A 144,179-nucleotide genomic window follows, 5' to 3' on the forward strand; every position below is an offset into this window, starting at 1 on the left:
TAAACAATATTCCACCCATAATCCCCATGTAGAAAAATAATGTTATGCATATTCATATCAGAAATAGGTTTAATATGTTCCTATGTAAATGTATAAACAATATTCCACCCATAATCCCCATGTAGAAATATAATTATATGCATATTCTTATCAGAAATGGCTTAAATACGTTCCTATGTATATTTATAAACAATATTCCACAAACAATCCACATGTAGAAAAATAATTATATTCATATTCTTATCAGAAATGGTTTTAATATATTCCTAATTAGGTTCCTATGTATATTTATAAACAATATTTCACCCATAATCCCTATGTAGAAAAATACTTATATGCATATTCTTATCACAAATTGGTTAAATAGGGTCCTATGTATGTATATAAACAATATTCCACCAATAATCCCCATGTAGAAATAAATTATATGCATATTCTTATCAGTAATTCTTTAATTAGGTTCCTATGTATATTTATAAACAATATTCCACCCATAATCCAAATGTAGAAAAATAATTATATGTGTATTTTTATAAGAAATGGGATAAATGGGATAAATATATTCCTATGTATGTTTAACAACAATATTCCATCCATAATCCCCATGTAGAAAAATAATTATATGCATATTCTTATGAGAAATGGGTTAAATAGGTTACTATGTATATTTATAAACAATATTCCACCCATAATCCCCATGTAGAAAAATAATGTTATGCATATTCATATCAGAAATAGGTTTAATATGTTCCTATGTAAATGTATCAAAAATATTCCACCCATAATCCCCATGTAGAAAAATAATTATATGCATATTCTTATCAGAAATGGCTTAAACGCGTTCCTATGTATATTTATAAACAATATTCAACCCATAATCCACATATAGCAATATGATTAGATGCACATTCATATCAGAAATAGGTTTAATATGTTGCTATGTAAATTTATAAACAATATTCCATCCATAATCCCCATGTATAAAAATAATTATATGCATATTGTTAACAGAAATGGGTTAAATAGGTTACAATGTATATTGATAAACAATATTCCACCCATAATCCATATGTAGAAAAATAATGATATGCGTATTTTTGTAAGCAATGGCATAAATAGGTTCCTATATATATTTATAAACAATATTCTAACTATAATCCCCATGTAGAAAAATAATTATATGCATATTCTTAATAGAAAATTGGTTAAATAGGTCCTATGTATATTTATAAACAATATTTCACCCATCATCCCTACGTAGAAAAATACTTATATGCATATTCTTATCAGAAATTGGTTAAATATATTCCTATGTATGTTTAACTACAATATTCCATTCATAATCCCCATGTAAAAAAATAGTTATATGCATATTCTTATGAGAAATGGGTTTAATAGGTTACTATGTATATTTAAAAACAGTATTCCACCAATAATCCCTATGTAGAAAAATAATTATATGCATATTTGTATCAAAAATGGGTTAAATAGCGTCCTATGTATATTTATAAACAATATTCCACCCATAATCCCCATGTAGAAAAATAATTTTATGCATATTCATAACAGAAATATGTTTAATATGTTCCTATGTAAATTAATAAACACTATTTCACCCATAATCCCTAGAAAAATACTTATATACATATTCTTATCAGAAATTGGGTTAACTATGTGCCTATGTATATTTATAAACAATATTCCACCCATAATCCCCATGTAGAAAAATAATTATACTCGTATTCTTATCAGAAATGGGTTAAATATTTATAAACAATATTCCACCTATAATCCCCATACTGAAAAATAATTATATGCATATACTTATCAGAAATGGGTTAAATAGGTTACTATGTATATTTATAAACAATATTCCACCCATAATCCCCATGTAGAAAAATAATGTTATGCATATTCATATCAGAAATAGGTTTAATATGTTCCTATGTAAATGTATAAACAATATTCCATCCATAATCCCCATGTAGAAAAATAATTATATGCATATTCTTATCAGAAATGGCTTAAATACGTTCCTATGTATATTTATAAACAATATTCAACCCATAATCCCCATATACCAATATAATTATATGCACATTCATATCAGAAATAGGTTTAATATGTTGCTATGTAAATTTATAAACAATATTCCACCCATAATCCCCATGTAGAAAAATAATTTTATGCATATTCATATCAGAAATAGGTTTAATATGTTCCTATGTAAATTAATAAACACTATTTCACCCATAATCCCTAGAAAAATACTTATATACATATTCTTATCAGAAATTGGGTTAACTATGTGCCTATTTATATTTATAAACAATATTCCACCCATCATCCTCATGTAGAAAAATAATGATATTCGTATTCTTATCAGAAATGGGTTAAATATATTCCTTTGTATGTTTAACTAGAATGAATATTCCATTCATAATCCCTATGTTTAACTAGAATGAATATTCCATTCATAATCCCTATGTAGAAGAATAATTATATGCATATTCTTATCAGAAATGGGTTAAATAGGTTCCTATGTATATTTTTTAAACAATTTCCCACTATATTCCCCATGCAGAAAAAATATTATATGCATATTCTTATCAGAAATGCTTTAATTAGGTTCCTATGTATATTTATAAACAATATTTCACCCATAATCCCTGTGTAGAAAAATACTTATATGCATATTCTTATCAGAAATTGCTTAAATAGGGTCCTATGTATGTATATAAACAATATTCCACCAATAATCCCCATGTAGAAAAAAAATTATATGCATATTCTTATCAGAAATGCTTTAATTAGGTTCCTATGTATATTTATAAACAATATTCCACCCATAACCCCATATAGAAAAAAAATTATATGCATAATCTTATCAGAAATGGCTTAAATACGTTCCTATGTATATTTATAAACAATATTCCACCCTTAATCCATATGTAGAAAAATAATTATATGCGTATTTTTATAAGAAATTGGATAAATATATTATTCCTATGTATGTTTAAAAACAATATTCCATCCATAATCCCCATGTAGAAAAATAATTATATGCATATTCTTATGAGAAATGGGTTAAATAGGTTACTATGTATATTTACAAACATTATTCCACCCATAATCCCCATGTAGAGAAATAATTATGTGCATATTCTTATCAGGTTAAATCAGTTCCTATGTATATTCATAAACAATATTCCACCTATAATCCCCATACTGAATAATAATGACATGCATATACTTATCAGAAATGGGTTAAATAGGTTACTATGTATATTTATAAACAATATTCCACCCATAATCCCCATGTAGAAAAATAATGTTATGCATATTCATATCAGAAATAGGTTTAATATGTTCCTATGTAAATGTATAAACAATATTCCACCCATAATCCCCATGTAGAAAAATAATTATATGCATATTCTTATCAGAAATGGCTTAAATACGTTCCTATGTATATTTATAAACAATATTCAACCCATAATCCCCATATACCGATATAATTATATGCACATTCATATCAGAAATAGGTTTAATATGTTGCTATGTAAATTTATAAACAATATTCCACCCATAATCCCAATGTAGAAAAATAATTTTATGCATATTCATATCAGAAATATGTTTAATATGTTCCTATGTAAATTAATAAACACTATTTCACCCATAATCCATAGAAAAATACTTATATACATATTCTTATCAGAAATTGGGTTAACTATGTGCCTATGTATATTTATAAACAATATTCCACCCATAATCCCCATGTAGAAAAATAATTATATTCGTATTCTTATCAGAAATGGGTTAAAAATATTCCTTTGTATGTTTAACTAGAATGAATATTCCATTCATAATCCCTATGTTTAACTAGAATGAATATTCCATTCATAATCCCTATGTAGAAAAATAATTATATGCATATTCTTATCAGAAATGGGTTAAATAGGTTCCTATGTATATTTTTTTAACAATTTCCCACTATAATCCCCATGCAGAAAAAATATTATATGCATATTTTATCAGAAATGCTTTAATTAGGTTCCTATGTATATTTATAAACAATATTTCACCCATAATCCCTGTGTAGAAACATACTTATATGCATATTCTTATCAGAAATTGCTTAAATAGGGTCCTATGTATGTATATAAACAATATTCCACCAATAATCCCCATGTAGAAAACAAATTATATGCATATTCTTATCAGAAATGCTTTAATTAGGTTCCTATGTATATTTATAAACAATATTCCACCCATAACCCCATATAGAAAAAAAATTATATGCATAATCTTATCAGAAATGGCTTAAATACGTTCCTATGTATATTTATAAACAATATTCCACCCATAATCCATATGTAGAAAAATAATTATATGCGTATTTTTATAAGAAATTGGATAAATATATTCCTATGTATGTTTAAAAACAATATTCCATCCATAATCCCCATGTAGAAAAATAATTATATGCATATTCTTATGAGAAATGGGTTAAATAGGTTACTATGTATATTTACAAACATTATTCCACCCATAATCCCCATGTAGAGAAATAATTATGTGCATATTCTTATCAGGTTAAATCAGTTCCTATGTATATTTATGAACAATATTCCACCTATAATCCCCATACTGAATAATAATGACATGCATATACTTATCAGAAATGGGTTAAATAGGTTACTATGTATATTTATAAACAATATTCCACCCATAATCCCCATGTAGAAAAATAATGTTATGCATATTCATATCAGAAATGGTTTAATATGTTCCTATGTAAATGTATAAACAATATTCCACCCATAATCCCCATGTAGAAAAATAATTATATGCATATTCTTATCAGAAATGGCTTAAATACGTTCCTATGTATATTTATAAACAATATTCAAACCATAATCCCCATATACCAGTATAATTATATGCACATTAATATCAGAAATAGGTTTAATATGTTGCTATGTAAATTTATTAACAATATTCCATCCATAATCCCCATGTAAAAAAATAATTATATGCATTTTGTTAACTGAAATTCGTTAAATAGGTTACAATGTATATTGATAAACAATATTCCACCCATAATCCATATGTAGAAAAATAATGATATGCGTATTTTTGTAAGCAATGGCATAAATAGGTTCCTATATATATTTATAAACAATATTCTAACTATAATCCCCATGTAGAAAAATAATTATATGCATATTCTTAATAGAAAATTGGTTAAATAGGTCCTATGTATATTTATAAATAATATTGAACCCATAATCCCCATGTAGAAAAATAATGATATGCATATTCTTATCAGAAATGGGCTAAAAAGGGCCCTATGTATATTTATAAACAATATTTCAACCATCATCCGTACGTAGAAAAATACTTATATGCATATTCTTATCAGAAATTGGTTAAATATATTCCTATGTATGTTTAACTACAATATCCCATTCATAATCCCCATGTAAAAAAATAGTTATATGCATATTCTTATGAGAACTGGGTTAAATAGGTTACTATGTATATTTAAAAACAGTATTCCACCAATAATCCCTATGTAGAAAAATAATTATATGCATATTCGTATCAGAAATGGGTTAAATAGCGTCCTATGTATATTTATAAACAATATTCCACCCATAATCCCCATGTAGAAAAATAAATTTATGCATATTCATATCAGAAATATGTTTAATATGTTCCTATGTAAATTAATAAACACTATTTCACCCATAATCCCTAGAAAAAATACTTATATACATATTCTTATCAGAAATTGGGTGAACTATGTGCCTATGTATATTTATAAACAATATTCCACCCATAATCCCCATGTAGAAAAATAATTATATTCGTATTCTTATCAGAAATGGGTTAAATATATTCCTTTGTATGTTTAACTAGAATGAATATTCCATTCATAATCCCTATGTTTAACTAGAATGAATATTCCATTCATAATCCCTATGTAGAAAAATAATTATATGCATATTCTTATCAGAAATGGGTTAAATAGGTTCCTATGTATATTTTTTAAACAATTTCCCACTATAATCCCCATGCAGAAAAAATATTATATGCATATTCTTATCAGAAATGCTTTAATTAGGTTCCTATGTATATTTATAAACAATATTTCACCCATAATCCCTGTGTAGAAAAATACTTATATGCATATTCTTATCAGAAATTGCTTAAATAGGGTCCTATGTATGTATATAAACAATATTCCACCAATAATCCCCATGTAGAAAAAAAATTATATGCATATTCTTATCAGAAAGGCTTTAATTAGGTTCCTATGTATATTTATAAACAATATTCCACCCATAACCCCATATAGAAAAGAAATTATATGCATAATCTTATCAGAAATGGCTTAAATACGTTCCTATGTATATTTATAAACAATATTCCACCCATGATCCATATGTAGAAAAATAATTATATGCGTATTTTTATAAGAAATTGGATAAATATATTCCTATGTATGTTTAAAAACAATATTCCATCCATAATCCCCATGTAGAAAAATAATTATATGCATATTCTTATGAGAAATGGGTTAAATAGGTTACTATGTATATTTACAAACATTATTCCACCCATAATCCCCATGTAGAGAAATAATTGTGTGCATATTCTTATCAGAAATGGGTTAAAAAGGTTACTATGTATATTTATAAACAATATTCCATCCATAATCCCCATGTAGAAAAATAATGTTATGCATATTCATATCAAAAATAGGTTTAATATGTTCCTATGTAAATGTATAAACAATATTCCACCCATAATCCCCATGTAGAAAAATAATTATATGCATATTCTTATCAGAAATGGCTTAAATACGTTCCTATGTATATTTATAAGCAATATTCCACCCATAATCCATATGTAGCAAAATAATTATATGTGTATTTTTATAAGAAATTGGATAAATATATTCCTATGTATGTTTAAGAAACAATATTCCATCCATAATCCCCATGTAGAAAAAGAATTATATGTATATTCTTATGAGAAATGGGTTAAAAAGTTACTATGTATATTTAAAAACAGTATTCCGCCATTAATCCCTATGTAGAAAATAATTATATGCATGTTCTTACCAGAAATGGGTTAAATCAGTTCCTATGTATATTTATAAACAATATTCCACCTATAATCCCCATACTGAAAAATAATTATATGCATATACTTATCAGAAATGGGTTAAATAGGTTACTATGTATATTTATCAACAATATTCCACCCATAATCCCCATGTAGAAAAATAATGTTATGCATATTCATATCAGAAATAGGTTTAATATGTTCCTATGTAAATGTATAAACAATATTCCACCCATAATCCCCATGTAGAAATATAATTATATGCATATTCTTATCAGAAATGGCTTAAATACGTTCCTATGTATATTTATAAACAATATTCCACAAACAATCCACATGTAGAAAAATAATTATATTCATATTCTTATCAGAAATGGGTTTAATATATTCCTAATTAGGTTCCTATGTATATTTATAAACAATATTTCACCCATAATCCCTATGTAGAAAAATACTTATATGCATATTCTTATCACAAATTGGTTAAATAGGGTCCTATGTATGTATATAAACAATATTCCACCAATAATCCCCATGTAGAAATAAATTATATGCATATTCTTATCAGAAATTCTTTAATTAGGTTCCTATGTATATTTATAAACAATATTCCACCCATAATCCAAATGTAGAAAAATAATTATATGTTTATTTTTATAAGAAATGTGATAAATGGGATAAATATATTCCTATGTATGTTTAACAACAATATTCCATCCATAATCCCCATGTAGAAAAATAATTATATGCATATTCTTATGAGAAATGGGTTAAATAGGTTACTATGTATATTTATAAACAATATTCCACCCATAATCCCCATGTAGAAAAATAATGTTATGCATATTCATATCAGAAATAGGTTTAATATGTTCCTATGTAAATGTATCAAAAATATTCCACCCATAATCCCCATGTAGAAAAATAATTATATGCATATTCTTATCAGAAATGGCTTAAACGCGTTCCTATGTATATTTATAAACAATATTCAACCCATAATCCACATATAGCAATATGATTAGATGCACATTCATATCAGAAATAGGTTTAATATGTTGCTATGTAAATTTATAAACAATATTCCATCCATAATCCCCATGTAAAAAAAATAATTATATGCATATTGTTAACAGAAATGGGTTAAATAGGTTACAATGTATATTGATAAACAATATTCCACCCATAATCCATATGTAGAAAAATAATGATATGCGTATTTTTGTAAGCAATGGCATAAATAGGTTCCTATATATATTTATAAACAATATTCTAACTATAATCCCCATGTAGAAAAATAATTATATGCATATTCTTAATAGAAAATTGGTTAAATAGGTCCTATGTATATTTATAAACAATATTGAACCCATAATCCCCATGTAGAAAAATAATGATATGCATAGTCTTATCAGAAATGGGCTAAATAGGTCCCTATGTATATTTATAAACAATATTTCACCCATCATCCCTACGTAGAAAAATACTTATATGCATATTCTTATCAGAAATTGGTTAAATATATTCCTATGTATGTTTAACTACAATATTCCATTCATAATCCCCATGTAAAAAAATAGTTATATGCATATTCTTATGAGAAATGGGTTTAATAGGTTACTATGTATATTTAAAAACAGTATTCCACCAATAATCCCTATGTAGAAAAATAATTATATGCATATTTGTATCAAAAATGGGTTAAATAGCGTCCTATGTATATTTATAAACAATATTCCACCCATAATCCCCATGTAGAAAAATAATTTTATGCATATTCATAACAGAAATATGTTTAATATGTTCCTATGTAAATTAATAAACACTATTTCACCCATAATCCCTAGAAAAATACTTATATACATATTCTTATCAGAAATTGGGTTAACTATGTGCCTATGTATATTTATAAACAATATTCCACCCATAATCCCCATGTAGAAAAATAATTATATTCGTATTCTTATCAGAAATGGGTTAAATATATTCCTTTGTATGTTTAAATAGAATGAATATTCCATTCATAATCCCTATGTTTAACTAGAATGAATATTCCATTCATAATCCCTATGTAGAAAAATAATTATATGCATATTCTTATCAGAAATGGGTTAAATAGGTTCCTATGTATATTTTTTAAACAATTTCCCACTATAATCCCCATGCAGAAAAAATATTATATGCATATTCTTATCAGAAATGCTTTAATTAGGTTCCTATGTATATTTATAAACAATATTTCACCCATAATCCCTGTGTAGAAAAATACTTATATGCATATTCTTATCAGAAATTGGTTAAATAGGGTCCTATGTATGTATATAAACAATATTCCACCAATAATCCCCATGTAGAAAAAAAATTATATGCATATTCTTATCAGAAATGCTTTAATTAGGTTCCTATGTATATTTATAAACAATATTCCACCCATAACCCCATATAGAAAAAAAATGATATGCATAATCTAATCAGAAATGGCTTAAATACGTTCCTATGTATATTTATAAACAATATTCCACCCATAATCCATATGTAGAAAAATAATTATATGCGTATTTTTATAAGAAATTGGATAAATATATTCCTATGTATGTTTAAAAACAATATTCCATCCATAATCCCCATGTAGAAAAATAATTATATGCATATTCTTATGAGAAATGGGTTAAATAGGTTACTATGTATATTTACAAACATTATTCCACCCATAATCCCCATGTAGAGAAATAACTATGTGCATATTCTTATCAGGTTAAATCAGTTCCTATGTATATTTATAAACAATATTCCACCTATAATCCCCATACTGAATAATAATGACATGCATATACTTATCAGAAATGGTTTAAATAGGTTACTATGTATATTTATAAACAATATTCCACCCATAATCCCCATGTAGAAAAATAATGTTATGCATATTCATATCAGAAATAGGTTTAATATGTTCCTATGTAAATGTATAAACAATATTCCATCCATAATCCCCATGTAGAAAAATAATTATATGCATATTCTTATCAGAAATGGCTTAAATACGTTCCTATGTATATTTATAAACAATATTCAACCCATAATCCCCATATACCAATATAATTATATGCACATTCATATCAGAAATAGGTTTAATATGTTGCTATGTAAATTTATAAACAATATTCCACCCATAATCCCCATGTAGAAAAATAATTTTATGCATATTCATATCAGAAATAGGTTTAATATGTTCCTATGTAAATTAATAAACACTATTTCACCCATAATCCCTAGAAAAATACTTATATACATATTCTTATCAGAAATTGGGTTAACTATGTGCCTATTTATATTTATAAACAATATTCCACCCATAATCCTCATGTAGAAAAATAATTATATTCGTATTCTTATCAGAAATGGGTTAAATATATTCCTTTGTATGTTTAACTAGAATGAATATTCCATTCATAATCCCTATGTTTAACTAGAATGAATATTCCATTCATAATCCCTATGTAGAAGAATAATTATATGCATATTCTTATCAGAAATGGGTTAAATAGGTTCCTATGTATATTTTTTAAACAATTTCCCACTATAATCCCCATGCAGAAAAAATATTATATGCATATTCTTATCAGAAATGCTTTAATTAGGTTCCTATGTATATTTATAAACAATATTTCACCCATAATCCCTGTGTAGAAAAATACTTATATGCATATTCTTATCAGAAATTGCTTAAATAGGGTCCTATGTATGTATATAAACAATATTCCACCAATAATCCCCATGTAGAAAAAAAATTATATGCCTACTCTTATCAGAAATGCTTTAATTAGGTTCCTATGTATATTTATAAACAATATTCCACCCATTACCCCATATAGAAAAAAAATGATATGCATAATCTTATCAGAAATGGCTTAAATACGTTCCTATGTATATTTATAAACAATATTCCACCCATAATCCATATGTAGAAAAATAATTATATGCGTATTTTTATAAGAAATTGGATAAATATATTCCTATGTATGTTTAAAAACAATATTCCATCCATAATCCCCATGTAGAAAAATAATTATATGCATATTCTTATGAGAAATGGGTTAAATAGGTTACTGTGTATATTTACAAACATTATTCCACCCATAATCCCCATGTAGAGAAATAATTGTGTGCATATTCTTATCAGAAATGGGTTAATTAGGTTACTATGTATATTTATAAACAATATTCCACCCATAATCCCCATGTAGAAAAATAATGTTATGCATATTCATATCAGAAATAGGTTTAATATGTTCCTATGTAAATGTATAAACAATATTCCACCCATAATCCCCATGTAGAAAAATAATTATATGCATATTCTTATCAGAAATGTCTTAAATACGTTCCTATGTATATTTATAAACAATATTCCACCCATAATCCATATGTAGCAAAATAATTATATGTGTATTTTTATAAGAAATTGGATAAATATATTCCTATGTATGTTTAAGAAACAATATTCCATCCATAATCCCCATGTAGAAAAATAATTATATGTATATTCTTGTGAGAAATGGGTTAAAAAGTTACTATGTATATTTAAAAACAGTATTCCGCCATTAATCCCTATGTAGAAAATAATTATATGCATGTTCTTACCATAAATGGGTTAAATCAGTTCCTATGTATATTTATAAACAATATTCCACCTATAATCCCCATACTGAAAAATAATTATATGCATATACTTATCAGAAATGGGTTAAATAGGTTACTATGTATATTTATAAACAATATTCCACCCATAATCCCCATGTAGAAAAATAATGTTATGCATATTCATATCAGAAATAGGTTTAATATGTTCCTATGTAAATGTATAAACAATATTCCACCCATAATCCCCATGTAGAAATATAATTATATGCATATTCTTATCAGAAATGGCTTAAATACGTTCCTATGTATATTTATAAACAATATTCCACAAACAATCCACATGTAGAAAAATAATTATATTCATATTCTTATCAGAAATGGGTTTAATATATTCCTAATTAGGTTCCTATGTATATTTATAAACAATATTTCACCCATAATCCCTATGTAGAAAAATACTTATATGCATATTCTTATCACAAATTGGTTAAATAGGGTCCTATGTATGTATATAAACAATATTCCACCAATAATCCCCATGTAGAAATAAATTATATGCATATTCTTATCAGAAATTCTTTAATTAGGTTCCTATGTATATTTATAAACAATATTCCACCCATAATCCAAATGTAGAAAAATAATTATATGTGTATTTTTATAAGAAATGGGATAAATGGGATAAACATATTCCTATGTATGTTTAACAACAATATTCCATCCATAATCCCCATGTAGAAAAATAATTATATGCATATTCTTATGAGAAATGGGTTAAATAGGTTACTATGTATATTTATAAACAATATTCCACCCATAATCCCCATGTAGAAAAATAATGTTATGCATATTCATATCAGAAATAGGTTTAATATGTTCCTATGTAAATGTATCAAAAATATTCCACCCATAATCCCCATGTAGAAAAATAATTATATGCATATTCTTATCAGAAATGGCTTAAACGCGTTCCTATGTATATTTATAAACAATATTCAACCCATAATCCACATATAGCAATATGATTAGATGCACATTCATATCAGAAATAGGTTTAATATGTTGCTATGTAAATTTATAAACAATATTCCATCAAAATCCCCATGTATAAAAATAATTATATGCATATTGTTAACAGAAATGGGTTAAATAGGTTACAATGTATATTGATAAACAATATTCCACCCATAATCCATATGTAGAAAAATAATGATATGCGTATTTTTGTAAGCAATGGCATAAATAGGTTCCTATATATATTTATAAACAATATTCTAACTATAATCCCCATGTAGAAAAATAATTATATGCATATTCTTAATAGAAAATTGGTTAAATAGGTCCTATGTATATTTATAAATAATATTGAACCCATAATCCCCATGTAGAAAAATAATGATATGCATATTCTTATCAGAAATGGGCTAAATAGGTCCCTATGTATATTTATAAACAATATTTCACCCATCATCCCTACGTAGAAAAATACTTATATGCATATTCTTATCAGAAATTGGTTAAATATATTCCTATGTATGTTTAACTACAATATTCCATTCATAATCCCCATGTAAAAAAATAGTTATATGCATATTCTTATGAGAAATGGGTTTAATAGGTTACTATGTATATTTAAAAACAGTATTCCACCAATAATCCCTATGTAGAAAAATAATTATATGCATATTTGTATCAAAAATGGGTTAAATAGCGTCCTATGTATATTTATAAACAATATTCCACCCATAATCCCCATGTAGAAAAATAATTTTATGCATATTCATAACAGAAATATGTTTAATATGTTCCTATGTAAATTAATAAACACTATTTCACCCATCATCCCTAGAAAAATACTTATATACATATTCTTATCAGAAATTGGGTTAACTATGTGCCTATGTATATTTATAAACAATATTCCACCCATAATCCCCATGTAGAAAAAAAATTATACTCGTATTCTTATCAGAAATGGGTTAAATATATTCCTTTGTATGTTTAACTAGAATGAATATTCCATTCATAATCCCTATGTTTAACTAGAATGAATATTCCATTCATAATCCCTATGTAGAAAAATAATTATATGCATATTCTTATCAGAAATGGGTTAAATAGGTTCCTATGTATATTTTTTAAACAATTTCCCACTATAATCCCCATGCAGAAAAAATATTATATGCATATTCTTATCAGAAATGCTTTAATTAGGTTCCTATGTATATTTATAAACAATATTTCACCCATAATCCCTGTGTAGAAAAATACTTATATGCATATTCTTATCAGAAATTGGTTAAATAGGGTCCTATGTATGTATATAAACAATATTCCACCAATAATCCCCATGTAGAAAAAAAAATATATGCATATTCTTATCAGAAATGCTTTAATTAGGTTCCTATGTATATTTATAAACAATATTCCACCCATAACCCCATATAGAAAAAAAAATGATATGCATAATCTAATCAGAAATGGCTTAAATACGTTCCTATGTATATTTATAAACAATATTCCACCCATAATCCATATGTAGAAAAATAATTATATGCGTATTTTTATAAGAAATTGGATAAATATATTCCTATGTATGTTTAAAAACAATATTCCATCCATAATCCCCATGTAGAAAAATAATTATATGCATATTCTTATGAGAAATGGGTTAAATAGGTTACTATGTATATTTACAAACATTATTCCACCCATAATCCCCCTGTAGAGAAATAATTATGTGCATATTCTTATCAGGTTAAATCAGTTCCTATGTATATTTATAAACAATATTCCACCTATAATCCCCATACTGAATAATAATGACATGCATATACTTATCAGAAATGGGTTAAATAGGTTACTATGTATATTTATAAACAATATTCCACCCATAATCCCCATGTAGAAAAATAATGTTATGCATATTCATATCAGAAATAGGTTTAATATGTTCCTATGTAAATGTATAAACAATATTCCATCCATAATCCCCATGTAGAAAAATAATTATATGCATATTCTTATCAGAAATGGCTTAAATACGTTCCTATGTATATTTATAAACAATATTCAACCCATAATCCCCATATACCAATATAATTATATGAACATTCATATCAGAAATAGGTTTAATATGTTGCTATGTAAATTTATAAACAATATTCCACCCATAATCCCCATGTAGAAAAATAATTTTATGCATATTCATATCAGAAATGGGTTAAATATATTCCTTTGTATGTTTAACTAGAATGAATATTCCATTCATAATCCCTATGTTTAACTAGAATGAATATTCCATTCATAATCCCTATGTAGAAGAATAATTATATGCATATTCTTATCAGAAATGGGTTAAATAGGTTCCTATGTATATTTTTTAAACAATTTCCCACTATAATCCCCATGCACAAAAAATATTATATGCATATTCTTATCAGAAATGCTTTAATTAGGTTCCTATGTATATTTATAAACAATATTTCACCCATAATCCCTGTGTAGAAAAATACTTATATGCATATTCTTATCAGAAATTGCTTAAATAGGGTCCTATGTATGTATATAAACAATATTCCACCAATAATCCCCATGTAGAAAAAAAATTATATGCATACTCTTATCAGAAATGCTTTAATTAGGTTCCTATGTATATTTATAAACAATATTCCACCCATTACCCCATATAGAAAAAAAATGATATGCATAATCTTATCAGAAATGGCTTAAATACGTTCCTATGTATATTTATAAACAATATTCCACCCATAATCCATATGTAGAAAAATAATTATATGCGTATTTTTATAAGAAATTGGATAAATATATTCCTATGTATGTTTAAAAACAATATTCCATCCATAATCCCCATGTAGAAAAATAATTATATGGATATTCTTATGAGAAATGGGTTAAATAGGTTACTGTGTATATTTACAAACATTATTCCACCCATAATCCCCATGTAGAGAAATAATTGTGTGCATATTCTTATCAGAAATGGGTTAATTAGGTTACTATGTATATTTATAAACAATATTCCACCCATAATCCCCATGTAGAAAAATAATGTTATGCATATTCATATCAGAAATAGGTTTAATATGTTCCTATGTAAATGTATAAACAATATTCCACCCATAATCCCCATGTAGAAAAATAATTATATGCATATTCTTATCAGAAATGGCTTAAATACGTTCCTATGTATATTTATAATTAATATTCCACCCATAATCCATATGTAGCAAAATAATTATATGTGTATTTTTATAAGAAATTGGATAAATATATTCCTATGTATGTTTAAGAAACAATATTCCATCCATAATCCCCATGTAGAAAAATAATTATATGTATATTCTTGTGAGAAATGGGTTAAAAAGTTACTATGTATATTTAAAAACAGTATTCCGCCATTAATCCCTATGTAGAAAATAATTATATGCATGTTCTTACCAGAAATGGGTTAAATCAGTTCCTATGTATATTTATAAACAATATTCCACCTATAATCCCCATACTGAAAAATAATTATATGCATATACTTATCAGAAATGGGTTAAATAGGTTACTATGTATATTTATAAACAATATTCCACCCATAATCCCCATGTAGAAAAATAATGTTATGCATATTCATATCAGAAATAGGTTTAATATGTTCCTATGTAAATGTATAAACAATATTCCACCCATAATCCCCATGTAGAAATATAATTATATCCATATTCTTATCAGAAATGGCTTAAATACGTTCCTATGTATATTTATAAACAATATTCCACAAACAATCCACATGTAGAAAAATAATTATATTCATATTCTTATCAGAAATGGGTTTAATATATTCCTAATTAGGTTCCTATGTATATTTATAAACAATATTTCACCCATAATCCCTATGTAGAAAAATACTTATATGCATATTCTTATCACAAATTGGTTAAATAGGGTCCTATGTATGTATATAAACAATATTCCACCAATAATCCCCATGTAGAAATAAATTATATGCATATTCTTATCAGAAATTCTTTAATTAGGTTCCTATGTATATTTATAAACAATATTCCACCCATAATCCAAATGTAGAAAAATAATTATATGTGTATTTTTATAAGAAATGGGATAAATGGGATAAATATATTCCTATGTATGTTTAACAACAATATTCCATCCATAATCCCCATGTAGAAAAATAATTATATGCATATTCTTATGAGAAATGGGTTAAATAGGTTACTATGTATATTTATAAACAATATTCCACCCATAATCCCCATGTAGAAAAATAATGTTATGCATATTCATATCAGAAATAGGTTTAATATGTTCCTATGTAAATGTATCAAAAATATTCCACCCATAATCCCCATGTAGAAAAATAATTATATGCATATTCTTATCAGAAGTGGCTTAAACGCGTTCCTATGTATATTTATAAACAATATTCAACCCATAATCCACATATAGCAATATGATTAGATGCACATTCATATCAGAAATAGGTTTAATATGTTGCTATGTAAATTTATAAACAATATTCCATCCATAATCCCCATGTATAAAAATAATTATATGCATATTGTTAACAGAAATGGGTTAAATAGGTTACAATGTATATTGATAAACAATATTCCACCCATAATCCATATGTAGAAAAATAATGATATGCGTATTTTTGTAAGCAATGGCATAAATAGGTTCCTATATATATTTATAAACAATATTCTAACTATAATCCCCATGTAGAAAAATAATTATATGCATATTCTTAATAGAAAATTGGTTAAATAGGTCCTATGTATATTTATAAATAATATTGAACCCATAATCCCCATGTAGAAAAATAATGATATGCATATTCTTATCAGAAATGGGCTAAATAGGTCCCTATGTATATTTATAAACAATATTTCACCCATCATCCCTACGTAGAAAAATACTTATATGCATATTCTTATCAGAAATTGGTTAAATATATTCCTATGTATGTTTAACTACAATATTCCATTCATAATCCCCATGTAAAAAAATAGTTATATGCATATTCTTATGAGAAATGGGTTTAATAGGTTACTATGTATATTTAAAAACAGTATTCCACCAATAATCCCTATGTAGAAAAATAATTATATGCATATTTGTATCAAAAATGGGTTAAATAGCGTCCTATGTATATTTATAAACAATATTCCACCCATAATCCCCATGTAGAAAAATAATTTTATGCATATTCATAACAGAAATATGTTTAATATGTTCCTATGTAAATTAATAAACACTATTTCACCCATAATCCCTAGAAAAATACTTATATACATATTCTTATCAGAAATTGGGTTAACTATGTGCCTATGTATATTTATAAACAATATTCCACCCATAATCCCCATGTAGAAAAATAATTATACTCGTATTCTTATCAGAAATGGGTTAAATATATTCCTTTGTATGTTTAACTAGAATGAATATTCCATTCATAATCCCTATGTTTAACTAGAATGAATATTCCATTCATAATCCCTATGTAGAAAAATAATTATATGCATATTCTTATCAGAAATGGGTTAAATAGGTTCCTATGTATATTTTTTAAACAATTTCCCACTATAATCCCCATGCAGAAAAAATATTATATGCATATTCTTATCAGAAATGCTTTAATTAGGTTCCTATGTATATTTATAAACAATATTTCACCCATAATCCCTGTGTAGAAAAATACTTATATGCATATTCTTATCAGAAATTGGTTAAATAGGGTCCTATGTATGTATATAAACAATATTCCACCAATAATCCCCATGTAGAAAAAAAAATATATGCATATTCTTATCAGAAATGCTTTAATTAGGTTCCTATGTATATTTATAAACAATATTCCACCCATAACCCCATATAGAAAAAAAAATGATATGCATAATCTAATCAGAAATGGCTTAAATACGTTCCTATGTATATTTATAAACAATATTCCACCCATAATCCATATGTAGAAAAATAATTATATGCGTATTTTTATAAGAAATTGGATAAATATATTCCTATGTATGTTTAAAAACAATATTCCATCCATAATCCCCATGTAGAAAAATAATTATATGCATATTCTTATGAGAAATGGGTTAAATAGGTTACTATGTATATTTACAAACATTATTCCACCCATAATCCCCCTGTAGAGAAATAATTATGTGCATATTCTTATCAGGTTAAATCAGTTCCTATATATAATTATAAACAATATTCCACCTATAATCCCCATACTGAATAATAATGACATGCATATACTTATCAGAAATGGGTTAAATAGGTTACTATGTATATTTATAAACAATATTCCACCCATAATCCCCATGTAGAAAAATAATGTTATGCATATTCATATCAGAAATAGGTTTAATATGTTCCTATGTAAATGTATAAGCAATATTCCATCCATAATCCTCATGTAGAAAAATAATTATATGCATATTCTTATCAGAAATGGCTTAAATACGTTCCTATGTATATTTATAAACAATATTCAACCCATAATCCCCATATACCAATATAATTATATGCACATTCATATCAGAAATAGGTTTAATATGTTGCTATGTAAATTTATAAACAATATTCCACCCATAATCCCCATGTAGAAAAATAATTTTATGCATATTCATATCAGAAATAGGTTTAATATGTTCCTATGTAAATTAATAAACACTATTTCACCCATAATCCCTAGAAAAATACTTATATACATATTCTTATCAGAAATTGGGTTAACTATGTGCCTATTTATATTTATAAACAATATTCCACCCATAATCCTCATGTAGAAAAATAATTATATTCGTATTCTTATCAGAAATGGGTTAAATATATTCCTTTGTATGTTTAACTAGAATGAATATTCCATTCATAATCCCTATGTTTAACTAGAATGAATATTCCATTCATAATCCCTATGTAGAAGAATAATTATATGCATATTCTTATCAGAAATGGGTTAAATAGGTTCCTATGTATATTTTTTAAACAATTTCCCACTATAATCCCCATGCAGAAAAAATATTATATGCATATTCTTATCAGAAATGCTTTAATTAGGTTCCTATGTATATTTATAAACAATATTTCACCCATAATCCCTGTGTAGAAAAATACTTATATGCATATTCTTATCAGAAATTGCTTAAATAGGGTCCTATGTATGTATATAAACAATATTCCACCAATAATCCCCATGTAGAAAAAAAATTATATGCATACTCTTATCAGAAATGCTTTAATTAGGTTCCTATGTATATTTATAAACAATATTCCACCCATTACCCCATATAGAAAAAAAATGATATGCATAATCTTATCAGAAATGGCTTAAATACGTTCCTATGTATATTTATAAACAATATTCCACCCATAATCCATATGTAGAAAAATAATTATATGCGTATTTTTATAAGAAATTGGATAAATATATTCCTATGTATGTTTAAAAACAATATTCCATCCATAATCCCCATGTAGAAAAATAATTATATGCATATTCTTATGAGAAATGGGTTAAATAGGTTACTGTGTATATTTACAAACATTATTCCACCCATAATCCCCATGTAGAGAAATAATTGTGTGCATATTCTTATCAGAAATGGGTTAATTAGGTTACTATGTATATTTATAAACAATATTCCACCCATAATCCCCATGTAGAAAAATAATGTTATGCATATTCATATCAGAAATAGGTTTAATATGTTCCTATGTAAATGTATAAACAATATTCCACCCATAATCCCCATGTAGAAAAATAATTATATGCATATTCTTATCAGAAATGTCTTAAATACGTTCCTATGTATATTTATAAACAATATTCCACCCATAATCCATATGTAGCAAAATAATTATATGTGTATTTTTATAAGAAATTGGATAAATATATTCCTATGTATGTTTAAGAAACAATATTCCATCCATAATCCCCATGTAGAAAAATAATTATATGTATATTCTTGTGAGAAATGGGTTAAAAAGTTACTATGTATATTTAAAAACAGTATTCCGCCATTAATCCCTATGTAGAAAATAATTATATGCATGTTCTTACCATAAATGGGTTAAATCAGTTCCTATGTATATTTATAAACAATATTCCACCTATAATCCCCATACTGAAAAATAATTATATGCATATACTTATCAGAAATGGGTTAAATAGGTTACTATGTATATTTATAAACAATATTCCACCCATAATCCCCATGTAGAAAAATAATGTTATGCATATTCATATCAGAAATAGGTTTAATATGTTCCTATGTAAATGTATAAACAATATTCCACCCATAATCCCCATGTAGAAATATAATTATATGCATATTCTTATCAGAAATGGCTTAAATACGTTCCTATGTATATTTATAAACAATATTCCACAAACAATCCACATGTAGAAAAATAATTATATTCATATTCTTATCAGAAATGGGTTTAATATATTCCTAATTAGGTTCCTATGTATATTTATAAACAATATTTCACCCATAATCCCTATGTAGAAAAATACTTATATGCATATTCTTATCACAAATTGGTTAAATAGGGTCCTATGTATGTATATAAACAATATTCCACCAATAATCCCCATGTAGAAATAAATTATATGCATATTCTTATCAGAAATTCTTTAATTAGGTTCCTATGTATATTTATAAACAATATTCCACCCATAATCCAAATGTAGAAAAATAATTATATGTTTATTTTTATAAGAAATGTGATAAATGGGATAAATATATTCCTATGTATGTTTAACAACAATATTCCATCCATAATCCCCATGTAGAAAAATAATTATATGCATATTCTTATGAGAAATGGGTTAAATAGGTTACTATGTATATTTATAAACAATATTCCACCCATAATCCCCATGTAGAAAAATAATGTTATGCATATTCATATCAGAAATAGGTTTAATATGTTCCTATGTAAATGTATCAAAAATATTCCACCCATAATCCCCATGTAGAAAAATAATTATATGCATATTCTTATCAGAAATGGCTTAAACGCGTTCCTATGTATATTTATAAACAATATTCAACCCATAATCCACATATAGCAATATGATTAGATGCACATTCATATCAGAAATAGGTTTAATATGTTGCTATGTAAATTTATAAACAATATTCCATCCATAATCCCCATGTAAAAAAAATAATTATATGCATATTGTTAACAGAAATGGGTTAAATAGGTTACAATGTATATTGATAAACAATATTCCACCCATAATCCATATGTAGAAAAATAATGATATGCGTATTTTTGTAAGCAATGGCATAAATAGGTTCCTATATATATTTATAAACAATATTCTAACTATAATCCCCATGTAGAAAAATAATTATATGCATATTCTTAATAGAAAATTGGTTAAATAGGTCCTATGTATATTTATAAACAATATTGAACCCATAATCCCCATGTAGAAAAATAATGATATGCATAGTCTTATCAGAAATGGGCTAAATAGGTCCCTATGTATATTTATAAACAATATTTCACCCATCATCCCTACGTAGAAAAATACTTATATGCATATTCTTATCAGAAATTGGTTAAATATATTCCTATGTATGTTTAACTACAATATTCCATTCATAATCCCCATGTAAAAAAATAGTTATATGCATATTCTTATGAGAAATGGGTTTAATAGGTTACTATGTATATTTAAAAACAGTATTCCACCAATAATCCCTATGTAGAAAAATAATTATATGCATATTTGTATCAAAAATGGGTTAAATAGCGTCCTATGTATATTTATAAACAATATTCCACCCATAATCCCCATGTAGAAAAATAATTTTATGCATATTCATAACAGAAATATGTTTAATATGTTCCTATGTAAATTAATAAACACTATTTCACCCATAATCCCTAGAAAAATACTTATATACATATTCTTATCAGAAATTGGGTTAACTATGTGCCTATGTATATTTATAAACAATATTCCACCCATAATCCCCATGTAGAAAAATAATTATATTCGTATTCTTATCAGAAATGGGTTAAATATATTCCTTTGTATGTTTAACTAGAATGAATATTCCATTCATAATCCCTATGTTTAACTAGAATGAATATTCCATTCATAATCCCTATGTAGAAAAATAATTATATGCATATTCTTATCAGAAATGGGTTAAATAGGTTCCTATGTATATTTTTTAAACAATTTCCCACTATAATCCCCATGCAGAAAAAATATTATATGCATATTCTTATCAGAAATGCTTTAATTAGGTTCCTATGTATATTTATAAACAATATTTCACCCATAATCCCTGTGTAGAAAAATACTTATATGCATATTCTTATCAGAAATTGGTTAAATAGGGTCCTATGTATGTATATAAACAATATTCCACCAATAATCCCCATGTAGAAAAAAAATTATATGCATATTCTTATCAGAAATGCTTTAATTAGGTTCCTATGTATATTTATAAACAATATTCCACCCATAACCCCATATAGAAAAAAAATGATATGCATAATCTAATCAGAAATGGCTTAAATACGTTCCTATGTATATTTATAAACAATATTCCACCCATAATCCATATGTAGAAAAATAATTATATGCGTATTTTTATAAGAAATTGGATAAATATATTCCTATGTATGTTTAAAAACAATATTCCATCCATAATCCCCATGTAGAAAAATAATTATATGCATATTCTTATGAGAAATGGGTTAAATAGGTTACTATGTATATTTACAAACATTATTCCACCCATAATCCCCATGTAGAGAAATAACTATGTGCATATTCTTATCAGGTTAAATCAGTTCCTATGTATATTTATAAACAATATTCCACCTATAATCCCCATACTGAATAATAATGACATGCATATACTTATCAGAAATGGTTTAAATAGGTTACTATGTATATTTATAAACAATATTCCACCCATAATCCCCATGTAGAAAAATAATGTTATGCATATTCATATCAGAAATAGGTTTAATATGTTCCTATGTAAATGTATAAACAATATTCCATCCATAATCCCCATGTAGAAAAATAATTATATGCATATTCTTATCAGAAATGGCTTAAATACGTTCCTATGTATATTTATAAACAATATTCAACCCATAATCCCCATATACCAATATAATTATATGCACATTCATATCAGAAATAGGTTTAATATGTTGCTATGTAAATTTATAAACAATATTCCACCCATAATCCCCATGTAGAAAAATAATTTTATGCATATTCATATCAGAAATAGGTTTAATATGTTCCTATGTAAATTAATAAACACTATTTCACCCATAATCCCTAGAAAAATACTTATATACATATTCTTATCAGAAATTGGGTTAACTATGTGCCTATTTATATTTATAAACAATATTCCACCCATAATCCTCATGTAGAAAAATAATTATATTCGTATTCTTATCAGAAATGGGTTAAATATATTCCTTTGTATGTTTAACTAGAATGAATATTCCATTCATAATCCCTATGTTTAACTAGAATGAATATTCCATTCATAATCCCTATGTAGAAGAATAATTATATGCATATTCTTATCAGAAATGGGTTAAATAGGTTCCTATGTATATTTTTTAAACAATTTCCCACTATAATCCCCATGCAGAAAAAATATTATATGCATATTCTTATCAGAAATGCTTTAATTAGGTTCCTATGTATATTTATAAACAATATTTCACCCATAATCCCTGTGTAGAAAAATACTTATATGCATATTCTTATCAGAAATTGCTTAAATAGGGTCCTATGTATGTATATAAACAATATTCCACCAATAATCCCCATGTAGAAAAAAAAATTATATGCCTACTCTTATCAGAAATGCTTTAATTAGGTTCCTATGTATATTTATAAACAATATTCCACCCATTACCCCATATAGAAAAAAAATGATATGCATAATCTTATCAGAAATGGCTTAAATACGTTCCTATGTATATTTATAAACAATATTCCACCCATAATCCATATGTAGAAAAATAATTATATGCATATTTTTATAAGAAATTGGATAAATATATTCCTATGTATGTTTAAAAACAATATTCCATCCATAATCCCCATGTAGAAAAATAATTATATGCATATTCTTATGAGAAATGGGTTAAATAGGTTACTGTGTATATTTACAAACATTATTCCACCCATAATCCCCATGTAGAGAAATAATTGTGTGCATATTCTTATCAGAAATGGGTTAATTAGGTTACTATGTATATTTATAAACAATATTCCACCCATAATCCCCATGTAGAAAAATAATGTTATGCATATTCATATCAGAAATAGGTTTAATATGTTCCTATGTAAATGTATAAACAATATTCCACCCATAATCCCCATGTAGAAAAATAATTATATGCATATTCTTATCAGAAATGTCTTAAATACGTTCCTATGTATATTTATAAACAATATTCCACCCATAATCCATATGTAGCAAAATAATTATATGTGTATTTTTATAAGAAATTGGATAAATATATTCCTATGTATGTTTAAGAAACAATATTCCATCCATAATCCCCATGTAGAAAAATAATTATATGTATATTCTTGTGAGAAATGGGTTAAAAAGTTACTATGTATATTTAAAAACAGTATTCCGCCATTAATCCCTATGTAGAAAATAATTATATGCATGTTCTTACCATAAATGGGTTAAATCAGTTCCTATGTATATTTATAAACAATATTCCACCTATAATCCCCATACTGAAAAATAATTATATGCATATACTTATCAGAAATGGGTTAAATAGGTTACTATGTATATTTATAAACAATATTCCACCCATAATCCCCATGTAGAAAAATAATGTTATGCATATTCATATCAGAAATAGGTTTAATATGTTCCTATGTAAATGTATAAACAATATTCCACCCATAATCCCCATGTAGAAATATAATTATATGCATATTCTTATCAGAAATGGCTTAAATACGTTCCTATGTATATTTATAAACAATATTCCACAAACAATCCACATGTAGAAAAATAATTATATTCATATTCTTATCAGAAATGGGTTTAATATATTCCTAATTAGGTTCCTATGTATATTTATAAACAATATTTCACCCATAATCCCTATGTAGAAAAATACTTATATGCATATTCTTATCACAAATTGGTTAAATAGGGTCCTATGTATGTATATAAACAATATTCCACCAATAATCCCCATGTAGAAATAAATTATATGCATATTCTTATCAGAAATTCTTTAATTAGGTTCCTATGTATATTTATAAACAATATTCCACCCATAATCCAAATGTAGAAAAATAATTATATGTGTATTTTTATAAGAAATGGGATAAATGGGATAAACATATTCCTATGTATGTTTAACAACAATATTCCATCCATAATCCCCATGTAGAAAAATAATTATATGCATATTCTTATGAGAAATGGGTTAAATAGGTTACTATGTATATTTATAAACAATATTCCACCCATAATCCCCATGTAGAAAAATAATGTTATGCATATTCATATCAGAAATAGGTTTAATATGTTCCTATGTAAATGTATCAAAAATATTCCACCCATAATCCCCATGTAGAAAAATAATTATATGCATATTCTTATCAGAAATGGCTTAAACGCGTTCCTATGTATATTTATAAACAATATTCAACCCATAATCCACATATAGCAATATGATTAGATGCACATTCATATCAGAAATAGGTTTAATATGTTGCTATGTAAATTTATAAACAATATTCCATCAAAATCCCCATGTATAAAAATAATTATATGCATATTGTTAACAGAAATGGGTTAAATAGGTTACAATGTATATTGATAAACAATATTCCACCCATAATCCATATGTAGAAAAATAATGATATGCGTATTTTTGTAAGCAATGGCATAAATAGGTTCCTATATATATTTATAAACAATATTCTAACTATAATCCCCATGTAGAAAAATAATTATATGCATATTCTTAATAGAAAATTGGTTAAATAGGTCCTATGTATATTTATAAATAATATTGAACCCATAATCCCCATGTAGAAAAATAATGATATGCATATTCTTATCAGAAATGGGCTAAATAGGTCCCTATGTATATTTATAAACAATATTTCACCCATCATCCCTACGTAGAAAAATACTTATATGCATATTCTTATCAGAAATTGGTTAAATATATTCCTATGTATGTTTAACTACAATATTCCATTCATAATCCCCATGTAAAAAAATAGTTATATGCATATTCTTATGAGAAATGGGTTTAATAGGTTACTATGTATATTTAAAAACAGTATTCCACCAATAATCCCTATGTAGAAAAATAATTATATGCATATTTGTATCAAAAATGGGTTAAATAGCGTCCTATGTATATTTATAAACAATATTCCACCCATAATCCCCATGTAGAAAAATAATTTTATGCATATTCATAACAGAAATATGTTTAATATGTTCCTATGTAAATTAATAAACACTATTTCACCCATCATCCCTAGAAAAATACTTATATACATATTCTTATCAGAAATTGGGTTAACTATGTGCCTATGTATATTTATAAACAATATTCCACCCATAATCCCCATGTAGAAAAAAAATTATACTCGTATTCTTATCAGAAATGGGTTAAATATATTCCTTTGTATGTTTAACTAGAATGAATATTCCATTCATAATCCCTATGTTTAACTAGAATGAATATTCCATTCATAATCCCTATGTAGAAAAATAATTATATGCATATTCTTATCAGAAATGGGTTAAATAGGTTCCTATGTATATTTTTTAAACAATTTCCCACTATAATCCCCATGCAGAAAAAATATTATATGCATATTCTTATCAGAAATGCTTTAATTAGGTTCCTATGTATATTTATAAACAATATTTCACCCATAATCCCTGTGTAGAAAAATACTTATATGCATATTCTTATCAGAAATTGGTTAAATAGGGTCCTATGTATGTATATAAACAATATTCCACCAATAATCCCCATGTAGAAAAAAAAATATATGCATATTCTTATCAGAAATGCTTTAATTAGGTTCCTATGTATATTTATAAACAATATTCCACCCATAACCCCATATAGAAAAAAAAATGATATGCATAATCTAATCAGAAATGGCTTAAATACGTTCCTATGTATATTTATAAACAATATTCCACCCATAATCCATATGTAGAAAAATAATTATATGCGTATTTTTATAAGAAATTGGATAAATATATTCCTATGTATGTTTAAAAACAATATTCCATCCATAATCCCCATGTAGAAAAATAATTATATGCATATTCTTATGAGAAATGGGTTAAATAGGTTACTATGTATATTTACAAACATTATTCCACCCATAATCCCCCTGTAGAGAAATAATTATGTGCATATTCTTATCAGGTTAAATCAGTTCCTATGTATATTTATAAACAATATTCCACCTATAATCCCCATACTGAATAATAATGACATGCATATACTTATCAGAAATGGGTTAAATAGGTTACTATGTATATTTATAAACAATATTCCACCCATAATCCCCATGTAGAAAAATAATGTTATGCATATTCATATCAGAAATAGGTTTAATATGTTCCTATGTAAATGTATAAACAATATTCCATCCATAATCCCCATGTAGAAAAATAATTATATGCATATTCTTATCAGAAATGGCTTAAATACGTTCCTATGTATATTTATAAACAATATTCAACCCATAATCCCCATATACCAATATAATTATATGAACATTCATATCAGAAATAGGTTTAATATGTTGCTATGTAAATTTATAAACAATATTCCACCCATAATCCCCATGTAGAAAAATAATTTTATGCATATTCATATCAGAAATGGGTTAAATATATTCCTTTGTATGTTTAACTAGAATGAATATTCCATTCATAATCCCTATGTTTAACTAGAATGAATATTCCATTCATAATCCCTATGTAGAAGAATAATTATATGCATATTCTTATCAGAAATGGGTTAAATAGGTTCCTATGTATATTTTTTAAACAATTTCCCACTATAATCCCCATGCAGAAAAAATATTATATGCATATTCTTATCAGAAATGCTTTAATTAGGTTCCTATGTATATTTATAAACAATATTTCACCCATAATCCCTGTGTAGAAAAATACTTATATGCATATTCTTATCAGAAATTGCTTAAATAGGGTCCTATGTATGTATATAAACAATATTCCACCAATAATCCCCATGTAGAAAAAAAATTATATGCATACTCTTATCAGAAATGCTTTAATTAGGTTCCTATGTATATTTATAAACAATATTCCACCCATTACCCCATATAGAAAAAAAATGATATGCATAATCTTATCAGAAATGGCTTAAATACGTTCCTATGTATATTTATAAACAATATTCCACCCATAATCCATATGTAGAAAAATAATTATATGCGTATTTTTATAAGAAATTGGATAAATATATTCCTATGTATGTTTAAAAACAATATTCCATCCATAATCCCCATGTAGAAAAATAATTATATGGATATTCTTATGAGAAATGGGTTAAATAGGTTACTGTGTATATTTACAAACATTATTCCACCCATAATCCCCATGTAGAGAAATAATTGTGTGCATATTCTTATCAGAAATGGGTTAATTAGGTTACTATGTATATTTATAAACAATATTCCACCCATAATCCCCATGTAGAAAAATAATGTTATGCATATTCATATCAGAAATAGGTTTAATATGTTCCTATGTAAATGTATAAACAATATTCCACCCATAATCCCCATGTAGAAAAATAATTATATGCATATTCTTATCAGAAATGGCTTAAATACGTTCCTATGTATATTTATAAATAATATTCCACCCATAATCCATATGTAGCAAAATAATTATATGTGTATTTTTATAAGAAATTGGATAAATATATTCCTATGTATGTTTAAGAAACAATATTCCATCCATAATCCCCATGTAGAAAAATAATTATATGTATATTCTTGTGAGAAATGGGATAAAAAGTTACTATGTATATTTAAAAACAGTATTCCGCCATTAATCCCTATGTAGAAAATAATTATATGCATGTTCTTACCAGAAATGGGTTAAATCAGTTCCTATGTATATTTATAAACAATATTCCACCTATAATCCCCATACTGAAAAATAATTATATGCATATACTTATCAGAAATGGGTTAAATAGGTTACTATGTATATTTATAAACAATATTCCACCCATAATCCCCATGTAGAAAAATAATGTTATGCATATTCATATCAGAAATAGGTTTAATATGTTCCTATGTAAATGTATAAACAATATTCCACCCATAATCCCCATGTAGAAATATAATTATATCCATATTCTTATCAGAAATGGCTTAAATACGTTCCTATGTATATTTATAAACAATATTCCACAAACAATCCACATGTAGAAAAATAATTATATTCATATTCTTATCAGAAATGGGTTTAATATATTCCTAATTAGGTTCCTATGTATATTTATAAACAATATTTCACCCATAATCCCTATGTAGAAAAATACTTATATGCATATTCTTATCACAAATTGGTTAAATAGGGTCCTATGTATGTATATAAACAATATTCCACCAATAATCCCCATGTAGAAATAAATTATATGCATATTCTTATCAGAAATTCTTTAATTAGGTTCCTATGTATATTTATAAACAATATTCCACCCATAATCCAAATGTAGAAAAATAATTATATGTGTATTTTTATAAGAAATGGGATAAATGGGATAAACATATTCCTATGTATGTTTAACAACAATATTCCATCCATAATCCCCATGTAGAAAAATAATTATATGCATATTCTTATGAGAAATGGGTTAAATAGGTTACTATGTATATTTATAAACAATATTCCACCCATAATCCCCATGTAGAAAAATAATGTTATGCATATTCATATCAGAAATAGGTTTAATATGTTCCTATGTAAATGTATCAAAAATATTCCACCCATAATCCCCATGTAGAAAAATAATTATATGCATATTCTTATCAGAAATGGCTTAAACGCGTTCCTATGTATATTTATAAACAATATTCAACCCATAATCCACATATAGCAATATGATTAGATGCACATTCATATCAGAAATAGGTTTAATATGTTGCTATGTAAATTTATAAACAATATTCCATCCATAATCCCCATGTATAAAAATAATTATATGCATATTGTTAACAGAAATGGGTTAAATAGGTTACAATGTATATTGATAAACAATATTCCACCCATAATCCATATGTAGAAAAATAATGATATGCGTATTTTTGTAAGCAATGGCATAAATAGGTTCCTATATATATTTATAAACAATATTCTAACTATAATCCCCATGTAGAAAAATAATTATATGCATATTCTTAATAGAAAATTGGTTAAATAGGTCCTATGTATATTTATAAATAATATTGAACCCATAATCCCCATGTAGAAAAATAATGATATGCATATTCTTATCAGAAATGGGCTAAATAGGTCCCTATGTATATTTATAAACAATATTTCACCCATCATCCCTACGTAGAAAAATACTTATATGCATATTCTTATCAGAAATTGGTTAAATATATTCGTATGTATGTTTAACTACAATATTCCATTCATAATCCCCATGTAAAAAAATAGTTATATGCATATTCTTATGAGAAATGGGTTTAATAGGTTACTATGTATATTTAAAAACAGTATTCCACCAATAATCCCTATGTAGAAAAATAATTATATGCATATTTGTATCAAAAATGGGTTAAATAGCGTCCTATGTATATTTATAAACAATATTCCACCCATAATCCCCATGTAGAAAAATAATTTTATGCATATTCATAACAGAAATATGTTTAATATGTTCCTATGTAAATTAATAAACACTATTTCACCCATAATCCCTAGAAAAATACTTATATACATATTCTTATCAGAAATTGGGTTAACTATGTGCCTATGTATATTTATAAACAATATTCCACCCATAATCCCCATGTAGAAAAATAATTATATTCGTATTCTTATCAGAAATGGGTTAAATATATTCCTTTGTATGTTTAACTAGAATGAATATTCCATTCATAATCCCTATGTTTAACTAGAATGAATATTCCATTCATAATCCCTATGTAGAAAAATAATTATATGCATATTCTTATCAGAAATGGGTTAAATAGGTTCCTATGTATATTTTTTAAACAATTTCCCACTATAATCCCCATGCAGAAAAAATATTATATGCATATTCTTATCAGAAATGCTTTAATTAGGTTCCTATGTATATTTATAAACAATATTTCACCCATAATCCCTGTGTAGAAAAATACTTATATGCATATTCTTATCAGAAATTGGTTAAATAGGGTCCTATGTATGTATATAAACAATATTCCACCAATAATCCCCATGTAGAAAAAAAATTATATGCATATTCTTATCAGAAATGCTTTAATTAGGTTCCTATGTATATTTATAAACAATATTCCACCCATAACCCCATATAGAAAAAAAATGATATGCATAATCTAATCAGAAATGGCTTAAATACGTTCCTATGTATATTTATAAACAATATTCCACCCATAATCCATATGTAGAAAAATAATTATATGCGTATTTTTATAAGAAATTGGATAAATATATTCCTATGTATGTTTAAAAACAATATTCCATCCATAATCCCCATGTAGAAAAATAATTATATGCATATTCTTATGAGAAATGGGTTAAATAGGTTACTATGTATATTTACAAACATTATTCCACCCATAATCCCCATGTAGAGAAATAACTATGTGCATATTCTTATCAGGTTAAATCAGTTCCTATGTATATTTATAAACAATATTCCACCTATAATCCCCATACTGAATAATAATGACATGCATATACTTATCAGAAATGGTTTAAATAGGTTACTATGTATATTTATAAACAATATTCCACCCATAATCCCCATGTAGAAAAATAATGTTATGCATATTCATATCAGAAATAGGTTTAATATGTTCCTATGTAAATGTATAAACAATATTCCATCCATAATCCCCATGTAGAAAAATAATTATATGCATATTCTTATCAGAAATGGCTTAAATACGTTCCTATGTATATTTATAAACAATATTCAACCCATAATCCCCATATACCAATATAATTATATGCACATTCATATCAGAAATAGGTTTAATATGTTGCTATGTAAATTTATAAACAATATTCCACCCATAATCCCCATGTAGAAAAATAATTTTATGCATATTCATATCAGAAATAGGTTTAATATGTTCCTATGTAAATTAATAAACACTATTTCACCCATAATCCCTAGAAAAATACTTATATACATATTCTTATCAGAAATTGGGTTAACTATGTGCCTATTTATATTTATAAACAATATTCCACCCATAATCCTCATGTAGAAAAATAATTATATTCGTATTCTTATCAGAAATGGGTTAAATATATTCCTTTGTATGTTTAACTAGAATGAATATTCCATTCATAATCCCTATGTTTAACTAGAATGAATATTCCATTCATAATCCCTATGTAGAAGAATAATTATATGCATATTCTTATCAGAAATGGGTTAAATAGGTTCCTATGTATATTTTTTAAACAATTTCCCACTATAATCCCCATGCAGAAAAAATATTATATGCATATTCTTATCAGAAATGCTTTAATTAGGTTCCTATGTATATTTATAAACAATATTTCACCCATAATCCCTGTGTAGAAAAATACTTATATGCATATTCTTATCAGAAATTGCTTAAATAGGGTCCTATGTATGTATATAAACAATATTCCACCAATAATCCCCATGTAGAAAAAAAAATTATATGCCTACTCTTATCAGAAATGCTTTAATTAGGTTCCTATGTATATTTATGAACAATATTCCACCCATTACCCCATATAGAAAAAAAATGATATGCATAATCTTATCAGAAATGGCTTAAATACGTTCCTATGTATATTTATAAACAATATTCCACCCATAATCCATATGTAGAAAAATAATTATATGCATATTTTTATAAGAAATTGGATAAATATATTCCTATGTATGTTTAAAAACAATATTCCATCCATAATCCCCATGTAGAAAAATAATTATATGCATATTCTTATGAGAAATGGGTTAAATAGGTTACTGTGTATATTTACAAACATTATTCCACCCATAATCCCCATGTAGAGAAATAATTGTGTGCATATTCTTATCAGAAATGGGTTAATTAGGTTACTATGTATATTTATAAACAATATTCCACCCATAATCCCCATGTAGAAAAATAATGTTATGCATATTCATATCAGAAATAGGTTTAATATGTTCCTATGTAAATGTATAAACAATATTCCACCCATAATCCCCATGTAGAAAAATAATTATATGCATATTCTTATCAGAAATGTCTTAAATACGTTCCTATGTATATTTATAAACAATATTCCACCCATAATCCATATGTAGCAAAATAATTATATGTGTATTTTTATAAGAAATTGGATAAATATATTCCTATGTATGTTTAAGAAACAATATTCCATCCATAATCCCCATGTAGAAAAATAATTATATGTATATTCTTGTGAGAAATGGGTTAAAAAGTTACTATGTATATTTAAAAACAGTATTCCGCCATTAATCCCTATGTAGAAAATAATTATATGCATGTTCTTACCATAAATGGGTTAAATCAGTTCCTATGTATATTTATAAACAATATTCCACCTATAATCCCCATACTGAAAAATAATTATATGCATATACTTATCAGAAATGGGTTAAATAGGTTACTATGTATATTTATAAACAATATTCCACCCATAATCCCCATGTAGAAAAATAATGTTATGCATATTCATATCAGAAATAGGTTTAATATGTTCCTATGTAAATGTATAAACAATATTCCACCCATAATCCCCATGTAGAAATATAATTATATGCATATTCTTATCAGAAATGGCTTAAATACGTTCCTATGTATATTTATAAACAATATTCCACAAACAATCCACATGTAGAAAAATAATTATATTCATATTCTTATCAGAAATGGGTTTAATATATTCCTAATTAGGTTCCTATGTATATTTATAAACAATATTTCACCCATAATCCCTATGTAGAAAAATACTTATATGCATATTCTTATCACAAATTGGTTAAATAGGGTCCTATGTATGTATATAAACAATATTCCACCAATAATCCCCATGTAGAAATAAATTATATGCATATTCTTATCAGAAATTCTTTAATTAGGTTCCTATGTATATTTATAAACAATATTCCACCCATAATCCAAATGTAGAAAAATAATTATATGTGTATTTTTATAAGAAATGGGATAAATGGGATAAACATATTCCTATGTATGTTTAACAACAATATTCCATCCATAATCCCCATGTAGAAAAATAATTATATGCATATTCTTATGAGAAATGGGTTAAATAGGTTACTATGTATATTTATAAACAATATTCCACCCATAATCCCCATGTAGAAAAATAATGTTATGCATATTCATATCAGAAATAGGTTTAATATGTTCCTATGTAAATGTATCAAAAATATTCCACCCATAATCCCCATGTAGAAAAATAATTATATGCATATTCTTATCAGAAATGGCTTAAACGCGTTCCTATGTATATTTATAAACAATATTCAACCCATAATCCACATATAGCAATATGATTAGATGCACATTCATATCAGAAATAGGTTTAATATGTTGCTATGTAAATTTATAAACAATATTCCATCAAAATCCCCATGTATAAAAATAATTATATGCATATTGTTAACAGAAATGGGTTAAATAGGTTACAATGTATATTGATAAACAATATTCCACCCATAATCCATATGTAGAAAAATAATGATATGCGTATTTTTGTAAGCAATGGCATAAATAGGTTCCTATATATATTTATAAACAATATTCTAACTATAATCCCCATGTAGAAAAATAATTATATGCATATTCTTAATAGAAAATTGGTTAAATAGGTCCTATGTATATTTATAAATAATATTGAACCCATAATCCCCATGTAGAAAAATAATGATATGCATATTCTTATCAGAAATGGGCTAAATAGGTCCCTATGTATATTTATAAACAATATTTCACCCATCATCCCTACGTAGAAAAATACTTATATGCATATTCTTATCAGAAATTGGTTAAATATATTCCTATGTATGTTTAACTACAATATTCCATTCATAATCCCCATGTAAAAAAATAGTTATATGCATATTCTTATGAGAAATGGGTTTAATAGGTTACTATGTATATTTAAAAACAGTATTCCACCAATAATCCCTATGTAGAAAAATAATTATATGCATATTTGTATCAAAAATGGGTTAAATAGCGTCCTATGTATATTTATAAACAATATTCCACCCATAATCCCCATGTAGAAAAATAATTTTATGCATATTCATAACAGAAATATGTTTAATATGTTCCTATGTAAATTAATAAACACTATTTCACCCATCATCCCTAGAAAAATACTTATATACATATTCTTATCAGAAATTGGGTTAACTATGTGCCTATGTATATTTATAAACAATATTCCACCCATAATCCCCATGTAGAAAAAAAATTATACTCGTATTCTTATCAGAAATGGGTTAAATATATTCCTTTGTATGTTTAACTAGAATGAATATTCCATTCATAATCCCTATGTTTAACTAGAATGAATATTCCATTCATAATCCCTATGTAGAAAAATAATTATATGCATATTCTTATCAGAAATGGGTTAAATAGGTTCCTATGTATATTTTTTAAACAATTTCCCACTATAATCCCCATGCAGAAAAAATATTATATGCATATTCTTATCAGAAATGCTTTAATTAGGTTCCTATGTATATTTATAAACAATATTTCACCCATAATCCCTGTGTAGAAAAATACTTATATGCATATTCTTATCAGAAATTGGTTAAATAGGGTCCTATGTATGTATATAAACAATATTCCACCAATAATCCCCATGTAGAAAAAAAAATATATGCATATTCTTATCAGAAATGCTTTAATTAGGTTCCTATGTATATTTATAAACAATATTCCACCCATAACCCCATATAGAAAAAAAAATGATATGCATAATCTAATCAGAAATGGCTTAAATACGTTCCTATGTATATTTATAAACAATATTCCACCCATAATCCATATGTAGAAAAATAATTATATGCGTATTTTTATAAGAAATTGGATAAATATATTCCTATGTATGTTTAAAAACAATATTCCATCCATAATCCCCATGTAGAAAAATAATTATATGCATATTCTTATGAGAAATGGGTTAAATAGGTTACTATGTATATTTACAAACATTATTCCACCCATAATCCCCCTGTAGAGAAATAATTATGTGCATATTCTTATCAGGTTAAATCAGTTCCTATGTATATTTATAAACAATATTCCACCTATAATCCCCATACTGAATAATAATGACATGCATATACTTATCAGAAATGGGTTAAATAGGTTACTATGTATATTTATAAACAATATTCCACCCATAATCCCCATGTAGAAAAATAATGTTATGCATATTCATATCAGAAATAGGTTTAATATGTTCCTATGTAAATGTATAAACAATATTCCATCCATAATCCCCATGTAGAAAAATAATTATATGCATATTCTTATCAGAAATGGCTTAAATACGTTCCTATGTATATTTATAAACAATATTCAACCCATAATCCCCATATACCAATATAATTATATGAACATTCATATCAGAAATAGGTTTAATATGTTGCTATGTAAATTTATAAACAATATTCCACCCATAATCCCCATGTAGAAAAATAATTTTATGCATATTCATATCAGAAATGGGTTAAATATATTCCTTTGTATGTTTAACTAGAATGAATATTCCATTCATAATCCCTATGTTTAACTAGAATGAATATTCCATTCATAATCCCTATGTAGAAGAATAATTATATGCATATTCTTATCAGAAATGGGTTAAATAGGTTCCTATGTATATTTTTTAAACAATTTCCCACTATAATCCCCATGCAGAAAAAATATTATATGCATATTCTTATCAGAAATGCTTTAATTAGGTTCCTATGTATATTTATAAACAATATTTCACCCATAATCCCTGTGTAGAAAAATACTTATATGCATATTCTTATCAGAAATTGCTTAAATAGGGTCCTATGTATGTATATAAACAATATTCCACCAATAATCCCCATGTAGAAAAAAAATTATATGCATACTCTTATCAGAAATGCTTTAATTAGGTTCCTATGTATATTTATAAACAATATTCCACCCATTACCCCATATAGAAAAAAAATGATATGCATAATCTTATCAGAAATGGCTTAAATACGTTCCTATGTATATTTATAAACAATATTCCACCCATAATCCATATGTAGAAAAATAATTATATGCGTATTTTTATAAGAAATTGGATAAATATATTCCTATGTATGTTTAAAAACAATATTCCATCCATAATCCCCATGTAGAAAAATAATTATATGGATATTCTTATGAGAAATGGGTTAAATAGGTTACTGTGTATATTTACAAACATTATTCCACCCATAATCCCCATGTAGAGAAATAATTGTGTGCATATTCTTATCAGAAATGGGTTAATTAGGTTACTATGTATATTTATAAACAATATTCCACCCATAATCCCCATGTAGAAAAATAATGTTATGCATATTCATATCAGAAATAGGTTTAATATGTTCCTATGTAAATGTATAAACAATATTCCACCCATAATCCCCATGTAGAAAAATAATTATATGCATATTCTTATCAGAAATGGCTTAAATACGTTCCTATGTATATTTATAAATAATATTCCACCCATAATCCATATGTAGCAAAATAATTATATGTGTATTTTTATAAGAAATTGGATAAATATATTCCTATGTATGTTTAAGAAACAATATTCCATCCATAATCCCCATGTAGAAAAATAATTATATGTATATTCTTGTGAGAAATGGGATAAAAAGTTACTATGTATATTTAAAAACAGTATTCCGCCATTAATCCCTATGTAGAAAATAATTATATGCATGTTCTTACCAGAAATGGGTTAAATCAGTTCCTATGTATATTTATAAACAATATTCCACCTATAATCCCCATACTGAAAAATAATTATATGCATATACTTATCAGAAATGGGTTAAATAGGTTACTATGTATATTTATAAACAATATTCCACCCATAATCCCCATGTAGAAAAATAATGTTATGCATATTCATATCAGAAATAGGTTTAATATGTTCCTATGTAAATGTATAAACAATATTCCACCCATAATCCCCATGTAGAAATATAATTATATCCATATTCTTATCAGAAATGGCTTAAATACGTTCCTATGTATATTTATAAACAATATTCCACAAACAATCCACATGTAGAAAAATAATTATATTCATATTCTTATCAGAAATGGGTTTAATATATTCCTAATTAGGTTCCTATGTATATTTATAAACAATATTTCACCCATAATCCCTATGTAGAAAAATACTTATATGCATATTCTTATCACAAATTGGTTAAATAGGGTCCTATGTATGTATATAAACAATATTCCACCAATAATCCCCATGTAGAAATAAATTATATGCATATTCTTATCAGAAATTCTTTAATTAGGTTCCTATGTATATTTATAAACAATATTCCACCCATAATCCAAATGTAGAAAAATAATTATATGTGTATTTTTATAAGAAATGGGATAAATGGGATAAACATATTCCTATGTATGTTTAACAACAATATTCCATCCATAATCCCCATGTAGAAAAATAATTATATGCATATTCTTATGAGAAATGGGTTAAATAGGTTACTATGTATATTTATAAACAATATTCCACCCATAATCCCCATGTAGAAAAATAATGTTATGCATATTCATATCAGAAATAGGTTTAATATGTTCCTATGTAAATGTATCAAAAATATTCCACCCATAATCCCCATGTAGAAAAATAATTATATGCATATTCTTATCAGAAATGGCTTAAACGCGTTCCTATGTATATTTATAAACAATATTCAACCCATAATCCACATATAGCAATATGATTAGATGCACATTCATATCAGAAATAGGTTTAATATGTTGCTATGTAAATTTATAAACAATATTCCATCCATAATCCCCATGTATAAAAATAATTATATGCATATTGTTAACAGAAATGGGTTAAATAGGTTACAATGTATATTGATAAACAATATTCCACCCATAATCCATATGTAGAAAAATAATGATATGCGTATTTTTGTAAGCAATGGCATAAATAGGTTCCTATATATATTTATAAACAATATTCTAACTATAATCCCCATGTAGAAAAATAATTATATGCATATTCTTAATAGAAAATTGGTTAAATAGGTCCTATGTATATTTATAAATAATATTGAACCCATAATCCCCATGTAGAAAAATAATGATATGCATATTCTTATCAGAAATGGGCTAAATAGGTCCCTATGTATATTTATAAACAATATTTCACCCATCATCCCTACGTAGAAAAATACTTATATGCATATTCTTATCAGAAATTGGTTAAATATATTCGTATGTATGTTTAACTACAATATTCCATTCATAATCCCCATGTAAAAAAATAGTTATATGCATATTCTTATGAGAAATGGGTTTAATAGGTTACTATGTATATTTAAAAACAGTATTCCACCAATAATCCCTATGTAGAAAAATAATTATATGCATATTTGTATCAAAAATGGGTTAAATAGCGTCCTATGTATATTTATAAACAATATTCCACCCATAATCCCCATGTAGAAAAATAATTTTATGCATATTCATAACAGAAATATGTTTAATATGTTCCTATGTAAATTAATAAACACTATTTCACCCATCATCCCTAGAAAAATACTTATATACATATTCTTATCAGAAATTGGGTTAACTATGTGCCTATGTATATTTATAAACAATATTCCACCCATAATCCCCATGTAGAAAAATAATTATACTCGTATTCTTATCAGAAATGGGTTAAATATATTCCTTTGTATGTTTAACTAGAATGAATATTCCATTCATAATCCCTATGTAGAAAAATAATTATATGCATATTCTTATCAGAAATGGGTTAAATAGGTTCCTATGTATATTTTTTAAACAATTTCCCACTATAATCCCCATGCAGAAAAAATATTATATGCATATTCTTATCAGAAATGCTTTAATTAGGTTCCTATGTATATTTATAAACAATATTTCACCCATAATCCCTGTGTAGAAAAATACTTATATGCATATTCTTATCAGAAATTGGTTAAATAGGGTCCTATGTATGTATATAAACAATATTCCACCAATAATCCCCATGTAGAAAAAAAAATATATGCATATTCTTATCAGAAATGCTTTAATTAGGTTCCTATGTATATTTATAAACAATATTCCACCCATAACCCCATATAGAAAAAAAAATGATATGCATAATCTAATCAGAAATGGCTTAAATACGTTCCTATGTATATTTATAAACAATATTCCACCCATAATCCATATGTAGAAAAATAATTATATGCGTATTTTTATAAGAAATAGGATAAATATATTCCTATGTATGTTTAAAAACAATATTCCATCCATAATCCCCATGTAGAAAAATAATTATATGCATATTCTTATGAGAAATGGGTTAAATAGGTTACTATGTATATTTACAAACATTATTCCACCCATAATCCCCCTGTAGAGAAATAATTATGTGCATATTCTTATCAGGTTAAATCAGTTCCTATATATAATTATAAACAATATTCCACCTATAATCCCCATACTGAATAATAATGACATGCATATACTTATCAGAAATGGGTTAAATAGGTTACTATGTATATTTATAAACAATATTCCACCCATAATCCCCATGTAGAAAAATAATGTTATGCATATTCATATCAGAAATAGGTTTAATATGTTCCTATGTAAATGTATAAGCAATATTCCATCCATAATCCTCATGTAGAAAAATAATTATATGCATATTCTTATCAGAAATGGCTTAAATACGTTCCTATGTATATTTATAAACAATATTCAACCCATAATCCCCATATACCAATATAATTATATGCACATTCATATCAGAAATAGGTTTAATATGTTGCTATGTAAATTTATAAACAATATTCCACCCATAATCCCCATGTAGAAAAATAATTTTATGCATATTCATATCAGAAATAGGTTTAATATGTTCCTATGTAAATTAATAAACACTATTTCACCCATAATCCCTAGAAAAATACTTATATACATATTCTTATCAGAAATTGGGTTAACTATGTGCCTATTTATATTTATAAACAATATTCCACCCATAATCCTCATGTAGAAAAATAATTATATTCGTATTCTTATCAGAAATGGGTTAAATATATTCCTTTGTATGTTTAACTAGAATGAATATTCCATTCATAATCCCTATGTTTAACTAGAATGAATATTCCATTCATAATCCCTATGTAGAAGAATAATTATATGCATATTCTTATCAGAAATGGGTTAAATAGGTTCCTATGTATATTTTTTAAACAATTTCCCACTATAATCCCCATGCAGAAAAAATATTATATGCATATTCTTATCAGAAATGCTTTAATTAGGTTCCTATGTATATTTATAAACAATATTTCACCCATAATCCCTGTGTAGAAAAATACTTATATGCATATTCTTATCAGAAATTGCTTAAATAGGGTCCTATGTATGTATATAAACAATATTCCACCAATAATCCCCATGTAGAAAAAAAATTATATGCATACTCTTATCAGAAATGCTTTAATTAGGTTCCTATGTATATTTATAAACAATATTCCACCCATTACCCCATATAGAAAAAAAATGATATGCATAATCTTATCAGAAATGGCTTAAATACGTTCCTATGTATATTTATAAACAATATTCCACCCATAATCCATATGTAGAAAAATAATTATATGCGTATTTTTATAAGAAATTGGATAAATATATTCCTATGTATGTTTAAAAACAATATTCCATCCATAATCCCCATGTAGAAAAATAATTATATGCATATTCTTATGAGAAATGGGTTAAATAGGTTACTGTGTATATTTACAAACATTATTCCACCCATAATCCCCATGTAGAGAAATAATTGTGTGCATATTCTTATCAGAAATGGGTTAATTAGGTTACTATGTATATTTATAAACAATATTCCACCCATAATCCCCATGTAGAAAAATAATGTTATGCATATTCATATCAGAAATAGGTTTAATATGTTCCTATGTAAATGTATAAACAATATTCCACCCATAATCCCCATGTAGAAAAATAATTATATGCATATTCTTATCAGAAATGGCTTAAATACGTTCCTATGTATATTTATAAACAATATTCCACCCATAATCCATATGTAGCAAAATAATTATATGTGTATTTTTATAAGAAATTGGATAAATATATTCCTATGTATGTTTAAGAAACAATATTCCATCCATAATCCCCATGTAGAAAAATAATTATATGTATATTCTTGTGAGAAATGGGTTAAAAAGTTACTATGTATATTTAAAAACAGTATTCCGCCATTAATCCCTATGTAGAAAATAATTATATGCATGTTCTTACCAGAAATGGGTTAAATCAGTTCCTATGTATATTTATAAACAATATTCCACCTATAATCCCCATACTGAAAAATAATTATATGCATATACTTATCAGAAATGGGTTAAATAGGTTACTATGTATATTTATAAACAATATTCCACCCATAATCCCCATGTAGAAAAATAATGTTATGCATATTCATATCAGAAATAGGTTTAATATGTTCCTATGTAAATGTATAAACAATATTCCACCCATAATCCCCATGTAGAAATATAATTATATCCATATTCTTATCAGAAATGGCTTAAATACGTTCCTATGTATATTTATAAACAATATTCCACAAACAATCCACATGTAGAAAAATAATTATATTCATATTCTTATCAGAAATGGGTTTAATATATTCCTAATTAGGTTCCTATGTATATTTATAAACAATATTTCACCCATAATCCCTATGTAGAAAAATACTTATATGCATATTCTTATCACAAATTGGTTAAATAGGGTCCTATGTATGTATATAAACAATATTCCACCAATAATCCCCATGTAGAAATAAATTATATGCATATTCTTATCAGAAATTCTTTAATTAGGTTCCTATGTATATTTATAAACAATATTCCACCCATAATCCAAATGTAGAAAAATAATTATATGTGTATTTTTATAAGAAATGGGATAAATGGGATAAATATATTCCTATGTATGTTTAACAACAATATTCCATCCATAATCCCCATGTAGAAAAATAATTATATGCATATTCTTATGAGAAATGGGTTAAATAGGTTACTATGTATATTTATAAACAATATTCCACCCATAATCCCCATGTAGAAAAATAATGTTATGCATATTCATATCAGAAATAGGTTTAATATGTTCCTATGTAAATGTATCAAAAATATTCCACCCATAATCCCCATGTAGAAAAATAATTATATGCATATTCTTATCAGAAATGGCTTAAACGCGTTCCTATGTATATTTATAAACAATATTCAACCCATAATCCACATATAGCAATATGATTAGATGCACATTCATATCAGAAATAGGTTTAATATGTTGCTATGTAAATTTATAAACAATATTCCACCCATAATCCATATGTAGAAAAATAATGATATGCGTATTTTTGTAAGCAATGGCATAAATAGGTTCCTATATATATTTATAAACAATATTCTAACTATAATCCCCATGTAGAAAAATAATTATATGCATATTCTTAATAGAAAATTGGTTAAATAGGTCCTATGTATATTTATAAATAATATTGAACCCATAATCCCCATGTAGAAAAATAATGATATGCATATTCTTATCAGAAATGGGCTAAATAAGTCCCTATGTATATTTATAAACAATATTTCACCCATCATCCCTACGTAGAAAAATACTTATATGCATATTCTTATCAGAAATTGGTTAAATATATTCCTATGTATGTTTAACTACAATATTCCATTCATAATCCCCATGTAAAAAAATAGTTATATGCATATTCTTATGAGAAATGGGTTTAACAGGTTACTATGTATATTTAAAAACAGTATTCCACCAATAATCCCTATGTAGAAAAATAATTATATGCATATTTGTATCAAAAATGGGTTAAATAGCATCCTATGTATATTTATAAACAATATTCCACCCATAATCCCCATGTAGAAAAATAATTTTATGCATATTCATAACAGAAATATGTTTAATATGTTCCTATGTAAATTAATAAACACTATTTCACCCATCATCCCTAGAAAAATACTTATATACATATTCTTATCAGAAATTGGGTTAACTATGTGCCTATGTATATTTATAAACAATATTCCACCCATAATCCCCATGTAGAAAAATAATTATACTCGTATTCTTATCAGAAATGGGTTAAATATATTCCTTTGTATGTTTAACTAGAATGAATATTCCATTCATAATCCCTATGTTTAACTAGAATGAATATTCCATTCATAATCCCTATGTAGAAAAATAATTATATGCATATTCTTATCAGAAATGGGTTAAATAGGTTCCTATGTATATTTTTTAAACAATTTCCCACTATAATCCCCATGCAGAAAAAATATTATATGCATATTCGTATCAGAAATGCTTTAATTAGGTTCCTATGTATATTTATAAACAATATTTCACCCATAATCCCTGTGTAGAAAAATACTTATATGCATATTCTTATCAGAAATTGCTTAAATAGGGTCCTATGTATGTATATAAACAATATTCCACCAATAATCCCCATGTAGAAAAAAAATTATATGCATACTCTTATCAGAAATGCTTTAATTAGGTTCCTATGTATATTTATAAACAATATTCCACCCATTACCTCATATAGAAAAAAAATGATATGCATAATCTTATCAGAAATAGCTTAAATACGTTCCTATGTATATTTATAAACAATATTCCACCCATAATCCATATGTAGAAAAATAATTATATGCATATTTTTATAAGAAATTGGATAAATATATTCCTATGTATGTTTAAAAACAATATTCCATCCATAATCCCCATGTAGAAAAATAATTATATGCATATTCTTATGAGAAATGGGTTAAATAGGTTACTGTGTATATTTACAAACATTATTCCACCCATAATCCCCATGTAGAGAAATAATTGTGTGCATATTCTTATCAGAAATGGGTTAATTAGGTTACTATGTATATTTATAAACAATATTCCACCCATAATCCCCATGTAGAAAAATAATGTTATGCATATTCATATCAGAAATAGGTTTAATATGTTCCTATGTAAATGTATAAACAATATTCCACCCATAATCCCCATGTAGAAAAATAATTATATGCATATTCTTATCAGAAATGGCTTAAATACGTTCCTATGTATATTTATAAACAATATTCCACCCATAATCCATATGTAGCAAAATAATTATATGTGTATTTTTATAAGAAATTGGATAAATATATTCCTATGTATGTTTAAGAAACAATATTCCATCCATAATCCCCATGTAGAAAAACAATTATATGTATATTCTTGTGAGAAATGGGTTAAAAAGTTACTATGTATATTTAAAAACAGTATTCCGCCATTAATCCCTATGTAGAAAATAATTATATGCATGTTCTTACCAGAAATGGGTTAAATCAGTTCCTATGTATATTTATAAACAATATTCCACCTATAATCCCCATACTGAAAAATAATTATATGCATATACTTATCAGAAATGGGTTAAATAGGTTACTATGTATATTTATAAACAATATTCCACCCATAATCCCCATGTAGAAAAATAATGTTATGCATATTCATATCAGAAATAGGTTTAATATGTTCCTATGTAAATTAATAAACACTATTTCACCCATCATCCCTAGAAAAATACTTATATACATATTCTTATCAGAAATTGGGTTAACTATGTGCCTATGTATATTTATAAACAATATTCCACCCATAATCCCCATGTAGAAAAATAATTATACTCGTATTCTTATCAGAAATGGGTTAAATATATTCCTTTGTATGTTTAACTAGAATGAATATTCCATTCATAATCCCTATGTTTAACTAGAATGAATATTCCATTCATAATCCCTATGTAGAAAAATAATTATATGCATATTCTTATCAGAAATGGGTTAAATAGGTTCCTATGTATATTTTTTAAACAATTTCCCACTATAATCCCCATGCAGAAAAAATATTATATGCATATTCGTATCAGAAATGCTTTAATTAGGTTCCTATGTATATTTATAAACAATATTTCACCCATAATCCCTGTGTAGAAAAATACTTATATGCATATTCTTATCAGAAATTGCTTAAATAGGGTCCTATGTATGTATATAAACAATATTCCACCAATAATCCCCATGTAGAAAAAAAATTATATGCATACTCTTATCAGAAATGCTTTAATTAGGTTCCTATGTATATTTATAAACAATATTCCACCCATTACCTCATATAGAAAAAAAATGATATGCATAATCTTATCAGAAATAGCTTAAATACGTTCCTATGTATATTTATAAACAATATTCCACCCATAATCCATATGTAGAAAAATAATTATATGCATATTTTTATAAGAAATTGGATAAATATATTCCTATGTATGTTTAAAAACAATATTCCATCCATAATCCCCATGTAGAAAAATAATTATATGCATATTCTTATGAGAAATGGGTTAAATAGGTTACTGTGTATATTTACAAACATTATTCCACCCATAATCCCCATGTAGAGAAATAATTGTGTGCATATTCTTATCAGAAATGGGTTAATTAGGTTACTATGTATATTTATAAACAATATTCCACCCATAATCCCCATGTAGAAAAATAATGTTATGCATATTCATATCAGAAATAGGTTTAATATGTTCCTATGTAAATGTATAAACAATATTCCACCCATAATCCCCATGTAGAAAAATAATTATATGCATATTCTTATCAGAAATGGCTTAAATACGTTCCTATGTATATTTATAAACAATATTCCACCCATAATCCATATGTAGCAAAATAATTATATGTGTATTTTTATAAGAAATTGGATAAATATATTCCTATGTATGTTTAAGAAACAATATTCCATCCATAATCCCCATGTAGAAAAATAATTATATGTATATTCTTGTGAGAAATGGGTTAAAAAGTTACTATGTATATTTAAAAACAGTATTCCGCCATTAATCCCTATGTAGAAAATAATTATATGCATGTTCTTACCAGAAATGGGTTAAATCAGTTCCTATGTATATTTATAAACAATATTCCACCTATAATCCCCATACTGAAAAATAATTATATGCATATACTTATCAGAAATGGGTTAAATAGGTTACTATGTATATTTATAAACAATATTCCACCCATAATCCCCATGTAGAAAAATAATGTTATGCATATTCATATCAGAAATAGGTTTAATATGTTCCTATGTAAATGTATAAACAATATTCCACCCATAATCCCCATGTAGAAATATAATTATATGCATATTCTTATCAGAAATGGCTTAAATACGTTCCTATGTATATTTATAAACAATATTCCACAAACAATCCACATGTAGAAAAATAATTATATTCATATTCTTAACAGAAATGGGTTTAATATATTCCTAATTAGGTTCCTATGTATATTTATAAACAATATTTCACCCATAATCCCTATGTAGAAAAATACTTATATGCATATTCTTATCACAAATTGGTTAAATAGGGTCCTATGTATGTATATAAACAATATTCCACCAATAATCCCCATGTAGAAATAAATTATATGCATATTCTTATCAGAAATTCTTTAATTAGGGTCCTATGTATATTTATAAACAATATTCCACCCATAATCCAAATGTAGAAAAAGAATTATATGTGTATTTTTATAAGAAATGGGATAAATGGGATAAATATATTCCTATGTATGTTTAACAACAATATTCCATCCATAATCCCCATGTAGAAAAATAATTATATGCATATTCTTATGAGAAATGGGTTAAATAGGTTACTATGTATATTTATAAACAATATTCCACCCATAATCCCCATGTAGAAAAATAATGTTATGCATATTCATATCAGAAATAAGTTTAATATGTTCCTATGTAAATGTATCAAAAATATTCCACCCATAATCCCCATGTAGAAAAATAATTATATGCATATTCTTATCAGAAATGGCTTAAACACGTTCCTATGTATATTTATAAACAATATTCAACCCATAATCCACATATAGCAATATGATTAGATGCACATTCATATCAGAAATAGGTTTAATATGTTGCTATGTAAATTTATAAACAATATTCCATCCATAATCCCCATGTAAAAAAATAATTATATGCATATTGTTAACAGAAATGGGTTAAATAGGTTACAATGTATATTGATAAACAATATTCCACCCATAATCCAAATGTAGAAAAATAATGATATGCGTATTTTTGTAAGCAATGGCATAAATAGGTTCCTATATATATTTATAAACAATATTCTAACTATAATCCCCATGTAGAAAAATAATTATATGCATATTCTTAATAGAAAATTGGTTAAATAGGTCCTATGTATATTTATAAACAATATTGAACCCATAATCCAGATGTAGAAAAATAATGATATGCATATTCTTATCAGAAATGGGCTAAATAGGTCCCTATGTATATTTAAAAACAATATTTCACCCATCATCCCTACGTAGAAAAATACTTATATGCATATTCTTATCAGAAATTGGTTAAATATATTCCTATGTATGTTTAACTACAATATTCCATTCATAATCCCCATGTAAAAAAATAGTTATATGCATATTCTTATGAGAAATGGGTTTAATAGGTTACTATGTATATTTAAAAACAGTATTCCACCAATAATCCCTATGTAGAAAAATAATTATATGCATATTTGTATCAAAAATGGGTTAAATAGCGTCCTATGTATATTTATAAACAATATTCCACCCATAATCCCCATGTAGAAAAATAATTTTATGCATATTCATAACAGAAATATGTTTAATATGTTCCTATGTAAATTAATAAACACTATTTCACCCATAATCCCTAGAAAAATACTTATATACATATTCTTATCAGAAATTGGGTTAACTATGTGCCTATGTATATTTATAAACAATATTCCACCCGTAATCCCCATGTAGAAATATAATTATATTCGTATTCTTATCAGAAATGGGTTAAATATATTCCTTTGTATGTTTAACTAGAATGAATATTCCATTCATAATCCCTATGTTTAACTAGAATGAATATTCCATTCATAATCCCTATGTAGAAAAATAATTATATGCATATTCTTATCAGAAATGGGTTAAATAGGTTCCTATGTATATTTTTTAAACAATTTCCCACTATAATCCCCATGCAGAAAAAATATTATATGCATATTCTTATCAGAAATGCTTTAATTAGGTTCCTATGTATATTTATAAACAATATTTCACCCATAATCCCTGTGTAGAAAAATACTTATATGCATATTCTTATCAGAAATTGGTTAAATAGGGTCCTATGTATGTATATAAACAATATTCCACCAATAATCCCCATGTAGAAAAAAAATTATATGCATATTCTTATCAGAAATGCTTTAATTAGGTTCCTATGTATATTTATAAACAATATTCCACCCATAACCCCATATAGAAAAAAAATGATATGCATAATCTTATCAGAAATGGCTTAAATACGTTCCTATGTATATTTATAAACAATATTCCACCCATAATCCATATGTAGAAAAATAATTATATGCGTATTTTTATAAGAAATTGGATAAATATATTCCTATGTATGTTTAAAAACAATATTCCATCCATAATCCCCATGTAGAAAAATAATTATATGCATATTCTTATGAGAAATGGGTTAAATAGGTTACTATGTATATTTACAAACATTATTCCACCCATAAATCCCCATGTAGAGAAATAACTATGTGCATATTCTTATCAGGTTAAATCAGTTCCTATGTATATTTATAAACAATATTCCACCTATAATCCCCATACTGAATAATAATGACATGCATATACTTATCAGAAATGGGTTAAATAGGTTACTATGTATATTTATAAACAATATTCCACCCATAATCCCCATGTAGAAAAATAATGTCATGCATATTCATATCAGAAATAGGTTTAATATGTTCCTATGTAAATGTATAAACAATATTCCATCCATAATCCCCATGTAGAAAAATAATCATATGCATATTCTTATCAGAAATGGCTTAAATACGTTCCTATGTATATTTATAAACAATATTCCACAAACAATCCACATGTAGAAAAATAATTATATTCATATTCTTATCAGAAATGGGTTTAATATATTCCTAATTAGGTTCCTATGTATATTTATAAACAATATTTCACCCATAATCCCTATGTAGAAAAATACTTATATGCATATTCTTATCACAAATTGGTTAAATAGGGTCCTATGTATGTATATAAACAATATTCCACCAATAATCCCCATGTAGAAATAAATTATATGCATATTCTTATCAGAAATTCTTTAATTAGGTTCCTATGTATATTTATAAACAATATTCCACCCATAATCCAAATGTAGAAAAATAATTATATGTTTATTTTTATAAGAAATGTGATAAATGGGATAAATATATTCCTATGTATGTTTAACAACAATATTCCATCCATAATCCCCATGTAGAAAAATAATTATATGCATATTCTTATGAGAAATGGGTTAAATAGGTTACTATGTATATTTATAAACAATATTCCACCCATAATCCACATATAGCAATATGATTAGATGCACATTCATATCAGAAATAGGTTTAATATGTTGCTATGTAAATTTATAAACAGTATTCCATCCATAATCCCCATGTAAAAAAAATAATTATATGCATATTGTTAACAGAAATGGGTTAAATAGGTTACAATTTATAATGATAAACAATATTCCACCCATAATCCATATGTAGAAAAATAATGATATGCGTATTTTTGTAAGCAATGGCATAAATAGGTTCCTATATATATTTATAAACAATATTCTAACTATAATCCCCATGTAGAAAAATAATTATATGCATATTCTTAATAGAAAATTGGTTAAATAGGTCCTATGTATATTTATAAACAATATTGAACCCATAGTCCCCATGTAGAAAAATAATGATATGCATAGTCTTATCAGAAATGGGCTAAATAGGTCCCTATGTATATTTATAAACAATATTTCACCCATCATCCCTACGTAGAAAAATACTTATATGCATATTCTTATCAGAAATTGGTTAAATATATTCCTATGTATGTTTAACTACAATATTCCATTCATAATCCCCATGTAAAAAAATAGTTATATGCATATTCTTATGAGAAAGGGATTTAATAGGTTACTATGTATATTTAAAAACAGTATTCCACCAATAATCCCTATGTAGAAAAATAATTATATGCATATTTGTATCAAAAATGGGTTAAATAGCGTCCTATGTATATTTATAAACAATATTCCACCCATAATCCCCATGTAGAAAAATAATTTTATGCATATTCATAACAGAAATATGTTTAATATGTTCCTATGTAAATTAATAAACACTATTTCACCCATAATCCCTAGAAAAATACTTATATACATATTCTTATCAGAAATTGGGTTAACTATGTGCCTATTTATATTTATAAACAATATTCCACCCATAATCCTCATGTAGAAAAATAATTATATTCGTATTCTTATCAGAAATGGGTTAAATATATTCCTTTGTATGTTTAACTAGAATGAATATTCCATTCATAATCCCTATGTTTAACTAGAATGAATATTCCATTCATAATCCCTATGTAGAAGAATAATTATATGCATATTCTTATCAGAAATGGGTTAAATAGGTTCCTATGTATATTTTTTAAACAATTTCCCACTATAATCCCCATGCAGAAAAAATATTATATGCATATTCTTATCAGAAATGCTTTAATTAGGTTCCTATGTATATTTATAAACAATATTTCACCCATAATCCCTGTGTAGAAAAATACTTATATGCATATTCTTATCAGAAATTGCTTAAATAGGGTCCTATGTATGTATATAAACAATATTCCACCAATAATCCCCATGTAGAAAAAAAATTATATGCATACTCTTATCAGAAATGCTTTAATTAGGTTCCTATGTATATTTATAAACAATATTCCACCCATTACCCCATATAGAAAAAAAATGATATGCATAATCTTATCAGAAATGGCTTAAATACGTTCCTATGTATATTTATAAACAATATTCCACCCATAATCCATATGTAGAAAAATAATTATATGCGTATTTTTATAAGAAATTGGATAAATATATTCCTATGTATGTTTAAAAACAATATTCCATCCATAATCCCCATGTAGAAAAATAATTATATGCATATTCTTATGAGAAATGGGTTAAATAGGTTACTGTGTATATTTACAAACATTATTCCACCCATAATCCCCATGTAGAGAAATAATTGTGTGCATATTCTTATCAGAAATGGGTTAATTAGGTTACTATGTATATTTATAAACAATATTCCACCCATAATCCCCATGTAGAAAAATAATGTTATGCATATTCATATCAGAAATAGGTTTAATATGTTCCTATGTAAATGTATAAACAATATTCCACCCATAATCCCCATGTAGAAAAATAATTATATGAATATTCTTATCAGAAATGGCTTAAATACGTTCCTATGTATATTTATAAACAATATTCCACCCATAATCCATATGTAGCAAAATAATTATATGTGTATTTTTATAAGAAATTGGATAAATATATTCCTATGTATGTTTAAGAAACAATATTCCATCCATAATCCCCATGTAGAAAAATAATTATATGTATATTCTTGTGAGAAATGGGTTAAAAAGTTACTATGTATATTTAAAAACAGTATTCCGCCATTAATCCCTATGTAGAAAATAATTATATGCATGTTCTTACCAGAAATGGGTTAAATCAGTTCCTATGTATATTTATAAACAATATTCCACCTATAATCCCCATACTGAAAAATAATTATATGCATATACTTATCAGAAATGGGTTAAATAGGTTACTATGTATATTTATAAACAATATTCCACCCATAATCCCCATGTAGAAAAATAATGTTATGCATATTCATATCAGAAATAGGTTTAATATGTTCCTATGTAAATCTATAAACAATATTCCACCCATAATCCCCATGTAGAAATATAATTATATCCATATTCTTATCAGAAATGGCTTAAATACGTTCCTATGTATATTTATAAACAATATTCCACAAACAATCCACATGTAGAAAAATAATTATATTCATATTCTTATCAGAAATGGGTTTAATATATTCCTAATTAGGTTCCTATGTATATTTATAAACAATATTTCACCCATAATCCCTATGTAGAAAAATACTTATATGCATATTCTTATCACAAATTGGTTAAATAGGGTCCTATGTATGTATATAAACAATATTCCACCAATAATCCCCATGTAGAAATAAATTATATGCATATTCTTATCAGAAATTCTTTAATTAGGTTCCTATGTATATTTATAAACAATATTCCACCCATAATCCAAATGTAGAAAAATAATTATATGTGTATTTTTATAAGAAATGGGATAAATGGGATAAATATATTCCTATGTATGTTTAACAACAATATTCCATCCATAATCCCCATGTAGAAAAATAATTATATGCATATTCTTATGAGAAATGGGTTAAATAGGTTACTATGTATATTTATAAACAATATTCCACCCATAATCCCCATGTAGAAAAATAATGTTATGCATATTCATATCAGAAATAGGTTTAATATGTTCCTATGTAAATGTATCAAAAATATTCCACCCATAATCCCCATGTAGAAAAATAATTATATGCATATTCTTATCAGAAATGGCTTAAACGCGTTCCTATGTATATTTATAAACAATATTCAACCCATAATCCACATATAGCAATATGATTAGATGCACATTCATATCAGAAATAGGTTTAATATGTTGCTATGTAAATTTATAAACAATATTCCATCCATAATCCCCATGTATAAAAATAATTATATGCATATTGTTAACAGAAATGGGTTAAATAGGTTACAATGTATATTGATAAACAATATTCCACCCATAATCCATATGTAGAAAAATAATGATATGCGTATTTTTGTAAGCAATGGCATAAATAGGTTCCTATATATATTTATAAACAATATTCTAACTATAATCCCCATGTAGAAAAATAATTATATGCATATTCTTAATAGAAAATTGGTTAAATAGGTCCTATGTATATTTATAAATAATATTGAACCCATAATCCCCATGTAGAAAAATAATGATATGCATATTCTTATCAGAAATGGGCTAAATAAGTCCCTATGTATATTTATAAACAATATTTCACCCATCATCCCTACGTAGAAAAATACTTATATGCATATTCTTATCAGAAATTGGTTAAATATATTCCTATGTATGTTTAACTACAATATTCCATTCATAATCCCCATGTAAAAAAATAGTTATATGCATATTCTTATGAGAAATGGGTTTAATAGGTTACTATGTATATTTAAAAACAGTATTCCACCAATAATCCCTATGTAGAAAAATAATTATATGCATATTTGTATCAAAAATGGGTTAAATAGCATCCTATGTATATTTATAAACAATATTGCACCCATAATCCCCATGTAGAAAAATAATTTTATGCATATTCATAACAGAAATATGTTTAATATGTTCCTATGTAAATTAATAAACACTATTTCACCCATCATCCCTAGAAAAATACTTATATACATATTCTTATCAGAAATTGGGTTAACTATGTGCCTATGTATATTTATAAACAATATTCCACCCATAATCCCCATGTAGAAAAATAATTATACTCGTATTCTTATCAGAAATGGGTTAAATATATTCCTTTGTATGTTTAACTAGAATGAATATTCCATTCATAATCCCTATGTTTAACTAGAATGAATATTCCATTCATAATCCCTATGTAGAAAAATAATTATATGCATATTCTTATCAGAAATGGGTTAAATAGGTTCCTATGTATATTTTTTAAACAATTTCCCACTATAATCCCCATGCAGAAAAAATATTATATGCATATTCTTATCAGAAATGCTTTAATTAGGTTCCTATGTATATTTATAAACAATATTTCACCCATAATCCCTGTGTAGAAAAATACTTATATGCATATTCTTATCAGAAATTGCTTAAATAGGGTCCTATGTATGTATATAAACAATATTCCACCAATAATCCCCATGTAGAAAAAAAATTATATGCATACTCTTATCAGAAATGCTTTAATTAGGTTCCTATGTATATTTATAAACAATATTCCACCCATTACCTCATATAGAAAAAAAATGATATGCATAATCTTATCAGAAATAGCTTAAATACGTTCCTATGTATATTTATAAACAATATTCCACCCATAATCCATATGTAGAAAAATAATTATATGCATATTTTTATAAGAAATTGGATAAATATATTCCTATGTATGTTTAAAAACAATATTCCATCCATAATCCCCATGTAGAAAAATAATTATATGCATATTCTTATGAGAAATGGGTTAAATAGGTTACTGTGTATATTTACAAACATTATTCCACCCATAATCCCCATGTAGAAAAATAATGTTATGCATATTCATATCAGAAATAAGTTTAATATGTTCCTATGTAAATGTATCAAAAATATTCCACCCATAATCCCCATGTAGAAAAATAATTATATGCATATTCTTATCAGAAATGGCTTAAACACGTTCCTATGTATATTTATAAACAATATTCAACCCATAATCCACATATAGCAATATGATTAGATGCACATTCATATCAGAAATAGGTTTAATATGTTGCTATGTAAATTTATAAACAATATTCCATCCATAATCCCCATGTAAAAAAATAATTATATGCATATTGTTAACAGAAATGGGTTAAATAGGTTACAATGTATATTGATAAACAATATTCCACCCATAATCCATATGTAGAAAAATAATGATATGCGTATTTTTGTAAGCAATGGCATAAATAGGTTCCTATATATATTTATAAACAATATTCTAACTATAATCCCCATGTAGAAAAATAATTATATGCATATTCTTAATAGAAAATTGGTTAAATAGGTCCTATGTATATTTATAAACAATATTGAACCCATAATCCAGATGTAGAAAAATAATGATATGCATATTCTTATCAGAAATGGGCTAAATAGGTCCCTATGTATATTTATAAACAATATTTCACCCATCATCCCTACGTAGAAAAATACTTATATGCATATTCTTATCAGAAATTGGTTAAATATATTCCTATGTATGTTTAACTACAATATTCCATTCATAATCCCCATGTAAAAAAATAGTTATATGCATATTCTTATGAGAAATGGGTTTAATAGGTTACTATGTATATTTAAAAACAGTATTCCACCAATAATCCCTATGTAGAAAAATAATTATATGCATATTTGTATCAAAAATGGGTTAAATAGCGTCCTATGTATATTTATAAACAATATTCCACCCATAATCCCCATGTAGAAAAATAATTTTATGCATATTCATAACAGAAATATGTTTAATATGTTCCTATGTAAATTAATAAACACTATTTCACCCATAATCCCTAGAAAAATACTTATATACATATTCTTATCAGAAATTGGGTTAACTATGTGCCTATGTATATTTATAAACAATATTCCACCCATAATCCCCATGTAGAAAAATAATTATATTCGTATTCTTATCAGAAATGGGTTAAATATATTCCTTTGTATGTTTAACTAGAATGAATATTCCATTCATAATCCCTATGTTTAACTAGAATGAATATTCCATTCATAATCCCTATGTAGAAAAATAATTATATGCATATTCTTATCAGAAATGGGTTAAATAGGTTCCTATGTATATTTTTTAAACAATTTCCCACTATAATCCCCATGCAGAAAAAATATTATATGCATATTCTTATCAGAAATGCTTTAATTAGGTTCCTATGTATATTTATAAACAATATTTCACCCATAATCCCTGTGTAGAAAAATACTTATATGCATATTCTTATCAGAAATTGGTTAAATAGGGTCCCATGTATGTATATAAACAATATTCCACCAATAATCCCCATGTAGAAAAAAAATTATATGCATATTCTTATCAGAAATGCTTTAATTAGGTTCCTATGTATATTTATAAACAATATTCCACCCATAACCCCATATAGAAAAAAAATGATATGCATAATCTTATCAGAAATGGCTTAAATACGTTCCTATGTATATTTATAAACAATATTCCACCCATAATCCATATGTAGAAAAATAATTATATGCGTATTTTTATAAGAAATTGGATAAATATATTCCTATGTATGTTTAAAAACAATATTCCATCCATAATCCCCATGTAGAAAAATAATTATATGCATATTCTTATGAGAAATGGGTTAAATAGGTTACTATGTATATTTACAAACATTATTCCACCCATAAATCCCCATGTAGAGAAATAACTATGTGCATATTCTTATCAGGTTAAATCAGTTCCTATGTATATTTATAAACAATATTCCACCTATAATCCCCATACTGAATAATAATGACATGCATATACTTATCAGAAATGGGTTAAATAGGTTACTATGTATATTTATAAACAATATTCCACCCATAATCCCCATGTAGAAAAATAATGTTATGCATATTCATATCAGAAATAGGTTTAATATGTTCCTATGTAAATGTATAAACAATATTCCATCCATAATCCCCATGTAGAAAAATAATCATATGCATATTCTTATCAGAAATGGCTTAAATACGTTCCTATGTATATTTATAAACAATATTCCACAAACAATCCACATGTAGAAAAATAATTATATTCATATTCTTATCAGAAATGGGTTTAATATATTCCTAATTAGGTTCCTATGTATATTTATAAACAATATTTCACCCATAATCCCTATGTAGAAAAATACTTATATGCATATTCTTATCACAAATTGGTTAAATAGGGTCCTATGTATGTATATAAACAATATTCCACCAATAATCCCCATGTAGAAATAAATTATATGCATATTCTTATCAGAAATTCTTTAATTAGGTTCCTATGTATATTTATAAACAATATTCCACCCATAATCCAAATGTAGAAAAATAATTATATGTTTATTTTTATAAGAAATGTGATAAATGGGATAAATATATTCCTATGTATGTTTAACAACAATATTCCATCCATAATCCCCATGTAGAAAAATAATTATATGCATATTCTTATGAGAAATGGGTTAAATAGGTTACTATGTATATTTATAAACAATATTCCACCCATAATCCACATATAGCAATATGATTAGATGCACATTCATATCAGAAATAGGTTTAATATGTTGCTATGTAAATTTATAAACAATATTCCATCCATAATCCCCATGTAAAAAAAATAATTATATGCATATTGTTAACAGAAATGGGTTAAATAGGTTACAATGTATAATGATAAACAATATTCCACCCATAATCCATATGTAGAAAAATAATGATATGCGTATTTTTGTAAGCAATGGCATAAATAGGTTCCTATATATATTTATAAACAATATTCTAACTATAATCCCCATGTAGAAAAATAATTATATGCATATTCTTAATAGAAAATTGGTTAAATAGGTCCTATGTATATTTATAAACAATATTGAACCCATAATCCCCATGTAGAAAAATAATGATATGCATAGTCTTATCAGAAATGGGCTAAATAGGTCCCTATGTATATTTATAAACAATATTTCACCCATCATCCCTACGTAGAAAAATACTTATATGCATATTCTTATCAGAAATTGGTTAAATATATTCCTATGTATGTTTAACTACAATATTCCATTCATAATCCCCATGTAAAAAAATAGTTATATGCATATTCTTATGAGAAATGGGTTTAACAGGTTACTATGTATATTTAAAAACAGTATTCCACCAATAATCCCTATGTAGAAAAATAATTATATGCATATTTGTATCAAAAATGGGTTAAATAGCATCCTATGTATATTTATAAACAATATTCCACCCATAATCCCCATGTAGAAAAATAATTTTATGCATATTCATAACAGAAATATGTTTAATATGTTCCTATGTAAATTAATAAACACTATTTCACCCATCATCCCTAGAAAAATACTTATATACATATTCTTATCAGAAATTGGGTTAACTATGTGCCTATGTATATTTATAAACAATATTCCACCCATAATCCCCATGTAGAAAAATAATTATACTCGTATTCTTATCAGAAATGGGTTAAATATATTCCTTTGTATGTTTAACTAGAATGAATATTCCATTCATAATCCCTATGTTTAACTAGAATGAATATTCCATTCATAATCCCTATGTAGAAAAATAATTATATGCATATTCTTATCAGAAATGGGTTAAATAGGTTCCTATGTATATTTTTTAAACAATTTCCCACTATAATCCCCATGCAGAAAAAATATTATATGCATATTCGTATCAGAAATGCTTTAATTAGGTTCCTATGTATATTTATAAACAATATTTCACCCATAATCCCTGTGTAGAAAAATACTTATATGCATATTCTTATCAGAAATTGCTTAAATAGGGTCCTATGTATGTATATAAACAATATTCCACCAATAATCCCCATGTAGAAAAAAAATTATATGCATACTCTTATCAGAAATGCTTTAATTAGGTTCCTATGTATATTTATAAACAATATTCCACCCATTACCTCATATAGAAAAAAAATGATATGCATAATCTTATCAGAAATAGCTTAAATACGTTCCTATGTATATTTATAAACAATATTCCACCCATAATCCATATGTAGAAAAATAATTATATGCATATTTTTATAAGAAATTGGATAAATATATTCCTATGTATGTTTAAAAACAATATTCCATCCATAATCCCCATGTAGAAAAATAATTATATGCATATTCTTATGAGAAATGGGTTAAATAGGTTACTGTGTATATTTACAAACATTATTCCACCCATAATCCCCATGTAGAGAAATAATTGTGTGCATATTCTTATCAGAAATGGGTTAATTAGGTTACTATGTATATTTATAAACAATATTCCACCCATAATCCCCATGTAGAAAAATAATGTTATGCATATTCATATCAGAAATAGGTTTAATATGTTCCTATGTAAATGTATAAACAATATTCCACCCATAATCCCCATGTAGAAAAATAATTATATGCATATTCTTATCAGAAATGGCTTAAATACGTTCCTATGTATATTTATAAACAATATTCCACCCATAATCCATATGTAGCAAAATAATTATATGTGTATTTTTATAAGAAATTGGATAAATATATTCCTATGTATGTTTAAGAAACAATATTCCATCCATAATCCCCATGTAGAAAAATAATTATATGTATATTCTTGTGAGAAATGGGTTAAAAAGTTACTATGTATATTTAAAAACAGTATTCCGCCATTAATCCCTATGTAGAAAATAATTATATGCATGTTCTTACCAGAAATGGGTTAAATCAGTTCCTATGTATATTTATAAACAATATTCCACCTATAATCCCCATACTGAAAAATAATTATATGCATATACTTATCAGAAATGGGTTAAATAGGTTACTATGTATATTTATAAACAATATTCCACCCATAATCCCCATGTAGAAAAATAATGTTATGCATATTCATATCAGAAATAGGTTTAATATGTTCCTATGTAAATTAATAAACACTATTTCACCCATCATCCCTAGAAAAATACTTATATACATATTCTTATCAGAAATTGGGTTAACTATGTGCCTATGTATATTTATAAACAATATTCCACCCATAATCCCCATGTAGAAAAATAATTATACTCGTATTCTTATCAGAAATGGGTTAAATATATTCCTTTGTATGTTTAACTAGAATGAATATTCCATTCATAATCCCTATGTTTAACTAGAATGAATATTCCATTCATAATCCCTATGTAGAAAAATAATTATATGCATATTCTTATCAGAAATGGGTTAAATAGGTTCCTATGTATATTTTTTAAACAATTTCCCACTATAATCCCCATGCAGAAAAAATATTATATGCATATTCGTATCAGAAATGCTTTAATTAGGTTCCTATGTATATTTATAAACAATATTTCACCCATAATCCCTGTGTAGAAAAATACTTATATGCATATTCTTATCAGAAATTGCTTAAATAGGGTCCTATGTATGTATATAAACAATATTCCACCAATAATCCCCATGTAGAAAAAAAATTATATGCATACTCTTATCAGAAATGCTTTAATTAGGTTCCTATGTATATTTATAAACAATATTCCACCCATTACCTCATATAGAAAAAAAATGATATGCATAATCTTATCAGAAATAGCTTAAATACGTTCCTATGTATATTTATAAACAATATTCCACCCATAATCCATATGTAGAAAAATAATTATATGCATATTTTTATAAGAAATTGGATAAATATATTCCTATGTATGTTTAAAAACAATATTCCATCCATAATCCCCATGTAGAAAAATAATTATATGCATATTCTTATGAGAAATGGGTTAAATAGGTTACTGTGTATATTTACAAACATTATTCCACCCATAATCCCCATGTAGAGAAATAATTGTGTGCATATTCTTATCAGAAATGGGTTAATTAGGTTACTATGTATATTTATAAACAATATTCCACCCATAATCCCCATGTAGAAAAATAATGTTATGCATATTCATATCAGAAATAGGTTTAATATGTTCCTATGTAAATGTATAAACAATATTCCACCCATAATCCCCATGTAGAAAAATAATTATATGCATATTCTTATCAGAAATGGCTTAAATACGTTCCTATGTATATTTATAAACAATATTCCACCCATAATCCATATGTAGCAAAATAATTATATGTGTATTTTTATAAGAAATTGGATAAATATATTCCTATGTATGTTTAAGAAACAATATTCCATCCATAATCCCCATGTAGAAAAATAATTATATGTATATTCTTGTGAGAAATGGGTTAAAAAGTTACTATGTATATTTAAAAACAGTATTCCGCCATTAATCCCTATGTAGAAAATAATTATATGCATGTTCTTACCAGAAATGGGTTAAATCAGTTCCTATGTATATTTATAAACAATATTCCACCTATAATCCCCATACTGAAAAATAATTATATGCATATACTTATCAGAAATGGGTTAAATAGGTTACTATGTATATTTATAAACAATATTCCACCCATAATCCCCATGTAGAAAAATAATGTTATGCATATTCATATCAGAAATAGGTTTAATATGTTCCTATGTAAATGTATAAACAATATTCCACCCATAATCCCCATGTAGAAATATAATTATATGCATATTCTTATCAGAAATGGCTTAAATACGTTCCTATGTATATTTATAAACAATATTCCACAAACAATCCACATGTAGAAAAATAATTATATTCATATTCTTAACAGAAATGGGTTTAATATATTCCTAATTAGGTTCCTATGTATATTTATAAACAATATTTCACCCATAATCCCTATGTAGAAAAATACTTATATGCATATTCTTATCACAAATTGGTTAAATAGGGTCCTATGTATGTATATAAACAATATTCCACCAATAATCCCCATGTAGAAATAAATTATATGCATATTCTTATCAGAAATTCTTTAATTAGGGTCCTATGTATATTTATAAACAATATTCCACCCATAATCCAAATGTAGAAAAAGAATTATATGTGTATTTTTATAAGAAATGGGATAAATGGGATAAATATATTCCTATGTATGTTTAACAACAATATTCCATCCATAATCCCCATGTAGAAAAATAATTATATGCATATTCTTATGAGAAATGGGTTAAATAGGTTACTATGTATATTTATAAACAATATTCCACCCATAATCCCCATGTAGAAAAATAATGTTATGCATATTCATATCAGAAATAAGTTTAATATGTTCCTATGTAAATGTATCAAAAATATTCCACCCATAATCCCCATGTAGAAAAATAATTATATGCATATTCTTATCAGAAATGGCTTAAACACGTTCCTATGTATATTTATAAACAATATTCAACCCATAATCCACATATAGCAATATGATTAGATGCACATTCATATCAGAAATAGGTTTAATATGTTGCTATGTAAATTTATAAACAATATTCCATCCATAATCCCCATGTAAAAAAATAATTATATGCATATTGTTAACAGAAATGGGTTAAATAGGTTACAATGTATATTGATAAACAATATTCCACCCATAATCCAAATGTAGAAAAATAATGATATGCGTATTTTTGTAAGCAATGGCATAAATAGGTTCCTATATATATTTATAAACAATATTCTAACTATAATCCCCATGTAGAAAAATAATTATATGCATATTCTTAATAGAAAATTGGTTAAATAGGTCCTATGTATATTTATAAACAATATTGAACCCATAATCCAGATGTAGAAAAATAATGATATGCATATTCTTATCAGAAATGGGCTAAATAGGTCCCTATGTATATTTATAAACAATATTTCACCCATCATCCCTACGTAGAAAAATACTTATATGCATATTCTTATCAGAAATTGGTTAAATATATTCCTATGTATGTTTAACTACAATATTCCATTCATAATCCCCATGTAAAAAAATAGTTATATGCATATTCTTATGAGAAATGGGTTTAATAGGTTACTATGTATATTTAAAAACAGTATTCCACCAATAATCCCTATGTAGAAAAATAATTATATGCATATTTGTATCAAAAATGGGTTAAATAGCGTCCTATGTATATTTATAAACAATATTCCACCCATAATCCCCATGTAGAAAAATAATTTTATGCATATTCATAACAGAAATATGTTTAATATGTTCCTATGTAAATTAATAAACACTATTTCACCCATAATCCCTAGAAAAATACTTATATACATATTCTTATCAGAAATTGGGTTAACTATGTGCCTATGTATATTTATAAACAATATTCCACCCGTAATCCCCATGTAGAAATATAATTATATTCGTATTCTTATCAGAAATGGGTTAAATATATTCCTTTGTATGTTTAACTAGAATGAATATTCCATTCATAATCCCTATGTTTAACTAGAATGAATATTCCATTCATAATCCCTATGTAGAAAAATAATTATATGCATATTCTTATCAGAAATGGGTTAAATAGGTTCCTATGTATATTTTTTAAACAATTTCCCACTATAATTCCCATGCAGAAAAAATATTATATGCATATTCTTATCAGAAATGCTTTAATTAGGTTCCTATGTATATTTATAAACAATATTTCACCCATAATCCCTGTGTAGAAAAATACTTATATGCATATTCTTATCAGAAATTGGTTAAATAGGGTCCTATGTATGTATATAAACAATATTCCACCAATAATCCCCATGTAGAAAAAAAATTATATGCATATTCTTATCAGAAATGCTTTAATTAGGTTCCTATGTATATTTATAAACAATATTCCACCCATAACCCCATATAGAAAAAAAATGATATGCATAATCTTATCAGAAATGGCTTAAATACGTTCCTATGTATATTTATAAACAATATTCCACCCATAATCCATATGTAGAAAAATAATTATATGCGTATTTTTATAAGAAATTGGATAAATATATTCCTATGTATGTTTAAAAACAATATTCCATCCATAATCCCCATGTAGAAAAATAATTATATGCATATTCTTATGAGAAATGGGTTAAATAGGTTACTATGTATATTTACAAACATTATTCCACCCATAAATCCCCATGTAGAGAAATAACTATGTGCATATTCTTATCAGGTTAAATCAGTTCCTATGTATATTTATAAACAATATTCCACCTATAATCCCCATACTGAATAATAATGACATGCATATACTTATCAGAAATGGGTTAAATAGGTTACTATGTATATTTATAAACAATATTCCACCCATAATCCCCATGTAGAAAAATAATGTCATGCATATTCATATCAGAAATAGGTTTAATATGTTCCTATGTAAATGTATAAACAATATTCCATCCATAATCCCCATGTAGAAAAATAATCATATGCATATTCTTATCAGAAATGGCTTAAATACGTTCCTATGTATATTTATAAACAATATTCCACAAACAATCCACATGTAGAAAAATAATTATATTCATATTCTTATCAGAAATGGGTTTAATATATTCCTAATTAGGTTCCTATGTATATTTATAAACAATATTTCACCCATAATCCCTATGTAGAAAAATACTTATATGCATATTCTTATCACAAATTGGTTAAATAGGGTCCTATGTATGTATATAAACAATATTCCACCAATAATCCCCATGTAGAAATAAATTATATGCATATTCTTATCAGAAATTCTTTAATTAGGTTCCTATGTATATTTATAAACAATATTCCACCCATAATCCAAATGTAGAAAAATAATTATATGTTTATTTTTATAAGAAATGTGATAAATGGGATAAATATATTCCTATGTATGTTTAACAACAATATTCCATCCATAATCCCCATGTAGAAAAATAATTATATGCATATTCTTATGAGAAATGGGTTAAATAGGTTACTATGTATATTTATAAACAATATTCCACCCATAATCCACATATAGCAATATGATTAGATGCACATTCATATCAGAAATAGGTTTAATATGTTGCTATGTAAATTTATAAACAGTATTCCATCCATAATCCCCATGTAAAAAAAATAATTATATGCATATTGTTAACAGAAATGGGTTAAATAGGTTACAATGTATAATGATAAACAATATTCCACCCATAATCCATATGTAGAAAAATAATGATATGCGTATTTTTGTAAGCAATGGCATAAATAGGTTCCTATATATATTTATAAACAATATTCTAACTATAATCCCCATGTAGAAAAATAATTATATGCATATTCTTAATAGAAAATTGGTTAAATAGGTCCTATGTATATTTATAAACAATATTGAACCCATAGTCCCCATGTAGAAAAATAATGATATGCATAGTCTTATCAGAAATGGGCTAAATAGGTCCCTATGTATATTTATAAACAATATTTCACCCATCATCCCTACGTAGAAAAATACTTATATGCATATTCTTATCAGAAATTGGTTAAATATATTCCTATGTATGTTTAACTACAATATTCCATTCATAATCCCCATGTAAAAAAATAGTTATATGCATATTCTTATGAGAAAGGGATTTAATAGGTTACTATGTATATTTAAAAACAGTATTCCACCAATAATCCCTATGTAGAAAAATAATTATATGCATATTTGTATCAAAAATGGGTTAAATAGCGTCCTATGTATATTTATAAACAATATTCCACCCATAATCCCCATGTAGAAAAATAATTTTATGCATATTCATAACAGAAATATGTTTAATATGTTCCTATGTAAATTAATAAACACTATTTCACCCATAATCCCTAGAAAAATACTTATATACATATTCTTATCAGAAATTGGGTTAACTATGTGCCTATTTATATTTATAAACAATATTCCACCCATAATCCTCATGTAGAAAAATAATTATATTCGTATTCTTATCAGAAATGGGTTAAATATATTCCTTTGTATGTTTAACTAGAATGAATATTCCATTCATAATCCCTATGTTTAACTAGAATGAATATTCCATTCATAATCCCTATGTAGAAGAATAATTATATGCATATTCTTATCAGAAATGGGTTAAATAGGTTCCTATGTATATTTTTTAAACAATTTCCCACTATAATCCCCATGCAGAAAAAATATTATATGCATATTCTTATCAGAAATGCTTTAATTAGGTTCCTATGTATATTTATAAACAATATTTCACCCATAATCCCTGTGTAGAAAAATACTTATATGCATATTCTTATCAGAAATTGCTTAAATAGGGTCCTATGTATGTATATAAACAATATTCCACCAATAATCCCCATGTAGAAAAAAAATTATATGCATACTCTTATCAGAAATGCTTTAATTAGGTTCCTATGTATATTTATAAACAATATTCCACCCATTACCCCATATAGAAAAAAAATGATATGCATAATCTTATCAGAAATGGCTTAAATACGTTCCTATGTATATTTATAAACAATATTCCACCCATAATCCATATGTAGAAAAATAATTATATGCGTATTTTTATAAGAAATTGGATAAATATATTCCTATGTATGTTTAAAAACAATATTCCATCCATAATCCCCATGTAGAAAAATAATTATATGCATATTCTTATGAGAAATGGGTTAAATAGGTTACTGTGTATATTTACAAACATTATTCCACCCATAATCCCCATGTAGAGAAATAATTGTGTGCATATTCTTATCAGAAATGGGTTAATTAGGTTACTATGTATATTTATAAACAATATTCCACCCATAATCCCCATGTAGAAAAATAATGTTATGCATATTCATATCAGAAATAGGTTTAATATGTTCCTATGTAAATGTATAAACAATATTCCACCCATAATCCCCATGTAGAAAAATAATTATATGCATATTCTTATCAGAAATGGCTTAAATACGTTCCTATGTATATTTATAAACAATATTCCACCCATAATCCATATGTAGCAAAATAATTATATGTGTATTTTTATAAGAAATTGGATAAATATATTCCTATGTATGTTTAAGAAACAATATTCCATCCATAATCCCCATGTAGAAAAATAATTATATGTATATTCTTGTGAGAAATGGGTTAAAAAGTTACTATGTATATTTAAAAACAGTATTCCGCCATTAATCCCTATGTAGAAAATAATTATATGCATGTTCTTACCAGAAATGGGTTAAATCAGTTCCTATGTATATTTATAAACAATATTCCACCTATAATCCCCATACTGAAAAATAATTATATGCATATACTTATCAGAAATGGGTTAAATAGGTTACTATGTATATTTATAAACAATATTCCACCCATAATCCCCATGTAGAAAAATAATGTTATGCATATTCATATCAGAAATAGGTTTAATATGTTCCTATGTAAATGTATAAACAATATTCCACCCATAATCCCCATGTAGAAATATAATTATATCCATATTCTTATCAGAAATGGCTTAAATACGTTCCTATGTATATTTATAAACAATATTCCACAAACAATCCACATGTAGAAAAATAATTATATTCATATTCTTATCAGAAATGGGTTTAATATATTCCTAATTAGGTTCCTATGTATATTTATAAACAATATTTCACCCATAATCCCTATGTAGAAAAATACTTATATGCATATTCTTATCACAAATTGGTTAAATAGGGTCCTATGTATGTATATAAACAATATTCCACCAATAATCCCCATGTAGAAATAAATTATATGCATATTCTTATCAGAAATTCTTTAATTAGGTTCCTATGTATATTTATAAACAATATTCCACCCATAATCCAAATGTAGAAAAATAATTATATGTGTATTTTTATAAGAAATGGGATAAATGGGATAAATATATTCCTATGTATGTTTAACAACAATATTCCATCCATAATCCCCATGTAGAAAAATAATTATATGCATATTCTTATGAGAAATGGGTTAAATAGGTTACTATGTATATTTATAAACAATATTCCACCCATAATCCCCATGTAGAAAAATAATGTTATGCATATTCATATCAGAAATAGGTTTAATATGTTCCTATGTAAATGTATCAAAAATATTCCACCCATAATCCCCATGTAGAAAAATAATTATATGCATATTCTTATCAGAAATGGCTTAAACGCGTTCCTATGTATATTTATAAACAATATTCAACCCATAATCCACATATAGCAATATGATTAGATGCACATTCATATCAGAAATAGGTTTAATATGTTGCTATGTAAATTTATAAACAATATTCCATCCATAATCCCCATGTATAAAAATAATTATATGCATATTGTTAACAGAAATGGGTTAAATAGGTTACAATGTATATTGATAAACAATATTCCACCCATAATCCATATGTAGAAAAATAATGATATGCGTATTTTTGTAAGCAATGGCATAAATAGGTTCCTATATATATTTATAAACAATATTCTAACTATAATCCCCATGTAGAAAAATAATTATATGCATATTCTTAATAGAAAATTGGTTAAATAGGTCCTATGTATATTTATAAATAATATTGAACCCATAATCCCCATGTAGAAAAATAATGATATGCATATTCTTATCAGAAATGGGCTAAATAAGTCCCTATGTATATTTATAAACAATATTTCACCCATCATCCCTACGTAGAAAAATACTTATATGCATATTCTTATCAGAAATTGGTTAAATATATTCCTATGTATGTTTAACTACAATATTCCATTCATAATCCCCATGTAAAAAAATAGTTATATGCATATTCTTATGAGAAATGGGTTTAATAGGTTACTATGTATATTTAAAAACAGTATTCCACCAATAATCCCTATGTAGAAAAATAATTATATGCATATTTGTATCAAAAATGGGTTAAATAGCATCCTATGTATATTTATAAACAATATTCCACCCATAATCCCCATGTAGAAAAATAATTTTATGCATATTCATAACAGAAATATGTTTAATATGTTCCTATGTAAATTAATAAACACTATTTCACCCATCATCCCTAGAAAAATACTTATATACATATTCTTATCAGAAATTGGGTTAACTATGTGCCTATGTATATTTATAAACAATATTCCACCCATAATCCCCATGTAGAAAAATAATTATACTCGTATTCTTATCAGAAATGGGTTAAATATATTCCTTTGTATGTTTAACTAGAATGAATATTCCATTCATAATCCCTATGTTTAACTAGAATGAATATTCCATTCATAATCCCTATGTAGAAAAATAATTATATGCATATTCTTATCAGAAATGGGTTAAATAGGTTCCTATGTATATTTTTTAAACAATTTCCCACTATAATCCCCATGCAGAAAAAATATTATATGCATATTCTTATCAGAAATGCTTTAATTAGGTTCCTATGTATATTTATAAACAATATTTCACCCATAATCCCTGTGTAGAAAAATACTTATATGCATATTCTTATCAGAAATTGCTTAAATAGGGTCCTATGTATGTATATAAACAATATTCCACCAATAATCCCCATGTAGAAAAAAAATTATATGCATACTCTTATCAGAAATGCTTTAATTAGGTTCCTATGTATATTTATAAACAATATTCCACCCATTACCTCATATAGAAAAAAAATGATATGCATAATCTTATCAGAAATAGCTTAAATACGTTCCTATGTATATTTATAAACAATATTCCACCCATAATCCATATGTAGAAAAATAATTATATGCATATTTTTATAAGAAATTGGATAAATATATTCCTATGTATGTTTAAAAACAATATTCCATCCATAATCCCCATGTAGAAAAATAATTATATGCATATTCTTATGAGAAATGGGTTAAATAGGTTACTGTGTATATTTACAAACATTATTCCACCCATAATCCCCATGTAGAAAAATAATGTTATGCATATTCATATCAGAAATAAGTTTAATATGTTCCTATGTAAATGTATCAAAAATATTCCACCCATAATCCCCATGTAGAAAAATAATTATATGCATATTCTTATCAGAAATGGCTTAAACACGTTCCTATGTATATTTATAAACAATATTCAACCCATAATCCACATATAGCAATATGATTAGATGCACATTCATATCAGAAATAGGTTTAATATGTTGCTATGTAAATTTATAAACAATATTCCATCCATAATCCCCATGTAAAAAAATAATTATATGCATATTGTTAACAGAAATGGGTTAAATAGGTTACAATGTATATTGATAAACAATATTCCACCCATAATCCATATGTAGAAAAATAATGATATGCGTATTTTTGTAAGCAATGGCATAAATAGGTTCCTATATATATTTATAAACAATATTCTAACTATAATCCCCATGTAGAAAAATAATTATATGCATATTCTTAATAGAAAATTGGTTAAATAGGTCCTATGTATATTTATAAACAATATTGAACCCATAATCCAGATGTAGAAAAATAATGATATGCATATTCTTATCAGAAATGGGCTAAATAGGTCCCTATGTATATTTATAAACAATATTTCACCCATCATCCCTACGTAGAAAAATACTTATATGCATATTCTTATCAGAAATTGGTTAAATATATTCCTATGTATGTTTAACTACAATATTCCATTCATAATCCCCATGTAAAAAAATAGTTATATGCATATTCTTATGAGAAATGGGTTTAATAGGTTACTATGTATATTTAAAAACAGTATTCCACCAATAATCCCTATGTAGAAAAATAATTATATGCATATTTGTATCAAAAATGGGTTAAATAGCGTCCTATGTATATTTATAAACAATATTCCACCCATAATCCCCATGTAGAAAAATAATTTTATGCATATTCATAACAGAAATATGTTTAATATGTTCCTATGTAAATTAATAAACACTATTTCACCCATAATCCCTAGAAAAATACTTATATACATATTCTTATCAGAAATTGGGTTAACTATGTGCCTATGTATATTTATAAACAATATTCCACCCATAATCCCCATGTAGAAAAATAATTATATTCGTATTCTTATCAGAAATGGGTTAAATATATTCCTTTGTATGTTTAACTAGAATGAATATTCCATTCATAATCCCTATGTTTAACTAGAATGAATATTCCATTCATAATCCCTATGTAGAAAAATAATTATATGCATATTCTTATCAGAAATGGGTTAAATAGGTTCCTATGTATATTTTTTAAACAATTTCCCACTATAATCCCCATGCAGAAAAAATATTATATGCATATTCTTATCAGAAATGCTTTAATTAGGTTCCTATGTATATTTATAAACAATATTTCACCCATAATCCCTGTGTAGAAAAATACTTATATGCATATTCTTATCAGAAATTGGTTAAATAGGGTCCCATGTATGTATATAAACAATATTCCACCAATAATCCCCATGTAGAAAAAAAATTATATGCATATTCTTATCAGAAATGCTTTAATTAGGTTCCTATGTATATTTATAAACAATATTCCACCCATAACCCCATATAGAAAAAAAATGATATGCATAATCTTATCAGAAATGGCTTAAATACGTTCCTATGTATATTTATAAACAATATTCCACCCATAATCCATATGTAGAAAAATAATTATATGCGTATTTTTATAAGAAATTGGATAAATATATTCCTATGTATGTTTAAAAACAATATTCCATCCATAATCCCCATGTAGAAAAATAATTATATGCATATTCTTATGAGAAATGGGTTAAATAGGTTACTATGTATATTTACAAACATTATTCCACCCATAAATCCCCATGTAGAGAAATAACTATGTGCATATTCTTATCAGGTTAAATCAGTTCCTATGTATATTTATAAACAATATTCCACCTATAATCCCCATACTGAATAATAATGACATGCATATACTTATCAGAAATGGGTTAAATAGGTTACTATGTATATTTATAAACAATATTCCACCCATAATCCCCATGTAGAAAAATAATGTTATGCATATTCATATCAGAAATAGGTTTAATATGTTCCTATGTAAATGTATAAACAATATTCCATCCATAATCCCCATGTAGAAAAATAATCATATGCATATTCTTATCAGAAATGGCTTAAATACGTTCCTATGTATATTTATAAACAATATTCCACAAACAATCCACATGTAGAAAAATAATTATATTCATATTCTTATCAGAAATGGGTTTAATATATTCCTAATTAGGTTCCTATGTATATTTATAAACAATATTTCACCCATAATCCCTATGTAGAAAAATACTTATATGCATATTCTTATCACAAATTGGTTAAATAGGGTCCTATGTATGTATATAAACAATATTCCACCAATAATCCCCATGTAGAAATAAATTATATGCATATTCTTATCAGAAATTCTTTAATTAGGTTCCTATGTATATTTATAAACAATATTCCACCCATAATCCAAATGTAGAAAAATAATTATATGTTTATTTTTATAAGAAATGTGATAAATGGGATAAATATATTCCTATATATGTTTAACAACAATATTCCATCCATAATCCCCATGTAGAAAAATAATTATATGCATATTCTTATGAGAAATGGGTTAAATAGGTTACTATGTATATTTATAAACAATATTCCACCCATAATCCACATATAGCAATATGATTAGATGCACATTCATATCAGAAATAGGTTTAATATGTTGCTATGTAAATTTATAAACAATATTCCATCCATAATCCCCATGTAAAAAAAATAATTATATGCATATTGTTAACAGAAATGGGTTAAATAGGTTACAATGTATAATGATAAACAATATTCCACCCATAATCCATATGTAGAAAAATAATGATATGCGTATTTTTGTAAGCAATGGCATAAATAGGTTCCTATATATATTTATAAACAATATTCTAACTATAATCCCCATGTAGAAAAATAATTATATGCATATTCTTAATAGAAAATTGGTTAAATAGGTCCTATGTATATTTATAAACAATATTGAACCCATAATCCCCATGTAGAAAAATAATGATATGCATAGTCTTATCAGAAATGGGCTAAATAGGTCCCTATGTATATTTATAAACAATATTTCACCCATCATCCCTACGTAGAAAAATACTTATATGCATATTCTTATCAGAAATTGGTTAAATATATTCCTATGTATGTTTAACTACAATATTCCATTCATAATCCCCATGTAAAAAAATAGTTATATGCATATTCTTATGAGAAAGGGATTTAATAGGTTACTATGTATATTTAAAAACAGTATTCCACCAATAATCCCTATGTAGAAAAATAATTATATGCATATTTGTATCAAAAATGGGTTAAATAGCGTCCTATGTATATTTATAAACAATATTCCACCCATAATCCCCATGTAGAAAAATAATTTTATGCATATTCATAACAGAAATATGTTTAATATGTTCCTATGTAAATTAATAAACACTATTTCACCCATAATCCCTAGAAAAATACTTATATACATATTCTTATCAGAAATTGGGTTAACTATGTGCTTATGTATATTTATAAACAATATTCCACCCATAATCCCCATGTAGAAAAATAATTATATTCGTATTCTTATCAGAAATGGGTTAAATATATTCCTTTGTATGTTTAACTAGAATGAATATTCCATTCATAATCCCTATGTTTAACTAGAATGAATATTCCATTCATAATCCCTATGTAGAAAAATAATTATATGCATATTCTTATCAGAAATGGGTTAAATAGGTTCCTATGTATATTTTTTAAACAATTTCCCACTATAATCCCCATGCAGAAAAAATATTATATGCATATTCTTATCAGAAATGCTTTAATTAGGTTCCTATGTATATTTATAAACAATATTTCACCCATAATCCCTGTGTAGAAAAATACTTATATGCATATTCTTATCAGAAATTGGTTAAATAGGGTCCTATGTATGTATATAAACAATATTCCACCAATAATCCCCATGTAGAAAAAAAATTATATGCATATTCTTATCAGAAATGCTTTAATTAGGTTCCTATGTATATTTATAAACAATATTCCACCCATAACCCCATATAGAAAAAAAATTATATGCATAATCTAATCAGAAATGGCTTAAATACGTTCCTATGTATATTTATAAACAATATTCCACCCATAATCCATATGTAGAAAAATAATTATATGCGTATTTTTATAAGAAATTGGATAAATATATTCCTATGTATGTTTAAAAACAATATTCCATCCATAATCCCCATGTAGAAAAATAATTATATGCATATTCTTATGAGAAATGGGTTAAATAGGTTACTATGTATATTTACAAACATTATTCCACCCCTAATCCCCATGTAGAGAAATAACTATGTGCATATTCTTATCAGGTTAAATCAGTTCCTATGTATATTTATAAACAATATTCCACCTATAATCCCCATACTGAATAATAATGACATGCATATACTTATCAGAAATGGGTTAATTAGGTTACTATGTATATTTATAAACAATATTCCACCCATAATCCCCATGTAGAAAAATAATGTTATGCATATTCATATCAGAAATAGGTTTAATATGTTCCTATGTAAATGTATAAACAATATTCCACCCATAATCCCCATGTAGAAAAATAATTATATGCATATTCTTATCAGAAATGGCTTAAATACGTACCTATGTATATTTATAAACAATATTCCACCCATAATCCATATGTAGCAAAATAATTATATGTGTATTTTTATAAGAAATTGGATAAATATATTCCTATGTATGTTTAAGAAACAATATTCCATCCATAATCCCCATGTAGAAAAATAATTATATGTATATTCTTGTGAGAAATGGGTTAAAAAGTTACTATGTATATTTAAAAACAGTATTCCGCCATTAATCCCTATGTAGAAAATAATTATATGCATGTTCTTACCAGAAATGGGTTAAATCAGTTCCTATGTATATTTATAAACAATATTCCACCTATAATCCCCATACTGAAAAATAATTATATGCATATACTTATCAGAAATGGGTTAAATAGGTTACTATGTATATTTATAAACAATATTCCACCCATAATCCCCATGTAGAAAAATAATGTTATGCATATTCATATCAGAAATAGGTTTAATATGTTCCTATGTAAATGTATAAACAATATTCCACCCATAATCCCCATGTAGAAATATAATTATATGAATATTCTTATCAGAAATGGCTTAAATACGTTCCTATGTATATTTATAAACAATATTCCACAAACAATCCACATGTAGAAAAATAATTATATTCATATTCTTATCAGAAATGGGTTTAATATATTCCTAATTAGGTTCCTATGTATATTTATAAACAATATTTCACCCATAATCCCTATGTAGAAAAATACTTATATGCATATTCTTATCACAAATTGGTTAAATAGGGTCCTATGTATGTATATAAACAATATTCCACCAATAATCCCCATGTAGAAATAAATTATATGCATATTCTTATCAGAAATTCTTTAATTAGGTTCCTATGTATATTTATAAACAATATTCCACCCATAATCCAAATGTAGAAAAATAATTATATGTTTATTTTTATAAGAAATGGGATAAATGGGATAAATATATTCCTATGTATGTTTAACAACAATATTCCATCCATAATCCCCATGTAGAAAAATAATTATATGCATATTCTTATGAGAAATGGGTTAAATAGGTTACTATGTATATTTATAAACAATATTCCACCCATAATCCCCATGTAGAAAAATAATGTTATGCATATTCATATCAGAAATAGGTTTAATATATTCCTATGTAAATGTATCAAAAATATTCCACCCATAATCCCCATGTAGAAAAATAATTATATGCATATTCTTATCAGAAATGGCTTAAACGCGTTCCTATGTATATTTATAAACAATATTCAACCCATAATCCAAATATAGCAATATGATTAGATGCACATTTATATCAGAAATAGGTTTAATATGTTGCTATGTAAATTTATAAACAATATTCCATCCATAATCCCCATGTAAAAAAATAATTATATGCATATTGTTAACAGAAATGGGTTAAATAGGTTACAATGTATATTGATAAACAATATTCCACCCATAATCCATATGTAGAAAAATAATGATATGCGTATTTTTGTAAGCAATGGCATAAATAGGTTCCTATATATATTTATAAACAATATTCTAACTATAATCCCCATGTAGAAAAATAATTATATGCATATTCTTAATAGAAAATTGGTTAAATAGGTCCTATGTATATTTATAAACAATATTGAACCCATAATCCCCATGTAGAAAAATAATGATATGCATATTCTTATCAGAAATAGGCTAAATAGGTCCCTATGTATATTTATAAACAATATTTCACCCATCATCCCTACGTGGAAAAATACTTATACTAACTACAATATTCCATTCATAATCCCCATGTAAAAAAATAGTTATATGCATATTCTTATGAGAAATGGGTTTAATAGGTTACTATGTATATTTAAAAACAGTATTCCACCAATAATCCCTATGTAGAAAAATAATTATATGCATATTTGTATCAGAAATGGGTTAAATAGCGTCCTATGTATATTTATAAACAATATTCCACTCATAATCCCCATGTAGAAAAATAATTTTATGCATATTCATAACAGAAATATGTTTAATATGTTCCTATGTAAATGAATAAACACTATTTCACCCATAATCCCTAGAAAAATACTTATATACATATTCTTATCAGAAATTGGGTTAACTATGTGCCTATGTATATTTATAAACAATATTCCACCCATAATCCCCATGTAGAAAAATAATTATATTCGTATTCTTATCAGAAATGGGTTAAATATATTCCTTTGTATGTTTAACTAGAATGAATATTCCATTCATAATCCCTATGTTTAACTAGAATGAATATTCCATTCATAATCCCTATGTAGAAAAATAATTATATGCATATTCTTATCAGAAATGGGTTAAATAGGTTCCTATGTATATTTTTTAAACAATTTCCCACTATAATCCCCATGCAGAAAAAATATTATATGCATATTCTTATCAGAAATGCTTTAATTAGGTTCCTATGTATATTTATAAACAATATTTCACCCATAATCCCTGTGTAGAAAAATACTTATATGCATATTCTTATCAGAAATTGGTTAAATAGGGTCCTATGTATGTATATAAACAATATTCCACCAATAATCCCCATGTAGAAAAAAAATTATATGCATATTCTTATCAGAAATGCTTTAATTAGGTTCCTATGTATATTTATAAACAATATTCCACCCATAACCCCATATAGAAAAAAAATTATATGCATAATCTTATCAGAAATGGCTTAAATACGTTCCTATGTATATTTATAAACAATATTCCACCCTTAATCCATATGTAGAAAAATAATTATATGCGTATTTTTATAAGAAATTGGATAAATATATTATTCCTATGTATGTTTAAAAACAATATTCCATCCATAATCCCCATGTAGAAAAATAATTATATGCATATTCTTATGAGAAATGGGTTAAATAGGTCACTATGTATATTTACAAACATTATTCCACCCATAATCCCCATGTAGAGAAATAATTATGTGCATATTCTTATCAGGTTAAATCAGTTCCTATGTATATTCATAAACAATATTCCACCTATAATCCCCATACTGAATAATAATGACATGCATATACTTATCAGAAATGGGTTAAATAGGTTACTATGTATATTTATAAACAATATTCCACCCATAATCCCCATGTAGAAAAATAATGTTATGCATATTCATATCAGAAATAGGTTTAATATGTTCCTATGTAAATGTATAAACAATATTCCACCCATAATCCCCATGTAGAAAAATAATTATATGCATATTCTTATCAGAAATGGCTTAAATACGTTCCTATGTATATTTATAAACAATATTCAAACCATAATCCCCATATACCAATATAATTATATGCACATTCATATCAGAAATAGGATTAATATGTTGCTATGTAAATTTATTAACAATATTCCATCCATAATCCCCATGTAAAAAAATAATTATATGCATTTTGTTAACTGAAATGGGTTAAATAGGTTACAATGTATATTGATAAACAATATTCCACCCATAATCCATATGTAGAAAAATAATGATATGCGTATTTTTGTAAGCAATGGCATAAATAGGTTCCTATATATATTTATAAACAATATTCTAACTATAATCCCCATGTAGAAAAATAATTATATGCATATTCTTAATAGAAAATTGGTTAAATAGGTCCTATGTATATTTATAAATAATATTGAACACATAATCCCCATGTAGAAAAATAATGATATGCATACTCATATCAGAAATATGTTTAATATGTTCCTGTGTAAATTAATAAACACTATTTCACCCATAATCCCTAGAAAAAATACTTATATACATATTCTTATCAGAAATTGGGTGAACTATGTGCCTATGTATATTTATAAACAATATTCCACCCATAATCCCCATGTAGAAAAATAATTATATTCGTATTCTTATCAGAAATGGGTTAAAAATATTCCTTTGTATGTTTAACTAGAATGAATATTCCATTCATAATCCCTATGTTTAACTAGAATGAATACTCCATTCATAATCCCTATGTAGAAAAATAATTATATGCATATTCTTATCAGAAATGGGTTAAATAGGTTCCTATGTATATTTTTTAAACAATTTCCCACTATAATCCCCATGTAGAAAAAATATTATATGCATATTCTTATCAGAAATGCTTTAATTAGGTTCCTATGTATATTTATAAACAATATTTCACCTATAATCCCTGTGTAGAAAAATACTTATATGCATATTCTTATCAGAAATTGCTTAAATAGTGTCCTATGTATGTATATAAACAATATTCCACCAATAATCCCCATGTAGAAAAAAAATGATATGCATATTCTTATCAGAAATGCTTTAATTAGGTTCCTATGTATATTTATAACCAATATTTCACCCATAATCCCTGTGTAGAAAAATACTTATATGCATATTCTTATCAGAAATTGCTTAAATAGGGTCCTATGTATGTATATAAACAATATTCCACCCATAACCCAATATAGAAAAAAAATTATATGCATAATCTTATCAGAAATGGCTTAAATACGTTCCTATGTATATTTATAAACAATATTCCACCCATAATCCATATGTAGAAAAATAATTATATGCGTATTTTTATAAGAAATTGGATAAATATATTCCTATGTATGTTTAAAAACAATATTCCATCCATAATCCCCATGTAGAAAAATAATTATATGCATATTCTTATGAGAAATGGGTTAAATAGGTTACTATGTATATTTACAAACATTATTCCACCCATAATCCCCATGTAGAGAAATAATTATGTGCATATTCTTATCAGGTTAAATCAGTTCCTATGTATATTTATAAACAATATTCCACCTATAATCCCCATACTGAATAATAATGACATGCATATATTTATCAGAAATGGGTTAAATAGGTTACTATGTATATTTATAAACAATATTCCACCCATAATCCCCATGTAGAAAAATAATGTTATGCATATTCATATCAGAAATAGTTTGAATATGTTCCTATGTAAATGTATAAACAATATTCCACCCATAATCCCCATGTAGAAAAATAATTATATGCATATTCTTATCAGAAATGGCTTAAATACGTTCCTATGTATATTTATTAAAAATATTCAACCCATAATCCCCATATACCAATATAATTATATGCACATTCATATCAGAAATAGGTTTAATATGTTCCTATGTAAATGTATAAACAATATTCCACCCATAATCCCCATGTAGAAAAATAATTATATGCATATTCTTATCAGAAATGGCTTAAATACGTTCCTATGTATATTTATAAACAATATTCCACCCATAATCCATATGTAGCAAAATAATTATATGTGTATTTTTATAAGAAATTGGATAAATATATTCCTATGTATGTTTAAGAAACAAAATTCCATCCATAATCCCCACGTAGAAAAATAATTATATGTATATTCTTATGAGAAATGGGTTAAAAAGTTACTATGTATATTTAAAAACAGTATTCCGCCATTAATCCCTATGTAGAAAATAATTATATGCATGTTCTTACCAGAAATGGGTTAAATCAGTTCCTATGTATATTTATAAACAATATTCCACCTATAATCCCCATACTGAAAAATAATTATATGCATATACTTATCAGAAATGGGTTAAATAGGTTACTATGTATATTTATAAACAATATTCCACCCATAATCCCCATGTAGAAAAATAATGTTATGCATATTCATATCAGAAATAGGTTTAATATGTTCCTATGTAAATGTATAAACAATATTCCACCCATAATCCCCATGTAGAAATATAATTATATGCATATTCTTATCAGAAATGGCTTAAATACGTTCCTATGTATATTTATAAACAATATTCCACAAACAATCCACATGTAGAAAAATAATTATATTCATATTCTTATCAGAAATGGGTTTAATATATTCCTAATTAGGTTCCTATGTATATTTATAAACAATATTTCACCCATAATCCCTATGTAGAAAAATACTTATATGCATATTCTTATCACAAATTGGTTAAATAGGGTCCTATGTATGTATATAAACAATATTCCACCAATAATCCCCATGTAGAAATAAATTATATGCATATTCTTATCAGAAATTCTTTAATTAGGTTCCTATGTATATTTATAAACAATATTCCATCCATAATCCAAATGTAGAAAAATAATTATATGTGTATTTTTATAAGAAATGGGATAAATGGGATAAATATATTCCTATGTATGTTTAACAACAATATTCCATCCATAATCCCCATGTAGAAAAATAATTATATGCATATTCTTATGAGAAATGGGTTAAATAGGTTACTATGTATATTTATAAACAATATTCCACCCATAATCCCCATGTAGAAAAATAATGTTATGCATATTCATATCAGAAATAGGTTTAATATGTTCCTATGTAAATGTATCAAAAATATTCCACCCATAATCCCCATGTAGAAAAATAATTATATGCATATTCTTATCAGAAATGGCTTAAACGCATTCCTATGTATATTCATAAACAATATTCAACCCATAATCCCCAATATATACCAATATAATTATATGCACATTCATATCAGAAATAGGTTTAATATGTTGCTATGTAAATTTATTAACAATATTCCATCCATAATCCCCATGTAAAAAAATAATTATATGCATATTGTTAACAGAAATGGGTTAAATAGGTTACAATGTATATTGATAAACAATATTCCACCCATAATCAATATGTAGAAAAATAATGATATGCGTATTTTTGTAAGCAATGGCATAAATAGGTTCCTATATATATTTATAAACAATATTGAACCCATAATCCCCATGTAGAAAAATAATTATATGCATATTCTTATCAGAAATGATTTAATTAGGTTCCTATGTATATTTATAAACAATATTCCACCCATTGCCCCATATAGAAAAAAAATGATATGCATAATCTTATCAGAAATGGCTTAAATACGTTCCTATGTATATTTATAAACAATATTCCACCCATAATCCATATGTAGAAAAATAATTATATGCGTATTTTTATAAGAAATTGGATAAATATATTCCTATGTATGTTTAAAAACAATATTCCATCCATAATCCCCATGTAGAAAAATAATTATATGCATATTCTTATGAGAAATGGGTTAAATAGGTTACTGTGTATATTTACAAACATTATTCCACCCATAATCCCCATGTAGAGAAATAATTGTGTGCATATTCTTATCAGAAATGGGTTAATTAGGTTACTATGTATATTTATAAACAATATTCCACCCATAATCCCCATGTAGAAAAATAATGTTATGCATATTCATATCAGAAATAGGTTTAATATGTTCCTATGTAAATGTATAAACAATATTCCACCCATAATCCCCATGTAGAAAAATAATTATATGCATATTCTTATCAGAAATGGCTTAAATACGTTCCTATGTATATTTATAAACAATATTCCACCCATAATCCATATGTAGCAAAATAATTATATGTGTATTTTTATAAGAAATTGGATAAATATATTCCTATGTATGTTTAAGAAACAATATTCCATCCATAATCCCCATGTAGAAAAATAATTATATGTATATTCTTGTGAGAAATGGGTTAAAAAGTTACTATGTATATTTAAAAACAGTATTCCGCCATTAATCCCTATGTAGAAAATAATTATATGCATGTTCTTACCAGAAATGGGTTAAATCAGTTCCTATGTATATTTATAAACAATATTCCACCTATAATCCCCATACTGAAAAATAATTATATGCATATACTTATCAGAAATGGGTTAAATAGGTTACTAGAAATATTTATAAACAATATTCCACCCATAATCCCCATGTAGAAAAATAATGTTATGCATATTCATATCAGAAATAGGTTTAATATGTTCCTATGTAAATGTATAAACAATATTCCACCCATAATCCCCATGTAGAAATATAATTATATGCATATTCTTATCAGAAATGGCTTAAATACGTTCCCATGTATATTTATAAACAATATTCCACAAACAATCCACATGTAGAAAAATAATTATATTCATATTCTTATCAGAAATGGGTTTAATATATTCCTAATTAGGTTCCTATGTATATTTATAAACAATATTTCACCCATAATCCCTATGTAGAAAAATACTTATATGCATATTCTTATCACAAATTGGTTAAATAGGGTCCTATGTATGTATATAAACAATATTCCACCAATAATCCCCATGTAGAAATAAATTATATGCATATTCTTATCAGAAATTCTTTAATTAGGTTCCTATGTATATTTATAAACAATATTCCACCCATAATCCAAATGTAGAAACATAATTATATGTGTATTTTTATAAGAAATGGGATAAATGGGATAAATATATTCCTATGTATGTTTAACAACAATATTCCATCCATAATCCCCATGTAGAAAAATAATTATATGCATATTCTTATGAGAAATGGGTTAAATAGGTTACTATGTATATTTATAAACAATATTCCACCCATAATCCCCATGTAGAAAAATAATGTTATGCATATTCATATCAGAAATAGGTTTAATATGTTCCTATGTAAATGTATCAAAAATATTCCACCCATAATCCCCATGTAGAAAAATAATTATATGCATATTCTTATCAGAAATGGCTTAAACGCGTTCCTATGTATATTTATAAACAATATTCAACCCATAATCCACATATAGCAATATGATTAGATGCACATTCATATCAGAAATAGGTTTAATATGTTGCTATGTAAATTTATAAACAATATTCCATCCATAATCCCCATGTATAAAAATAATTATATGCATATTGTTAACAGAAATGGGTTAAATAGGTTACAATGCATATTGATAAACAATATTCCACCCATAATCCATATGTAGAAAAATAATGATATGCGTATTTTTGTAAGCAATGGCATAAATAGGTTCCTATATATATTTATAAACAATATTCTAACTATAATCCCCATGTAGAAAAATAATTATATGCATATTCTTAATAGAAAATTGGTTAAATAGGTCCTATGTATATTTATAAATAATATTGAACTCATAATCCCCATGTAGAAAAATAATGATATGCATATTCTTATCAGAAATGGGCTAAATAGGTCCCTATGTATATTTATAAACAATATTTCACCCATCATCCCTACGTAGAAAAATACTTATATGCATATTCTTATCAGAAATTGGTTAAATATATTCCTATGTATGTTTAACTACAATATTCCATTCATAATCCCCATGTAAAAAAATAGTTATATGCATATTCTTATGAGAAATGGGTTTAATAGGTTACTATGTATATTTAAAAACAGTATTCCACCAATAATCCCTATGTAGAAAAATAATTATATGCATATTTGTATCAAAAATGGGTTAAATAGCGTCCTATGTATATTTATAAACAATATTCCACCCATAATCCCCATGTAGAAAAATAATTTTATGCATATTCATAACAGAAATATGTTTAATATGTTCCTATGTAAATTAATAAACACTATTTCACCCATAATCCCTAGAAAAATACTTATATACATATTCTTATCAGAAATTGGGTTAACTATGTGCCTATGTATATTTATAAACAATATTCCACCCATAATCCCCATGTAGAAAAATAATTATACTCGTATTCTTATCAGAAATGGGTTAAATATATTCCTTTGTATGTTTAACTAGAATGAATATTCCATTCATAATCCCTATGTTTAACTAGAATGAATATTCCATTCATAATCCCTATGTAGAAAAATAATTATATGCATATTCTTATCAGAAATGGGTTAAATAGGTTCCTATGTATATTTTTTAAACAATTTCCCACTATAATCCCCATGCAGAAAAAATATTATATGCATATTCTTATCAGAAATGCTTTAATTAGGTTCCTATGTATATTTATAAACAATATTTCACCCATAATCCCTGTGTAGAAAAATACTTATATGCATATTCTTATCAGAAATTGGTTAAATAGGGTCCTATGTATGTATATAAACAATATTCCACCAATAATCCCCATGTAGAAAAAAAATTATATGCATATTCTTATCAGAAATGCTTTAATTAGGTTCCTATGTATATTTATAAACAATATTCCACCCATAAACCCCATATAGAAAAAAAATGATATGCATAATCTAATCAGAAATGGCTTAAATACGTTCCTATGTATATTTATAAACAATATTCCACCCATAATCCATATGTAGAAAAATAATTATATGCGTATTTTTATAAGAAATTGGATAAATATATTCCTATGTATGTTTAAAAACAATATTCCATCCATAATCCCCATGTAGAAAAATAATTATATGCATATTCTTATGAGAAATGGGTTAAATAGGTTACAATGTACATTTACAAACATTATTCCACCCATAATCCCCATGTAGAGAAATAACTATGTGCATATTCTTATCAGGTTAAATCAGTTCCTATGTATATTTATAAACAATATTCCACCTATAATCCCCATACTGAATAATAATGACATGCATATACTTATCAGAAATGGTTTAAATAGGTTACTATGTATATTTATAAACAATATTCCACCCATAATCCCCATGTAGAAAAATAATGTTATGCATATTCATATCAGAAATAGGTTTAATATGTTCCTATGTAAATGTATAAACAATATTCCATCCATAATCCCCATGTAGAAAAATAATTATATGCATATTCTTATCAGAAATGGCTTAAATACGTTCCTATGTATATTTATAAACAATATTCAACCCATAATCCCCATATACCAATATAATTCTATGCACATTCATATCAGAAATAGGTTTAATATGTTGCTATGTAAATTTATAAACAATATTCCACCCATAATCCCCATGTAGAAAAATAATTTTATGCATATTCATATCAGAAATAGGTTTAATATGTTCCTATGTAAATTAATAAACACTATTTCACCCATAATCCCTAGAAAAATAGTTATATACATATTCTTATCAGAAATTGGGTTAACTATGTGCCTATTTATATTTATAAACAATATTCCACCCATAATCCTCATGTAGAAAAATAATTATATTCGTATTCTTATCAGAAATGGGTTAAATATATTCCTTTGTATGTTTAACTAGAATGAATATTCCATTCATAATCCCTATGTTTAACTAGAATGAATATTCCATTCATAATCCCTATGTAGAAGAATAATTATATGCATATTCTTATCAGAAATGGGTTAAATAGGTTCCTATGTATATTTTTTAAACAATTTCCCACTATAATCCCCATGCAGAAAAAATATTATATGCATATTCTTATCAGAAATGCTTTAATTAGGTTCCTATGTATATTTATAAACAATATTTCACCCATAATCCCTGTGTAGAAAAATACTTATATGCATATTCTTATCAGAAATTGCTTAAATAGGGTCCTATGTATGTATATAAACAATATTCCAAAAATAATCCCCATGTAGAAAAAAAATGATATGCATACTCTTATCAGAAATGCTTTAATTAGGTTCATATGTATATTTATAAACAATATTCCACCCATTACCCCATATAGAAAAAAAATGATATGCATAATCTTATCAGAAATGGCTTAAATACGTTCCTATGTATATTTATAAACAATATTCCACCCATAATCCATATGTAGAAAAATAATTATATGCGTATTTTTATAAGAAATTGGATAAATATATTCCTATGTATGTTTAAAAACAATATTCCATCCATAATCCCCATGTAGAAAAATAATTATATGCATATTCTTATGAGAAATGGGTTAAATAGGTTACTGTGTATATTTACAAACATTATTCCACCCATAATCCCCATGTAGAGAAATAATTGTGTGCATATTCTTATCAGAAATGGGTTAATTAGGTTACTATGTATATTTATAAACAATATTCCACCCATAATCCCCATGTAGAAAAATAATGTTATGCATATTCATATCAGAAATAGGTTTAATATGTTCCTATGTAAATGTATAAACAATATTCCACCCATAATCCCCATGTAGAAAAATAATTATATGCATATTCTTATCAGAAATGGCTTAAATACGTTCCTATGTATATTTATAAACAATATTCCACCCATAATCCATATGTAGCAAAATAATTATATGTGTATTTTTATAAGAAATTGGATAAATATATTCCTATGTATGTTTAAGAAACAATATTCCATCCATAATCCCCATGTAGAAAAATAATTATATGTATATTCTTGTGAGAAATGGGTTAAAAAGTTACTATGTATATTTAAAAACAGTATTCCGCCATTAATCCCTATGTAGAAAATAATTATATGCATGTTCTTACCAGAAATGGGTTAAATCAGTTCCTATGTATATTTATAAACAATATTCCACCTATAATCCCCATACTGAAAAATAATTATATGCATATACTTATCAGAAATGGGTTAAATAGGTTACTATGTATATTTATAAACAATATTCCACCCATAATCCCCATGTAGAAAAATAATGTTATGCATATTCATATCAGAAATAGGTTTAATATGTTCCTATGTAAATGTATAAACAATATTCCACCCATAATCCCCATGTAGAAATATAATTATATGCATATTCTTATCAGAAATGGCTTAAATACGTTCCTATGTATATTTATAAACAATATTCCACAAACAATCCACATGTAGAAAAATAATTATATTCATATTCTTATCAGAAATGGGTTTAATATATTCCTAATTAGGTTCCTATGTATATTTATAAACAATATTTCACCCATAATCCCTATGTAGAAAAATACTTATATGCATATTCTTATCACAAATTGGTTAAATAGGGTCCTATGTATGTATATAAACAATATTCCACCAATAATCCCCATGTAGAAATAAATTATATGCATATTCTTATCAGAAATTCTTTAATTAGGTTCCTATGTATATTTATAAACAATATTCCACCCATAATCCAAATGTAGAAAAATAATTATATGTGTATTTTTATAAGAAATGGGATAAATGGGATAAATATATTCCTATGTATGTTTAACAACAATATTCCATCCATAATCCCCATGTAGAAAAATAATTATATGCATATTCTTATGAGAAATGGGTTAAATAGGTTACTATGTATATTTATAAACAATATTCCACCCATAATCCCCATGTAGAAAAATAATGTTATGCATATTCATATCAGAAATAGGTTTAATATGTTCCTATGTAAATGTATCAAAAATATTCCACCCATAATCCCCATGTAGAAAAATAATTATATGCATATTCTTATCAGAAATGGCTTAAACGCGTTCCTATGTATATTTATAAACAATATTCAACCCATAATCCACATATAGCAATATGATTAGATGCACATTCATATCAGAAATAGGTTTAATATGTTGCTATGTAAATTTATAAACAATATTCCATCCATAATCCCCATGTATAAAAATAATTATATGCATATTGTTAACAGAAATGGGTAAAATAGGTTACAATGTATATTGATAAACAATATTCCACCCATAATCCATATGTAGAAAAATAATGATATGCGTATTTTTGTAAGCAATGGCATAAATAGGTTCCTATATATATATTTATAAACAATATTCTAACTATAATCCCCATGTAGAAAAATAATTATATGCATATTTTTAATAGAAAATTGGTTAAATAGGTCCTATGTATATTTATAAATAATATTGAACCCATAATCCCCATGTAGAAAAATAATGATATGCATATTCTTATCAGAAATGGGCTAAATAGGTCCCTATGTATATTTATAAACAATATTTCACCCATCATCCCTACGTAGAAAAATACTTATATGCATATTCTTATCAGAAATTGGTTAAATATATTCCTATGTATGTTTAACTACAATATTCCATTCATAATCCCCATGTAAAAAAATAGTTATATGCATATTCTTATGAGAAATGGGTTTAATAGGTTACTATGTATATTTAAAAACAGTATTCCACCAATAATCCCTATGTAGAAAAATAATTATATGCATATTTGTATCAAAAATGGGTTAAATAGCATCCTATGTATATTTATAAACAATATTCCACCCATAATCCCCATGTAGAAAAATGATTTTATGCATATTCATAACAGAAATATGTTTAATATGTTCCTATGTAAATTAATAAACACTATTTCACCCATAATCCCTAGAAAAATACTTATATACATACTCTTATCAGAAATTGGGTTAACTATGTGCCTATGTATATTTATAAACAATATTCCACCCATAATCCCCATGTAGAAAAATAATTATACTTGTATTCTTATCAGAAATGGGTTAAATATATTCCTTTGTATGTTTAACTAGAATGAATATTCCATTCATAATCCCTATGTTTAACTAGAATGAATATTCCATTCATAATCCCTATGTAGAAAAATAATTATATGCATATTCTTATCAGAAATGGGTTAAATAGGTTCCTATGTATATTTTTTAAACAATTTCCCACTATAATCCCCATGCAGAAAAAATATTATATGCATATTCTTATCAGAAATGCTTTAATTAGGTTCCTATGTATATTTATAAACAATATTTCACCCATAATCCCTGTGTAGAAAAATACTTATATGCATATTCTTATCAGAAATTGCTTAAATAGGGTCCTATGTATGTATATAAACAATATTCCACCAATAATCCCCATGTAGAAAAAAAATTATATGCATACTCTTATCAGAAATGCTTTAATTAGGTTCCTATGTATATTTATAAACAATATTCCACCCATTACCCCATATAGAAAAAAAATGATATGCATAATCTTATCAGAAATGGCTTAAATACGTTCCTATGTATATTTATAAACAATATTCCACCCATAATCCATATGTAGAAAAATAATTATATGCGTATTTTTATAAGAAATTGGATAAATATATTCCTATGTATGTTTAAAAACAATATTCCATCCATAATCCCCATGTAGAAAAATAATTATATGCATATTCTTATGAGAAATGGGTTAAATAGGTTACTGTGTATATTTACAAACATTATTCCACCCATAATCCCCATGTAGAGAAATAATTGTGTGCATATTCTTATCAGAAATGGGTTAATTAGGTTACTATGTATATTTATAAACAATATTCCACCCATAATCCCCATGTAGAAAAATAATGTTATGCATATTCATATCAGAAATAGGTTTAATATGTTCCTATGTAAATGTATAAACAATATTCCACCCATAATCCCCATGTAGAAAAATAATTATATGCATATTCTTATCAGAAATGGCTTAAATACGTTCCTATGTATATTTATAAACAATATTCCACCCATAATCCATATGTAGCAAAATAATTATATGTGTATTTTTATAAGAAATTGGATAAATATATTCCTATGTATGTTTAAGAAACAATATTCCATCCATAATCCCCATGTAGAAAAATAATTATATGTATATTCTTGTGAGAAATGGGTTAAAAAGTTACTATGTATATTTAAAAACAGTATTCCGCCATTAATCCCTATGTAGAAAATAATTATATGCATGTTCTTACCAGAAATGGGTTAAATCAGTTCCTATGTATATTTATAAACAATATTCCACCTATAATCCCCATACTGAAAAATAATTATATGCATATACTTATCAGAAATGGGTTAAATAGGTTACTAGAAATATTTATAAACAATATTCCACCCATAATCCCCATGTAGAAAAATAATGTTATGCATATTCATATCAGAAATAGGTTTAATATGTTCCTATGTAAATGTATAAACAATATTCCACCCATAATCCCCATGTAGAAATATAATTATATGCATATTCTTATCAGAAATGGCTTAAATACGTTCCTATGTATATTTATAAACAATATTCCACAAACAATCCACATGTAGAAAAATAATTATATTCATATTCTTATCAGAAATGGGTTTAATATATTCCTAATTAGGTTCCTATGTATATTTATAAACAATATTTCACCCATAATCCCTATGTAGAAAAATACTTATATGCATATTCTTATCACAAATTGGTTAAATAGGGTCCTATGTATGTATATAAACAATATTCCACCAATAATCCCCATGTAGAAATAAATTATATGCATATTCTTATCAGAAATTCTTTAATTAGGTTCCTATGTATATTTATAAACAATATTCCACCCATAATCCAAATGTAGAAACATAATTATATGTGTATTTTTATAAGAAATGGGATAAATGGGATAAATATATTCCTATGTATGTTTAACAACAATATTCCATCCATAATCCCCATGTAGAAAAATAATTATATGCATATTCTTATGAGAAATGGGTTAAATAGGTTACTATGTATATTTATAAACAATATTCCACCCATCATCCCCATGTAGAAAAATAATGTTATGCATATTCATATCAGAAATAGGTTTAATATGTTCCTATGTAAATGTATCAAAAATATTCCACCCATAATCCCCATGTAGAAAAATAATTATATGCATATTCTTATCAGAAATGGCTTAAACGCGTTCCTATGTATATTTATAAACAATATTCAACCCATAATCCACATATAGCAATATGATTAGATGCACATTCATATCAGAAATAGGTTTAATATGTTGCTATGTAAATTTATAAACAATATTCCATCCATAATCCCCATGTATAAAAATAATTATATGCATATTGTTAACAGAAATGGGTTAAATAGGTTACAATGCATATTGATAAACAATATTCCACCCATAATCCATATGTAGAAAAATAATGATATGCGTATTTTTGTAAGCAATGGCATAAATAGGTTCCTATATATATTTATAAACAATATTCTAACTATAATCCCCATGTAGAAAAATAATTATATGCATATTCTTAATAGAAAATTGGTTAAATAGGTCCTATGTATATTTATAAATAATATTGAACCCATAATCCCCATGTAGAAAAATAATGATATGCATATTCTTATCAGAAATGGGCTAAATAGGTCCCTATGTATATTTATAAACAATATTTCACCCATCATCCCTACGTAGAAAAATACTTATATGCATATTCTTATCAGAAATTGGTTAAATATATTCCTATGTATGTTTAACTACAATATTCCATTCATAATCCCCATGTAAAAAAATAGTTATATGCATATTCTTATGAGAAATGGGTTTAATAGGTTACTATGTATATTTAAAAACAGTATTCCACCAATAATCCCTATGTAGAAAAATAATTATATGCATATTTGTATCAAAAATGGGTTAAATAGCGTCCTATGTATATTTATAAACAATATTCCACCCATAATCCCCATGTAGAAAAATAATTTTATGCATATTCATAACAGAAATATGTTTAATATGTTCCTATGTAAATTAATAAACACTATTTCACCCATAATCCCTAGAAAAATACTTATATACATATTCTTATCAGAAATTGGGTTAACTATGTGCCTATGTATATTTATAAACAATATTCCACCCATAATCCCCATGTAGAAAAATAATTATACTCGTATTCTTATCAGAAATGGGTTAAATATATTCCTTTGTATGTTTAACTAGAATGAATATTCCATTCATAATCCCTATGTTTAACTAGAATGAATATTCCATTCATAATCCCTATGTAGAAAAATAATTATATGCATATTCTTATCAGAAATGGGTTAAATAGGTTCCTATGTATATTTTTTAAACAATTTCCCACTATAATCCCCATGCAGAAAAAATATTATATGCATATTCTTATCAGAAATGCTTTAATTAGGTTCCTATGTATATTTATAAACAATATTTCACCCATAATCCCTGTGTAGAAAAATACTTATATGCATATTCTTATCAGAAATGGCTTAAATACGTTCCTATGTATATTTATAAACAATATTCCACAAACAATCCACATGTAGAAAAATAATTATATTCATATTCTTATCAGAAATGGGTTTAATATATTCCTAATTAGGTTCCTATGTATATTTATAAACAATATTTTACCCATAATCCCTATGTAGAAAAATACTTATATGCATATTCTTATCACAAATTGGTTAAATAGGGTCCTATGTATGTATATAAACAATATTCCACCAATAATCCCCATGTAGAAATAAATTATATGCATATTCTTATCAGAAATTCTTTAATTAGGTTCCTATGTATATTTATAAACAATATTCCACCCATAATCCAAATGTAGAAACATAATTATATGTGTATTTTTATAAGAAATGGGATAAATGGGATAAATATATTCCTATGTATGTTTAACAACAATATTCCATCCATAATCCCCATGTAGAAAAATAATTATATGCATATTCTTATGAGAAATGGGTTAAATAGGTTACTATGTATATTTATAAACAATATTCCACCCATCATCCCCATGTAGAAAAATAATGTTATGCATATTCATATCAGAAATAGGTTTAATATGTTCCTATGTAAATGTATCAAAAATATTCCACCCATAATCCCCATGTAGAAAAATAATTATATGCATATTCTTATCAGAAATGGCTTAAACGCGTTCCTATGTATATTTATAAACAATATTCAACCCATAATCCACATATAGCAATATGATTAGATGCACATTCATATCAGAAATAGGTTTAATATGTTGCTATGTAAATTTATAAACAATATTCCATCCATAATCCCCATGTATAAAAATAATTATATGCATATTGTTAACAGAAATGGGTTAAATAGGTTACAATGCATATTGATAAACAATATTCCACCCATAATCCATATGTAGAAAAATAATGATATGCGTATTTTTGTAAGCAATGGCATAAATAGGTTCCTATATATATTTATAAACAATATTCTAACTATAATCCCCATGTAGAAAAATAATTATATGCATATTCTTAATAGAAAATTGGTTAAATACGTCCTATGTATATTTATAAATAATATTGAACCCATAATCCCCATGTAGAAAAATAATGATATGCATATTCTTATCAGAAATGGGCTAAATAGGTCCCTATGTATATTTATAAACAATATTTCACCCATCATCCCTACGTAGAAAAATACTTATATGCATATTCTTATCAGAAATTGGTTAAATATATTCCTATGTATGTTTAACTACAATATTCCATTCATAATCCCCATGTAAAAAAATAGTTATATGCATATTCTTATGAGAAATGGGTTTAATAGGTTACTATGTATATTTAAAAACAGTATTCCACCAATAATCCCTATGTAGAAAAATAATTATATGCATATTTGTATCAAAAATGGGTTAAATAGCGTCCTATGTATATTTATAAACAATATTCCACCCATAATCCCCATGTAGAAAAATAATTGTATGCATATTCATAACAGAAATATGTTTAATATGTTCCTATGTAAATTAATAAACACTATTTCACCCATAATCCCTAGAAAAATACTTATATACATATTCTTATCAGAAATTGGGTTAACTATGTGAATACGTATATTTATAAACAATATTCCACCCATAATCCCCATGTAGAAAAATAATTATACTCGTATTCTTATCAGAAATGGCTTAAATACGTTCCTATGTATATTTATAAACAATATTCCACCCATAATCCATATGTAGAAAAATAATTATATGCGTATTTTTATAAGAAATTGGATAAATATATTCCTATGTATGTTTAAAAACAATATTCCATCCATAATCCCCATGTAGAAAAATAATTATATGCATATTCTTATGAGAAATGGGTTAAATAGGTTACTATGTATATTTACAAACATTATTCCACCCATAATCCCCATGTAGAGAAATAACTATGTGCATATTCTTATCAGGTTAAATCAGTTCCTATGTATATTTATAAACAATATTCCACCTATAATCCCCATACTGAATAATAATGACATGCATATACTTATCAGAAATGGTTTAAATAGGTTACTATGTATATTTATAAACAATATTCCACCCATAATCCCCATGTAGAAAAATATTGTTATGCATATTCATATCAGAAATAGGTTTAATATGTTCCTATGTAAATGTATAAACAATATTCCATCCATAATCCCCATGTAGAAAAATAATTATATGCATATTCTTATCAGAAATGGCTTAAATACGTTCCTATGTATATTTATAAACAATATTCAACCCATAATCCCCATATACCAATATAATTATATGCACTTTCATATCAGAAATAGGTTTAATATGTTGCTATGTAAATTTATAAACAATATTCCACCCATAATCCCCATGTAGAAAAATAATTTTATGCATAATCATATCAGAAATAGGTTTAATATGTTCCTATGTAAATTAATAAACACTATTTCACCCATAATCCCTAGAAAAATACTTATATACATATTCTTATCAGAAATTGGGTTAACTATGTGCCTATTTATATTTATAAACAATATTCCACCCATAATCCTCATGTAGAAAAATAATTATATTCGTATTCTTATCAGAAATGGGTTAAATATATTCCTTTGTATGTTTAACTAGAATGAATATTCCATTCATAATCCCTATGTTTAACTAGAATGAATATTCCATTCATAATCCCTATGTAGAAGAATAATTATATGCATATTCTTATCAGAAATGGGTTAAATAGGTTCCTATGTATATTTTTTAAACAATTTCCCACTATAATCCCCATGCAGAAAAAATATTATATGTATATTCTTATCAGAAATGCTTTAATTAGGTTCCTATGTATATTTATAAACAATATTTCACCCATAATCCCTGTGTAGAAAAATACTTATATGCATATTCTTATCAGAAATTGCTTAAATAGGGTCCTATGTATGTATATAAACAATATTCCACCAATAATCCCCATGTAGAAAAAAAATTATATGCACACTCTTTTCAGAAATGCTTTAATTAGGTTCCTATGTATATTTATAAACAATATTCCACCCATTACCCCATATAGAAAAAAAATGATATGCATAATCTTATCAGAAATGGCTTAAATACGTTCCTATGTAAATTTATAAACAATATTCCACCCATAATCCATATGTAGAAAAATAATTATATGCGTATTTTTATAAGAAATTGGATAAATATATTCCTATGTATGTTTAAAAACAATATTCCATCCATAATCCCCATGTAGAAAAATAATTATATGCATATTCTTATGAGAAATGGGTTAAATAGGTTACTGTGTATATTTACAAACATTATTCCACCCATAATCCCCATGTAGAGAAATAATTGTGTGCATATTCTTATCAGAAATGGGTTAATTAGGTTACTATGTATATTTATAAACAATATTCCACCCATAATCCCCATGTAGAAAAATAATGTTATGCATATTCATATCAGAAATAGGTTTAATATGTTCCTATGTAAATGTATAAACAATATTCCACCCATAATCCCCATGTAGAAAAATAATTATATGCATATTCTTATCAGAAATGGCTTAAATACGTTCCTATGTATATTTATAAACAATATTCCACCCATAATCCATATGTAGCAAAATAATTATATGTGTATTTTTATAAGAAATTGGATAAATATATTCCTATGTATGTTTAAGAAACAATATTCCATCCATAATCCCCATGTAGAAAAATAATTATATGTATATTCTTGTGAGAAATGGGTTAAAAAGTTACTATGTATATTTAAAAACAGTATTCCGCCATTAATCCCTATGTAGAAAATAATTATATGCATGTTCTTACCAGAAATGGGTTAAATCAGTTCCTATGTATATTTATAAACAATATTCCACCTATAATCCCCATACTGAAAAATAATTATATGCATATACTTATCAGAAATGGGTTAAATAGGTTACTATGTATATTTATAAACAATATTCCACCCATAATCCCCATGTAGAAAAATAATGTTATGCATATTCATATCAGAAATAGGTTTAATATGTTCTTATGTAAATGTATAAACAATATTCCACCCATAATCCCCATGTAGAAATATAATTATATGCATATTCTTATCAGAAATGGCTTAAATACGTTCCTATGTATATTTATAAACAATATTCCACAAACAATCCACATGTAGAAAAATAATTATATTCATATTCTTATCAGAAATGGGTTTAATATATTCCTAATTAGGTTCCTATGTATATTTATAAACAATATTTCACCCATAATCCCTATGTAGAAAAATACTTATATGCATATTCTTATCACAAATTGGTTAAATAGGGTCCTATGTATGTATATAAACAATATTCCACCAATAATCCCCATGTAGAAATAAATTATATGCATATTCTTATCAGAAATTCTTTAATTAGGTTCCTATGTATATTTATAAACAATATTCCACCCATAATCCAAATGTAGAAAAATAATTATATGTTTATTTTTATAAGAAATGGGATAAATGGGATAAATATATTCCTATGTATGTTTAACAACAATATTCCATCCATAATCCCCATGTAGAAAAATAATTATATGCATATTCTTATGAGAAATGGGTTAAATAGGTTACTATGTATATTTATAAACAATATTCCACCCATAATCCCCATGTAGAAAAATAATGTTATGCATATTCATATCAGAAATAGGTTTAATATGTTCCTATGTAAATGTATCAAAAATATTCCACCCATAATCCCCATGTAGAAAAATAATTATATGCATATTCTTATCAGAAATGACTTAAACGCGTTCCTATGTATATTTATAAACAATATTCAACCCATAATCCACATATAGCAATATGATTAGATGCACATTCATATCAGAAATAGGTTTAATATGTTGCTATGTAAATTTATAAACAATATTCCATCCATAATCCCCATGTAAAAAAATAATTATATGCATATTGTTAACAGAAATTGGTTAAATAGGTTACAATGTATATTGATAAACAATATTCCACCCATAATCCATATGTAGAAAAATAATGATATGCGTATTTTTGTAAGCAATGGCATAAATAGGTACCTATATATATTTATAAACAATATTCTAACTATAATCCCCATGTAGAAAAATAATTATATGCATATTCTTAATAGAAAATTGGTTAAATAGGTCCTATGTATATTTATAAACAATATTGAACCCATAATCCCCATGTAGAAAAATAATGATATGCATATTCTTATCAGAAATGGGCTAAATAGGTCCCTATGTATATTTATAAACAATATTTCACCCATCATCCCTACGTAGAAAAATACTTATATGCATATTCTTATCAGAAATTGGTTAAATATATTCCTATGTATGTTTAACTACAATATTCCATTCATAATCCCCATGTAAAAAAATAGTTATATGCATATTCTTATGAGAAATGGGTTTAATAGGTTACTATGTATATTTAAAAACAGTATTCCACCAATAATCCCTATGTAGAAAAATAATTATATGCATATTTGTATCAAAAATGGGTTAAATAGCGTCCTATGTATATTTATAAACAATATTCCACCCATAATCCCCATGTAGAAAAATAATTTTATGCATATTCATAACAGAAATATGTTTAATATGTTCCTATGTAAATTAATAAACACTATTTCACCTATAATCCCTAGAAGAATACTTATATACATATTCTTATCAGAAATTGGGTTAACTATGTGCCTATGTATATTTATAAACAATATTCCACCCATAATCCCCATGTAGAAAAATAATTATATTCGTATTCTTATCAGAAATGGGTTAAATATATTCCTTTGTATGTTTAACTAGAATGAATATTCCATTCATAATCCCTATGTTTAACTAGAATGAATATTCCATTCATAATCCCTATGTAGAAAAATAATTATATGCATATTCTTATCAGAAATGGGTTAAATAGGTTCCTATGTATATTTTTTAAACAATTTCCCACTATAATCCCCATGCAGAAAAAATATTATATGCATATTCTTATCAGAAATGCTTTAATTAGGTTCCTATGTATATTTATAAACAATATTTCACCCATAATCCTTGTGTAGAAAAATACTTATATGCATATTCTTATCAGAAATTGGTTAAATAGGGTCCTATGTATGTATATAAACAATATTCCACCAATAATCCCCATGTAGAAAAAAAATTATATGCATATTCTTATCAGAAATGCTTTAATTAGGTTCCTATGTATATTTATAAACAATATTCCACCCATAACCCCATATAGAAAAAAAATGATATGCATAATCTAATCAGAAATGGCTTAAATACGTTCCTATGTATATTTATAAACAATATTCCACCCATAATCCATATGTAGAAAAATAATTATATGCGTATTTTTATAAGAAATTGGATAAATATATTCCTATGTATGTTTAAAAACAATATTCCATTCATAATCCCCATGTAGAAAAATAATTATATGCATATTCTTATGAGAAATGGGTTAAATAGGTTACTATGTATATTTACAAACATTATTCCACCCATAATCCCCATATAGAGAAATAACTATGTGCCTATTCTTATCAGGTTAAATCAGTTCCTATGTATATTTATAAACAATATTCCACCTATAATCCCCATACTGAATAATAATGACATGCATATACTTATCAGAAATGGGTTAAATAGGTTACTATGTATATTTATAAACAATATTCCACCCATAATCCCCATGTAGAAAAATAATGTTATGCATATTCATATCAGAAATAGGTTTAATATGTTCCTATGTAAATGTATAAACAATATTCCATCCATAATCCCCATGTAGAAAAATAATTATATGCATATTCTTATCAGAAATGGCTTAAATACGTTCCTATGTATATTTATAAACAATATTCAACCCATAATCCCCATATACCAATATAATTATATGCACATTCATATCAGAAATAGGTTTAATATGTTGCTATGTAAATTTATAAACAATATTCCACCCATAATCCCCATGTAGAAAAATAATTTTATGCATATTCATATCAGAAATAGGTTTAATATGTTCCTATGTAAATTAATAAACACTATTTCACCCATAATCCCTAGAAAAATACTTATATACATATTCTTATCAGAAATTGGGTTAACTATGTGCCTATTTATATTTATAAACAATATTCCACCCATAATCCTCATGTAGAAAAATAATTATATTCGTATTCTTATCAGAAATGGGTTAAATATATTCCTTTGTATGTTTAACTAGAATGAATATTCCATTTATAATCCCTATGTTTAACTAGAATGAATATTCCATTCATAATCCCTATGTAGAAGAATAATTATATGCATATTCTTATCAGAAATGGGTTAATAGGTTCCTATGTATATTTTTTAAACAATTTCCCACTAAAATCACCATGCAGAAAAAATATTATATGCATATTCTTATCAGAAATGCTTTAATTAGGTTCCTATGTATATTTATAAACAATATTTCACCCATAATCCCTGTGTAGAAAAATACGTATATGCATATTCTTATCAGAAATTGCTTAAATAGGGTCCTATGTATTTATATAAACAATATTCCACCAATAATCCCCATGTAGAAAAAAAATTATATGCATACTCTTATCAGAAATGCTTTAATTAGGTTCCTATGTATATTTATAAACAATATTCCACCCATTACCCCATATAGAAAAAAAATGATATGCATAATCTTATCAGAAATGGCTTAAATACGTTCCTATGTATATTTATAAACAATATTCCACCCATAATCCATATGTAGAAAAATAATTATATGCGTATTTTTATAAGAAATTGGATAAATATATTCCTATGTATGTTTAAAAACAATATTCCATCCATAATCCCCATGTAGAAAAATAATTATATGCATATTCTTATGAGAAATGGGTTAAATAGGTTACTGTGTATATTTACAAACATTATTCCACCCATAATCCCCATGTAGAGAAATAATTGTGTGCATATTCTTATCAGAAATGGGTTAATTAGGTTACTATGTATATTTATAAACAATATTCCACCCATAATCCCCATGTAGAAAAATAATGTTATGCATATTCATATCAGAAATAGGTTTAATATGTTCCTATGTAAATGTATAAACAATATTCCACCCATAATCCCCATGTAGAAAAATAATTATATGCATATTCTTATCAGAAATGGCTTAAATACGTTCCTATGTATATTTATAAACAATATTCCACACATAATCCATATGTAGCAAAATAATTATATGTGTATTTTTATAAGAAATTGGATAAATATATTCCTATGTATGTTTAAGAAACAATATTCCATCCATAATCCCCATGTAGAAAAATAATTATATGTATATTCTTGTGAGAAATGGGTTAAAAAGTTACTATGTATATTTAAAAACAGTATTCCGCCATTAATCCCTATGTAGAAAATAATTATATGCATGTTCTTATCAGAAATGGGTTAAATAGGTTACTAGAAATATTTATAAACAATATTCCACCCATAATCCCCATGTAGAAAAATAATGTTATGCATATTCATATCAGAAATAGGTTTAATATGTTCCTATGTAAATGTATAAACAATATTCCACCCATAATCCCCATGTAGAAATATAATTATATGCATATTCTTATCAGAAATGGCTTAAATACGTTCCCATGTATATTTATAAACAATATTCCACAAACAATCCACATGTAGAAAAATAATTATATTCATATTCTTATCAGAAATGGGTTTAATATATTCCTAATTAGGTTCCTATGTATATTTATAAACAATATTTCACCCATAATCCCTATGTAGAAAAATACTTATATGCATATTCTTATCACAAATTGGTTAAATAGGGTCCTATGTATGTATATAAACAATATTCCACCAATAATCCCCATGTAGAAATAAATTATATGCATATTCTTATCAGAAATTCTTTAATTAGGTTCCTATGTATATTTATAAACAATATTCCACCCATAATCCAAATGTAGAAACATAATTATATGTGTATTTTTATAAGAAATGGGATAAATGGGATAAATATATTCCTATGTATGTTTAACAACAATATTCCATCCATAATCCCCATGTAGAAAAATAATTATATGCATATTCTTATGAGAAATGGGTTAAATAGGTTACTATGTATATTTATAAACAATATTCCACCCATAATCCCCATGTAGAAAAATAATGTTATGCATATTCATATCAGAAATAGGTTTAACATGTTCCTATGTAAATGTATCAAAAATATTCCACCCACAATCCCCATGTAGAAAAATAATTATATGCATATTCTTATCAGAAATGGCTTAAACGCGTTCCTATGTATATTTATAAACAATATTCAACCCATAATCCACATATAGCAATATGATTAGATGCACATTCATATCAGAAATAGGTTTAATATGTTGCTATGTAAATTTATAAACAATATTCCATCCATAATCCCCATGTATAAAAATAATTATATGCATATTGTTAACAGAAATGGGTTAAATAGGTTACAATGCATATTGATAAACAATATTCCACCCATAATCCATATGTAGAAAAATAATGATATGCGTATTTTTGTAAGCAATGGCATAAATAGGTTCCTATATATATTTATAAACAATATTCTAACTATAATCCCCATGTAGAAAAATAATTATATGCATATTCTTAATAGAAAATTGGTTAAATAGGTCCTATGTATATTTATAAATAATATTGAACCCATAATCCCCATGTAGAAAAATAATGATATGCATATTCTTATCAGAAATGGGCTAAATAGGTCCCTATGTATATTTATAAACAATATTTCACCCATCATCCCTACATAGAAAAATACTTATATGCATATTCTTATCAGAAATTGGTTAAATATATTCCTATGTATGTTTAACTACAATATTCCATTCATAATCCCCATGTAAAAAAATAGGTATATGCATATTCTTATGAGAAATGGGTTTAATAGGTTACTATGTATATTTAAAAACAGTATTCCACCAATAATCCCTATGTAGAAAAATAATTATATGCATATTTGTATCAAAAATGGGTTAAATAGCGTCCTATGTATATTTATAAACAATATTCCACCCATAATCCCCATGTAGAAAAATAATTTTATGCATATTCATAACAGAAATATGTTTAATATGTTCCTATGTAAATTAATAAACACTATTTCACCCATAATCCCTAGAAAAATACTTATATACATATTCTTATCAGAAATTGGGTTAACTATGTGCCTATGTATATTTATAAACAATATTCCACCCATAATCCCCATGTAGAAAAATAATTATACTCGTATTCTTATCAGAAATGGGTTAAATATATTCCTTTGTATGTTTAACTAGAATGAATATTCCATTCATAATCCCTATGTTTAACTAGAATGAATATTCCATTCATAATCCCTATGTAGAAAAATAATTATATGCATATTCTTATCAGAAATGGGTTAAATAGGTTCCTATGTATATTTTTTAAACAATTTCCCACTATAATCCCCATGCAGAAAAAATATTATATGCATATTCTTATCAGAAATGCTTTAATTAGGTTCCTATGTATATTTATAAACAATATTTCACCCATAATCCCTGTGTAGAAAAATACTTATATGCATATTCTTATCAGAAATTGGTTAAATAGGGTCCTATGTATGTATATAAACAATATTCCACCAATAATCCCCATGTAGAAAAAAAATTATATGCATATTCTTATCAGAAATGCTTTAATTAGGTTCCTATGTATATTTATAAACAATATTCCACCCATAAACCCCATATAGAAAAAAAATGATATGCATAATCTAATCAGAAATGGCTTAAATACGTTCCTATGTATATTTATAAAAAATATTCCACCCATAATCCATATGTAGAAAAATAATTATATGCGTATTTTTATAAGAAATTGGATAAATATATTCCTATGTATGTTTAAAAACAATATTCCATCCATAATCCCCATGTAGAAAAATAATTATATGAATATTCTTATGAGAAATGGGTTAAATAGGTTACAATGTACATTTACAAACATTATTCCACCCATAATCCCCATGTAGAGAAATAACTATGTGCATATTCTTATCAGGTTAAATCAGTTCCTATGTATATTTATAAACAATATTCCACCTATAATCCCCATACTGAATAATAATGACATGCATATACTTATCAGAAATGGTTTAAATAGGTTACTATGTATATTTATAAACAATATTCCACCCATAATCCCCATGTAGAAAAATAATGTTATGCATATTCATATCAGAAATAGGTTTAATATGTTCCTATGTAAATGTATAAACAATATTCCATCCATAATCCCCATGTAGAAAAATAATTATATGCATATTCTTATCAGAAATGGCTTAAATACGTTCCTATGTATATTTATAAACAATATTCAACCCATAATCCCCATATACCAATATAATTCTATGCACATTCATATCAGAAATAGGTTTAATATGTTGCTATGTAAATTTATAAACAATATTCCACCCATAATCCCCATGTAGAAAAATAATTTTTGCATATTCATATCAGAAATAGGTTTAATATGTTCCTATGTAAATTAATAAACACTATTTCACCCATAATCCCTAGAAAAATACTTATATACATATTCTTATCAGAAATTGGGTTAACTATGTGCCTATTTATATTTATAAACAATATTCCACCCATAATCCTCATGTAGAAAAATAATTATATTCGTATTCTTATCAGAAATGGGTTAAATATATTCCTTTGTATGTTTAACTAGAATGAATATTCCATTCATAATCCCTATGTTTAACTAGAATGAATATTCCATTCATAATCCCTATGTAGAAGAATAATTATATGCATATTCTTATCAGAAATGGGTTAAATAGGTTCCTATGTATATTTTTTAAACAATTTCCCACTATAATCCCCATGCAGAAAAAATATTATATGCATATTCTTATCAGAAATGCTTTAATTAGGTTCCTATGTATATTTATAAACAATATTTCACCCATAATCCCTGTGTAGAAAAATACTTATATGCATATTCTTATCAGAAATTGCTTAAATAGGGTCCTATGTATGTATATAAACAATATTCCACCAATAATCCCCATGTAGAAAAAAAATTATATGCATACTCTTATCAGAAATGCTTTAATTAGGTTCCTATGTATATTTATAAACAATATTCCACCCATTACCCCATATAGAAAAAAAATGATATGCATAATCTTATCAGAAATGGCTTAAATACGTTCCTATGTATATTTATAAACAATATTCCACCCATAATCCATATGTAGAAAAATAATTATATGCGTATTTTTATAAGAAATTGGATAAATATATTCCTATGTATGTTTAAAAACAATATTCCATCCATAATCCCCATGTAGAAAAATAATTATATGCAAATTCTTATGAGAAATGGGTTAAATAGGTTACTGTGTATATTTACAAACATTATTCCACCCATAATCCCCATGTAGAGAAATAATTGTGTGCATATTCTTATCAGAAATGGGTTAATTAGGTTACTATGTATATTTATAAACAATATTCCACCCATAATCCCCATGTAGAAAAATAATGTTATGCATATTCATATCAGAAATAGGTTTAATATGTTCCTATGTAAATGTATAAACAATATTCCACCCATAATCCCCATGTAGAAAAATAATTATATGCATATTCTTATCAGAAATGGCTTAAATACGTTCCTATGTATATTTATAAACAATATTCCACCCATAATCCATATGTAGCAAAATAATTATATGTGTATTTTTATAAGAAATTGGATAAATATATTCCTATGTATGTTTAAGAAACAATATTCCATCCATAATCCCCATGTAGAAAAATAATTATATGTATATTCTTGTGAGAAATGGGTTAAAAAGTTACTATGTATATTTAAAAACAGTATTCCGCCATTAATCCCTATGTAGAAAATAATTATATGCATGTTCTTACCAGAAATGGGTTAAATCAGTTCCTATGTATATTTATAAACAATATTCCACCTATAATCCCCATACTGAAAAATAATTATATGCATATACTTATCAGAAATGGGTTAAATAGGTTACTATGTATATTTATAAACAATATTCCACCCATAATCCCCATGTAGAAAAATAATGTTATGCATATTCATATCAGAAATAGGTTTAATATGTTCCTATGTAAATGTATAAACAATATTCCACCCATAATCCCCATGTAGAAATATAATTATATGCATATTCTTATCAGAAATGGCTTAAATACGTTCCTATGTATATTTATAAACAATATTCCACAAACAATCCACATGTAGAAAAATAATTATATTCATATTCTTATCAGAAATGGGTTTAATATATTCCTAATTAGGTTCCTATGTATATTTATAAACAATATTTCACCCATAATCCCTATGTAGAAAAATACTTATATGCATATTCTTATCACAAATTGGTTAAATAGGGTCCTATGTATGTATATAAACAATATTCCACCAATAATCCCCATGTAGAAATAAATTATATGCATATTCTTATCAGAAATTCTTTAATTAGGTACCTATGTATATTTATAAACAATATTCCACCCATAATCCAAATGTAGAAAAATAATTATATGTGTATTTTTATAAGAAATGGGATAAATGGGATAAATATATTCCTATGTATGTTTAACAACAATATTCCATCCATAATCCCCATGTAGAAAAATAATTATATGCATATTCTTATGAGAAATGGGTTAAATAGGTTACTATGTATATTTATAAACAATATTCCACCCATAATCCCCATGTAGAAAAATAATGTTATGCATATTCATATCAGAAATAGGTTTAATATGTTCCTATGTAAATGTATCAAAAATATTCCACCCATAATCCCCATGTAGAAAAATAATTATATGCATATTCTTATCAGAAATGGCTTAAACGCGTTCCTATGTATATTTATAAACAATATTCAACCCATAATCCACATATAGCAATATGATTAGATGCACATTCATATCAGAAATAGGTTTAATATGTTGCTATGTAAATTTATAAACAATATTCCATCCATAATCCCCATGTATAAAAATAATTATATGCATATTGTTAACAGAAATGGGTTAAATAGGTTACAATGTATATTGATAAACAATATTCCACCCATAATCCATATGTAGAAAAATAATGATATGCGTATTTTTGTAAGCAATGGCATAAATAGGTTCCTATATATATTTATAAACAATATTCTAACTATAATCCCCATATAGAAAAATAATTATATGCATATTCTTAATAGAAAATTGGTTAAATAGGTCCTATGTATATTTATAAATAATATTGAACCCATAATCCCCATGTAGAAAAATAATGATATGCATATTCTTATCAGAAATGGGCTAAATAGGTCCCTATGTATATTTATAAACAATATTTCACCCATCATCCCTACGTAGAAAAATACTTATATGCATATTCTTATCAGAAATTGGTTAAATATATTCCTATGTATGTTTAACTACAATATTCCATTCATAATCCCCATGTAAAAAAATAGTTATATGCATATTCTTATGAGAAATGGGTTTAATAGGTTACTATGTATATTTAAAAACAGTATTCCACCAATAATCCCTATGTAGAAAAATAATTATATGCATATTTGTATCAAAAATGGGTTAAATAGCGTCCTATGTATATTTATAAACAATATTCCACCCATAATCCCCATGTAGAAAAATAATTGTATGCATATTCATAACAGAAATATGTTTAATATGTTCCTATGTAAATTAATAAACACTATTTCACCCATAATCCCTAGAAAAATACTTATATACATATTCTTATCAGAAATTGGGTTAACTATGTGCCTATGTATATTTATAAACAATATTCCACCCATAATCCCCATGTAGAAAAATAATTATACTCGTATTCTTATCAGAAATGGGTTAAATATATTCCTTTGTATGTTTAACTAGAATGAATATTCCATTCATAATCCCTATGTTTAACTAGAATGAATATTCCATTCATAATCCCTATGTAGAAAAATAATTATATGCATATTCTTATCAGAAATGGGTTAAATAGGTTCCTATGTATATTTTTTAAACAATTTCCCACTATAATCCCCATGCAGAAAAAATATTATATGCATATTCTTATCAGAAATGCTTTAATTAGGTTCCTATGTATATTTATAAACAATATTTCACCCATAATCCCTGTGTAGAAAAATACTTATATGCATATTCTTATCAGAAATTGGTTAAATAGGGTCCTATGTATGTATATAAGCAATATTCCACCAATAATCCCCATGTAGAAAAAAAATTATATGCATATTCTTATCAGAAATCCTTTAATTAGGTTCCTATGTATATTTATAAACAATATTCCACCCATAACCCCATATAGAAAAAAAAATGATATGCATAATCTAATCAGAAATGGCTTAAATACGTTCCTATGTATATTTATAAACAATATTCCACCCATAATCCATATGTAGAAAAATAATTATATGCGTATTTTTATAAGAAATTGGATAAATATATTCCTATGTATGTTTAAAAACAATATTCCATCCATAATCCCCATGTAGAAAAATAATTATATGCATATTCTTATGAGAAATGGGTTAAATAGGTTACTATGTATATTTACAAACATTATTCCACCCATAATCCCCATGTAGAGAAATAATTATGTGCATATTCTTATCAGGTTAAATCAGTTCCTATGTATATTTATAAACAATATTCCACCTATAATCCCCATACTGAATAATAATGACATGCATATACTTATCAGAAATGGGTTAAATAGGTTACTATGTATATTTATAAACAATATTCCACCCATAATCCCCATGTAGAAAAATAATGTTATGCATATTCATATCAGAAATAGGTTTAATATGTTCCTATGTAAATGTATAAACAATATTCCATCCATAATCCCCATGTAGAAAAATAATTATATGCATATTCTTATCAGAAATGGCTTAAATACGTTCCTATGTATATTTATAAACAATATTCAACCCATAATCCCCATATACCAATATAATTATATGCACATTCATATCAGAAATAGGTTTAATATGTTGCTATGTAAATTTATAAACAATATTCCACCCATAATCCCCATGTAGAAAAATAATTTTATGCATATTCATATCAGAAATAGGTTTAATATGTTCCTATGTAAATTAATAAACACTATTTCACCCATAATCCCTAGAAAAATACTTATATACATATTCTTATCAGAAATTGGGTTAACTATGTGCCTATTTATATTTATAAACAATATTCCACCCATAATCCTCATGTAGAAAAATAATTATATTCGTATTCTTATCAGAAATGGGTTAAATATATTCCTTTGTATGTTTAACTAGAATGAATATTCCATTCATAATCCCTATGTTTAACTAGAATGAATATTCCATTCATAATCCCTATGTAGAAGAATAATTATATGCATATTCTTATCAGAAATGGGTTAAATAGGTTCCTATGTATATTTTTTAAACAATTTCCCACTATAATCCCCATGCAGAAAAAATATTATATGCATATTCTTATCAGAAATGCTTTAATTAGGTTCCTATGTATATTTATAAACAATATTTCACCCATAATCCCTGTGTAGAAAAATACTTATATGCATATTCTTATCAGAAATTGCTTAAATAGGGTCCTATGTATGTATATAAACAATATTCCACCAATAATCCCCATGTAGAAAAAAAATTATATGCATACTCTTATCAGAAATGCTTTAATTAGGTTCCTTTGTATATTTATAAACAATATTCCACCCATTACCCCATATAGAAAAAAAATGATATGCATAATCTTATCAGAAATGGCTTAAATACGTTCCTATGTATATTTATAAACAATATTCCACCCATAATCCATATGTAGAAAAATAATTATATGCGTATTTTTATAAGAAATTGGATAAATATATTCCTATGTATGTTTAAAAACAATATTCCATCCATAATCCCCATGTAGAAAAATAATTATATGCATATTCTTATGAGAAATGGGTTAAATAGGTTACTGTGTATATTTACAAACATTATTCCACCCATAATCCCCATGTAGAGAAATAATTGTGTGCATATTCTTATCAGAAATGGGTTAATTAGGTTACTATGTATATTTATAAACAATATTCCACCCATAATCCCCATGTAGAAAAATAATGTTATGCATATTCATATCAGAAATAGGTTTAATATGTTCCTATGTAAATGTATAAACAATATTCCACCCATAATCCCCATGTAGAAAAATAATTATACTTGTATTCTTATCAGAAATGGGTTAAATATATTCCTTTGTATGTTTAACTAGAATGAATATTCCATTCATAATCCCTATGTTTAACTAGAATGAATATTCCATTCATAATCCCTATGTAGAAAAATAATTATATGCATATTCTTATCAGAAATGGGTTAAATAGGTTCCTATGTATATTTTTTAAACAATTTCCCACTATAATCCCCATGCAGAAAAAATATTATATGCATATTCTTATCAGAAATGCTTTAATTAGGTTCCTATGTATATTTATAAACAATATTTCACCCATAATCCCTGTGTAGAAAAATACTTATATGCATATTCTTATCAGAAATTGCTTAAATAGGGTCCTATGTATGTATATAAACAATATTCCACCAATAATCCCCATGTAGAAAAAAAATTATATGCATACTCTTATCAGAAATGCTTTAATTAGGTTCCTATGTATATTTATAAACAATATTCCACCCATTACCCCATATAGAAAAAAAATGATATGCATAATCTTATCAGAAATGGCTTAAATACGTTCCTATGTATATTTATAAACAATATTCCACCCATAATCCATATGTAGAAAAATAATTATATGCGTATTTTTATAAGAAATTGGATAAATATATTCCTATGTATGTTTAAAAACAATATTCCATCCATAATCCCCATGTAGAAAAATAATTATATGCATATTCTTATGAGAAATGGGTTAAATAGGTTACTGTGTATATTTACAAACATTATTCCACCCATAATCCCCATGTAGAGGAATAATTGTGTGCATATTCTTATCAGAAATGGGTTAATTAGGTTACTATGTATATTTATAAACAATATTCCTCCCATAATCCCCATGTAGAAAAATAATGTTATGCATATTCATATCAGAAATAGGTTTAATATGTTCCTATGTAAATGTATAAACAATATTCCACCCATAATCCCCATGTAGAAATATAATTATATGCATATTCTTATCAGAAATGGCTTAAATACGTTCCTATGTATATTTATTAACAATATTCCACAAACAATCCACATGTAGAAAAATAATTATATTCATATTCTTATCAGAAATGGGTTTAATATATTCCTAATTAGGTTCCTATGTATATTTATAAACAATATTTCACCCATAATCCCTATGTAGAAAAATACTTATATGCATATTCTTATCACAAATTGGTTAAATAGGGTCCTATGTATGTATATAAACAATATTCCACCAATAATCCCCATGTAGAAATAAATTATATGCATATTCTTATCAGAAATTCTTTAATTAGGTTCCTATGTATATTTATAAACAATATTCCACCCATAATCCAAATGTAGAAAAATAATTATATGTGTATTTTTATAAGAAATGGGATAAATGGGATAAATATATTCCTATGTATGTTTAACAACAATATTCCATCCATAATCCCCATGTAGAAAAATAATTATATGCATATTCTTATGAGAAATGGGTTAAATAGGTTACTATGTATATTTATAAACAATATTCCACCCATAATCCCCATGTAGAAAAATAATGTTATGCATATTCATATCAGAAATAGGTTTAATATGTTCCTATGTAAATGTATCAAAAATATTCCACCCATAATCCCCATGTAGAAAAATAATTATATGCATATTCTTATCAGAAATGGCTTAAACGCGTTCCTATGTATATTTATAAACAATATTCAACCCATAATCCACATATAGCAATATGATTAGATGCACATTCATATCAGAAATAGGTTTAATATGTTGCTATGTAAATTTATAAACAATATTCCATCCATAATCCCCATGTATAAAAATAATTATATGCATATTGTTAACAGAAATGGGTTAAATAGGTTACAATGTATATTGATAAACAATATTCCACCCATAATCCATATGTAGAAAAATAATGATATGCGTATTTTTGTAAGCAATGGCATAAATAGGTTCCTATATATATTTATAAACAATATTCTAACTATAATCCCCATGTAGAAAAATAATTATATGCATATTCTTAATAGAAAATTGGTTAAATAGGTCCTATGTATATTTATAAATAATATTGAACCCATAATCCCCATGTAGAAAAATAATGATATGCATATTCTTATCAGAAATGGGCTAAATAGGTCCCTATGTATATTTATAAACAATATTTCACCCATCATCCCTACGTAGAAAAATACTTATATGCATATTCTTATCAGAAATTGGTTAAATATATTCCTATGTATGTTTAACTACAATATTCCATTCATAATCCCCATGTAAAAAAATAGTTATATGCATATTCTTATGAGAAATGGGTTTAATAGGTTACTATGTATATTTAAAAACAGTATTCCACCAATAATCCCTATGTAGAAAAATAATTATATGCATATTTGTATCAAAAATGGGTTAAATAGCATCCTATGTATATTTATAAACAATATTCCACCCATAATCCCCATGTAGAAAAATAATTTTATGCATATTCATAACAGAAATATGTTTAATATGTTCCTATGTAAATTAATAAACACTATTTCACCCATAATCCCTAGAAAAATACTTATATACATATTCTTATCAGAAATTGGGTTAACTATGTGCCTATGTATATTTATAAACAATATTCCACCCATAATCCCCATGTAGAAAAATAATTATACTCGTATTCTTATCAGAAATGGGTTAAATATATTCCTTTGTATGTTTAACTAGAATGAATATTCCATTCATAATCCCTATGTTTAACTAGAATGAATATTCCATTCATAATCCCTATGTAGAAAAATAATTATATGCATATTCTTATCAGAAATGGGTTAAATAGGTTCCTATGTATATTTTTTAAACAATTTCCCACTATAATCCCCATGCAGAAAAAATATTATATACATATTCTTATCAGAAATGCTTTAATTAGGTTCCTATGTATATTTATAAACAATATTTCACCCATAATCCCTGTGTAGAAAAATACTTATATGCATATTCTTATCAGAAATTGCTTAAATAGGGTCCTATGTATGTATATAAACAATATTCCACCAATAATCCCCATGTAGAAAAAAAATTATATGCATACTCTTATCAGAAATGCTTTAATTAGGTTCCTATGTATATTTATAAACAATATTCCACCCATTACCCCATATAAAAAAAAATGATATGCATAATCTTATCAGAAATGGCTTAAATACGTTCCTATGTATATTTATAAATAATATTCCACCCATAATCCATATGTAGAAAAATAATTATATGCGTATTTTTATAAGAAATTGGATAAATATATTCCTATGTATGTTTAAAAACAATATTCCATCCATAATCCCCATGTAGAAAAATAATTATATGCATATTCTTATGAGAAATGGGTTAAATAGGTTACTGTGTATATTTACAAACATTATTCCACCCATAATCCCCATGTAGAGAAATAATTGTGTGCATATTCTTATCAGAAATGGGTTAATTAGGTTACTATGTATATTTATAAACAATATTCCACCCATAATCCCCATGTAGAAAAATAATGTTATGCATATTCATATCAGAAATAGGTTTAATATGTTCCTATGTAAATGTATAAACAATATTCCACCCATAATCCCCATGTAGAAAAATAATTATATGCATATTCTTATCAGAAATGGCTTAAATACGTTCCTATGTATATTTATAAACAATATTCCACCCATAATCCATATGTAGCAAAATAATTATATGTGTATTTTTATAAGAAATTGGATAAATATATTCCTATGTATGTTTAAGAAACAATATTCCATCCATAATCCCCATGTAGAAAAATAATTATATGTATATTCTTGTGAGAAATGGGTTAAAAAGTTACTATGTATATTTAAAAACAGTATTCCGCCATTAATCCCTATGTAGAAAATAATTATATGCATGTTCTTACCAGAAATGGGTTAAATCAGTTCCTATGTATATTTATAAACAATATTCCACCTATAATCCCCATACTGAAAAATAATTATATGCATATACTTATCAGAAATGGGTTAAATAGGTTACTAGAAATATTTATAAACAATATTCCACCCATAATCCCCATGTAGAAAAATAATGTTATGCATATTCATATCAGAAATAGGTTTAATATGTTCCTATGTAAATGTATAAACAATATTCCACCCATAATCCCCATGTAGAAATATAATTATATGCATATTCTTATCAGAAATGGCTTAAATACGTTCCTATGTATATTTATAAACAATATTCCACAAACAATCCACATGTAGAAAAATAATTATATTCATATTCTTATCAGAAATGGGTTTAATATATTCCTAATTAGGTTCCTATGTATATTTATAAACAATATTTCACCCATAATCCCTATGTAGAAAAATACTTATATGCATATTCTTATCACAAATTGGTTAAATAGGGTCCTATGTATGTATATAAACAATATTCCACCAATAATCCCCATGTAGAAATAAATTATATGCATATTCTTATCAGAAATTCTTTAATTAGGTTCCTATGTATATTTATAAACAATATTCCACCCATAATCCAAATGTAGAAACATAATTATATGTGTATTTTTATAAGAAATGGGATAAATGGGATAAATATATTCCTATGTATGTTTAACAACAATATTCCATCCATAATCCCCATGTAGAAAAATAATTATATGCATATTCTTATGAGAAATGGGTTAAATAGGTTACTATGTATATTTATAAACAACATTCCACCCATCATCCCCATGTAGAAAAATAATGTTATGCATATTCATATCAGAAATAGGTTTAATATGTTCCTATGTAAATGTATCAAAAATATTCCACCCATAATCCCCATGTAGAAAAATAATTATATGCATATTCTTATCAGAAATGGCTTAAACGCGTTCCTATGTATATTTATAAACAATATTCAACCCATAATCCACATATAGCAATATGATTAGATGCACATTCATATCAGAAATAGGTTTAATATGTTGCTATGTAAATGTATAAACAATATTCCATCCATAATCCCCATGTATAAAAATAATTATATGCATATTGTTAACAGAAATGGGTTAAATAGGTTACAATGCATATTGATAAACAATATTCCACCCATAATCCATATGTAGAAAAATAATGATATGCGTATTTTTGTAAGCAATGGCATAAATAGGTTCCTATATATATTTATAAACAATATTCTAACTATAATCCCCATGTAGAAAAATAATTATATGCATATTCTTAATAGAAAATTGGTTAAATAGGTCCTATGTATATTTATAAATAATATTGAACCCATAATCCCCATGTAGAAAAATAATGATATGCATATTCTTATCAGAAATGGGCTAAATAGGTCCCTATGTATATTTATAAACAATATTTCACCCATCATCCCTACGTAGAAAAATACTTATATGCATATTCTTATCAGAAATTGGTTAAATATATTCCTATGTATGTTTAACTACAATATTCCATTCATAATCCCCATGTAAAAAAATAGTTATATGCATATTCTTATGAGAAATGGGTTTAATAGGTTACTATGTATATTTAAAAACAGTATTCCACCAATAATCCCTATGTAGAAAAATAATTATATGCATATTTGTATCAAAAATGGGTTAAATAGCGTCCTATGTATATTTATAAACAATATTCCACCCATAATCCCCATGTAGAAAAATAATTTTATGCATATTCATAACAGAAATATGTTTAATATGTTCCTATGTAAATTAATAAACACTATTTCACCCATAATCCCTAGAAAAATACTTATATACATATTCTTATCAGAAATTGGGTTAACTATGTGCCTATGTATATTTATAAACAATATTCCACCCATAATCCCCATGTAGAAAAATAATTATACTCGTATTCTTATCAGAAATGGGTTAAATATATTCCTTTGTATGTTTAACTAGAATGAATATTCCATTCATAATCCCTATGTTTAACTAGAATGAATATTCCATTCATAATCCCTATGTAGAAAAATAATTATATGCATATTCTTATCAGAAATGGGTTAAATAGGTTCCTATGTATATTTTTTAAACAATTTCCCACTATAATCCCCATGCAGAAAAAATATTATATGCATATTCTTATCAGAAATGCTTTAATTAGGTTCCTATGTATATTTATAAACAATATTTCACCCATAATCCCTGTGTAGAAAAATACTTATATGCATATTCTTATCAGAAATTGGTTAAATAGGGTCCTATGTATGTATATAAACAATATTCCACCAATAATCCCCATGTAGAAAAAAATGATATGCATATTCTTATCAGAAATGCTTTAATTAGGTTCCTATGTATATTTATAAACAATATTCCACCCATAAACCCCATATAGAAAAAAAATGATATGCATAATCTAATCAGAAATGGCTTCAATACGTTCCTATGTATATTTATAAACAATATTCCACCCATAATCCATATGTAGAAAAATAATTATATGCGTATTTTTATAAGAAATTGGATAAATATATTCCTATGTATGTTTAAAAACAATATTCCATCCATAATCCCCATGTAGAAAAATAATTATATGCATATTCTTATGAGAAATGGGTTAAATAGGTTACAATGTACATTTACAAACATTATTCCACCCATAATCCCCATGTAGAGAAATAACTATGTGCATATTCTTATCAGGTTAAATCAGTTCCTATGTATATTTATAAACAATATTCCACCTATAATCCCCATACTGAATAATAATGACATGCATATACTTATCAGAAATGGTTTAAATAGGTTACTATGTATATTTATAAACAATATTCCACCCATAATCCCCATGTAGAAAAATAATGTTATGCATATTCATATCAGAAATAGGTTTAATATGTTCCTATGTAAATGTATAAACAATATTCCATCCATAATCCCCATGTAGAAAAATAATTATATGCATATTCTTATCAGAAATGGCTTAAATACGTTCCTATGTATATTTATAAACAATATTCAACCCATAATCCCCATATACCAATATAATTCTATGCACATTCATATCAGAAATAGGTTTAATATGTTGCTATGTAAATTTATAAACAATATTCCACCCATAATCCCCATGTAGAAAAATAATTTTATGCATATTCATATCAGAAATAGGTTTAATATGTTCCTATGTAAATTAATAAACACTATTTCACCCATAATCCCTAGAAAAATAGTTATATACATATTCTTATCAGAAATTGGGTTAACTATGTGCCTATTTATATTTATAAACAATATTCCACCCATAATCCTCATGTAGAAAAATAATTATATTCGTATTCTTATCAGAAATGGGTTAAATATATTCCTTTGTATGTTTAACTAGAATGAATATTCCATTCATAATCCCTATGTTTAACTAGAATGAATATTCCATTCATAATCCCTATGTAGAAGAATAATTATATGCATATTCTTATCAGAAATGGGTTAAATAGGTTCCTATGTATATTTTTTAAACAATTTCCCACTATAATCCCCATGCAGAAAAAATATTATATGCATATTCTTATCAGAAATGCTTTAATTAGGTTCCTATGTATATTTATAAACAATATTTCACCCATAATCCCTGTGTAGAAAAATACTTATATGCATATTCTTATCAGAAATTGCTTAAATAGGGTCCTATGTATGTATATAAACAATATTCCACCAATAATCCCCATGTAGAAAAAAAATTATATGCATACTCTTATCAGAAATGCTTTAATTAGGTTCCTATGTATATTTATAAACAATATTCCACCCATTACCCCATATAGAAAAAAAATGATATGCATAATCTTATCAGAAATGGCTTAAATACGTTCCTATGTATATTTATAAACAATATTCCACCCATAATCCATATGTAGAAAAATAATTATATGCGTATTTTTATAAGAAATTGGATAAATATATTCCTATGTATGTTTAAAAACAATATTCCATCCATAATCCCCATGTAGAAAAATAATTATATGCATATTCTTATGAGAAATGGGTTAAATAGGTTACTGTGTATATTTACAAACATTATTCCACCCATAATCCCCATGTAGAGAAATAATTGTGTGCATATTCTTATCAGAAATGGGTTAATTAGGTTACTATGTATATTTATAAACAATATTCCACCCATAATCCCCATGTAGAAAAATAATGTTATGCATATTCTTATCAGAAATGGGTTAATTAGGTTACTATGTATATTTATAAACAATATTCCACCCATAATCCCCATGTAGAAAAATAATGTTATGCATATTCATATCAGAAATAGGTTTAATATGTTCCTATGTAAATGTATAAACAATATTCCACCCATAATCCCCATGTAGAAAAATAATTATATGCATATTCTTATCAGAAATGGCTTAAATACGTTCCTATGTATATTTATAAACAATATTCCACCCATAATCCATATGTAGCAAAATAATTATATGTGTATTTTTATAAGAAATTGGATAAATACATTCCTATGTATGTTTAAGAAACAATATTCCATCCATAATCCCCATGTAGAAAAATAATTATATGTATATTCTTGTGAGAAATGGGTTAAAAAGTTACTATGTATATTTAAAAACAGTATTCCGCCATTAATCCCTATGTAGAAAATAATTATATGCATGTTCTTACCAGAAATGGGTTAAATCAGTTCCTATGTATATTTATAAACAATATTCCACCTATAATCCCCATACTGAAAAATAATTATATGCATATACTTATCAGAAATGGGTTAAATAGGTTACTATGTATATTTATAAACAATATTCCACCCATAATCCCCATGTAGAAAAATAATGTTATGCATATTCATATCAGAAATAGGTTTAATATGTTCCTATGTAAATGTATAAACAATATTCCACCCATAATCCCCATGTAGAAATATAATTATATGCATATTCTTATCAGAAATGGCTTAAATACGTTCCTATGTATATTTATAAACAATATTCCACAAACAATCCACATGTAGAAAAATAATTATATTCATATTCTTATCAGAAATGGGTTTAATATATTCCTAATTAGGTTCCTATGTATATTTATAAACAATATTTCACCCATAATCCCTATGTAGAAAAATACTTATATGCATATTCTTATCACAAATTGGTTAAATAGGGTCCTATGTATGTATATAAACAATATTCCACCAATAATCCCCATGTAGAAATAAATTATATGCATATTCTTATCAGAAATTCTTTAATTAGGTTCCTATGTATATTTATAAACAATATTCCACCCATAATCCAAATGTAGAAAAATAATTATATGTGTATTTTTATAAGAAATGGGATAAATGGGATAAATATATTCCTATGTATGTTTAACAACAATATTCCATCCATAATCCCCATGTAGAAAAATAATTATATGCATATTCTTATGAGAAATGGGTTAAATAGGTTACTATGTATATTTATAAACAATATTCCACCCATAATCCCCATGTAGAAAAATAATGTTATGCATATTCATATCAGAAATAGGTTTAATATGTTCCTATGTAAATGTATCAAAAATATTCCACCCATAATCCCCATGTAGAAAAATAATTATATGCATATTCTTATCAGAAATGGCTTAAACACGTTCCTATGTATATTTATAAACAATATTCAACCCATAATCCACATATAGCAATATGATTAGATGCACATTCATATCAGAAATAGGTTTAATATGTTGCTATGTAAATTTATAAACAATATTCCATCCATAATCCCCATGTAAAAAAATAATTATATGCATATTGTTAACAGAAATGGGTTAAATAGGTTACAATGTATATTGATAAACAATATTCCACCCATAATCCATATGTAGAAAAATAATGATATGCGTATTTTTGTAAGCAATGGCATAAATAGGTTCCTATATATATTTATAAACAATATTCTAACTATAATCCCCATGTAGAAAAATAATTATATGCATATTCTTAATAGAAAATTGGTTAAATAGGTCCTATGTATATTTATAAACAATATTGAACCCATAATCCAGATGTAGAAAAATAATGATATGCATATTCTTATCAGAAATGGGCTAAATAGGTCCCTATGTATATTTATAAACAATATTTCACCCATCATCCCTACGTAGAAAAATACTTATATGCATATTCTTATCAGAAATTGGTTAAATATATTCCTATGTATGTTTAACTACAATATTCCATTCATAATCCCCATGTAAAAAAATAGTTATATGCATATTCTTATGAGAAATGGGTTTAATAGGTTACTATGTATATTTAAAAACAGTATTCCACCAATAATCCCTATGTAGAAAAATAATTATATGCATATTTGTATCAAAAATGGGTTAAATAGCGTCCTATGTATATTTATAAACAATATTCCACCCATAATCCCCATGTAGAAAAATAATTTTATGCATATTCATAACAGAAATATGTTTAATATGTTCCTATGTAAATTAATAAACACTATTTCACCCATAATCCCTAGAAAAATACTTATATACATATTCTTATCAGAAATTGGGTTAACTATGTGCCTATGTATATTTATAAACAATATTCCACCCGTAATCCCCATGTAGAAAAATAATTATATTCGTATTCTTATCAGAAATGGGTTAAATATATTCCTTTGTATGTTTAACTAGAATGAATATTCCATTCATAATCCCTATGTTTAACTAGAATGAATATTCCATTCATAATCCCTATGTAGAAAAATAATTATATGCATATTCTTATCAGAAATGGGTTAAATAGGTTCCTATGTATATTTTTTAAACAATTTCCCACTATAATCCCCATGCAGAAAAAATATTATATGCATATTCTTATCAGAAATGCTTTAATTAGGTTCCTATGTATATTTATAAACAATATTTCACCCATAATCCCTGTGTAGAAAAATACTTATATGCATATTCTTATCAGAAATTGGTTAAATAGGGTCCTATGTATGTATATAAACAATATTCCACCAATAATCCCCATGTAGAAAAAAAATTATATGCATATTCTTATCAGAAATGCTTTAATTAGGTTCCTATGTATATTTATAAACAATATTCCACCCATAACCCCATATAGAAAAAAAATGATATGCATAATCTTATCAGAAATGGCTTAAATACGTTCCTATGTATATTTATAAACAATATTCCACCCATAATCCATATGTAGAAAAATAATTATATGCGTATTTTTATAAGAAATTGGATAAATATATTCCTATGTATGTTTAAAAACAATATTCCATCCATAATCCCCATGTAGAAAAATAATTATATGCATATTCTTATGAGAAATGGGTTAAATAGGTTACTATGTATATTTACAAACATTATTCCACCCATAATCCCCATGTAGAGAAATAATTATGTGCATATTCTTATCAGGTTAAATCAGTTCCTATGTATATTTATAAACAATATTCCACCTATAATCCCCATACTGAATAATAATGACATGCATATACTTATCAGAAATGGGTTAAATAGGTTACTATGTATATTTATAAACAATATTCCACCCATAATCCCCATGTAGAAAAATAATGTTATGCATATTCATATCAGAAATAGGTTTAATATGTTCCTATGTAAATGTATAAACAATATTCCATCCATAATCCCCATGTAGAAAAATAATTATATGCATATTCTTATCAGAAATGGCTTAAATACGTTCCTATGTATATTTATAAACAATATTCAACCCATAATCCCCATATACCAATATAATTATATGCACATTCATATCAGAAATAGGTTTAATATGTTGCTATGTAAATTTATAAACAATATTCCACCCATAATCCCCATGTAGAAAAATAATTTTATGCATATTCATATCAGAAATAGGTTTAATATGTTCCTATGTAAATTAATAAACACTATTTCACCCATAATCCCTAGAAAAATACTTATATACATATTCTTATCAGAAATTGGGTTAACTATGTGCCTATTTATATTTATAAACAATATTCCACCCATCATCCTCATGTAGAAAAATAATGATATTCGTATTCTTATCAGAAATGGGTTAAATATATTCCTTTGTATGTTTAACTAGAATGAATATTCCATTCATAATCCCTATGTTTAACTAGAATGAATATTCCATTCATAATCCCTATGTAGAAGAATAATTATATGCATATTCTTATCAGAAATGGGTTAAATAGGTTCCTATGTATATTTTTTAAACAATTTCCCACTATAATCCCCATGCAGAAAAAATATTATATGCATATTCTTATCAGAAATGCTTTAATTAGGTTCCTATGTATATTTATAAACAATATTTCACCCATAATCCCTGTGTAGAAAAATACTTATATGCATATTCTTATCAGAAATTGCTTAAATAGGGTCCTATGTATGTATATAAACAATATTCCACCAATAATCCCCATGTAGAAAAAAAATTATATGCATATTCTTATCAGAAATGCTTTAATTAGGTTCCTATGTATATTTATAAACAATATTCCACCCATAACCCCATATAGAAAAAAAATTATATGCATAATCTTATCAGAAATGGCTTAAATACGTTCCTATGTATATTTATAAACAATATTCCACCCTTAATCCATATGTAGAAAAATAATTATATGCGTATTTTTATAAGAAATTGGATAAATATATTATTCCTATGTATGTTTAAAAACAATATTCCATCCATAATCCCCATGTAGAAAAATAATTATATGCATATTCTTATGAGAAATGGGTTAAATAGGTTACTATGTATATTTACAAACATTATTCCACCCATAATCCCCATGTAGAGAAATAATTATGTGCATATTCTTATCAGGTTAAATCAGTTCCTATGTATATTCATAAACAATATTCCACCTATAATCCCCATACTGAATAATAATGACATGCATATACTTATCAGAAATGGGTTAAATAGGTTACTATGTATATTTATAAACAATATTCCACCCATAATCCCCATGTAGAAAAATAATGTTATGCATATTCATATCAGAAATAGGTTTAATATGTTCCTATGTAAATGTATAAACAATATTCCACCCATAATCCCCATGTAGAAAAATAATTATATGCATATTCTTATCAGAAATGGCTTAAATACGTTCCTATGTATATTTATAAACAATATTCAACCCATAATCCCCATATACCGATATAATTATATGCACATTCATATCAGAAATAGGTTTAATATGTTGCTATGTAAATTTATAAACAATATTCCACCCATAATCCCAATGTAGAAAAATAATTTTATGCATATTCATATCAGAAATATGTTTAATATGTTCCTATGTAAATTAATAAACACTATTTCACCCATAATCCATAGAAAAATACTTATATACATATTCTTATCAGAAATTGGGTTAACTATGTGCCTATGTATATTTATAAACAATATTCCACCCATAAGCCCCATGTAGAAAAATAATTATATTCGTATTCTTATCAGAAATGGGTTAAAAATATTCCTTTGTATGTTTAACTAGAATGAATATTCCATTCATAATCCCTATGTTTAACTAGAATGAATATTCCATTCATAATCCCTATGTAGAAAAATAATTATATGCATATTCTTATCAGAAATGGGTTAAATAGGTTCCTATGTATATTTATAAACAATATTCAAACCATAATCCCCATATACCAGTATAATTATATGCACATTAATATCAGAAATAGGTTTAATATGTTGCTATGTAAATTTATTAACAATATTCCATCCATAATCCCCATGTAAAAAAATAATTATATGCATTTTGTTAACTGAAATGGGTTAAATAGGTTACAATGTATATTGATAAACAATATTCCACCCATAATCCATATGTAGAAAAATAATGATATGCGTATTTTTGTAAGCAATGGCATAAATAGGTTCCTATATATATTTATAAACAATATTCTAACTATAATCCCCATGTAGAAAAATAATTATATGCATATTCTTAATAGAAAATTGGTTAAATAGGTCCTATGTATATTTATAAATAATATTGAACCCATAATCCCCATGTAGAAAAATAATGATATGCATATTCTTATCAGAAATGGGCTAAAAAGGGCCCTATGTATATTTCTAAACAATATTTCAACCATCATCCGTACGTAGAAAAATACTTATATGCATATTCTTATCAGAAATTGGTTAAATATATTCCTATGTATGTTTAACTACAATATCCCATTCATAATCCCCATGTAAAAAAATAGTTATATGCATATTCTTATGAGAACTGGGTTAAATAGGTTACTATGTATATTTAAAAACAGTATTCCACCAATAATCCCTATGTAGAAAAATAATTATATGCATATTCGTATCAGAAATGGGTTAAATAGCGTCCTATGTATATTTATAAACAATATTCCACCCATAATCCCCATGTAGAAAAATAATTTTATGCATATTCATATCAGAAATATGTTTAATATGTTCCTATGTAAATTAATAAACACTATTTCACCCATAATCCCTAGAAAAAATACTTATATACATATTCTTATCAGAAATTGGGTGAACTATGTGCCTATGTATATTTATAAACAATATTCCACCCATAATCCCCATGTAGAAAAATAATTATATTCGTATTCTTATCAGAAATGGGTTAAATATATTCCTTTGTATGTTTAACTAGAATGAATATTCCATTCATAATCCCTATGTTTAACTAGAATGAATATTCCATTCATAATCCCTATGTAGAAAAATAATTATATGCATATTCTTATCAGAAATGGGTTAAATAGGTTCCTATGTATATTTTTTAAACAATTTCCCACTATAATCCCCATGCAGAAAAAATATTATATGCATATTCTTATCAGAAATGCTTTAATTAGGTTCCTATGTATATTTATAAACAATATTTCACCCATAATCCCTGTGTAGAAAAATACTTATATGCATATTCTTATCAGAAATTGCTTAAATAGGGTCCTATGTATGTATATAAACAATATTCCACCAATAATCCCCATGTAGAAAAAAAATTATATGCATATTCTTATCAGAAAGGCTTTAATTAGGTTCCTATGTATATTTATAAACAATATTCCACCCATAACCCCATATAGAAAAGAAATTATATGCATAATCTTATCAGAAATGGCTTAAATACGTTCCTATGTATATTTATAAACAATATTCCACCCATGATCCATATGTAGAAAAATAATTATATGCGTATTTTTATAAGAAATTGGATAAATATATTCCTATGTATGTTTAAAAACAATATTCCATCCATAATCCCCATGTAGAAAAATAATTATATGCATATTCTTATGAGAAATGGGTTAAATAGGTTACTATGTATATTTACAAACATTATTCCACCCATAATCCCCATGTAGAGAAATAATTGTGTGCATATTCTTATCAGAAATGGGTTAAAAAGGTTACTATGTATATTTATAAACAATATTCCATCCATAATCCCCATGTAGAAAAATAATGTTATGCATATTCATATCAGAAATAGGTTTAATATGTTCCTATGTAAATGTATAAACAATATTCCACCCATAATCCCCATGTAGAAAAATAATTATATGCATATTCTTATCAGAAATGGCTTAAATACGTTCCTATGTATATTTATAAGCAATATTCCACCCATAATCCACATGTAGCAAAATAATTATATGTGTATTTTTATAAGAAATTGGATAAATATATTCCTATGTATGTTTAAGAAACAATATTCCATCCATAATCCCCATGTAGAAAAAGAATTATATGTATATTCTTATGAGAAATGGGTTAAAAAGTTACTATGTATATTTAAAAACAGTATTCCGCCATTAATCCCTATGTTGAAAATAATTATATGCATGTTCTTACCAGAAATGGGTTAAATCAGTTCCTATGTATATTTATAAACAATATTCCACCTATAATCCCCATACTGAAAAATAATTATATGCATATACTTATCAGAAATGGGTTAAATAGGTTACTATGTATATTTATCAACAATATTCCACCCATAATCCCCATGTAGAAAAATAATGTTATGCATATTCATATCAGAAATAGGTTTAATATGTTCCTATGTAAATGTATAAACAATATTCCACCCATAATCCCCATGTAGAAATATAATTATATGCATATTCTTATCAGAAATGGCTTAAATACGTTCCTATGTATATTTATAAACAATATTCCACAAACAATCCACATGTAGAAAAATAATTATATTCATATTCTTATCAGAAATGGGTTTAATATATTCCTAATTAGGTTCCTATGTATATTTATAAACAATATTTCACCCATAATCCCTATGTAGAAAAATACTTATATGCATATTCTTATCACAAATTGGTTAAATAGGGTCCTATGTATGTATATAAACAATATTCCACCAATAATCCCCATGTAGAAATAAATTATATGCATATTCTTATCAGAAATTCTTTAATTAGGTTCCTATGTATATTTATAAACAATATTCCACCCATAATCCAAATGTAGAAAAATAATTATATGTTTATTTTTATAAGAAATGTGATAAATGGGATAAATATATTCCTATGTATGTTTAACAACAATATTCCATCCATAATCCCCATGTAGAAAAATAATTATATGCATATTCTTATGAGAAATGGGTTAAATAGGTTACTATGTATATTTATAAACAATATTCCACCCATAATCCCCATGTCGAAAAATAATGTTATGCATATTCATATCAGAAATAGGTTTAATATGTTCCTATGTAAATGTATCAAAAATATTCCACCCATAATCCCCATGTAGAAAAATAATTATATGCATATTCTTATCAGAAATGGCTTAAACGCGTTCCTATGTATATTTATAAACAATATTCAACCCATAATCCACATATAGCAATATGATTAGATGCACATTCATATCAGAAATAGGTTTAATATGTTGCTATGTAAATTTATAAACAATATTCCATCCATAATCCCCATGTATAAAAATAATTATATGCATATTGTTAACAGAAATGGGTTAAATAGGTTACAATGTATATTGATAAACAATATTCCACCCATAATCCATATGTAGAAAAATAATGATATGCGTATTTTTGTAAGCAATGGCATAAATAGGTTCCTATATATATTTATAAACAATATTCTAACTATAATCCCCATATAGAAAAATAATTATATGCATATTCTTAATAGAAAATTGGTTAAATAGGTCCTATGTATATTTATAAATAATATTGAACCCATAATCCCCATGTAGAAAAATAATGATATGCATATTCTTATCAGAAATGGGCTAAATAGGTCCCTATGTATATTTATAAACAATATTTCACCCATCATCCCTACGTAGAAAAATACTTATATGCATATTCTTATCAGAAATTGGTTAAATATATTCCTATGTATGTTTAACTACAATATTCCATTCATAATCCCCATGTAAAAAAATAGTTATATGCATATTCTTATGAGAAATGGGTTTAATAGGTTACTATGTATATTTAAAAACAGTATTCCACCAATAATCCCTATGTAGAAAAATAATTATATGCATATTTGTATCAAAAATGGGTTAAATAGCATCCTATGTATATTTATAAACAATATTCCACCCATAATCCCCATGTAGAAAAATAATTTTATGCATATTCATAACAGAAATATGTTTAATATGTTCCTATGTAAATTAATAAACACTATTTCACCCATAATCCCTAGAAAAATACTTATATACATATTCTTATCAGAAATTGGGTTAACTATGTGCCTATGTATATTTATAAACAATATTCCACCCATAATCCCCATGTAGAAAAATAATTATACTTGTATTCTTATCAGAAATGGGTTAAATATATTCCTTTGTATGTTTAACTAGAATGAATATTCCATTCATAATCCCTATGTTTAACTAGAATGAATATTCCATTCATAATCCCTATGTAGAAAAATAATTATATGCATATTCTTATCAGAAATGGGTTAAATAGGTTCCTATGTATATTTTTTAAACAATTTCCCACTATAATCCCCATGCAGAAAAAATATTATATGCATATTCTTATCAGAAATGCTTTAATTAGGTTCCTATGTATATTTATAAACAATATTTCACCCATAATCCCTGTGTAGAAAAATACTTATATGCATATTCTTATCAGAAATTGCTTAAATAGGGTCCTATGTATGTATATAAACAATATTCCACCAATAATCCCCATGTAGAAAAAAAATTATATGCATACTCTTATCAGAAATGCTTTAATTAGGTTCCTATGTATATTTATAAACAATATTCCACCCATTACCCCATATAGAAAAAAAATGATATGCATAATCTTATCAGAAATGGCTTAAATACGTTCCTATGTATATTTATAAACAATATTCCACCCATAATCCATATGTAGAAAAATAATTATATGCGTATTTTTATAAGAAATTGGATAAATATATTCCTATGTATGTTTAAAAACAATATTCCATCCATAATCCCCATGTAGAAAAATAATTATATGCATATTCTTATGAGAAATGGGTTAAATAGGTTACTGTGTATATTTACAAACATTATTCCACCCATAATCCCCATGTAGAGGAATAATTGTGTGCATATTCTTATCAGAAATGGGTTAATTAGGTTACTATGTATATTTATAAACAATATTCCTCCCATAATCCCCATGTAGAAAAATAATGTTATGCATATTCATATCAGAAATAGGTTTAATATGTTCCTATGTAAATGTATAAACAATATTCCACCCATAATCCCCATGTAGAAATATAATTATATGCATATTCTTATCAGAAATGGCTTAAATACGTTCCTATGTATATTTATAAACAATATTCCACCCATAATCCATATGTAGCAAAATAATTATATGTGTATTTTTATAAGAAATTGGATAAATATATTCCTATGTATGTTTAAGAAACAATATTCCATCCATAATCCCCATGTAGAAAAATAATTATATGTATATTCTTGTGAGAAATGGGTTAAAAAGTTACTATGTATATTTAAAAACAGTATTCCGCCATTAATCCCTATGTAGAAAATAATTATATGCATGTTCTTACCAGAAATGGGTTAAATCAGTTCCTATGTATATTTATAAACAATATTCCACCTATAATCCCCATACTGAAAAATAATTATATGCATATACTTATCAGAAATGGGTTAAATAGGTTACTATGTATATTTATAAACAATATTCCACCCATAATCCCCATGTAGAAAAATAATGTTATGCATATTCATATCAGAAATAGGTTTAATATGTTCCTATGTAAATGTATAAACAATATTCCACCCATAATCCCCATGTAGAAATATAATTATATGCATATTCTTATCAGAAATGGCTTAAATACGTTCCTATGTATATTTATAAACAATATTCCACAAACAATCCACATGTAGAAAAATAATTATATTCATATTCTTATCAGAAATGGGTTTAATATATTCCTAATTAGGTTCCTATGTATATTTATAAACAATATTTCACCCATAATCCCTATGTAGAAAAATACTTATATGCATATTCTTATCACAAATTGGTTAAATAGGGTCCTATGTATGTATATAAACAATATTCCATCAATAATCCCCATGTAGAAATAAATTATATGCATATTCTTATCAGAAATTCTTTAATTAGGTTCCTATGTATATTTATAAACAATATTCCACCCATAATCCAAATGTAGAAAAATAATTATATGTGTATTTTTATAAGAAATGGGATAAATGGGATAAATATATTCCTATGTATGTTTAACAACAATATTCCATCCATAATCCCCATGTAGAAAAATAATTATATGCATATTCTTATGAGAAATGGGTTAAATAGGTTACTATGTATATTTATAAACAATATTCCACCCATAATCCCCATGTAGAAAAATAATGTTATGCATATTCATATCAGAAATAGGTTTAATATGTTCCTATGTAAATGTATCAAAAATATTCCACCCATAATCCCCATGTAGAAAAATAATTATATGCATATTCTTATCAGAAATGGCTTAAACACGTTCCTATGTATATTTATAAACAATATTCAACCCATAATCCACATATAGCAATATGATTAGATGCACATTCATATCAGAAATAGGTTTAATATGTTGCTATGTAAATTTATAAACAATATTCCATCCATAATCCCCATGTAAAAAAATAATTATATGCATATTGTTAACAGAAATGGGTTAAATAGGTTACAATGTATATTGATAAACAATATTCCACCCATAATCCATATGTAGAAAAATAATGATATGCGTATTTTTGTAAGCAATGGCATAAATAGGTTCCTATATATATTTATAAACAATATTCTAACTATAATCCCCATGTAGAAAAATAATTATATGCATATTCTTAATAGAAAATTGGTTAAATAGGTCCTATGTATATTTATAAACAATATTGAACCCATAATCCAGATGTAGAAAAATAATGATATGCATATTCTTATCAGAAATGGGCTAAATAGGTCCCTATGTATATTTATAAACAATATTTCACCCATCATCCCTACGTAGAAAAATACTTATATGCATATTCTTATCAGAAATTGGTTAAATATATTCCTATGTATGTTTAACTACAATATTCCATTCATAATCCCCATGTAAAAAAATAGTTATATGCATATTCTTATGAGAAATGGGTTTAATAGGTTACTATGTATATTTAAAAACAGTATTCCACCAATAATCCCTATGTAGAAAAATAATTATATGCATATTTGTATCAAAAATGGGTTAAATAGCGTCCTATGTATATTTATAAACAATATTCCACCCATAATCCCCATGTAGAAAAATAATTTTATGCATATTCATAACAGAAATATGTTTAATATGTTCCTATGTAAATTAATAAACACTATTTCACCCATAATCCCTAGAAAAATACTTATATACATATTCTTATCAGAAATTGGGTTAACTATGTGCCTATGTATATTTATAAACAATATTCCACCCGTAATCCCCATGTAGAAAAATAATTATATTCGTATTCTTATCAGAAATGGGTTAAATATATTCCTTTGTATGTTTAACTAGAATGAATATTCCATTCATAATCCCTATGTTTAACTAGAATGAATATTCCATTCATAATCCCTATGTAGAAAAATAATTATATGCATATTCTTATCAGAAATGGGTTAAATAGGTTCCTATGTATATTTTTTAAACAATTTCCCACTATAATCCCCATGCAGAAAAAATATTATATGCATATTCTTATCAGAAATGCTTTAATTAGGTTCCTATGTATATTTATAAACAATATTTCACCCATAATCCCTGTGTAGAAAAATACTTATATGCATATTCTTATCAGAAATTGGTTAAATAGGGTCCTATGTATGTATATAAACAATATTCCACCAATAATCCCCATGTAGAAAAAAAATTATATGCATATTCTTATCAGAAATGCTTTAATTAGGTTCCTATGTATATTTATAAACAATATTCCACCCATAACCCCATATAGAAAAAAAATGATATGCATAATCTTATCAGAAATGGCTTAAATACGTTCCTATGTATATTTATAAACAATATTCCACCCATAATCCATATGTAGAAAAATAATTATATGCGTATTTTTATAAGAAATTGGATAAATATATTCCTATGTATGTTTAAAAACAATATTCCATCCATAATCCCCATGTAGAAAAATAATTATATGCATATTCTTATGAGAAATGGGTTAAATAGGTTACTATGTATATTTACAAACATTATTCCACCCATAATCCCCATGTAGAGAAATAATTATGTGCATATTCTTATCAGGTTAAATCAGTTCCTATGTATATTTATAAACAATATTCCACCTATAATCCCCATACTGAATAATAATGACATGCATATACTTATCAGAAATGGGTTAAATAGGTTACTATGTATATTTATAAACAATATTCCACCCATAATCCCCATGTAGAAAAATAATGTTATGCATATTCATATCAGAAATAGGTTTAATATGTTCCTATGTAAATGTATAAACAATATTCCATCCATAATCCCCATGTAGAAAAATAATTATATGCATATTCTTATCAGAAATGGCTTAAATACGTTCCTATGTATATTTATAAACAATATTCAACCCATAATCCCCATATACCAATATAATTATATGCACATTCATATCAGAAATAGGTTTAATATGTTGCTATGTAAATTTATAAACAATATTCCACCCATAATCCCCATGTAGAAAAATAATTTTATGCATATTCATATCAGAAATAGGTTTAATATGTTCCTATGTAAATTAATAAACACTATTTCACCCATAATCCCTAGAAAAATACTTATATACATATTCTTATCAGAAATTGGGTTAACTATGTGCCTATTTATATTTATAAACAATATTCCACCCATCATCCTCATGTAGAAAAATAATGATATTCGTATTCTTATCAGAAATGGGTTAAATATATTCCTTTGTATGTTTAACTAGAATGAATATTCCATTCATAATCCCTATGTTTAACTAGAATGAATATTCCATTCATAATCCCTATGTAGAAGAATAATTATATGCATATTCTTATCAGAAATGGGTTAAATAGGTTCCTATGTATATTTTTTAAACAATTTCCCACTATAATCCCCATGCAGAAAAAATATTATATGCATATTCTTATCAGAAATGCTTTAATTAGGTTCCTATGTATATTTATAAACAATATTTCACCCATAATCCCTGTGTAGAAAAATACTTATATGCATATTCTTATCAGAAATTGCTTAAATAGGGTCCTATGTATGTATATAAACAATATTCCACCAATAATCCCCATGTAGAAAACAAATTATATGCATATTCTTATCAGAAATGCTTTAATTAGGTTCCTATGTATATTTATAAACAATATTCCACCCATAACCCCATATAGAAAAAAAAATATATGCATAATCTTATCAGAAATGGCTTAAATACGTTCCTATGTATATTTATAAACAATATTCCACCCATAATCCATATGTAGAAAAATAATTATATGCGTATTTTTATAAGAAATTGGATAAATATATTCCTATGTATGTTTAAAAACAATATTCCATCCATAATCCCCATGTAGAAAAATAATTATATGCATATTCTTAAGAGAAATGGGTTAAATAGGTTACTATGTATATTTACAAACATTATTCCACCCATAATCCCCATGTAGAGAAATAATTATGTGCATATTCTTATCAGGTTAAATCAGTTCCTATGTATATTTATGAACAATATTCCACCTATAATCCCCATACTGAATAATAATGACATGCATATACTTATCAGAAATGGGTTAAATAGGTTACTATGTATATTTATAAACAATATTCCACCCATAATCCCCATGTAGAAAAATAATGTTATGCATATTCATATCAGAAATGGTTTAATATGTTCCTATGTAAATGTATAAACAATATTCCACCCATAATCCCCATGTAGAAAAATAATTATATGCATATTCTTATCAGAAATGGCTTAAATACGTTCCTATGTATATTTATAAACAATATTCAAACCATAATCCCCATATACCAGTATAATTATATGCACATTAATATCAGAAATAGGTTTAATATGTTGCTATGTAAATTTATTAACAATATTCCATCCATAATCCCCATGTAAAAAAATAATTATATGCATTTTGTTAACTGAAATGGGTTAAATAGGTTACAATGTATATTGATAAACAATATTCCACCCATAATCCATATGTAGAAAAATAATGATATGCGTATTTTTGTAAGCAATGGCATAAATAGGTTCCTATATATATTTATAAACAATATTCTAACTATAATCCCCATGTAGAAAAATAATTATATGCATATTCTTAATAGAAAATTGGTTAAATAGGTCCTATGTATATTTATAAATAATATTGAACCCATAATCCCCATGTAGAAAAATAATGATATGCATATTCTTATCAGAAATGGGCTAAAAAGGGCCCTATGTATATTTCTAAACAATATTTCAACCATCATCCGTACGTAGAAAAATACTTATATGCATATTCTTATCAGAAATTGGTTAAATATATTCCTATGTATGTTTAACTACAATATCCCATTCATAATCCCCATGTAAAAAAATAGTTATATGCATATTCTTATGAGAACTGGGTTAAATAGGTTACTATGTATATTTAAAAACAGTATTCCACCAATAATCCCTATGTAGAAAAATAATTATATGCATATTCGTATCAGAAATGGGTTAAATAGCGTCCTATGTATATTTATAAACAATATTCCACCCATAATCCCCATGTAGAAAAATAATTTTATGCATATTCATATCAGAAATATGTTTAATATGTTCCTATGTAAATTAATAAACACTATTTCACCCATAATCCCTAGAAAAAATACTTATATACATATTCTTATCAGAAATTGGGTGAACTATGTGCCTATGTATATTTATAAACAATATTCCACCCATAATCCCCATGTAGAAAAATAATTATATTCGTATTCTTATCAGAAATGGGTTAAATATATTCCTTTGTATGTTTAACTAGAATGAATATTCCATTCATAATCCCTATGTTTAACTAGAATGAATATTCCATTCATAATCCCTATGTAGAAAAATAATTATATGCATATTCTTATCAGAAATGGGTTAAATAGGTTCCTATGTATATTTTTTAAACAATTTCCCACTATAATCCCCATGCAGAAAAAATATTATATGCATATTCTTATCAGAAATGCTTTAATTAGGTTCCTATGTATATTTATAAACAATATTTCACCCATAATCCCTGTGTAGAAAAATACTTATATGCATATTCTTATCAGAAATTGCTTAAATAGGGTCCTATGTATGTATATAAACAATATTCCACCAATAATCCCCATGTAGAAAAAAAATTATATGCATATTCTTATCAGAAAGGCTTTAATTAGGTTCCTATGTATATTTATAAACAATATTCCACCCATAACCCCATATAGAAAAGAAATTATATGCATAATCTTATCAGAAATGGCTTAAATACGTTCCTATGTATATTTATAAACAATATTCCACCCATGATCCATATGTAGAAAAATAATTATATGCGTATTTTTATAAGAAATTGGATAAATATATTCCTATGTATGTTTAAAAACAATATTCCATCCATAATCCCCATGTAGAAAAATAATTATATGCATATTCTTATGAGAAATGGGTTAAATAGGTTACTATGTATATTTACAAACATTATTCCACCCATAATCCCCATGTAGAGAAATAATTGTGTGCATATTCTTATCAGAAATGGGTTAAAAAGGTTACTATGTATATTTATAAACAATATTCCATCCATAATCCCCATGTAGAAAAATAATGTTATGCATATTCATATCAGAAATAGGTTTAATATGTTCCTATGTAAATGTATAAACAATATTCCACCCATAATCCCCATGTAGAAAAATAATTATATGCATATTCTTATCAGAAATGGCTTAAATACGTTCCTATGTATATTTATAAGCAATATTCCACCCATAATCCACATGTAGCAAAATAATTATATGTGTATTTTTATAAGAAATTGGATAAATATATTCCTATGTATGTTTAAGAAACAATATTCCATCCATAATCCCCATGTAGAAAAAGAATTATATGTATATTCTTATGAGAAATGGGTTAAAAAGTTACTATGTATATTTAAAAACAGTATTCCGCCATTAATCCCTATGTAGAAAATAATTATATGCATGTTCTTACCAGAAATGGGTTAAATCAGTTCCTATGTATATTTATAAACAATATTCCACCTATAATCCCCATACTGAAAAATAATTATATGCATATACTTATCAGAAATGGGTTAAATAGGTTACTATGTATATTTATCAACAATATTCCACCCATAATCCCCATGTAGAAAAATAATGTTATGCATATTCATATCAGAAATAGGTTTAATATGTTCCTATGTAAATGTATAAACAATATTCCACCCATAATCCCCATGTAGAAATATAATTATATGCATATTCTTATCAGAAATGGCTTAAATACGTTCCTATGTATATTTATAAACAATATTCCACAAACAATCCACATGTAGAAAAATAATTATATTCATATTCTTATCAGAAATGGGTTTAATATATTCCTAATTAGGTTCCTATGTATATTTATAAACAATATTTCACCCATAATCCCTATGTAGAAAAATACTTATATGCATATTCTTATCACAAATTGGTTAAATAGGGTCCTATGTATGTATATAAACAATATTCCACCAATAATCCCCATGTAGAAATAAATTATATGCATATTCTTATCAGAAATTCTTTAATTAGGTTCCTATGTATATTTATAAACAATATTCCACCCATAATCCAAATGTAGAAAAATAATTATATGTTTATTTTTATAAGAAATGTGATAAATGGGATAAATATATTCCTATGTATGTTTAACAACAATATTCCATCCATAATCCCCATGTAGAAAAATAATTATATGCATATTCTTATGAGAAATGGGTTAAATAGGTTACTATGTATATTTATAAACAATATTCCACCCATAATCCCCATGTCGAAAAATAATGTTATGCATATTCATATCAGAAATAGGTTTAATATGTTCCTATGTAAATGTATCAAAAATATTCCACCCATAATCCCCATGTAGAAAAATAATTATATGCATATTCTTATCAGAAATGGCTTAAACGCGTTCCTATGTATATTTATAAACAATATTCAACCCATAATCCACATATAGCAATATGATTAGATGCACATTCATATCAGAAATAGGTTTAATATGTTGCTATGTAAATTTATAAACAATATTCCATCCATAATCCCCATGTAAAAAAAATTATTATATGCATATTGTTAACAGAAATGGGTTAAATAGGTTACAATGTATATTGATAAACAATATTCCACCCATAATCCATATGTAGAAAAATAATGATATGCGTATTTTTGTAAGCAATGGCATAAATAGGTTCCTATATATATTTATAAACAATATTCTAACTATAATCCCCATGTAGAAAAATAATTATATGCATATTCTTAATAGAAAATTGGTTAAATAGGTCCTATGTATATTTATAAACAATATTGAACCCATAATCCCCATGTAGAAAAATAATGATATGCATAGTCTTATCAGAAATGGGCTAAATAGGTCCCTATGTATATTTATAAACAATATTTCACCCATCATCCCTACGTAGAAAAATACTTATATGCATATTCTTATCAGAAATTGGTTAAATATATTCCTATGTATGTTTAACTACAATATTCCATTCATAATCCCCATGTAAAAAAATAGTTATATGCATATTCTTATGAGAAATGGGTTTAATAGGTTACTATGTATATTTAAAAACAGTATTCCACCAATAATCCCTATGTAGAAAAATAATTATATGCATATTTGTATCAAAAATGGGTTAAATAGCGTCCTATGTATATTTATAAACAATATTCCACCCATAATCCCCATGTAGAAAAATAATTTTATGCATATTCATAACAGAAATATGTTTAATATGTTCCTATGTAAATTAATAAACACTATTTCACCCATAATCCCTAGAAAAATACTTATATACATATTCTTATCAGAAATTGGGTTAACTATGTGCCTATGTATATTTATAAACAATATTCCACCCATAATCCCCATGTAGAAAAATAATTATATTCGTATTCTTATCAGAAATGGGTTAAATATATTCCTTTGTATGTTTAACTAGAATGAATATTCCATTCATAATCCCTATGTTTAACTAGAATGAATATTCCATTCATAATCCCTATGTAGAAAAATAATTATATGCATATTCTTATCAGAAATGGGTTAAATAGGTTCCTATGTATATTTTTTAAACAATTTCCCACTATAATCCCCATGCAGAAAAAATATTATATGCATATTCTTATCAGAAATGCTTTAATTAGGTTCCTATGTATATTTATAAACAATATTTCACCCATAATCCCTGTGTAGAAAAATACTTATATGCATATTCTTATCAGAAATTGGTTAAATAGGGTCCTATGTATGTATATAAACAATATTCCACCAATAATCCCCATGTAGAAAAAAAATTATATGCATATTCTTATCAGAAATGCTTTAATTAGGTTCCTATGTATATTTATAAACAATATTCCACCCATAACCCCATATAGAAAAAAAAATGATATGCATAATCTAATCAGAAATGGCTTAAATACGTTCCTATGTATATTTATAAACAATATTCCACCCATAATCCATATGTAGAAAAATAATTATATGCGTATTTTTATAAGAAATTGGATAAATATATTCCTATGTATGTTTAAAAACAATATTCCATCCATAATCCCCATGTAGAAAAATAATTATATGCATATTCTTATGAGAAATGGGTTAAATAGGTTACTATGTATATTTACAAACATTATTCCACCCATAATCCCCATGTAGAGAAATAACTATGTGCATATTCTTATCAGGTTAAATCAGTTCCTATGTATATTTATAAACAATATTCCACCTATAATCCCCATACTGAATAATAATGACATGCATATACTTATCAGAAATGGTTTAAATAGGTTACTATGTATATTTATAAACAATATTCCACCCATAATCCCCATGTAGAAAAATAATGTTATGCATATTCATATCAGAAATAGGTTTAATATGTTCCTATGTAAATGTATAAACAATATTCCATCCATAATCCCCATGTAGAAAAATAATTATATGCATATTCTTATCAGAAATGGCTTAAATACGTTCCTATGTATATTTATAAACAATATTCAACCCATAATCCCCATATACCAATATAAATATATGCACATTCATATCAGAAATAGGTTTAATATGTTGCTATGTAAATTTATAAACAATATTCCACCCATAATCCCCATGTAGAAAAATAATTTTATGCATATTCATATCAGAAATAGGTTTAATATGTTCCTATGTAAATTAATAAACACTATTTCACCCATAATCCCTAGAAAAATACTTATATACATATTCTTATCAGAAATTGGGTTAACTATGTGCCTATTTATATTTATAAACAATATTCCACCCATAATCCTCATGTAGAAAAATAATTATATTCGTATTCTTATCAGAAATGGGTTAAATATATTCCTTTGTATGTTTAACTAGAATGAATATTCCATTCATAATCCCTATGTTTAACTAGAATGAATATTCCATTCATAATCCCTATGTAGAAGAATAATTATATGCATATTCTTATCAGAAATGGGTTAAATAGGTTCCTATGTATATTTTTTAAACAATTTCCCACTATAATCCCCATGCAGAAAAAATATTATATGCATATTCTTATCAGAAATGCTTTAATTAGGTTCCTATGTATATTTATAAACAATATTTCACCCATAATCCCTGTGTAGAAAAATACTTATATGCATATTCTTATCAGAAATTGCTTAAATAGGGTCCTATGTATGTATATAAACAATATTCCACCAATAATCCCCATGTAGAAAAAAAATTATATGCATACTCTTATCAGAAATGCTTTAATTAGGTTCCTATGTATATTTATAAACAATATTCCACCCATTACCCCATATAGAAAAAAAATGATATGCATAATCTTATCAGAAATGGCTTAAATACGTTCCTATGTATATTTATAAACAATATTCCACCCATAATCCATATGTAGAAAAATAATTATATGCGTATTTTTATAAGAAATTGGATAAATATATTCCTATGTATGTTTAAAAACAATATTCCATCCATAATCCCCATGTAGAAAAATAATTATATGCATATTCTTATGAGAAATGGGTTAAATAGGTTACTGTGTATATTTACAAACATTATTCCACCCATAATCCCCATGTAGAGAAATAATTGTGTGCATATTCTTATCAGAAATGGGTTAATTAGGTTACTATGTATATTTATAAACAATATTACACCCATAATCCCCATGTAGAAAAATAATGTTATGCATATTCATATCAGAAATAGGTTTAATATGTTCCTATGTAAATGTATAAACAATATTCCACCCATAATCCCCATGTAGAAAAATAATTATATGCATATTCTTATCAGAAATGGCTTAAATACTTTCCTATGTATATTTATAAACAATATTCCACCCATAATCCATATGTAGCAAAATAATTATATGTGTATTTTTATAAGAAATTGGATAAATATATTCCTATGTATGTTTAAGAAACAATATTCCATCCATAATCCCCATGTAGAAAAATAATTATATGTATATTCTTGTGAGAAATGGGTTAAAAAGTTACTATGTATATTTAAAAACAGTATTCCGCCATTAATCCCTATGTAGAAAATAATTATATGCATGTTCTTACCAGAAATGGGTTAAATCAGTTCCTATGTATATTTATAAACAATATTCCACCTATAATCCCCATACTGAAAAATAATTATATGCATATACTTATCAGAAATGGGTTAAATAGGTTACTATGTATATTTATAAACAATATTCCACCCATAATCCCCATGTAGAAAAATAATGTTATGCATATTCATATCAGAAATAGGTTTAATATGTTCCTATGTAAATGTATAAACAATATTCCACCCATAATCCCCATGTAGAAATATAATTATATCCATATTCTTATCAGAAATGGCTTAAATACGTTCCTATGTATATTTATAAACAATATTCCACAAACAATCCACATGTAGAAAAATAATTATATTCATATTCTTATCAGAAATGGGTTTAATATATTCCTAATTAGGTTCCTATGTATATTTATAAACAATATTTCACCCATAATCCCTATGTAGAAAAATACTTATATGCATATTCTTATCACAAATTGGTTAAATAGGGTCCTATGTATGTATATAAACAATATTCCACCAATAATCCCCATGTGGAAATAAATTATATGCATATTCTTATCAGAAATTCTTTAATTAGGTTCCTATGTATATTTATAAACAATATTCCACCCATAATCCAAATGTAGAAAAATAATTATATGTGTATTTTTATAAGAAATGGGATAAATGGGATAGATATATTCCTATGTATGTTTAACAACAATATTCCATCCATAATCCCCATGTAGAAAAATAATTATATGCATATTCTTATGAGAAATGGGTTAAATAGGTTACTATGTATATTTATAAACAATATTCCACCCATAATCCCCATGTAGAAAAATAATGTTATGCATATTCATATCAGAAATAGGTTTAATATGTTCCTATGTAAATGTATCAAAAATATTCCACCCATAATCCCCATGTAGAAAAATAATTATATGCATATTCTTATCAGAAATGGCTTAAACGCGTTCCTATGTATATTTATAAACAATATTCAACCCATAATCCACATATAGCAATATGATTAGATGCACATTCATATCAGAAATAGGTTTAATATGTTGCTATGTAAATTTATAAACAATATTCCATCCATAATCCCCATGTATAAAAATAATTATATGCATATTGTTAACAGAAATGGGTTAAATAGGTTACAATGTATATTGATAAACAATATTCCACCCATAATCCATATGTAGAAAAATAATGATATGCGTATTTTTGTAAGCAATGGCATAAATAGGTTCCTATATATATTTATAAACAATATTCTAACTATAATCCCCATGTAGAAAAATAATTATATGCATATTCTTAATAGAAAATTGGTTAAATAGGTCCTATGTATATTTATAAATAATATTGAACCCATAATCCCCATGTAGAAAAATAATGATATGCATATTCTTATCAGAAATGGGCTAAATAAGTCCCTATGTATATTTATAAACAATATTTCACCCATCATCCCTACGTAGAAAAATACTTATATGCATATTCTTATCAGAAATTGGTTAAATATATTCCTATGTATGTTTAACTACAATATTCCATTCATAATCCCCATGTAAAAAAATAGTTATATGCATATTCTTATGAGAAATGGGTTTAATAGGTTACTATGTATATTTAAAAACAGTATTCCACCAATAATCCC

This window comes from Aquarana catesbeiana, linkage group LG02, assembly GCF_042186555.1.
Source record: "Aquarana catesbeiana isolate 2022-GZ linkage group LG02, ASM4218655v1, whole genome shotgun sequence".
NCBI lineage: Eukaryota > Metazoa > Chordata > Amphibia > Anura > Ranidae > Aquarana > Aquarana catesbeiana.